Source organism: Periophthalmus magnuspinnatus, chromosome 19, assembly GCF_009829125.3.
Source record: "Periophthalmus magnuspinnatus isolate fPerMag1 chromosome 19, fPerMag1.2.pri, whole genome shotgun sequence".
NCBI classification, from domain to species: domain Eukaryota; kingdom Metazoa; phylum Chordata; class Actinopteri; order Gobiiformes; family Gobiidae; genus Periophthalmus; species Periophthalmus magnuspinnatus.
In genome coordinates this window covers 16,846,866-16,991,044 of record NC_047144.1, presented here as the reverse complement: position 1 = coordinate 16,991,044, position 144,179 = coordinate 16,846,866, and the positions used below count along the sequence as shown (strand labels likewise).

The following is a 144,179-nucleotide window of genomic DNA, read 5'->3' as shown; positions in this document are numbered from 1 at the left end:
TTTCTTTCTCCTTCCCTTACTTCTTGCTCTCTCTCTTTCTTCGCCCCCCTTCTCTCTCACTCCATTCATTCCTCTATACTCACCTCCTCTCCGCCTCTTTCTCTCTCCTCCATGCCCTTTCTCTCTCTTCATTTTCGCCCCATTCCCTCCTTCACCCCTTTCATCTCTCTATACTCACCTCCTCTCCTCCTCTTTCTCTCTTCTTCCATGACCTCTCTCACTCTCTTTCCTCCCCCCTCCCTCTCTCCTTCCCTTCTCCACCCGATTCATCTCTCTATACTCACCTCCTCTCCTCCTTTCTCCCTCCTTCCATGCCTCTCTCTCTTTCTTTGCGCCCTCCCTCTCTCATTCACTCCATTGATCTCTGTATATATACTCACCTCCTCTCTGCCTCTTTCTCTTTTCTTCAATGCCTTCTCTCTCTCTTTTCACCCCCCTCTCTTTTTTCCCCTCCTTCACCCCATTCGTCCCCATATGATTCATCTCTCTCTCTCTCTACTCACCTCCTCTCTGCCTCTTTCTCTCTTTCTCTTTTGGCCCCTTCACTCTCTCTCCTCCCTCCTTCACCCCATTCATCTCTCTCTCTATATACTCCTCTCTGTCTCTCTCTCTCTTTCACCCCCCTCCCTCTCTCTCCTCCCTCCTTCACCCCATTCATCTCCAGATGATTCATCTCTCTCTATACTCCTCTCCTCTCTGTCTCCGTCTCTCTCTCTTTCGGCCCCCTCCCTCTCTCTCCTCCCTCCACCCCATTCATCTCTCTATACTCCTCTGTCTCTCTCTCTTTCACCCCCTCCCTCTCTCCTTCCTTCCTCTCTGTTTCCTGTGTGTTCTGTGTTTCCTGTGCTGGGTGACAGTGAGGTGTTGAGAGGAGGTGCAGGAGGTGAGGACAGGAGTCAGTGTCGTCTACAGCCTCAGACTCGACCACAACAGAGATTATTTTAGAGTTTAATCTGTTTATTCTGTTTATTCTGTTTATTCTGTTTATTCAGAACTCAAACATCTTAACGTAATGAAGTGAGATTTGAATTTTAATGAGTTAATTTAATATTGGCCGTTGCCTTTTACAGACACAATAGAAGGTAATAAATAAGATCATGTCATGATCCGCACTGTCCGCTCCTGGTTTTACTCCTGTCCTGCTCTTTCCCTCCCTCACCTGCCAGATCTGGGCTGGGCTCCTGGCTCCTCCCACGCGCACCTGCAGCCCATCAGCGCAATCAACACACCTGCTGTGCATAAAAGGAGCTGGGAGAAGAGACTCAGTGCGGGATCATTGTCGTGTCACGTCTTTCCTGCCTGTCGTCCCTGTCGTCCCTGTCGTCCCTGTCGTCCCTGTCGTCCCTGTCGTCCCTGTCGTCCCTGTCGTCCCTGTCGTCCCTGTGTTCTTGTCGTGCTCCAGTCCTGAATGTCTCCTGCCTGCTCTGTCCTACGCCCGTCTGGTCTGCCTGTCGTCCTGTGGTCCCTTCATGTCCCCGGTCCCTGTGTTTCCTGTGTTCCTGCTCACCTGCTCACCTCCGGATCACCCGCTGATTGTACTTGTCCTATTATTACAATAAATCCTGTAAATATTCCCCGAGTCTGCATCCTTTGGTCCGCTACACTCACCCGTTACGACAGATCATTATTTTAGTTTATAAATAATAATAAAAAAAGAGCAGTGTTGTTAGCAATTAACGATTCAAAACAAAATACTCTCTTTTGAATGGTCAAGAGTGGAAGGGCATCTGGTGTATATGTCATGCAGTCATCTCTCAGGTCGGAGTTCACACAGATCTTTGGGATCTCTGAGGTCAGAGTTCACTCAGACCTTTTGGGATCTCTGATCTCTCCAGTCTCACACAGACCTGTTTGGATCTGCACTCGGCCTTAAACCCTGTGTGTGATGAATGAGCTGAGGATTAAATTACTTCGAAACATTCCTCCTCCTGGAAAACTGTACGAGACGCTACAGGTACAAAAGAGTTTTACTCAGTTTGACCAAAGTAAATAATGTCCGATCAGAATATAAATCTGTCATGTCATCTTAATCTATGTGTTTTTAAAAGTATATTTCAGTATCACAGGGACATAAAGTTAAAAATAAAACAGTATCTTTTAAAAACAACATTTGTTTTTTGTGTATCGTGTGTATTTCACCTTTATTTTAGCAGGTCCCTTGAGAAAAATGTGTTTTTTGATGTGGGTCATAAACCAGTTACATAAACATTCAGATCCTTTTTTTTTATACAATATTAGAATGATAAATATATTAAAATAGCATTCAGTTTTAGTTTATACCTGAAGAATGATGTGTCAACACAATGAGAAAAATACACTTCTGATCAGGGGAGTCGATATTTTTAAAAATATCGACTCCTTTTTTAAAATTATATTATTTTTTAAAAATATATAAAATTTAAAAAATGTTTTTACATTAAAAAAAAAAATATATATATATATATATATATATATATATATATATATATATATATATATATATATATATATATATATATATATATATATATATATATATATATATATAAAATTTAATTAGCATTTTCTCACTGGAAGTCAGTATTGAAAAAATGAAATAATAAGAAAATCTTTTTTTTTTTAAAACAAAAAACTGGACCCTTTTCGTGTTATAGTTATATTAAAGGGGAGGCCCATTAAAGGGAAGGGGGGAGGTTGTGTTGAAGGGCCTGCCTCTGATTACACTTCTAGTAGCAGTATTTGTCCTATGGCAGCGTAAACCAAAAAACATACTATCTCAACATTAACTATCGCTGCATACACTTGATATTTTTGCACTTTTAAAAATTGTCTTTCTTTGCTACTTCTCGTTCTGATTTCGTCCATTTTCACTCGTCTCTTTCCTCTTCACATCTGAATCTTCTCATTTGTCCCCCCCCCCCCTCAGCCTGTAGGGAGTTGATGTAGTACTGCAGCGCTGACAGCTCTGTCAGACTCTGCCCCGACAGAACAATACAGAACACGACTGATGGACAGAGACGTACAAATCCTTAAATCCGTGTGAAGCGCTCCACAGGGGGCGCTCTTTGCTCCCTCTCACAGCCCTGTCCCATCTGGATCCAATAACACAGTCCTCCTGACAGCACCGCAGGCCTCACACAAGGGCACTAGAGGAGGACAAGTACCTGCAGTGTAGTAGTCATAGAAGTAGAAGTAGTAGAAGTAGTAGTCATGGCAGTAAGTACTACTGTAGCCACAACTGCCCTGGGACAGACTGACATAAGCGAGGCTGCCAATCTGCGCCATCAGACCTTTCAACCACCAACAGTCACACTCCACTTTCATACTACGCAATGTTGGTGAAGTGTCTTGCCTAAGAACACAACAACAGTTTTTCCCACTGGCGCCCCCTTGTGGTCCCTGATGTTCCCAGTGATGTCCCAGCCAAGTACTAACGATATCCCAAAATTCATAACTCTTTTGTTTTTAAATATTTTTATTTTATTTTTTAAGAGCATTTAGAACGAACCGTCATTGTACAGTGGTACTTTGAGTCACATGGGTCAAATTCAGTAACCCAGTGGAGTTATCGCTGACAATTACCAGAGATGCCCCAAGCGTAAATGTCATTAAAGGAATAATAAGTCGTTTTCAAAGACAGGGGGCAGTGATCTCCACAGACCTGACTAGTCCTGATTTCTTCCTGTGGGGCGATCTTAAAGAAAAGATGTTTGTGAATAAACCTCAGACAATAAACGACTTAAAATGTAATAATGAGGATCAAATAAGAGCCATAAGAAATGCTTTTAAATGTTATGCAAAGTGTGTTGGATCGGGCTGTTCAGGGAGAAAACGAAAATGGTGGACACGTAAAAAAACAATCAGGTCATTTTTACTTCCTCTGGTTTAAGTAGTGATAAGTTCAAGTGTAAGTGAACAATTATAACTGTATATACTGCCAAAAATCTCAGAAGGTTCAGTTTATCGACTTCTACAATTTGGTGAGTTTAACGTAAGAATTATAGGAACTACTGAAGATTTAAAAGTGTCAGTGACTTTTGTATATACACGTAGTAGTAGTAGTCGTAGTAGTAGTAGTAGTTGCAGTAGTTGTAGCTGTAGTAGTTGTAGTTTTAGTAGTAGTAGTTGTAGTAGTAGTAGTGGTAGTAGTAGTAATTGTAGTTGTAGTAGTAGTAGTTGTAGTAGTAGTAGTGGTAGTTGTAGTAGTAGTTGTAGCAGTTGTAGTTGTAGTTGTAGTAGTTATAGTTGTAGTAATTGTAGTAGTAGTTGTAGTAGTAGTAGTAGTTGTAGTAGTACTAGTAGTAGTAGTTGTAGTAGTAGTAGAAAGATAAGTTAATGCAGTACTGTGGAACATTGCAAGTGAAACAAAAACATATCTATGAGACAAAAGGCGGGACATAATTAAGCAAAGTGATTTTTTAAAGTTTTGAAATGTGTCATTGTTCTATTATATCTGACAGGAACTTATTCATAATGTCAACACTTTCAGATGATGTTGCAGTTTTTAATTATTAGACGTTTTTATGTGGTATATAGTGAATCAAAGTACACAATTTAGGAAGTTATTTTGGTCTGTACTTTGTTAGAAGACACTCACATTATTCATAATTGAACTGCGACATTAAAAACACCACAGATTTTTTCATTTGTCATCACTTCAAAGTTTGAGATTCAGTATTTCGTTCAAGTTTGGAGCTCCTTACGACGCAGTATCTGAGGTTAAAGTGACATTTTTGTACAGGAAACGTCTCACTTCCTGTCCTCCTGTCCTCCCGTCCTCCTGTCCTCCTGTCCTCCTGTCCCCGGGTGCTCGCTCGTCATTGGCCGACCGCTCCGTCTGCAGGTTAAGTGTCGTTTGAATGCTAGTGCTAGCGTGTGGCAGGTTAGCCGTGTGTCTCTACGCCTCGCGCCTCCTCTTATCTCCCTCAGCTGTCAATCAAACGGCCATTTATCAGCCCAGAGCCAGGCGTCCCGGGACGGGGAAAGTGCTCGGGATCCATCACTGTCGCTGTCAATCAGAGCACAGAGTAACCAGATACTTTTACTCAAGTACTTTGCAAATTTGTACTGAAATTAGAACAAATGTGACTTATTGTGTAAAGTGTTGTTGTAGTTTGTAGTAGTAATAATAGCAGCAGCAGTAGTAGTAGTAGTAGTAGTAGTAGTAGTAGTAGTAGTAGTTGTAGAAGTGTTTTCATACACTATTTTATATTCAGTTGATTCGGTGCATGTGTATGGGGTGGTAGAAGTGGTAGTAGTAGTAGTAGTAGTAGTAGTAGTAGTAGTAGTAGTAGTAGTAGTAGTAGTAGTAGTAGCAGTAGTAGTAGTAGTTGTAGAAGTGTTTTCATACAGTATTTTATATTCAGTTGATTCGGTGCATGTGTATGGGGTGGTAGAAGTGGTAGTAGTAGTAGTAGTAGTAGTAGTAGTAGTAGTAGTAGTAGTAGCAGTAGTAGTAGTAGTTGTAGAAGTGTTTTCATACAGTATTTTATATTCAGTTGATTCGGTGCATGTGTATGGGGTGGTAGAAGTGGTAGTAGTAGTAGTAGTAGCAATAGTGTGAGATTAATTATATTAGGCAGTGTTTAAACATCTTGAAGTAGTTGTAGTTTTGTAAAGTTGTATTTTTACTGTTACTTCACTGACTTTTAGTAGCGCAATTAAAATTAGTTAGGTCCTTTTATACATAATAATATTTGTATGAGTAAGGGTTTGAGAAGGTCAGTAGTACATGCCACTTCATTTTCATGGAGACAAGTCATCAAGTCAACTTATGAGTCAGATCTGTGATGAGGCGACCCTGCGCACTGAAAAACTCCATGCACTTTAAATCAGCCCTATTGTGCTTGTGTCTCCTTAGTTTTAATCATTTTAAATCACAATATTCATCTAAAACGACTTAATAAAAGAAACAAATCTGCTGACTTCCGCGTTAGAAAACTGTGGTGTCCAATGGGAGCTGACGTCGGCGTAAATGTCATCACAACAAAGCGCCGCATGCTGTTGGCGCCCCCTATGGATAGCTGCACATCACAGTAGTGAGCAGCCCCTTTTTTTAAAAATTTGTACCAAAATGACGACGCGACGCTGCTGAATCCTACGAGTATCACCGATTAAGAAAATAAAACTGGAGAAGGAAGTGTGTACGTCACAGTGGGCGTGTCCCAGTGGAGGTGAAAACAGGGACAGATCGACAAAATGGCGTCTTGAAAATAGTCGATTAAAGATTACTCAAACATGAATCACTCCAAATACAACTCCAGAGGCTCAATGAGAAGAAACTTTGAATTCCTGGTCGTTCATAACACTTTTACTTCAATACACATTTTAAGTTTGCTAGCACCGGCGCGGTTAGAGGTTAGCATACGTCAGTTAGCTCGCCGCGTGTCTGTCTGTGAGTGCATTTTTCACTCGGTGCTTGGACCTCAGGCTCTCGGCTAAAGTGGGGATTTGGCCTGAGGTGCTGTGAGGAGATGTTATCTGATGTTAACAGAGGAATGACACCATAATGGAACAGGGGGGGGGGGGGGGGGGGGGGGGGGGGGGGGGTTACCTGTCGGACCCGCCTCCCCGTGGTCCCAGAGCCCGCCCCCTCCAACCCAACCTGACAAATTAAGATGAATTGTAGTGATAAGTCGGCGAACTACCTGTCAATCAAACGTACAAACAGGACACGCTCAAGGGCTGTGGTTTGGGTAAAGTTCAACTCAATCTGTGTTGGATTTTGCGATATTCTTGTTTTTTTAGTTATAGAAATACAGACACGCTCAAGGAATCAGAGTGAAAAGTGACACGATGGGACAAAATACGATGTGTTTATTTAAAAACCCAAGGAAATTGGATTAGAGATATATTTATAAATGAATTAAATGGCAGTAAAGTAAGTAATTGTGCCAAAACGAAACAAAACTAAACCAATGTGAACAAGTCCGACTGCAATAACTTGAATCAGTCTGGTTGTGCTTGTGTCTCTATAGTTCTCATCTCTGACACTGTGGATCATTTTGTTTTAATTTACACATTTTAAATCACAATATTCATCTAAAACGACTTCATAAAAAAACAATTCTGCTGACTTCCACGATATAAAAAACTGCAGTGTCCAATGGGAGCAGTTTCAAAATATGATTAAATAAAAGTGGAGCCACAGTGAAATGTTCCAGTGTTTTGTGTCTCCCATGGTTCATTTGTGGAAGGGCATCTGGTTTACATGTCATATCTGTGAAAAAGAAGCAGGTCCAGAGCAGATTCCTGTGTTTTGTTTTGACTAACCTTTGTGTGAGTCACAACTGTTGTTTGCAGGTGTCCAACGAGAGAGAGAGAGAGAGGCCTCCACCCGGAAACTGGACCGAGTGCACCTGTCCTCCCCCTCCTCACCTGTCCTCCCCCTCCTCACTTGTCCTCCCCCTCTTCACCTGACCTAGCCCTCCTCCCCCTCCTCCCCCCTCATCCTCCTTCCTCACCTGCCCTCGCCCCTCCTCCCACCTCCTCACCTGCCCTGGCCCTTCCTCCATCCTCCTCACCTGCCCCCCCCCCCTCCTATCACCCCTCCTCCCCCTCCTCACTCCTCGCATAATCCCCAGTGTCCAGCAGCTCCAAGTGTCCCAAGAGAGACAACACAGCTCCGCCCAGAAACTGGACCGTGTGCACCCCTCTTCCCCCGTCCTCACCTGCCCTCCCCCGTTCTCACCTGATCTTGCCCCTCATCTCACCCCTCCTCACATCTCCCATGATTCCCAGTGCCCAGCAGCTCCAAGTGTCCCACGAGAGACACCTCTGCTCTGCTCAGAAACTCCCCCCTCGTCACCTGCCCTCTCTGCTCCTCTCACGCCTCTCACCTGTCCTACCCCTTCCTCTCACCTCCTCACCTGCCCTCACTCCTCCTCCACCCCCTCCTCTCCCCCGTCCTTACCCCTCCTCCCATGATCCCCGGTGCCCCGCAGCTGGAGGTGTCCATTACAGACGCTCTGTAATGTGGGACCGGGGCGAGATAGAGTTTCACAGGTACAAAAGTTTACCTCCTTAATCCTGTCACAGAGAGGAGAGAATGGACAGAAGAGAGAAAAGAGGGGAGAGAAAGGAGAGAAAGAGGGGGAGAGAGAGGGAGGGAGAGACAGAGAGAGAGAATGGAAGATGGTGTGTAAAGGACGAAAGAAGAGAGAGAAATAGACAGGAAGGAAGAGAGGGAAAATAGGGGAGAGGAAGACAGAGAAAGAGAGAAAAAGGAGGAAGAGAGAAGGAGGTATGAGAGATAGGGGAGACTCAAAGAGGTGAAAGAGAGGGAGGAGAGAACAGAAGGAGAGAGGGAGAGAAAGAAGGAAAAGGGAGGGAGAGAGAACGACTGAGAGCAGGAAAGATCAGATGTGAGAGACAAGCTTGGAGAGAGGGAGTGAGAGAAAGAAAGAGGGATGAGAGAAAGAAAGAGAGAGGGATGAGAGAAAGAAAGAGAGAGGGATGAGAGAAAGAAAGAGAGAGGAATGAGAAAAATACAGAGGGGTGAGGGAAAGACAGCGAGAGGGATGAGAGGAAGACAGAGAGAGGGATGACAGAAAAACAAAGATGGATGAGAGAAAGACAGCGAGAGGGATGAGAGGAAGAGAGGAAGAATGAGGGTGAGAGAGGAAGAGCTTAGTTACTCTTGCATTTCACTGAATGAGTGTTTGCTCAGTAAACATGATGGAGGTGGCAGCGGTCACACTCGAGCACACGAGGATCTGAGGGAGGTGGAATTCCCCTGGGACCTCCTCCTCTGGGACCTCCTCCTCGGGGACCTCCTCCTCAGGGACCTCCTCCTCTGGGACCTCCTCCTCGGGGACCTCCTCCTCTGGGACCTCCTCCTCTGGGACCTCCTCCTCTGGGACCTCCTCCTCTGGGACCTTTGCTACATAATTCCATATATCTTATATCATATATTTGAGGTGATTGCAAAGCTCTGGCTTCTGAAAGTCATGAAATATTCTTATAAAATCATTGTATTAAATTATTAACAATTAATACATTCATAATTCATCAGCGGCACAGTGTCCACGTGTCTAGCACTCCCACTTCTCAGCAAGAAAGTTCTGGGTTCGACCTTCGGGTTGCTCGGGCCTTTCTGTTTGAATTTTGCAGTATTTTCCATGTGTCTGTGTGGATTATGCATGTTCTCCCTGAGATTTGTCCCTGAGCACTGTAGAGCTCAGTGTCCCAGCAGCACTGAACCATGGGTCAAATGCAGAGGAGCGGACCTTAACCTTTATATAATTAAGATGTTAGCACGATGATGGAAAGTGAGGAATAACTGGACAACTGCAAACTGCTGCTAAACTCTTCATTTCTTCACAGCTTTATTACTGTTTTTTGTATAGATTCAGCCCCTCTCTCTTCTCTCTTTTGACTGCTAAACTGTTTATTTCTTTGTATATATCTCACTGTATTTTATATAGATTCAGCCCCTCTCTCTGCTCTTTTTTAGCTGCTAAACTGTTTATTTCTTTGTATATATCTCATTGTATTTTGTATAGATTCAGCCTCTCTCTCTGCTCTCTTTTGGCTACTAAACTGTTCATTTCTTCACATATATATCACTCTATTTTCTATAGATTCAGCCCCACTCTCTTCTCTTTTTTGGCTGCTAAACGATTCATCTCTTTATATATATCTCACTGTATTTTGTATAGATTCAGCCCCTCTCTCTTCTCTCTTTTGGCTGCTAAACTGTTCATTTCTTCAAAGGTTTATCATTGTATTTTGTATAGATTCAGCCTCTATCTCTTCTCTCCTTCAGCTGTTAAACTGTTCATTTCTTCACATTAATATCTCACTGTTTTTTGCATAGATTCAGGTCCTCTTTTTGCTCTCTTTTGGCTGCTAAACTGTTCATTTCTTCACAGGTTTATCACTGTATTTTGTATAGATCCAGCCCCTCTCTCTGTTCTCCTTCAGCTGCTAAACTGTCCATTTCTTCACATATATCTCAGTGTATTTTGTAAAGATCCAGCCCCTCTCTCTCTCTTCTTCCCCCCTTCAGCTGTTAAACGGTGCATTGCTTCGGCCGATACCTTGACACTTCTGTCCTTTTGATCCTGCTGAATCTTTTTAGTGTGGCGTTTTTCTGCAGAAACACGACCCAGCTCCACACAGGAGACTAGTGCATCCTTCTACAAGTGTCTGAAGTGAGGCAGGAGCGAGCGCTTTGAAGGCAGGTACCATGCGTGGAGACGAGAGAGAGGGACGTGCCCAGACAGAGACAGGGGCACCGGGGGCAGGGCAGGGGAGGGTATGGGGGCCAGGGGAAGAGGTAACAGGACACCCCACTCGGCTGTGCTGGTGTCAACACAGAGAGAAACAGAGAGAAAGAGAGACAGAGGCACAGGTGGCAGACAGAGAGAGAGGAGAGGACAGTGAATCAGCCACATGTGGTGTCTGCCTCTGTGGGTTTAAAGGAAAAGGAATTTGATGAGTTATTTCGTATATGACCAAAAAAAATCTATGTTTTTTATTTATTTACAACAAATTTTAGTGTACACAGATTTACAGATTTACATCATTAGCATCATCATCTTGAATATCCAAGATGTTTTTGTAAATAAATGTTCATACTATTGCATAATTTTGTGGACTGTGATAATAAGATTTAAACTAATTAGACCTTACAAACAGTGGTTCAATCGACAGAGGTGTTTGCTGACAGGTTGGACTGCTCACTAGCGCCTCAGTGTGGTCACGTGATGTTGCTGTGAGTGTTCGGTCAGCTGGTTTAAACAGGCTTTGGAGCAGGTTTCCTAACACCTGAGGCAGGACGACAGCGCCATCTGCTGTCTGACTTCTTCAGGGCAGTGTCCGAGGTGTGTGAGGAAGAGCGCTACGAGCAGTCCAAACTGTCAGGGATGAAAATAAACTAAACTTGTTGATGTTTGGTACCACAGACTGAGAGAGTGACGTCACCCACAGCGTTCAGCTCCGGTCAAATGAAGCTCATCGAGGATCGACGTTAGCAACCAAAGAGCCAGTCCGGGAGCGAGGCTGTTGAAGATAGCGCCTCTTCCCGCACACACCACTGGTTTAGCAGGGAGCGGGTACATAGCAACGCTGTCAATCAAACCTGTTGCTAACGCTAGCGGGAGAGATATCAGAGAAAGAAGGCGCCTGATTTGTCTGTTATTAATGTTCATATCTTGATTTACAGACACAATAGTGAAATAAAAACCTCAGGATCATGTAGAGCGGGTTAATACGAACATTTAAGACCAAAATGACGAGTCTGACAGCAGCAGTTACAGAGAGAGGGGCCACAGTTTTTCAATAGAAAGTGAATTGGAGCCAGAGTCGATGGAGCTGGAAATGCGCCCATGATCACTTCCTGTTTGGAACGTGGTGGCTAGCAGGTTAGCTTTGTCCATTTATATATACAGTCTATGGTTGGTACGGTGGGAAATGTATGAATCAGCGCGTGACATATATCGTCGGAGAAGCCATGGACGTAGAATGGCAGCCACGTCACTCTCAGACTGCCCCAGGGCTGCTACGACTATAGAAGTGTCCTAGCACCTGTAGCATGAAAATAATTGAGGAGTGAAGCTCAAAGTATTATAGTGGTCGTTGGCTTTTAAAGGTCCTATATTACACTAAACTGACTCTTGTAGCTTTAAGTCATGTTCTGATGTTGTTACCTCCTCAAAAACAGACCTGGAGTTGTGTTTTGTTTCATTCACACATGTTTGAGTAACACTTTATTATTAGTCTGTCTACATCTCCAAAGCTCAAAACGCTCTGTTCCACCTTGTGATGTCATGAAGTGGTAGTTTTCAAGTTAACAGCTCCTTTTACCTTTAGTTCAGTAGAGATTGGGAATTCCAGGACTGAAATCTCATCTAAATGATTCTAGTGAAGGTGTGTGGAGTTTAACAACACAGTGGAGCACTTCCTGTATTGCCACATGATGACATCACAAGGTGGAACAGAGTGTTTTCAGCCTAAATGTGTGTGTTAAACATGTGTGAATGAAACAAAACACAACACAACTGTTCTGTTTGTGATGAGGAAACATTAGAACAGCGATTAAAAATATGAAAAATGTGGTGTTAATAGAGATGTTTATTCCCAGAACTGCACAGATTTTTTGTTAATTTAAAGTTTATAAGAAAAACTGTGATTTCTGAGGCGCAGAGGAAGAAAACCTTGTAAACAGGATTAATGAAAGAAGTGTGAATGAAACAAAACACAACTCCAGGTACGTTTTTGATGAGGGAACAGTGTTTTAACATCAGCTGTGCTCCATGTGTCCTCTTTAAAATGCTGTATTTCTCTAAAATGTAAAAAGTTCTCATAATTATCCCAGACACTTCAGTACATCATGATTTCTTTGGGCGCATCCTCGGTCGGCCTCTGCTGCTCGCGGCGGTGGGTGTACGCCGCGTGGTCGTACAGGTAGATGACCCCGATGGACACCAGAGACAGGACGACGTAAGGGATGACCAGGAAGTATCCGAGCTGGAACGTTGCTTGTTTGTTCCTCATTTCCACCGGAGTGCCGGTTGCTTCTTTAACAACCACCTTCTCCGCCATGTCTGTCGCACTGACCGCCACCGCGAACAGGATGAGGACCAACAGGGAGAGGCCGGCTGAGGGACGACACACAGGTGAGGATGGGTTCAGTGGGAAAAAAAAAAACACTGCCGCCTGGTGGTGATGTCATGTATTGCGTCTATCTTTATTTAGGAACGTTCTGGACTTTCTGAATTATCATCGTTAATATAAGACAACATGTACTTGGCTTTTTAAAGTTTAAATATTCTTAATGGGGCTCACAGATTTGGTTCAGTCAAACTATCTGGACAGGTCAGAGGTCAGTGTGTGTCATGAAGCAAACTCAAAAATTAGATATAGCTGCATGTGGGAGCTCTGGAGTTAGATCATCATGGATTTAAAAAAATCTTTGACACAATACGACCTGAGAGACCACTGAATATCAGGAGCCACAGGGGGGCACCAGTGGCTATAGTGCAAACTGTTCATCTGACAGGACACTAGAGATGGGACAATTAAAAACAATCATATCGTTTATCATCGTAAAAAGGGTTGACAATAATCATTCGGTGGACATTTTATATATTGTGATAATCGCCAACTCAGATAATCGCCATTACATCACGTGAACAACCAGAATTGGACCCTCTTCCTATTAATTTGTATTATAGGGAGGGGGGCCCATGTGAGGTTTATTGCCCCGGGGCCCCCAAATTTCAGTTGACGGCCCTGCTCGACTATAATATTCGTAATAATCGTAGTTATTTTTACTGATAACAAAGTACAAGACTATAACAGTTGTTTAAACATGGAACTTATTCATAATATTAAAGTTATAATTATTCATATCCATAACAACTTTAATCATTATCGTGATATAATCGTCAATCGCAATTATTTTGGCCATGATACTGAAATTTCAGTATCGTTCGCTGACACGTCACTCACATTTCCTATTATAAATCTAGTGAAAGCGCTAGTCGTGGTGGTCAGAGGGGCCGATGGTGCAGATTGGCAGCCTCTGTCCCAGGGCAGCTGTGGCGACACAAGCAGCTCATCACCAACAAATGTAAAATGTGCTAGTAGAAAATACACTCTTACTTCTATTAAGGGCAAAAAGCTTGTTATAATGAACAGAACTAGCTGCAAAACTTTCAGTCTCAATTTAGGTCAGAAGTGTTTTTACTGCAAAACACTGCCTCCTGGTGGTGAGGCCATGTATTGCGTCTAATTCTTGTGTCCCTCATGTTGTTTTGATGCCACTTCTGGACTTTCTGAATAATAATCTTTAACATAAACTCTGACAGAATGAGACTTACCGCTGAGTGCACTGCAGATGTAGAGGCCTATAGGTCCCATGTAGGTCTCATAAGGATTACTGACGCTGTTGTAGAGCGCGATGAGGATACTGAGAGCGGAGAACAGCAGCGACACGGACAGCAATAACACAACCAGACCGTACAGGATAATGGGGGCGCCAGTGTCCTGAAGCTGCGTGAACACTGCGAAACAACAACACCAAATAAATCATGAAGAAGAAGAAGACGCTGTAGGGTTGGAACGAGATCTCATGAGACAAAACGACAAGTTCAAGATCAAAACGCAGTACGCAAATGTCAACAAAAATATGAAATAAAATAAATAAATTACTGAATAAATAAATAAATACATAATAATAAATAAATAAAAATAAAACATTAAATAAATAAATAAATAATAATTAAAAATATATATAAATAAATCATTAATTAATTAAATAAATAAATTGCAAGGCTAAAATTGGAAAGTAAATTGCACTATTTATATATATATATATGGATCATAGTCTGGTAAAGAAGTGGACTAAGGTAACGCCTCTTCCTAACTGGAGCGATATCAGAGAAAGAAGACGCCTGATTTGTCTGTTATTAATGTTCATATCTTGATTTACGGACACAATAGTGAAATAAAAAGCAAAGAATCATGTAGAGCGGGTTAATATGAACATTTTAAGACCAAAATGATGAGTCTGACAGCAGCAGTTACAGAGAGAGGGGCCACAGTTTTTCAATAGAAAGTGAATTGGAGTCAGTGTCATAAAGCGCACTTCATTTCCTATTTGGTACGCGGCGGCTAGCAGGTTAGCTTTGTCCATTTATATATCCAGTCTAAAATCTCGTATCTCATCTCGTCTTGTGGAAACTGCATCGTTCCAGCTCGAGAACAAACCTTTGGCCAATGATTCACTGGATTATATCTTGATTTACTAACAGCCATTATGATCAGGACTTCCTCATTATCCCAGATCATAGTCTTATCTGACACGCCACTGTTTCTGAGAGACTGGTGTGGTGTCTTTAGGCAAGACAGTTCCGTCATCTTCCCCCCAAGGTAGCTGTTGGGTGAAGATTAGCAATGAATATGACTCACTTCATAATAAACTTTGCATTTACCTGGCGCGGTGGTTCAGGGGCTAAAACTTCTCTTAAAAACACAGACTGTATGTGACTGTGTTTGAATGTGAGTTATAAACCTGAGCATTTACGTTAGTTTAAGCCTTGGATCAGAAATAATCGATTTAATGGAGCAAACATGGAAGAACAGAAGGAATAACAACAACTGTATCTAAGTTACAATGTGAACACTACAATGAGGTCCATCTGGTCTTTTCACGGACTGTATATTCAAATGGACGTAGCTAACATGCTAGCTGCTGCGCTCCAAACAGGAAGTGATCATGGGCACGTTTCCAGCTCCATCGACCCATCGCTTCAATTCACTTTCTATTGAAAAACTGCTGCTGTCAGACTCGTCATTTTGGTCTTAAAATGTTCGTATTAACCCGCTTTACATGATCCTGTGTTTTTTATTTCTCTATTGTGTCTGGAAACCAAGATATGAACATTAACAACAGACAAATCAGGCGCCTTCTTTCCCTGAGGTTGCTCACGTTAGCGTTAGCAACAGGTTTGACTGATAACGTTGCTAAGTGCCTGCTCCCTGCTAAACCTGCGGTGCGAGCAAGAAGAGGCGTTACCTTTAACAGCCTCGCTCTGGATTGGCTCTTTGGTTGCTATGATACTTGTGGTCGGAATTCCAAATATGGAAATGGACTCCAAATTAGCCGCTATAACTGCTAGCCTCGGTGAGATTCATTTGATTGGAGCTGAACGCTGTGGGTGACGTCACACTCACTTATTGCACTTCTTCACACAGTTTGTGGACTCAAAGCGAGAAGATCTTTTACCGAGTCCTTCAAATCTTAAGTCCTACCTCAGTGTGAAATCGTCTCTAATATATCTCTATAAATACAACCAAGAGATGTGAACCAATTTCCATCCAGGCCAGTGTTTTGTCTTGATAATGTTTGTAAAAAGACAGTATTACTTTCATTTAGTCTATATTAATTCAAAAGGGGCTGCTGTACATGAATTCTTGATCATTTTTGTAGCCCTGTGCCCAGCTCCAGCTCGTTCTCTAGTTGGATTTTACACCTGTATTATGTAACTGTTTATCTCCATGGAAACGTTATTGCTTTGCCTACAATGTTCCACAGTTTGACTTTAAAACACGTATATCTTTCATCTATTCAACTACAGGCAAAGAAAAAACAAATCATGACACGTGTTATTTTCTTACTGTGAGCAGGGGTCTCGACAATCCCGTGCTCGTCTCTACGGAGATAGATAAGTTTAATGCCATACTGTGGAACAATCCAGGCAAAGCAATAACATCTCCATGGAGACAGTCAGATAGCGGTGTTAGTGTGGGTTTAAAGGGCCCGTATGACGCTGTTTTCTAATGTTTCTTCATCACAAACAGACCTGGACTGAGTTTTGTTTTGTTTTTAGGCTGAGTTCTTCTCTCAAACTGAAAACACTCTGTTCCACCTTGTGATGTCATCATGTGGTGAGACAGGAAGTGCTCCATGGGGTTTTTAAACTCCACACACCTTCACATTTAGAATCTTTTGGATGATTTCAGCCCTGGAATTGTCAATCTCTACTGAAGTAAAGGTAAAAGGAGCTGGTAACTTGAAAACTACAACTTCATGACATCACAAGGTGGAACAGAGAATTTAGAGCTTTGGAGATTTAAACAGATAATAAAGTGTTACTCAAACGTGTGAATGAAACAAAACACAACTCCAGGTGTGGTTTTGAGGAGGGATCCATGGCCTGTACAGTCTCCGGCCTATTTCTTTTCTTCAGACTCACCTTTAAATTTTATGGTTGTTCCGATTAACGGGCAGAACTCCCGGTCAAACGTCCCGGAGAACAGGTCCCACGTGATGACCCCGGACCCGTTAAAGACGTCTGTGCCGCTGGCCGTGCACTCCAGCTTCGTCCGAGCCCACGTCTGCGACATGGCGAAGCCCAAGAGCGCCACGGAGACAGCGGTGCAGCACGCGCACCCCATGAAGTACGTGATCTTCTGCGTGGACGGCATGGTGACTAAAAGAAGACTTAAAATACAACAAGATGAAAACTGTGTCTTTTCTAATCCAAACGGGAGAGGCAGATGAGTGGAGCAGCCTGGGTGGAGTGAGTGTGGAGGCCAGGTCATAAAAGAGCTCGATTATAACCGTGATCTTTGGCCGGACAGAAACGGTCGTCATAGTGAAAGAACACGGTAAATAAAAGTAAACAGGCCCATGTGACTATTGTCTATACTAGATGTTTACTCACTATAGGGAAAAGCCACACACGGTTTAACAAATATCAAATACTCGTTATAATAATATGTCTATAGTGTGTGTGTGTGTGTGCGTGTGTGTGGTGTGGGTGTGTGTGTGTGTGCGTGTGTGTAGAAAATTCCATTTCAAAGTCCTGGTCTTGAAAGTGGAGCGTCGTAAAAATTGAACGCAGATTAATTATTGACTTTGTACGTAATAAAGAGAGAGATAGAGGAGAGAGGGAGTGAGGGAGAGGGAGGGAGGGAGGGAGAGAGAGAGAGAAAGAGGGAGACAGAGAGAGAGGGAGAGAGAGAAAGGGAGGGAGGGAGAGAGAGGGAGATGGAGAGAGAGAGGGAGAGAGGAGAGAGAGAGAGAGGGAGATGAGAGAAAGAGGGAGATGGAGAGAGAGAGGAGTGAGAGAGGGAGATGGAGAGAGAGGGAGAGAAAGGGAGAGAGAGAGAGAGAGAGAGAGGAAGATGGAGAGAGGGAGAAAGAGAGAGAGGGAAATGGAGGGAAAGAGGGAGAGAGAGGGAGAGAGAGGGAGGGAGCAAAAGTGGGAGATGGAGAGAGGGAGAGAGGGAGTAAAAGAGGGAGAGATGAGAGAGAGGGGGGGAGAGGAGAGAGAAAGAGGGAGACAAAGAGGGAGAGAGGGGAGCGAAAGAGGGCGAGAGGAGAGATGGGGGAGAGGGAGAGAAAGAGGGAGAGAGAGGGGAGTGAAAGAGGGAGAGAGGGGGAGAGGAGAGAGAAAGAGGGAGAGAAAGATAGAGATGGAGAGAGATGGAGAGAGAGGACAGAAAGAGAGAGATGGAGAGAGAGGGAGAGAGGACAGAAAGGGGGAGATGGAGAGAGAGGAGGGAGAGGAGAAAGATAGGGAGAGAGGGAGCTAAATAGGGAGATGCAGATAGAGAGAGAGGAGAGAATGAGAGAGAGGGAGAGAAAGAGGGAGATGGAGAGAGAGAGGAGAGAGAGAGAAAGGAAGAATGGAGAGAGAGGGGGGAGAGGGGACAGAGACAGGGAAAGAGGGAGAGCAAGAGGGAAAGAGGAGATAGAGGGAGGGAGAGGGGGACAAAGAGAGGGTGAAAGGCAGGGAGAGAGGGCAGGAGAGGGAAACAGGTAGAGAGGGAGAGGGTGAGAAGAGAGAGAGGGAGGGAGCGAGAGCAGAAAGGATGAGAGGGAGAGACAGGTAGAGAGAGTGGAAGGGAGAGAAAGAGGGAAAGAGAGGGAGGGAAAGGGAGAAGAAGGGCGGGAACCTGCTGCATCAGTGATATTGACTTTTTCCGTAATAAAAAGGGAGAGATAGAGGAGGGAAAGAGAGCGAGTGAGAGGGAGAGAGACAGGGAAAAAGAGAGAGCGAGAGAGAAAAGAAAGGAAGAGAGAGAGGGAGGGAACCTGCTGCATCTGTGATTCTCAGCTGGAGGCCACACCCCAAATATTTATTCATTAATCATGCAACACTCTGGAAACGATCTGGACTTGACCTGATGATTTGACCTGGTGAAATCCTCATGATGATGATGATGATTATTAGGTCACGTGGCCAAATTTATGTTTTATATTCACACCTGTTTAACCCAATGGAGAATTCACAAATATATCCAGACAGTGTTTACTCTTATTTATTAAAGTTCCTATATTACACAGAATGGACTCTTGTAGCTTTAAGTCATGTTTTAAGAACTCTAAAGAGCCTAAATATGAAACATGGGCCCTTTAACTGTTCACTCTTTATGGCCAATCTCTTCTTTGTCGATGTGGATAATGAAAATAAGGTTGAACAAATTTTGAGTTGCAGTTTCATAACAGGTCACAAGAGGGCGCCATTTGACCAGCTTAAACACAGGTCTCTCAGGGCAATACGCTTTGGAGTGATGTTTGTGGGTCACAGATCTGAAGAAACCTCCTGAGGCCAGTGTTTATTTATAGATGTTTTAAAAATCCCACACAAACACAGGCATGGATCTATAGTGAGTCTGTTACATAAAACATCAGGAAATACCACATGAGTTTGGGACAGAACGAGACAAACAAACAGGCCAGTTATGTCCTCGTAAACAAAAACTGTTTCCAGTCTGTGCCAACTCTCATGTTTAAATATCAGCAGATTATAACGACACATGTTACACAACAAACTCTCATTGATTAGGCCTAATGATTATCCCAGACTCTGGAACAGCGCCCTCTGCCTGTCACATCCTCTCAGTCTTAAATGTGACTCCTGTGATGTTCCAATGTTGTTACCTCCTCAAAAACATACCTTTAGTTGTGTTTTGTTTCATTCACACATGTTTGTGTAACACTTTATTATTAGTCTGTCTACATCTCCAAAGCTCAAAATGCTCTGTTCCACCTTGTGATGTCATAAAGTGGTGGTTTTCAAGTTAACAGCTCCTTTTACCTTTAGTTCAGTAGAGATTGACAATTCCGGGTCTGAAATGATCCAAATGATTCTAGTGAAGGTGTGTGGAGTTTAAAAACACAGTGGAGCACTTCCTGTATCACCACATGATGACATCACAAGGTGGAACAGTGTAGTTTAGTTTTGCATTTATTTGATATTTAATAAAGAGCTTAATTTTCAGTGAATCAAAGACATAGAAAGAGTCACATCTGGAGAGAGTCATGAGAGCTTGGATTAAAAGTTCTCTCCCGAATGCTCCTCTCCCTCTCTCCTCTTTTTCTCACCCTACCATCCTCCTCTCTCCCCCATCTCCTTCTTTTCTCCTCTCTCCTCCTCCTCCTCTCTGTCCATCACACCTTTCCTTTTTCTCTTACCCTACCCCTCCTCTCCCTCTTTCTCAATCCTCCTCTCTCCCTCTCTCCTCCTCTCCTGTGTCTCCTCCACTCCTCTTTCTCTCACCCTCCTCTCTCCCTCTTTTCTCCTTCTCTCTCGTGCATACACACTCCCTCTCGCCTCCATCTCTCATCTTTCTCTCTCTCTCCTCCTCCCTCTCTTACTCCTCTCCTCTCTCTCTCTTCTACTCCTCTTCCTTTCTCACTCCCTCTCACCTCCTCTTCCTCTCTTCTCCTCCTCTCCTCTTCCTCTCTCACCTCCTCTCCTCTCTCACTTCTCCTCTCTTTCTGTCACCCTACTCTTCTCCTCTCTCTCCTTCTCTCCCTCTTTCCTCCTTCTCTCTCCTCTCTCTCCTTCTCTCCCTCTTTCCTCCTTCTCTCTCCTCTCTCTCTCACTCCCTGTCTCCACCATCTCTCCTTTCCCCCTCTGCTCCTTCTCTCTCTTCCTCTCCCTCCCTTACTCCTCTCCTCCCTCTATCCTTTTCTCTCACTCCCTCTCCCCTCCTCTCCCTCTCTTATCTTCTCCTCTTCCTTTCTCATTCCCTCTTGCCTCCTCTCCTCCCTTTCTCCTCCCCCTCCCTTACTCCTCTCCTCCTCTCCTTTCTCTCTGACTCCCTCCCAAATCCTGTCCCTCTCTCCTCCTCTTCTCTTTCTCACTCCCTCTCATCCTCCTCTTCTCTTTCTCTCCCCCCCTCACCTTTACTCCTCACCTCTCGTCTTTCTCTCTCCTCGTCTCTCTCACTCCCTCTCTCCTCCTCCCTCCGCTCCTCTTTCTTTCTCACTCCCTCTCGCCTCCTGTCCCTCTCTCCTCCTCTTTTCTTTCTCACTCCCTCTCTCCTCCTCCTCTCTTTCTCTCTCCTCCCCATCACCTTTACTCCTCTCCTCCCGTCTTTCTCTCTCCTCCTCTCTCTCACTCCGTCTCTCCTCCTCCCTCTCTTACTCCTCTCCTCCTCTCTTCTTTCTCTCTCACTCCCTCTCCTCCTCCTCCTCTCCTCTTCCCCATCACTCCATTCCTTGCAGTACAATCACACAAACACCTCTTTTGTCTTCGCCCTATTTTCTCCTCACAGTAAAACTCTTTAAAGTCGTATTCCGGGTCACAGTGGGGTTGCCAGGTCACGCGTCACCGCTCTGTGGGAGCGTGCGCATTAATCCAGTGCCACATGTTGTAATAATGTTTTCCACCAGACCGGGGCTCCCTTTCACCTCCCAAACATCTGACAGCTCCTGCTCCGCGCTGTTGTATCGGAGTAAACACAAACTCCTCCTTCCTTTTCAGTGACAGGCGGCGGCAGCGCAATTTCCCAACACAACCCGCGCGTCCAGAGCTGCTCCATCTCTAGGTAAGTTGCCAGATTTAAATTATCCACGTTTTTTTTGCGTTTTGGGAGGCGTGTGTCCAACCGGAGACGTGGATTTCCCGGTGTTTTCTGTCGTTACACGCAGTCGGTGTTTTACCTGTCCATTACGCACGCTTTGGCGCATCAAACAGCGCACTTTAGCGTCATTTTAGCCCGCTGGTTTCACTTTCCTCCGCGTGTTGGTCACATTTAGGCTCATGATCCACAATCTGGGACGGTACATGCGGTGCAGGGTTGGCCAAAGCACCTGGCTCGTGTCCACTGCGCGCTGAAGGAGACGCCGTGGGGTCAGTTGAGCAACGAGGCGAGTTCTCGTTGAAACATGTTGAGATGAACGAGTCTCGCGTGTTTGCTGTGGCTCTAGATTCGTTCTTCTTCTTGTAACTGTCCTCGATGTGTGGAACAGCTCGTAAACATAATGCAGACGGATGGTTATTGGCCAGAGGAAAGTGCACAGAGGTCATGATCGGCGACGAAGAGCTTCACCCTGTCAGTTTTGTGCCATGTGTCTGTATTTTCTGAGATGTAAGGTCGTGTTTTCATGCACGAAAAGAAGAAACTTAAATCTGTTTAATCAAGATACTACAGTCAAAATATGAGCTGGAGTTTGAGCAGGGTTTAGGTTTAAAGAGACACATGAGATGGTTAAAGGTGTAATCTGTGTAGTGTGATCTAACTAAGCCAAAGTCTCTGCTGTTTTCTTTTTAAAAATCTTTAGTCTTACAAGTATCACCAGATCTAATCCAGGTCTGAAACGGGACTAAGCCAGGGCTAAACCAGGACTAAATCAGGACTAAACTAGGACTGAAAGGGGACTAAACCAGGGCTAAACCAGGGCTAAATCGGAGCTAAACCAGAACTAAACCAGGACTAAACCAGGACTGAACCAGGACTAAACCAGGACTACAACAAGTCTAAAATGAGGCTACATACTTCAAGGAAAAAATCTTTAGACTTACAAGTACCACCAGGTCTGAAACAAGACTGAAACTGGCCTAAACCAGGTCTAGAATGAGACTACATACTTCATATAGTAGATCTGAAGCAGGACTAACCCAAAGAACAACAGAAATCTATCTCAGTGACCCTAAATATTTGAAATGTACGTACCACCACAGTTTGAGAAACACTGTTCTACACCAGGAGGAAAAATCCGCTTCAGTTTTCTATTTTTCATGTTTGTACTTTTTGTTTTGCAGAGAGAGTGGTGCTTTGTCAGTTCATGTCAGACACATTCAAAGCGTGGCCTCAGGGCCCATATTGGGACATGAACGCGTCACGCCCCGGTCCATAGTGTGTTTGAGTGTAGAATGTTTAGCCTGCGGCGCTGTGTCTACCTGCGCTCACAGCTCACGCAGGTTAGTCTGTATGTGCTGCACGCTTCCAGGAAATATGTTACACGTTAAAGTGATAATAGATGGAGACGGTCACGGTTTGCTAATTTGCGGTTTGCTAATTTGAAGCTAGCGTGTTTATGGTTTATTTAGAGGTGGAGAAGAACTTTGAATACAAGATATCATGATGGTCTATGTCTAAAAACTGGACGATAGAGAGGAGGAGAGAGGGAGAAGAGAGAGTATAGAGTGAGTGAGAGGAAGGCTGGAGGAGGAGGAGAGGAGAGAAGGAGTGAGAGGAGGAGAGAATGGGAAGAGAACAGGTGGAGAAGAACTTTGAGTACAAGATCTCATGATGGTCTACGTCTAAAAACTGGACAAGAGAGGAAAGGAGTGAGAGGGGGGCTGGAGGAGAGTGGAGAAAGAGAGAAGAGAAGAGAGGGAGTGAGAGGAGGACAGAGGAAGAGATGAAGTGAGAGGAAGGAGAGAGAGAGGAGGGCAGGAGGAGAGGAAGTGACAAAGGGGAGGAGAGAGGGAGCGAGAGGAGGGCAGGAGGAGAGAGAAAGGGGAGAGGATGAAAGAGGGGCAAGAGAAGACGTGCAGAAAAACTTTGAATACAAGATTTTGTGATTGTCTATGAGGGGGAGGCAAGAGGAGGAGAGGGAGAGGGCGAAGAGAAGAGGTGGAGAAGAACTTTGAATACAAGATCTCATGATTGTCTAAAAACTAGAACTGAAATGGGTTATTTTAATTGAACATTTGAACGACATGTAAAACTGGACAGAGCCACTGCAGCACTTTGAGAATCACACCTGCTTCTGTTTGAATGTTTTAAATGGACATGTGCAGTTGTGTTTTGTTTGGTTTGTATTGTTCTGTATTGAATGATAATAATATTAATAATTCTAGGGCTTTATAATAATCCAATAGAGACTCATCAGTGATATACTTGGGTCTTTTTAATCGAGGAGAATACAGCTAAGAAAACTGAAACTCATTTACGCCACTGACACAAAAACCCAAGGGCCGATTTAAACCACAGAAATGAAGAATATTGTTAAAAATCGTGAGCTGCAAGAAATAAACAGCAGAATGAAACACTTTAGTCGTTACTTTGCATCTGTAATGAGTCAGAGACGTTTTTAATTCAAACTTTTACAGCTTAACTCTTATGATATAGCCAAAAAATAACCAAAAATGCCCCAGTAGTAGTAGCAGAACTTTGGTAGCACAATAGACCTAGCTTACAAACAGAAATTGTAAACAAAACGTGTGTTAGCTTCAGTGTAGCTAGCTTCTCTCTGGACGACTGAAGCATTTCCACAGATACCAGTACACAGACCTAGTCCCGGGCCCCAGAATTGAACTCTCTTTCTGTTCATTTATATTAGAGGGAGAGGGAAGGCCATGTGAGGGTTTTTTTTTGCCCCAGGCCCCCAAATTTCTGTCACCGGGCCTGAATATGACCCTTCCCTCTGAAGAAGCTAACAGCTCCTGACAGCATCCACCAGCTCAGCCTGAAGTATGTGCAGAGGACACGTTTTAGCGACAGAAAACACGACACACTGTGAATACGCCTGTGTCTAATCACTATATCACTTATGGTTCTATACATGAAGCTGGAACTGTATATTTTTGGGGGGTGTGTACTTTTACTTTGTAGTACTGGGACATTTTTGGCTAAAGTGTTTCATTCTGCTTCTATTTATTTATTGCAGCTTGTGATTTTGAACAATATTGCAGATTTGGAATAGGTTTTGCGGTTTAAATCTGCTCATATTTTTCAGCCGAGGTAAAAAATGTAGTCGAGTAGAAAGTACAGATACTGCTCTCAAATGTAGTGAAGTAAAATTACCTGAGCTCACTCTATTCTTTGCACAGTCTATGGGAGGAACGTGGCTTTTGGACTAATGCTTTGGTGTCAATTTGGAGCAGAAACGTGACACGGCTGGATTTGAGTGAAACGTCTAATAGGCTTTCGTTAATCTCGTATGGGAGGCCTACGTCTTCATTATGTTGTGAAATGTGTCCTTTCTCTCAGCAAAAACCCTGTTACTCTGTGTACTATAATCCCTCGGTCATGTAGGTCAGGTCCTCAGCAGATTTGAGGTCGTCACTTACTACAAAGTGACCAAGCGTATTAGTTCGTAAAAAATAAAAACGAAATCTGCAGTTGAGTAATTTTTTTCTCTTCAGTGAAACCCCCCAAACCATCGTCAACTCTTAAACAAGCCACTGTTCTCTCTGGAACATGTAATGCTTCTGTGGTTAATGAAGTTAAATGGGTGAATCATTATGAAACGTACAGATCTGAAGTCAGGATGTTTGTCAGAAATGCCTGTTCAGATTATATAACAGCATTATGGGTAAGGAGGAACTGAGCTTGCATTTTCTGATGGTCTGATGTCGATACTTTGGCTTTAAGTCTCTGTCAATACTCGATATCAGACTGAAAACATTAGGGCTACCTTCAATAAAATGTCCTTAGAAGCACGTTATAGTCCTCTCACACCGGAACAATTGGCCTTAAAATGCGGTACATTGTGTCCAGTGTGAGAGCAAAAGGGACTGGCCCAGTTAGAGAATGTGGCCCAAGCATGGCCCGATTGGAGGAAGTGGTTTGACCCGGTTGAAGGAGGTGGTTTTCGCCGGTTGAAGGAGGTGGTCTCACTGGTTGGAGTAGGTGGTCTAACCCGGTTGGAGGAGGTGGTTTTACCTGGTTGGAGTAGGTGGTCTAACCCGGTTGGAGGAGGTGGTTTTTGCCCGGTTGGAGGAGGTGGTGTGGCCTGGTTGGAGGAGTTGGTTTGGCCCAGTTGGAGGAGTTGGTTTGGCCCAGTTGGAGGAGGTGGTTTGGCCCAGTTGGAGGAGGTGGTTTTACCTGGCTGGAGGAGGTGGTGTGGCCTGGTTGGAGGCGGTAGTGGGAGGAGTTGGTTTGGCCCAGTTAGCAGGTGGTTTTGTGGGTTGGAGGAAGTGGTTTGGCCCCGGTTGGGGGAGATGGTTACAGTTAGACGCCGATAAAACATAAACCATTATTCACACAGTCAGGCATCAAAATGAAACATTCACAATGGCAATTAATCAAATATGAGTTATTCAGTACAATACATAGAATTTAGAAATCCTGTGGTGAGCTTCTTGAAAAGGGCTGGAGCGTTACAGGTTGGAGACCCCTGAGACGAAGGATAAGAGGAAAAAGTGAATGAACGCCGCTCCAAACTCACAGTAGATCCGCACGTTTATTTTTAGAGCCCAGTTGTTATAGCACAAAGTAATTCAAAGTACTTTACAGACTAAGAAAGACATGAAAATCACCATACAGCAAATCAAAACATGAATAATCGTCACAAAATTTACATTAAAGTGACTGAAAAAAACTAATTCAACATTTAACCCATTACAGTTGTCCCTCACTATATCGCGGTTCACCTTTTTTTTATGCAAAAGTGTATAAAGTGTGTGGTGAGGGATTTTACAGCCTTAAAACATGTATAATAACTGTAAAAAATAACGCTGACTCTGCAGATTTCGCCTATTGCGGGTAAACGAGGGACCACCGTATCCATTTTACAAGGGAATCTAACCCGAGACCTTTCCACTCTTTCCACTCCTCCACCACCACCACCACAACAACACCCTCCTGATCTCTTGTATATTTTATTAAGCTGAATCATTTAAGCATCGTTTCGAAATCCACAAAAGAGAACTGCAGGCTCGGCGTTGTGTTGCCGCAAGCAGAAACAGGCCCCTGGTTGCGACACTCGGCTCGTTCTGGTTTGGCTCTCGTGCGTTTTGAGATGGAGGAGGTGATTATTTCTTTGCCTGAATGTCCCTATTAGACCAATTTGTTTTATAGAGTTGAGACTGAACAGGCGGAGCACGCTGGAGACTGCAGTAAGGAGCTTCAGACTCACTTAGACTTATAATAAAGTGCAAAGTAGCGACGTTTAGCCGAATGTTGAAGTGGGAATTTAAGATTATTTTGAGTAAAAGGGAATATTCCGCTGTTCTCTGATCTGTGTTCTAATGTTTCCTCGTTACAAACAGACCTGGAGTTGTGTTTTTGAGGAGGTAATGGCATTATAACAGGACTTAAAGCTCACGAGAGTGCGTTTTGTGTAATACAGGGCCTTTTAAACCTGATGTGTTGCGTTTCACTCATGTGTTTTATCTCTCATAGGCCACACACATGGATTTTGCACTTTTTTATTAGAGCCTTTTGCACTTTATGTGGAGGTTAGCACATTTTAAACCCCACCCCTTTTTCTTTTGGTGACTTTCCTCCATATTCTATTGTATAAAGTCTCTTATTCTGTGTTTTTTAACAAATGAAAATAAATAAAAACTAAACTAAAATCTAAAAAAATGGGCAAGTTTGACCTTCTACAAACCTGTTCTCAAACTCATGTAGTAGTTTTGCTGTTAATATTTCAATGCAGTGTTTTCAACGTAACTACGCCACCTGCTGGTTTCCTTGGAGATGTCGTCTCTTTGCCTGGAAGGTTCCATATTATGCCTTTAAACCTGTTTATCCCTCCATAAAGACGAGAGGTTGATGCCACTAGATCGAGGCGCTGGTCAGATCTGTGGAGAGGCGTTTATAAGGATGCTTTATGTGGCACTTGAATAAATAAATGCGAGACGACTTTAATGCCATGCTGTGGGACATTCTAGGTGAGTGTCAAGGTGAGTTTGCGCGTTAGATCTGTGGAGAGGCGAGGTAGAAGTGGTTAAAACGCTTATTATTTAATTAATACAAAATATATAAGTTTAATGCCATACTGTGGGACATTCCAGGTGAGTGTCAAGGTCAGTTTGCGAGTCAGATCCGTGGAGAGGCAAGATATATATTTAAGCAATATAACACTAGCAGTTAAATTCATGCAAACTATATCATTTTAATGCCATACTGTGGAACATTCTAGGCAAATTTCAAGGTGAAGTTGCAGGTCAGATCTGTGGAGAGGCAAGGTAGAAGCGGTTAAAACGCTTGTTATTTAATTAATGCAAAATAGATAAGTTTAATGCCATACTGTGGAACATTCTAGGCAAGTGTCAAGGTCAAATTACAGTTCGGATCAGCGGAGAGGCAAGATATTTAGAAGCAGTTAAATACTTGTTATTTAATTAATGTAAAATATATAAGTTTAATGCCATAGTGTGGAACATTCTAGGCAAATTTCAAGGTCAAGTTGAGGAACATTTTAGGTAAATGTCAAGCTCAGGTTGCAAGTCAGATCTGTGGAGAAGCAAGGTATATTAAGCAATTTAACACTAGCAGTTGAATTAATGCAGGCTAGATAAGTTTAATGCCATACTGTGGAACATTTTAGGTAAGTGCCAAGGTCAATTTGCAGGTCAGATCTGTGGAGAGGCAAGACAGTTAGAAACAGTTAAACGCTTGTTATTTAATTAATGCAAAATATATAAGTTTAATGCTATAGTGTGGAACATTCTAGGCAAATTTCAAGGTCAAGTTGCAGGTCAGATCTGTGGAGAAGCAAGATAAGTTTAATGCCATACTGTGTAACCTGCAGGCAGAGCAAAAACATCTCCATGGAGACAAGCAGGTGGAGAAAAGCACCTTGTAAAATCTAACCTGTTTGTCTGATCACAGAACTTGAGCCAGACTCTGAACAAACAGTGGAACAGATTTGGCGCTTCTGTGGTTTTTAATGGGCATTGTCAGGTGTGCAGCCGGCTCCCTGCCCCCCCCTGGTGGTTTTTATTAAGACCACATCTGTTGGCCCACGGCACACGCCCACGCTCAAAATCAAACGCTTCAGAGCTGTTGAAATATGCCACTTTACCGGCAAATAAGGCAGAAAAGACCATCACAGATAAAGTCATAAACGGTAATGAAACCAAGATGTGAGCTGCTAAAAACATGAAAAGACATGGAAAAAGTTCATTACATGGGTTTGGTTAATAACGAACTTTAATTTGGTGATGAAAAGAAACATTTGTGACACTTTACAGTATCTAATTGCCCTCTATACCCGATTTTTACCTTCTTAAAAACATGAAACACAGAACCAGTTCAATTTAAACAGTTTGCAGTGGTCCAAAGTTACTCCTCACTGACCTTGCTGCATTCAGAACATCCTAACTCTTCACAGAGGTGAGTTTATAAACGCAACTCTAAGAAGCTATCATGCTAACACGCACTTCCTGATTATCTGACAATAAAATGTTTTCTAATTAGATGCAGACAGCACGCAGCGGACTGTGATCTGCTTATACACTATATCTGTACCAAGAAAAGACTGTAAACCATAGACAGTATATAAATGGACATGGCTAACCTGCTAGCCGCTGGGTAACTGCTGTAACTGCTGCTGTCAGACTTGTCATTTTGGTCTTAAAATGTTTGTATTAACCCCCTCTACATGATACTTGCGTTTTTATTTCACTATTCTTTCTGTAAATCAAGATATGAACATTAATAACAGACAAATCATGCAGCGTCTTTCCTCTGAGGTCTCTCCCGCTAGCATTAGCAACAGGTTTGATTGACAGTGTTGCTAAGTGTCCGCTCCCTGCTAAACCAGCGGTGTGGGCGGGAAGAGCCTCGCTCCAGATTGGCTCTTTGGTTGCTATGATACTCGTGGTCAAAATTCCAAATATGCAACAGGTCCAAATTAGCCGCTATAACTGCTAGCCTCGATTAGCTTCATTTGAATAGAGCCAAATGCTATGGGTGACATCACACTCACTTAGTCCACTTCTTTATACAATCTACGGGCCACACACATTTTTTTGCTCAAATATACAAGGGAAATATCAAGTACAGGCCCTTTAACAAAGCATGAGACTTTTTTTTCTAATTAATCCCCAAACTCTAACATATTTTATAGCAGCAATAAGCATCTCAGCTCCACATCGTTTTTCCTGTGGTCAAAAACACATTACATCGTCTGGTCTATTGTCTGCAGGCGCGAACTGAGAACAACAACAGCATCATCAGCGCCGTCTCTGACCAAACAAAAGCAGAAGTTATGGTCTTATGGTCATACTTATACTTATGATTATACTTTACTTTACCTATACTATGTAAACCAGTAGTAAAACACGGTCATGGATGTGTTTGCATTGGATCATTTGGGTAAAATTACCAAACATATCACTCTGTAAATCGGCTTAACAATATCAGTAGATCGTATCGGCCATAGGTTCAATCAGTATCGGTATCGGGCATGACAAAAAACGTATCGATCTCTATTAATATTGCATTTATTCAGTTTTCCTGCTCACAAATACACCGTAAAGCAGCATTGTGAAGTGACTGATTTGACTTGTAACTTGCTTGTCTCCATGACGATAAATAAATGCCATACTGTGCAACATTTCGGACAAAACAATCTCATCGTAGACCAGCTGGTAGAACGTTTGTCCACTGGTGCAAAGGTTGCCGGTTCAAATCCCGCTCTCGTTGTAAACATAATTGGTTGAGCGGTCGGATCCACCGCTGGCCCACAGGTTGGCGTTGCGATTCCGGCTCCCAAATATGAAATGTGTCTTGCTCAAGGACACAATGACAGTGTCTGTGTACACTGGTGTATGAACGTGAGTGTGAATGGGTGAGTGGTTCCTTCATGTAAAGCGCTTTGAGTGTCTTGAAGGCGGAAAAAGCGCTATACAAAAATATGACCATTTACGATTTACTCACCAACAAAAGTTACACACTGGAGCTTTATTTATTATTTAAAAACTCCCAAATCTTCTGAGGCTGTGTAGTATTTGTCGAGAGAGCAGCTTCCCCAACGCTCTTAACAATCGCATGTTTTTGGGTGTAGTTTTGGGAATACTGGAGTGTCCTCGCGCTTTGGAAAACCCAGGGATTTCCCAGCCGGACTGTTACGTAATCCGATGAGCGTTCCCACTGTTAATCATTACATTAGAAGCACGTCAGGTGTCAGAAGTGGATCCAGCGAAACCCGATCCCGATGACGGCAGGATCGCTTCAAGTTTAAATAAAAGCCAAATGACGCTGGATTGTGCACACGGCCCTGTTTTATTAAGGCTGGATTACACAGCTCCAGGCTCTACAGACTTTTTCTATTGTAAATCTGTCACTCCTCATGTGAAGTGCAACTTGAAGCACTACGAAGACAAGGGAGTGACCCACTTTGTGCCCTTGATGTTTAAGTGTCTGAAGTAGAGGAAAAGTACATGACACAGAGAGTTCTGGGCTATGTGACGAGTACGAGTAGTAGTTGTAGTTGTAGTTGCAGTAGTAGTAGGTGCAGTAGTAGTTGCATTTGTAGTAGTAGTAGTCTATTAGTATTAGCCATCATAGTAGTAGTAGTAGTAGTAGTTGCTTTTCTAGTAGTAGTAGTAGTTGCATTTGTAGTAGTAGTAGTCTATTAGTATTAGTCGCAGTAGCAGTAGTAGTATTAGTTGCAGTAGTAGTCGCAGTAGTAGTATTAGTCGCCGTAGTAGTAGTAGCAGTTGTATTTCTAGTAGTTGTAGCAGTTGTATTTGTCTTAGTAGTAGTAGGAGTAGTAGTAGTCTATTAGTAGTGGTAGTAGTATTAGTCACAGCAGTAGTAGTAGCAGTAGTAGTATTAGTCGCAGTAGCAGTTGTAGTATTAGTTGCCGTAGTAGTAGTAGTAGTAGTAGCAGCAGTTGTATTTCTAGTAGTTGTAGCAGTTGTATTTGTCGTAGTAGTAGTAGTAGTAGTAGTAGTAGTAGTAGTAGTAGTAGTAGTAGTAGTAGTAGTAGTAGTAGTAGTAGTAGTAGTAGTAGTAGTAGTAGTAGTAGTAGTAGTAGTAGTAGTAGTAGTAGTAGTAGTAGTAGTAGTAGTAGTAGTAGTAGTAGTAGTAGTAGTAGTAGTAGTAGTAGTAAGGCCTGTCGAAAGAAATTTAGGGTCTCGGGGCAAGAATCCTCATATGGGGCCCCGTCTAATATAAATGAATAGGAGGAGGGTCCAATTCTGGGCCCCTAAGACCCTGGGACCTGGGACAACCAACCCCTTTGTCCCACTGTTGACTCCCCTGAGAAGCAGGAGTAATAGTAAGAGAGTAATAGTAGTACTGAAGGTAGTAGTTGCAGTAGTAGTAGTAATAATAGTATTACTAGTGGCAGTAATAGCACTACTACTACTATTACCATCACTACTGCGACTAGTACTATCAGTAAACATGTGAAGTACTTGTTGTGGTTTTGCTGATGCTGTAGCTGTAATATTTTTAACTTTAGCGACTGGAGAACTTCCCTTTAAAAATGAACTTGCACATTTTTCCTCATGCAAACGATTTCATTTTTATTTCATGTGTTTAAGAAGAAACCAAATGATGCCTGGTTTCCTCTCTAAGGGTTTCAGAATTATGAAAAGTTAGGACAGTTGCTATAACGATTGACAATTCTAAACTAAACATTATATCATTTAAACGGGCAAAAGTCCTCAAAATGTCACATATGAGGAAGACGAAACTCATTAATATCCAGAGAATGTGTGATAAGGTTTTATTTGACTCCAGAGCAGGGCTGAACGATTCGGGGAAAATATCTAACTGGAAGTGTTTGAGATTCCATTTGTGATTTATGTTTTAAAAATGGGATTCTGTTCAAAGTTCACGTTTTAAACACGTCCAGAAGAACTGACAAAAACACTGAAATATGAACTGAAAAACGAATACAAGAATCACATTTGGGATCATGTTTGTACAGATCGAAACTACGACGTTAGTGGGTTTTATGCAGAAATAAGACCCCATGGAGACACAGTAAGGGCATCTGACACGCAGGGACATTTCAGAACATGTTTGTACAAATCGAAACTACAGGGTTAGCAGTTTTTACGCAATATTTTGTTGTTTGTGGAGAAAATTATGGTATTTAAAGGTGCTATATTACACAGAACTGACTCTTGTAGCTTTAAGTCGTGTTCTAAAGCTGTTACCTCCTCAAAAACAGACCTGGAGTTGTGTTTTGTTTCATTCACACATGTTTGAGTAACACTTTATTATTAGTCTGTACATCTCCAAAGCTCAAAATGCTCTGTTCCACCTTGTGATGTCATGACGTGGTAGTTTTCAAGTTAACAGCTCCTTTTACCTTTAGTTCTGTAGAGATTAGTAATCCCAGATCTGAAATCATCCAAATGATTCTAGTGAAGGTGTGTGGCATTTAAAAACACAGTGGAGCACTTCCTGTATTACCACTTGATGACATCACAAGGTAGAACACAGTATTTTAAGTTTGAGAGAAGAACTCCAAGCCTAAATATGCAGAATTTGTGTGTCTGTTTGCGATGAGGAAACAACATTAGAGCAGAGATGGGCCCTTTAAAAAACTGCTGTCTTTGCGATTGGCTAATTACATCTATGCAAATTGCGATATCGATCCAGTTTCGATTCTCCCGCAGCTCGACTCCAGACTGTTTAATATCAACCAAAAAACGCTAATAAAACAGAATCCACGCTGTGTCGACGTTAAGCTTCCCCGCGTTCGTCCTCAGAACACCCAATTTTTGCATTTCCTTTGTGAATGAACTGTAAAAACAAGACCAGTTATTCGGAACAATATCTGGAAGCCCGCCGCTGCTGACACAGAGAGCTGTGAAACGGGGGAGAGGGGGGTGGGGCGGGTGTGGAGTGGAGTGAGTGTTTGGGGGGTGGCGGCGGGGGGGGGGGTGGCGGCCGGGGGGGGTGGCGGCGCCGGTTTGAACGCTGTTTGATGTGAGGAGGTGAATGGGAATGAGATCCACACGTGTTTCATTTGCCGAATCCGCAGTCGCCCATAGTGTTGTGTTTAATATGATAATAGAGCTGTAGCGCTGTCAAAGCATGATGGGAGCTGATGTGATAGCCGTATGCTAGCCGTATGCTAATGTGCCATTTTGTGTTGTTAACGTGTAGTTTTCTATAGAGGAGGGAAGAAAGGAAGGAAACAATCAAACTATTGGAACGTATAATTGCTTTTGTGCTAATGCATTCTTGGACACCTTTACGTTGGAATTTACTGTGTATTTGAGCGAAGACGTTGTGGGTTCAATTTTTGGGGAATATAAATAATGAGACGTTTGGATTGCTTTGTCCTGTTACTGTCGTCTTGTCTTGAAGAAGGGATTTGCCAGAAATGCATTTAACAGTTTTGTTATAATGGAATAGGTCACAATGTCCAGAAAACTGCAGCTCGTCTGCTGACAAAAACTAAGAAAAGATGTCTGCGCTCTATGGGTCCTCTATGTGCACTCCGTGGGTCCTCTGTCTGCGCTCTGTGGGTCCTCTGTCTGCGCTCTGTGGGTCCTCTGTCTGCGCTCTATGGGTCCTCTGTGTGCACTCCGTGGGTCCTCTGTCTGCGCTCTGTGGGTCCTCTCTCTGCACTCTATGGGTCCTCTGTCTGCGCTCCGTGGGTCCTCTGTCTGCGCTCTGTGGGTTCTCTTTATTTGAAGGAGTTACTGCAGCTGTGTCCCATGCCAGCCTCAAGACCAGAGGTGACAGAGCCTTTTCTGTGGCAGTGCCCAGACTATTGAACAGCGCCCTCTGCCTGTCAGATCCTCTCAGTCTTTAAGGCAGTTTAAGACTAGACTGAAACCACCTCTTCTGTAGAATACTACACAGGATATACAGGTGTTTTATTGTTCTTTTCTGTGTAACATGTTCTCTGTATGTTTGTTTTTTATTGATTTTTTTTAATCTAAAACAGTTTGGTCCATTAAAACAGAATAAAAATTTCCTTGTTGAGATGTATAAATAATTGCTAAACACGGGTGTGAAGTTATATTTCTGCCATTTTGTTTTTGTTTTTTTATATCAAGACTTAAACGTCACGACATTTACAACCACATTTACCACATTCTAAGTTAAAATCTTGTCTGAATATTGTTGATATGAAGATAATGCAAAAAAACAACAACAAAAAAAACCCAACATATTTTTATTTTTGTCAATATTTCTCACCCAAACATGGAGATTTAATATAGAATTATGTATCCAACTCTCTCACTTTGAGGTCATTCAGTTAGAGCTGCACATTATGTCACTAAACTAAACTAAAGCAGTTACCAAATCACAATGGGCCTCGGAGCTACAGAGGAAATGGAATCATCTCTGTAAACAATCAAAGAATTTTACGAAGAAAAAACATGTTCTTAAAAAACATTATTATTATAGTTTTAGTTTGACAGTTTGTTTTAGTTTCTCTCAAATGTTAAAGGGCCCATATTACACTGTTCTCTGATCTTTGTTTCCTCATCACAAACAGACCTGGAGTTGTGTTTTGTTTCATTCTCACATGTTTAACACACAAACTCTGTATATTTACGCTGAGTTTTTCTCTCAAACTGAAAACACTCCGTTCCACCTTGTGATGTCATCATGTGGTGATACAGGAAGTGCTCCACTGTGTTTTTAAACTCCACACACCTTCACTAGAATCATTTGGATGATTTCAGCCCTGCAGTTGCCAGTCTCTACTGAACTAAAGGTAAAAGGTATTTGTTGATGTGAAAACTAGCACTTCATGACATCACAAGGTGGAACAGGATTATAACATGACTTGAAGCTCACTTTTGCGTAATATAGGACCTTTAATGCTGTTAGGTGTGTGAACTCTGAACTGAATCTTAATTTTTAAAACACATATCTCAAATAAAAACAGAATGTGAGTATTTCCCACATGGTTCGACCCTACATACAGTCCGATGTGGTGTGGGAGTCTGACATGAACGCACTACCTTATGAATAATGCATGTTTCTATAGCGTCCCGTTTCCCATTCACTCTCTGAAGGCCACAGAGGCACAAAGACCCAAGTGTGATGTTCATTTCAGACCCTCAGTATTTGAACTGTGTACTCAGCATAAGTACTTTTCACAGTACTCCAGCTCTATGTAAAAGGCCAAGGGAATGTACTTATTCAGTGGCCCAAACATTTGTGACTGGAAATGTGTTTGTGATTTTCTGTTTATGGATTCCAACCATAGACTGTATACATAAATGGACATAGCTAACCTGCTAGCCACTGTGTTCCAAATAGGAAGTGATCATGGGCATGCTTCTGGCTCCATTGACTTTGGCTCCAATTCACTTTCTATTGAAAAACTGTAGCCCTGGTCTTGGTCTTAAAATGTTCGTATTAACCCGCTCTACATGATCCTGGTGTTTTTATTTCGCTATTGTGTCTGTAAATCAAGATATGAACAATAATAAGAGATAAATCAGACGCCTTCCCCAAGGTCGCTTGTGCTAGCGTTAGCAACAGGTTTGATTCACAGCGTTGCTAAGCGCCTGATTCCTGGGAAGAGGCATTACCTTCATCAGCCTCACTCTGGATTGACCAAATTTAAAACTCTGCTCCAAATTGACCCCTATAACCGCTCTAACCTCGATGAGCTTCATTTGACTGGAGCCAAACGCTGTAGGTGACGTCACACTCACTTAGTCCACTTCTTTATTCAGTCTGTGGTTTCAACTTCTCAATTATTTGCAGCATTCTTGTGGTTTTTCAGTGTTTCACAGAAAAAAAAGAAGTTTTTAATTGATCTAGTTTAAATGTGCATTGTTTTAATCTGTATTGCATCACATTCTAGTCTCCACGATGATGTTCTTGCTTTGCTGGTATGTTCCACAGTATGACATTAAGCATATATACCTTGCATTACATATTCATTACAGATGTTTCTAGTAGTAAAAAAAAAAAAAGAAAACACCTTTCATTCTTCCTGTGGGTGGGGTCGCCTCTCCGCAGGTCTTACCTCTATTCCATCACCTGCTTGTCTCCGTAGAGATGGATAAGTTTAATGTCGTAATGTGGAAAATAAGCAATGCAAGTGTCAGACACAAGCCGGCGACTGACCCACAACCAGAAAAGTTCCATAGTGCAGCTTTAATGTGTGGTCTGTTTCAAAATTAAACATTATACTAGTTCATACATTTGATGGATTTGATCAGTATTTATCACAGAAGTTTATTTATTTTTGTTTCAATGTTTTTATCTAGTTTTTGCACATTGTCAAAGCACAATCACATGAAATATGCCAGAATTATGTACATGAAACAAACAAAAAAACAAAAGGGTAGATCAACTTCACAGACTATTTACAAAGTTTACACATCCACTTTTTTTCCCCTTTCAAACTATTTCTACTCCCAAAAACGCAGGAGTCGGTCAAGCAGGAGAGTGAGGGGCTCTGGGGGCGTTCAGACTCTGCCTTTGTCTTTCCATTGTTCTGAATCATAACAATTAGCGCCGTGTCAATCACATCATAAAGTCTGTGGCCGCACACGCTCAGATACACGGATCCTTTTGTGTGGACTTGAATAGGACACATCACGGCGCATTAGGCCTCTCATGTCTCTCATTAAAAACACATTATACTGGAGTGTGTACGTGTGTGTCGGGGTGTGTGTGTGTGCGTCTGTGTGCGTCTGTGTGTGTGCGCGCCTCACCCTCTTTAGGTCCAGATGAATGACAGTGAATAGCTCGAGATGGGCCCTGTAGGTCGCTCTTGTGCACTGAACACTGAGCGCAGACAGAGTAGAAGAGCTAGCGTGTTGTTATTAGCATGTTGTTTTTTACGTTTAAGAAGACACAAGAGGTCAAATGGGCCATATTACGCTAAATTATGATACGAAGGTTGGCAGTTCTAATCCCGCTCGCTTGTAGGTCGCTCTTGTGCACTAAATACTGAGCGCAGGAGAGCTAGCATGTTGTTATTAGCATGCTGTTTTTACGTTTACGAAGATACAAAAGGCTAAATGGTCCATATTACGGCATATTATGATCCGAAGGTTGGCAGTTCTAATCCCGCTCGCTTGTAGGTCGTTCTTGTGCACTGAACACTGAGCGCAGACAGAGCGGGAGAGCTAGCATTTTGTTATTAGCATGTTGTTTTTACGTTTAAGAAGACACAAGAGGTCAAATGGCCCATATTACGCCATATTATGATCAGAAGGTTAGCGGTTTGAATTCCACTCTCAACATAAACATTAGTTGAGCGGTCAGATCCCACAGATGAATGTTTGTCGTGGTGTCGTTGGGCAAGACACTTAACCCACCTCGCTCCCAGTGTCCGTGTACACTTTTGTATGAATGTATGTGTTGGTGAGTGGTTCCTTGATGTAAAGCAGACATATTATTTTTTTGTATTTAATTAAAAACATTGAAATAAAACCAAACGTAATTCTCTGTTCCAATTCTTTGTACTTTGTTGCATGTTGCTGATCGTCAGAACAGTTGGTGGCTCATTATGTTGTTTGCCCAGTGGGAGATTGTTGACGGCAGCTCTGCCAAAGCCTTATGCTCTTAGCACAGATTACAGCCAATCCTCACCATCCATTTAAACCACGACACATTTGTTCAGTGTAATTAGTGTGAACGGCCGAGCCAACAAACACTATCTGACTGAGACATACAGCTATTGGTGCTTTTCACATTCTACACTGTGATGACGTCATACTCCCTGAAGGGGGGGCAAGAGCCAGTTTTTCCCATTGATTACATTGTGCTTTCCCATGAAATTATCCAAAAATTCACAAACGCTGAAGCTGATTTTTATTAGTGACTAGACCATAGTGTGACGTCACCCACAGCGTTCGGCTCCAGTCAAATGAAGCTCATCGGGGCTAGAGCAGTTATAGGGGTGAATTCCGACCGCGAGTATCATAGCAACCAAAGAGCTAATCCGGAGTGATTGGGTCTTTGGCCATGTGCACAGTCTTGTAGCAGTTTGGTCTTGCAATATCTTGTCCCATCCCTAAATAGCAGTATTAGTACTGGAAATAGCAATTGAGGTAGTGGTAATGGGGGTACTAATAGTAGATAGTGGTAGAAGTAGGAGGAGTAGTAGGAGTAGTAGGAGTAGGAGTAGGTAGTAATAGGCAGTAATAGGTGGTGGTAGTGGTAGTAGTTACTAGTTGTTGCTGTAGTAGTAGTTGTTGTAGTAGGAGCAGTAATAATAAAGTAGTAGGTAGTAACAGTATGTAGTAGTAGGTGGTTGTAGTGGTAGTAGTTACTAGTAGTAGTAATTGCATTTGTAGTAGTAGTAGTAGTAGTAGTTGCATTTGTAGTAGTAGTAGTTGCATTTGTAGTAGTAGTTGCATTTGTAGTAGTAGTTGCATTTGTAGTAGTAGTTGCATTTGTAGTAGTAGTTGCATTTGTAATAGTAGTAGTAGTTGCATTTGTAATAGTAGTTGCATTTGTTGTAGTAGTATTAGTAGTAGTTAGTAGTACTGATGCATTGTAACAGTGGTAAGCTTTATATTAATGGTCCATTTTATCATATGCTCCTATTTACATTTTAACTTTTGAAACGTTTTCATTCCTCTCTCCGTAGAGTCCATTTAAATCCACCCAGGCCTGTTTCCTTTGTCTATTGTTGCATGACCTTTGACCTGTTTCTGTATAAACATAGTGTATCGTCCATATGGTGATAATAATACAGGAGAGTAACAACTCTGCAGTCCACCCACTCTGCCTCTGCCTCTGTGTATTTATACAGGTAGAATATAGGTCTTTGTCTGTTCACGTCTGCTGGAAACTCTTACCTCATGCTTAAACCTTTACCTCATGCTTAAACCTTTATCTAATGCAAAAACTTTTACCAAATGCAAAAACCTTTAACTAATGCTTAAACCTTTACCTAACGCAAAAAGCTTTACCTAATTGTACATGACTTATGAGCTGCTGATGTTAGAAGAATAACATAACCAGAGGCTAAATAAACCTGGGCTAAACCTGGGCTAAACCTGGGCTAAACCTGGGCTAAACCTGGGCTAAACCTGGGCTAAACCTGGGCTAAACCTGGGCTAAACCTGGGCTAAACCTGGCATAAACATGGCATAAACATGGATATATAGAAAGTTATAAAAACAAGGAAAAAAAATGAGAAGGTGTATCTAAATTTAACTGGTAGAGCACAATACATGTACTAAAATTTCAGTAAAAATCCCCTTTCAAATTCAAAGATGGCCGCTGTTTCCCTAAGAGTCTAATATTGTTCAAAACTGCTTCAGAGAAATAAACTTGAACGTTATACCTCCCTTGGAAAATGGCCCAAATCTTTTTATAGCCCTGTTTTATACCACTGCATATATAGGCTACAGTGGTTTCTTTGTTTGTTGAAAGCTTCGTCCACAAAGGCCCCATACTAGTTATTCATAAGCCACTTCCTGTCAGCGCTGGTGTGGTTCAAGAGATGGATTTTAATTGGGCCCAAATGTCTCTGCTGCTTTTCTTTGCAGTTTTTATGAGAAGAGCTGGTCTGCCATGTGAAATATGATTTACATACGGCTCTATACTGTAGTACAGTGTAGACGGGCTGAGAGAGGAGACAGGAAAATATATAGTCCCCGGAGAGTGAACACGCTTAAAACATGTACTGGAGTTAGAATGAGTGTACTGTCAGTCATATAGCAATGCATGATGGGATTGTGTGTCTAACTGGGGTTCAAATTTGTAAATATAATAGTAGTGTCACTGCAAAAAGAAGAAAAACATGAGTTACATAGAAGCAAACAATAAAACTGGAGTTACAATAATGAGTTTGGTGTCATTTCTAGAGCAATGCATGATGGGATTGTGTCCAAATGTGGTTCGAATGTTAAGAAATAATAGCAGAACTTAGTTAGAAAAGCAAAAAAGTTATGGAGAAAGTAATGTTTGTAATTCGTGGAGCAATGCATGATGGGATTGTGTTTAAATTTGAAGAAATATTAGTATCTAGTGTGTTGTTTTTTTGTTTTTTTTTATAGGCTCAAAGCGTTTTACATCAACGAACCACTCACTCATTCACACATTCATACACCGGTGTGCGCAGACACTGGGGCAAGGGGCGTTAAGTGTCTTGCCCGAGGACACAACGACAACCATTAATCTGTGGGAGCTGTAATCGCACCCGCTCTACCACAACTGAACTACTGTCACCGAAAAAAAATGAGTTATGGAGAAAGAGACAACCAAACTGGAGTGAGTGTAACTGAAGAATATGTTTGTAGTTCGTAGAGCAATGCATGATGGGATTGTGTGTATAAATGGGATGTAATTGTGTAAGATTTCAAAGGAGAAGATAAGGTACGCCATACTGTTTTTTTTTTTAAGATGTAGATCGAGATACAAGAGAATAAATGAGTTCTAGAGTTAAGAATGAGTTTGTTGATGTTTGTAGAGCAATGCATGATGGGATTGTGTGTCTAAATGGGATCTAGTTGTGTATGACAGTTGTGTTTGTGTCTCTATAGTTCTCATCTCTGACGCCTGTGGATTATTATGTTATTTTTACACATTTTAAATCACAATATTCATCTAAAACGACTTAATAAAAGAGACAAATCCGCTGACTCCTGCGTTAGAAAATGCTGTTGGCGCCCCCTATGGATAGCTGCACGTCACACTAGCGAGCAGCCTGATTTTTTTTTTTTTATTTGTACCAAAATGACTACACGACGCTGCTGAATCCTACAAGTATCATAAATTAAGAAAATAAAACTGGAGAAGGAAGTGTGTACGTCACAGTGGGCGTGTCCAGGTGGAGGTGAAAACGGGAGTAGATCGACAAAATGGCGTCTTGAAAATAGTCGATTAAAGATTATTCTAACATGAATCACTCCAAATACAACTTCAGAGGCTCAATGAGAAGAAACGACTAGAACATGGTTAAAGATCTGAAAGCTAAACGTAAAGAAGGTTTGAATAGGGCCATGGAGAGATCGCTAGATTACTCAAACATGCCTGGATGATGTTTAAAACCTCTTGAGGCGTGTTTTTGATGACAGAACAGTGTTAGAACACGGGAGAAGCTAAAATAAACTGATGTAAAGTTTAACCCAGAGCTGCGTCTCCGTGGTCAGTGTGAATCTGAAACTCGACCGTGTCAGAGGAAGTTGGCACGATCGAGCTGATGATATAAACGAAACCAAGCCAAAGGTCTGCAGAAAGACCATCTCGTTTATCTGTTTCCTGTGACCTGCTTCTGACCCAAATCTGCTCATCTGGGTCTGATCCCCCTGTTTGGCCCAGAGTCTACAGAGAGAGGGAGGGAGGGAGGAAAAGAGAGAGGGGGGGGAGATAAGGGAGGGAGGGATGGAGAGAAAGAGGAAAAAAGAGAGAGAGAGGGAGGGAGAGAGAGGACACAGAGAGAGGGAGGGAGAGAAGAGAGGGAGGGCGAGAGAGAGAGGACACAGAGAGAGGGAGGGAGGAAAAGAGAGAGAGGGGGGAGATAAGGGAGGGAGGGATGGAGAGAAAGAGGAAAAAAGAGAGAGAGAGGGAGGGAGAGAGAGGACACAAAGAGAGGGAGGGCAAGAGAGAGAGGACACAGATAGAGGGAGGGAGGAAAAGAGAGAGAGGGGGGAGATAAGGGAGGGAGGGAGGGAGAGAAAGAGGAAAAAAGAGAGAGAGGGAGGGAGAGAAGAGAGGGAGGGCGAGAGAGAGGACACAGAGAGAGGGAGGGAGAGAAGAGAGGGAGGGAGAGAGCGGACACAGAGAGAGGGAATGAGAGAAGAGAGGGAGGGAGAGAGCGGACACAGAGAGAGGGAATGAGAGAAGAGAGGGAGGGAGAGAGCGGACACAGAGAGGGAATGAGAGAAGGGAGGGAGAGAGGGAGGGAGGGAGAGAAAGAGGAAAAGAGACAGAAGGGGTAGAAGAGGTTGAGATGATAAGGAAGAGAGGACACAGAGAGAGGGAGGGACGGATGGAGAGAAAGAGGAAAAGAGAGAGAAGAGAGGGGGGAGGGAAAGAAAGAAGAGGGGGAGAGAGAGGACAGGGATGGCGTGAAAGCGGAAAAGAGGAAGAAAAGATAGAGAGAGGAAGAGAGAGGGGGTAGAAGGTGATAAAGAGGAGAGGGGACAGAGAAGTGGAAAAGAGGGGGATGGAAAGAAAGGAGAGAGAGAGGGGGGACTAAGAAGAGAGAAAAGAAACAGAGGAAGTGGGAGGGGGTAGAAGAGATGGAGATGATAAGGAGGAAAAGGCACAGGGAGAAAGAGGAAAGGAGAGAGAAAAGAGAATAAAGAGATTGAGAGAGAAAGAGATAGATACACACACACACACACACATATATATAGATGTATAGATGTATACACATATATAGATATATCGCTATAGACTCCTCACCTTTTGTTTTTCCCGTCACATCCGTGTGAAAGCTCCACGCTCCAGGCCACATATTTCTGTGCATTTCTGTGTCTGTGATCACTTATTGTGGAAATATAAGGACACAGAGACATGGGGGTGGGGCGGGTGTATGGAAACACCGTGGAGATGTGGGGGCTGGTGCTGTATCCTAAACATTTGGCATTAAACACATTCTGATTTTCATTTGAATTCTGATGCCAAAACCTCCCCCCAAGATCAAGAGGAATTTTGGAATGCTGATTTCCCATTTGCATGTTTCTGATTGGGTTTTCCTTCCATCTTTACAGCCTGGTGTAGATGGTGCCTGGGATCATAGCTACATAAAGTGTTATAGTTGTGTTTGTGTTAGCATTGGGCGGTTGTACGGTTTATTTTGGGCAGTGTTGATCTACTGTATAGAGCTAAACTACTTATGTCAAATTAGTGTGTCTTTAAAGGGCCCATATTACCACTATTCTCTGTTCTAATGTTGTTTCCTCCTCATAAACAGACCTGGAGTTCTTCTCTCAAACTAGACACTCTGTTCCACCTTGTGATGTCATGAAGTGGTAGTTTCCACGTTATCAGCTCCTTTTTACCTTTAGTTCAGTAGAGATTGGCAATTCCAGGTGTGAAATGATCCAAATGATTCTAGTGAAGGTGTATGGAGTTTAAAAACACAGTGGAGCACTTCCTGTATCACCACATTATCCACAACCAAGTCTGTGTCTGTATGGAATTTATAAATATTACTGCACAATTTGAGTCAGTTTTGTGGGTTTGACCTTAAAATCCTGATGAAAACAAAGCTAACAGCTAATCCAGATATTAGCAACAATAATAGCGCTACAGACTGTCTTTTTGTTAGCGACGTTGAAGGGAGCGTTTAGCGTTAGCATGTTAAATGAAGGAGTAATGGCCCCAGCCTGTCTAGACGTTTCCCTGAGTCGTATCATGGCGGCTTACAGCTGTTCAGAAAGACTCTTTGATGCATAATTTACTGATCTCATTCAAAAAAGAAAAAAAAAAAAAACTTCAGACACTTTTGACAAGCTCTGATAGTTTTCAGATTTTAAGATGGAAGCTGCAGTGGTTTGAGGCTAAAGGGTTACAGATGGATTTAAACACTTGGGGAGGTGAGGATTTTTTTATTTTTTCGATCGTTCAGATTTACAAATGTAGCTTAACTCTGCTAAAGCTGAAATGCAAAATGAAAATGAAGGGCAGTTTATGTAGGGCATGCAAGTCTATGGGGATCATCAAGGCGGAGGTATGGTACAGAGGAGTGACAGTGAATGTATGGTATAGAAGAGGGATATATACGGTGCAGAGGAGGGATATAGATGGTACAGAGGAGTGACAGTGATGGTACAGAGGAGGAACAATGAATATAGGGTACAGAGGAGGCACAGTGGTGGTGCAGAGGAGATATATAGATGGTACAGAGGAGGAACAATCATAGTATGGAGGAAGAACAATGAATATATGATGCAGAAGAGGAACAATGAATATATGGTACAGAGGAGGCACAGTGATGGTGCAGAGGAGATATATAGATGGTACAGAGGAGTGACAGTGATGGTACAGAGGAAGGAGGAACAATGAATATAGGGTATAGAGGAGGCACAGTGATGGTGCAGAGGAGGGATATAGATGGTACAGAGGAGGAACAATCATGGTATGGAGGAAGAACAATGAATATATGATGCAGAGGAGGAACAGTGACGGTGCAGAGGAGGGATATAGGTGGTACAGAGTATTGATACTTGGTCAAACGAGTATCTAGTTTCGATTGTAGCTTTAGCATCGATTCGTATCAGATTTTCGATACTTTTGACATCCTCTATATCACATTAACAAGAATCTCTCCACAGTCTGGGGCAGTTTTGCAGTTTTAAAATCCTTCTGAAAACGGGTAAAGACAGAATCAGACGTATAAATATTTGCTCGTTGTCAGAGAATCGTCCGGATGAATGAAACGAGCTGATCTCTGCTCCACAAACACAAAACAATGAGGTCAGACGATCAGCGGACGTGGCTCGCTCAAACTCAACTCCGTGAAACGCTCGTCCCGTTACAGCGCGCAGGATTATTAATAACGTGTAAGATTCGATATCGCTGGTTTAATTAAGAGACCGGCTTTCATTACATAACTGCAGTTTCATAAAACATAACGAGCTGAGCTGATGGTGGAGGACATCAGTCATCAAGTTAAAGGTGTATTGTTTAACTCTTCTGCTGGGAGGTCCGCCCCCGGCTTGTCTCCATGGAGATGTCAGTGCTTTGCCAAGAATGTTCAACCGTGCGGCGTTAAACGAAGCTATATCCAGAGAAGCAGGTGACCAGAGGATATGCCAAGATGCAGATCAGATCTATGCACAGGCAAGCACACTTACAGTAAGATTATTTTTTGAGATGTTATTACATTACATGCAACATCGCGCGGTGGTCGGGGACAGGATTGGGAATCACACGGGCATCTGGGACTGTTCAGCTGGTCTGGGAACGCCATGGGATCCCACCAAAGGAGCTGGAGGAAGTGTCCGGGGTGGGGGAAGTCTGGGAGTCCCTGCTTAGACTGCTGCTCCGGATAGGTGGAAGAAAATGGATGGATGGAACGTTATAATTCCACAGCAAACAAAAAATAGTTATTGTGTACAAACTTCTTCTGACGCGGTGGTTTTTGCTGCTCAAAAACGTGTTTATTGGGCGACAGTGGCTTAGTTGGCAGAGCGTTTGTCCACTGATCTGAAGGTTGGCAGTTTGAATCCAGCTTCCACAGATAAATGCTGTCGTCGTCTCCTTTCGGCAAGACACATAACCCACCTCGCCCCTTTACTAGAATCACTTGGATAATTTCAACCCTGGAATTGCCAATCTCTACTGAACTAAAGGTAAAAGGAGCTGTTAACTTGAAAACTACCACTTCATGACATCACAAGGTGGAACAGAGCATTTTTTGAGCTTTGGAGATGTAGACAGACTAATAATAAAGGATTACTCAACACAACTCCAGGTATTTTTGAGGAGGAAACAGCATTACAACACGATTTAAAGCTACAAGAGTCAGTTTTGCGTAATACAGGACCTTTAAAGACGTCTTGGATCCAAAATTAGCCCATTTTAGCCCGCGAATGTACACACACACACACACACACACGCACAAACACAACCCTTCTCATTGTCTTCTCTTGCCTGGATTGCGATAATCTTAATCTGCAGCGGGATTATTCAAATCCAGATTGTGAAGAAATGAGAGTCTATAATCCGAGTGTTTGAGACCCGCTGAGAGGCTGACGAGGCATCTGGAGTGTTTAGTCTCAGTGTTATGTCACCCAGGGAGGGGGGTGTGAAAGTGGGATGGGGGGGGGGCTTATGTCATTCAAGAGGTGATATCCTGTTAACATGCAGCCCGTGGCCAAGAGGCTGGGACTGGCTGATACTAGAACAAAACAAAACATGTGCAGACACTGGTGGGATTTAGGCTGCAGGAGAGGCAGACGCAGCAGTGTAACAGTATAGCGTCTTATGAAATGTATTGTGGGTATATATGGGTCAGAAACTATCGTGTTTTTGAATGGGTTACACGCATCTGTAGGGCGTTTGTGCTCGTGTGTGTGCTCTATAGTTATAACATAATGATCCACGGGTGTCAGATTATAATTTGAACTGTTGACTTCCACGTTAGAAAACTGCGGTGCCCAATGGGAGCTGACGACGCCCCCTATGGGTAGCTGCACATCACACTAGCGAGCAGCCCACTTTTTAAAACAATTTGTACCAAAATGACAACACGATGCTGCCGAATCCTGGGAGTATCACTGTTTTAAGGAAGTAAAACTGGAGGAGGAAGTGTGTACGTCACAGTGGGCGTGTCCAGGTGGAGGTGAAAACGGGAGTAGATTGACAAAATGGCGTCTTGAAAATAGTCGATTAAAGATTATTCAAACTTGAATCACTCCAAATACAACTTCAGAGGCTCAATGAGAAGAAATGACTAGAACATGGTTAAAGATCTGAAAAGAACAGTTAATAATGATTATGTTCAAAGTTCAACATTTTAGAAGTATTGACAAAAATATGGATGTGTGAGCTGACACAGGCTGCACAGTTCAGAACATGTTTGTACAGATCTAAACTACAGAATTAGCAGTTTTTAAGAATAAGAATAAGACGCCATGGAGACACAGGGAGGCCATCTGACTTTGTAAATGTCATCCATTCAAATTCCATTTTCGATTCGATCCATGTTGTCGCCCGAGAACTCACTCTAATTAATTCTAAACAAATAAATCCTTTTACAATTAGAGTCTGGCTGTGGGTCACTGCGTCGCACCAGACTCAAACATGTCCACTTCTTTTTGTTTAAAATCTCAAAAGAAATTGTGATTTTCCAGGAATATTGCACATTCCATGTTTGTCCTGTGGAATTCCCTCTGAGAATTCCCAATAGCCCCAATAATTGCACGGAATACCCACGGTCCACGGGGGTGTGACCGCTCAGCCGTGTAACAGCAGGACGCAGCGACAAGAACGGAGAGAGGGAGGGAGACGGGGACGGAGAGAAGGAGAGAGGGAGACAGGGAAGGAGAGAGAGAGGGAGGGAGGGAGACGGGGAGAGAGAGAGGGAGGGAGAGAGAGAAGGAGAGAGGGAGGGGGAGACGGGGAGGGAGAGAGAGAAGGAGGGAGAGAGAGAGGGAGGGAGACAGGGATGGAGAGAAGGAGACGGGGAGGGAGAGAGGGAGGGAAGGAGAGGGGGAGAGGGAGACGGGGAGGGAGAGAGAGGGGGAGAGAGAGAGGGGGGGGGAGAGAGAAGGAGGGGGGAGGGAGAGAGAGAAGGAGAGAGAGAAGGAGGGAGGGAGAGGGAGGGAGAGAAGGCAGGAGGAGGGAGGAGAGAGAGAGACAGGGAGGGAGACAGGAGAGAGGGAGGGAGAGAAGGAGGGAGGGAAAGAGGGAGGGAGGGAAAGAGGGAAGGAGGGAGTGACCAAGGGAGGGAGGGAAAGAAGGGATGAGGGAGAAAGAGACAATTGAGGGAGAGGGGAGGGACAGGGAGAGAAGGAGAGAGGGAGAGACAGAGAGAGAGGGAGGCTCAAGGGAGAGAAGAGATAGGAAGAAGGGAGAGTGGAGGCAGGAAAGAAGAATTGAGGGAGAAAGGGAGAGAAGAGGGAGGGAGACAGGAGGGAAGGGGAGAAGAGGGGGAGAAGGAGAGAATAAGGAGGGATATGTGGTGTGGTCTCTCCAGAGACTCTATTACCCCCTGTCAAACATCGACGCAGTGGCACAGACAGGACTGTGAAATACATCAGCCCCTCCTCCTCCCCCCTGCGTCCCTTTATCTCCCCCACTTCAGGTCCTCCGAACAGTGCCCCCTGTGGCGTTATACCTTCAGCAGACCCCCGCCCCGCTTTCCCCCTTGCGTCCCTTTATCTCCCCCACTTCAGGGCGTCACACGTGGGCCGCATGTTTACAGCTCTGCCCTGTCATCCGTGGAAGTAATCGTCACATGACAGAGAGGCGCTGATGAAACAACCAGGCAGACGCTTTTCTGAGAGATGAAATGTGAAGATATGTGTTGCTATGACGATGATTTTTTTGGTGTTTTGTACAAATTAGCGTATTTGTGTGTGTATGTGTATTTTTATGTTTTTTGGGGTTTTTTTGGCTTATGTGTAGATTTGATTTTATTCAGAGTTTGTCTCAGGTAAATATCTTAATTGTTTTGTTTAATATGTCACAATACTAAGATTTCAAACTCAATTTAAATACTAAGGAATAAACTCGATACTTGATACCGATTCCGATTCCAAGATGATAATAAAAACACTCTTTCTTTAGACAATATACTGTGATTTTCAACATTAAATGGTAGTAGAGAAGGTAAAGGAATGGAGAGAGGGGGAAAGACAAGAGGAAAGATGAGAGAGAGTGACAGAGGAGGAGAAAGGGGAGGTATAGTGGGAGAGGAAGGAGGTAAAACGATGGGGAGAAAGAGCGAGGAGGAGGAGAGAGAAGAGAAGGAATAGAGGGTATGAGGAGAAGGGGAGAAAAGGAAGAGCGTGAAGGAATGTAGGGAGAGAAAAGAGAATGAGAGGAGGGGAAGAGAGGAAAGAAAAAGGAGAGAGAACAAAGAGCTCAGTGGTGCCCATAGTGGTCCATGTGTGTGTGTACGAGTCTATGTGAGGAGAGGAAGGAGAGGGGGAGGGAGGAGAGAAGGTAAAGGAATAGAGAGAGAGAGAAGGAAAGATGAGCGAGTGATGGAGGAGGAGAGAGAAAGAGAGAGAAAGGGGAGGTATAGTGGGAGAGGAAGGAGGTAAAACAATGGGGAGAAATAGAGCAGAGGGAGGAAGACTAGACGGGGAGAAAAGAAAGAGTGTGAAGGAATGTAGGGAGAGAAAGATACAGCGCAACATCATTATAAACATATTCAGGAAAGGTTCATTTCTGTTCTGTGAATGTGACTTTTTTAGTATCAATACTTGCTCAAATGAGTATCTAGTTTTGATAATGGTTTAAGTTTTAGTTCGAACCTTGTAAAAACTGTGTAAACGCGTTCGTATAGAATAGATAGTATATTTGAGAGGAGAATGGCATATTGCTAAAGTGCAAAGACCAGACCCACATATTCAGAAAGTATTGAGGAAGTGTTTGTTCTGGAGTGATGATATGAAAAGATCTCATCCCAATGTGAAAACTCTACACATTCAGCATATATAACATAAAGTATATATAAATGAAAGTCAGTACTGCAGACAAATACTCGCTGTCATCTCCTCCCGAGTCACACATCCATCTCCGTCTGTCTCCGTCCGTCTCCGGTCCAGATATATGAGTCTGGTATCACCGCGGGAGCCCTTCACAACGCAACATAATCTCGAATCAGCAGTCTGTCCAACCGCCAATGAAAATCAATGATGTCATAGTCTGACCCGCACCCACATCCATCACACAGGGAGGGAGGGAGGGAGGGAGGGTGATGCTGGTCTCCCCCACACACGCACCTGCACCTGCATCCATTGTGTAATTTGTCTGTTATTAATGTCCATATCTTGATTTACGGACACAATAGCGAAATAAAAAACTCTGGAGCGGGGTTAGTACCAACATTTAGTTAGTACCAACATTTTAAGACCAAAATGACGGGTCTGACAGCAGCAGTTACAGAGAGAGGGACCACGGTTTTTCAATAGAAAGTGAATTGAATTGGAGCCAGAGCCAGACTTGCTTCCTATTTGGAGCGTGGCGGCTAGCAGGTTAGCTATATCCATTTATATATACAGTCTATGGTCCAGACTCACACGTTGAAAAAGCTGATTTTGCTGTTTATTTATTTCGGAACTATCAGAAAATAAGATTTTGGCCACAGAACTCTGTAATTTCATTCTTGTTTATTTTTACCTGAACATCAGTATTGGTTTTGTGGCACCTGCATCCATCACACAGAGAGGAAAGAAGAGAGGAAAGAGGAGAGGAGAGGAGAAGAGAGAGGAGAGGAGAGAGGAGAGGAGAAGAGAGAGGAGAAGAGAGAGGAGAAGAGAGAGGAGAAGAGAGAGGAGAAGAGAGAGGAGAAGAGAGAGGAGAAGAGAGAGGAGAAGAGAGAGGAGAAGAGAGAGGAGAAGAGAGAGGAGAAGAGAGAGGAGAAGAGAGAGGAGAAGAGAGAGGAGAAGAGAGAGGAGAAGAGAGAGGAGGAGAGAGAGGAGGAGAGAGAGGAGGAGAGAGAGGAAAGAGGAGAGAGGAGAGAGGAAAGAGGAGAGAGGAAAGAGGAAAGAGGAGAGAGGAGAGAGGAGGGAAGAGGGAGGAGAGGTGAGCAAAGACAGAGAAAGGAGGAGGAGGGAGGAGAGAGTAGGGGAGGAGGAAGGAGAGAAGAGGAAGGAGGATGGAGGACAAATGAGAGAGGGAGGAGGGAGGATGGAGAGTGATGCTGAATGGACAGTTTTCTGTTACCTGTACAAGACAAAGTGCAGGGAGGATTTGACTGGAGCTTTATAAGTTGCTGATTTCCCTGAGGAGAAGTGAAGAGCGTAGCATCTACAGTGTTAGCATATGTGTGTTAGCGTCTGTGTATTAGCGTATGTGTGTTAGCGTCTGTGTATTAGCATATGTGTGTTGGCGTCTGTGTGCCGCTAATGGGACGACAGGAAGGACGGCGCTCATTGACTTACATTAAACTTTGTAATGAAACACCGAGTCAGGGGTTTGTTGGACTGACGCACGAGACCATGAGCAGATACTGGATTTTTCTGATGCACACGGGAATTTTGGCTTTTTATGGAAACACAATTTACAGATTTTCCTCCAAATTATTCTTTTAATGGCTCCAGAACACACACTATTTCAATACTTTACGAATATGTGAGTTTTAGTCACTGGTGAATCCCTGTATTCAAATGTGCGTGATTGACAGGTGGGTTAGCCAATCAGGGACAAGCATGGTCTGTCGTATCAGAAATAATAAAGGGAAAAACTCTCACAGGGACTGAAAAACATGGCGGATTTCTGCAGAATCAAAGAGCGAAGCCTAAACTCTGTTAATCTGACACGAGAGAAATGTGATTTTATTTGTAAATCACAGGCGACCAATGAGCTTCCTTGTTTGACATGCGTCACTGAAATAAACACATCTGATTGGATGATCACGTTTGACCAGGTGTAAGACGCTCAGTGCTATGCTCCAGACCCACACATTGAGAAACACTGCGTTTGTTGGCTCAGAGCTGTTTATTTATTTCAGAACGATCGATAGTATTTTGTCTGTAATTTCATTCTTGTGTATTTTTAGTCGGACATCGCTGTTGGGTTTGTGTTTGCAGTTTTCTATCTGATCCTTTTGCCCTCTGAGCGTCTGCAGTTTACACAGAGACTTCCTGGACATGGGGCGGGCCTGGGTACTAGATTACACTATTTACTTTAATTGGAGATGGACTCATAGATGTCGTTTGAACAGAGGAGATGTGGATGTTTGTGTGGAGGCGTGGCTTCTCTCTGCGCCTGCACAGCTAAAATGGACAACTTCCTTTTCAATAAAAATATGAAGTTATGAAGTTGAGTATGAGGCTTTACTGGAAACTTTGAAACTATTCAAGGGTTAGTTCTAGCAAATGAGCTACTACTTTACTTATTACTACTGCTGCTGCTACTGCTACTATTACTGCTACTATTACTGCTACTACAACTGCTGTTTCTCCTGCTCCTGCTATTGCTACTACTACCACTACTACTGCAACTACTACTTCTACTACTACTACTGCCGCTACTACTATCGCTATTGCTACAACTACTACTACTGCTACTTCTGCTACTACTTCCTTAATGTAAACCCTTTTGAGTACCATGTTTACCATTTGCTACTACTACTACTACTACTACTACTATAAAAACAACTGGGTGCAACTGGGTATACCTTACGTTGCTACTATTACTACTACTACTGCTCCTGCTACTGCTACCAATACTATTGCTACTACTACTATTACTACTACTGTTGCTACTACTATTACTGCTACTACTACTATTGCTATATTGCTTTTGCTACTACTTCAACTACTACTACTACTACTACTACTGCTACTGCTGCTGCTACTATTACGACTACTGCTTTGCAAGTCTTTTGAGTACCATCTTTACCATTTGGTACTATGACAAAAACAACTAGGTGCAGAAGTATACCTTACCTTACTACTACTACTACTAATACTACTACTGTTGAACGATAGCAATAGTACTGCTAATGCTACTTCCAAATATCCTTGATGTTCCCTGTTAAACTCATCCACTCTCAATTTTTCCATATGGACTCCATGGATCCATCTTAACCATGGGCACGTTTTGCTTTGTACTTTCTTATCCTTGTGAATACTGCGACTTTACTGCGACACTGGGGCCATGTACAGAGGAGCATTCAAACATGGAGCCACTCAAACACATCACGTCACTAAATGAACAGGTCTTGTGTTATTTTCTGCTTGTGGTTGTGTAATTTCATGTAGGAAAAGGAACTTGAACAAAAATTCCATGTGTTTGCTAGAAAGTATTTCCTTGTTTATTCCCAAACAAGGAAGCAGGAAGTTCCATCATAACTAACTGGATTTTATTTGAAGATTTTATTTTTAGTTATGCAAATCATTCACGTCCTCATGTGTGGAAATTTGCATGTTTTTGTTTAGCTTTTGTGTTTGTTGTTTGTCCGGAGAGACTTGTTCAACAGGAGACTGCTTTATATTCAAAACCGGGCACAAAACACCTCACCGTACTTTATTTTCGTGTCGTAAAAGTCATTTGAACAGGTTCACTTTCATGTACAATCCAACCAAAATCTGAATTCTCCCAATGGTCGTGTATAAATGTGTCCTGTGGAGCAGTGGACCATCTCCAGATGTTGAGCCGGGCTTGGTCAGATCTTTTTGCCTGTACTGCATGAAACTGATGAATTAGCTTTATGTGCTGGTGGTTGTAACAGTAGAATTATTGTTGTAAACATTAGGACTTAAAGCTTTTCTTTTAGTCGATTAACCGATGTTTGGAGTCTTAGGTCGATTTCAAAATTGGATATTGAATTTTGATGCAATTAACGGTTATATCATGATAAGTATTGTTGCTGACAGTTTAAAAATGTCCTGGAAATAAACAATTACAATTTTAATATTGCGAAAAGGTTCCATATTTAAACCGTTGTACTGTGCGATCTAGAGGACATCATCAGCGAGAAGTACTTTTTTTTCACACATTCTGGTGACACAATGGCGATTATCTTTGTTGGCGATTATCACGATTATGGAAAAAGTGACACGGACGATTGTTGTCAACCCTTTTTGTCACGATAAACGATATTATTGTTTATCGTCCCATCCCTACACAGGTCGACATAAAAGATCATTCCCCCTGGACCCACACTCTGAGGGCGGGTAATAGTTTGGTCGACTGAAAAGGGGGCGTGGCAAAGTTCCCAATCGATCGGCGGCGCATGTCTCTAGTGGAAATAGACAGATATATCGGTTGGCTGATATGTCAGGCCGATATTTGCACTTCATATCGTCTTGTCAAGTCAAATTAATTCATAAGACACATTTAAAAACACAGTTGCCCAAAGTGCTGCACAATATAAAGTGCAATCTTATAGAACAAAACACTCAAAAATACAACAGAACACAACCAATACAATCTGCCTTAAATCTCCAGCAGAGGGCGATATCTTGTTCGGGCCAATCCGCTGCTTAAATCATATAAATACAGTTTTATTTGAACAGTTTCGAGCGAAGATTTTCATTCATTTCTACAGCTCCTTTCACGACCCAAAGCTCTGTCCTGCGTTATTCATGTAGCGGTGCTGAGTTAGCCACAAAATCTAACTATGACACATGATCTAGGCTGCAGTAAAACATGGCTGTGGGTGAGTTTGTAGTAAATTTAAACGTCATCTGCAGGAAATGATCAAAATCTGCTAAAAAATGTTGTCAGAGCTCATCGGCTCATCGCTCTGGGTTCTAAACCACATCCACATCCGTCGAGCTCTTTAGGTTTGGTCTCTAGCTGACCAAGACTCTCTTTGAGTTGACCACAGTCCATTTTGTATTGATTTTACTTGGCCCCGCCCACTTTTGCCTCCAAACGCTCCAAACCACACTTTCTTTGTGGTGGCTCTTCCGGGTAAGAGGGAATCCCATCCATCCTTCTCAAAAATCTGATATAAGGTGGTGTTGATTTGTGTAAAACGTTCTGTTCATGTGGGCAAAAAGTCGACGCCTCATGATTCTCTAGAGGCTTTAAAACGGCTCTCGAGTTTGCTGTCAAAATCGCCAACCCCTTACAAAATAATCCAACCCGAATGACGATGGAATAACGTGAATACTCCAGTTTTAGGTTGACATCTCCTAAATGTGTCCTCCGCCCCAAAAGCTGTTTCGTTCACAGCTTTTCGTCCTTGTTTTCGCTGGTGTGGCTGCAGTTAGCTGTGACTTCATGGCTCTTTTGCTCTCTTCCCTGTTTATTACCTTTGAGTCACTCTGAAAAACTAATATTTGGCTTCAGAGCGAGTCTGGTTTACGCTCACTCCACATGTTCTGGGTCATGACGATGCTCCAGTCACTTCCTGTATAACGTGACCTAATCCCCCCCAGAACCACACAGCCAGACTCAGACTCTGTGTCTGTCAGGAAATTCCCATTATTTTTTTTCCATAGATTTTAAAAACATTCAGATATTAGACGTTTAAAGTCACAAATTCTACGCTGATAAACAATGGAGGATCTAGTGAGCGTTACACAATTATGTTTGATGATTAAAATAGAGAAAAGTACTCGGAAATATGGCAAATTATGGAGAACTTGGGTTTATAAAGTGTCAGAAATATATTTTAAGAGAAAATTCCATATTAGGTTATTACTCTTTATCATACTGTAGATGTATAAAAGGTATTAATATGTTGTTTTGGGTGAATATCACATTTTCAAAACAATAAAAGGAACATGGTGATCTAAATATGTTATGTGTTACAGTTAATCACTGGTGTGAATTTGTTGAGGTCGAAAAAAATGCGTGTCGGCTCCCAATTCATCTGAAAATTTTGAATTTTCTAGGTGGCGTGATGCATATTTCCTCAAATTTTTCGCCGGTCTGGTCGATCCTATACCCATATGCGGGACTTTTCGTGCATGTTGAGGGGGTGAAAAATCCGATCGTTTGGGCAGAAAAAATAATAGTAATAATAATGAGGGAAAATCATTTTACTTCAGAACAGATTTTTATTTTATCTGTTTTACCTGGACCTGGACGTCTGGGAGATTACATAGACATTACCTTCCAGAACCATAAGGTGTGGTTCACGTCTGTAGTTCATTAGAAACCATGAGACATGCATAATACAGACCACTTTGTCTTGTTTCTTATTCGTTGGTTGTATTTACAGGAAGCCCCAGTGGGTTGCAGCTTGACGTTCTCACAGTCGAAGTCTAATTTTGTACCTCAGGATGGTGTTGTAGAGTTCACACACACAGGAAGTGACATCACCGCTGCTCTTCCTGCCCTGGACACTTCTGAGTCAGCGGTGTCTGTAGCAAAAAGTAATGACCAGTGTGTGAGCTGGACTTTGGGATGGAAGAGATTAACACAAAGTAAATGGTCAGATTTTCCATCTTCAAGACACTCAAAGCGCTTTACATCAAAGAACCACTCAGCTATTCACACACACTAGTGATCTGACCACTCAACCAATGATGTTTTTTTTTTTTTATGTCATCTGTTTATTTATTGAAGTTAAAACAGTGTATACTAATCAGTGTGTCAGCAGCTGCTTCAACATAATTATGCAAGAGATGTATAAATTGACATAGCTAAACTGCTAGCCGCCACGTTCTAAATAGGAAGTGGGCGCGATTCCGGCTCCAATTCACTTTCTATTGAAAAACCGTGGCTCCTCTCTCTGTAACTGCTGCTGTCAGACTCGTCATTTTGGTCTTAAAATGTTCGTACTAACCTGCTCTACATGATCCTGGTGTTTTTATTTCGCTGTTTTGGCCATAAATCAAGATATGAACATGAATAACAGACAATCCCGGCAACTTCTTTTCTCGAGGTCGCTAGCATTAGCAACAGGTTTGATTGACAGCATTGCTAAGTGCTGGTTCAGTGCTAAACCAGCGGTGTGAGTGGGAAGCAGCGTCACCTTTAAAAGCCTCGCTCCGGATTGGCTCTTTGGTTGCTATGATACTCACAATCAGAATCCTAAATATGGAAATCTGCTCCAAATTCCCCGCTATAACTGCTCTAGCCTCGATGAGCTTCATTTGACTGGAGCTGAACTCTGCAGGTGACGTCACACTCACTTAGACCACTTCTTTATACAGTTTATACATAGGATTAACTGCTTTTTTATCACTGATTACAGAGCGACAAACCTCATATGGACTCACCACTCGAGCTGTTAACTGCTTTTCTCACTCATACCACACAGTTCAAATGTTCACCTGTTCAATCAAATACTGCATTAGATTCAATTGATTTTAGCAATTGAATCTAATGTAACTATATTCTGAATATCACCAAATGAACGAGTAACTGCGTGGGAATAACAACATTACTATTCTCATTGTATTTTCAGTACATGTATTTACTTCCCATCACTGACTACCAGACTGTAAACATGGGCTTACGTAAGTCCACATCCAGTTTTTGGTGTGACTCTCACTTCCCTGTGGTCTGTCTGTGATAAACGTGGATCCGTGTCTGTTCCGAGTGTCCAGAGAAGCAGACGAGCAGACGAGCCCGGAAATCCAATGGGTTTTTATATCTGAGTTTAGTGTTACTGATGTTATTCTAGGTCTGTACCATAGACTGTATATATAAATGGAAGTAAACACGGGCTCACGTCCGGCTCCATCAGCTCTGATTCACTTTCTATTGAAAAACTGTGGCCCCTCTCTCTGTAACTGCTGCTGTCAGACTCGTCATTTTGGTCTTAAAATGTTCGTATTAACCCGCTCTACATGATCCTGGGGTTTTTATTTCACTATTGTGTCTGTAAATCAAGATATGAAAGTGATAGAAAAAAATCAGTGTTTGTTTTTTGTCATTTCCACCCCTAAGTACAGTGTAGTAAATTGTATTTGGAGTGATTCATGTTTAAGTAATCTTTAATCTCTTATTTTCAAGATGCCATTTTGTCAATCGATCCCTGTTTTCACTTCCACCTGGACACGCCCACTGTGACGTACACACTTCCTTCTCTAGTTTAATTTTCTTAATCGATGATACTCATAGGATTCGGCCATGTCGCGTAGTCATTTTGATGCAAATGAAAAAAAAAAGATCTGCTCCCTAGTGTGATGTGCAGCTGTCCATAGGGGGCGCCAACAGCATGTGGTGCTTTGTTGTGATGACATTTACAGCGACGTCAGCTCTCACTGGACACCACAGTTTTCCAACGCGAAAGTCAGCGGATTTGTTTCTTTTATTAAGTCGTTTTAGATGAATATTGTGATTTAAAATGTGCAAATTAAAACATAATGATCCACGAGTGTCAGAGATGAGAACTATAGAGACAAAAACACAGACTTACTGAGCACAACATCCTCATCCTGTCAGTTTATGATCATGCTTCAGTTTTCGTTCCAGTCGTTCCACGTGTTTGAAATGCTCCGCTGCCTCGTGCATATTCATGAGATGGTTCAGGGGAGCCTTTAAACTGGGAATAACTGTTATGAGTCTGGATCAGCGCTGTGTTGTTAGAAGGGATATGGGGATTAGAAGCTACTGCATAATGTGTTTTTGTGTTGACGTCTTAATAAAGTTATTTTGGATCGTGGCTGTTGCTAGCTGATTTATTAAGGGGGCAGGGAAAAGTCTAGGGAGATTATAATGTAACTATAAAAGTCTATCTTTGTGTGGGTGTATATGTTTTGATCTAAATGGGTTCACTTTGTAGTATCAAAGGTTTTCAAGTTGGCTTCTCTGCTCAGTTAAACATGTGTCAGATGTGAAGGCTTCTGGGTAGTGAAGTCAAGTGCGTGTTGTAGTGTAGTTTCTCAAATGGTAATAAAGTCACAGTGAATCTTGTGAGTTTTAAGTCATGTTCTAATGCTGTTACCTCCTCAAAACCATTAAGATTGGATCAAGTTATATTCTTGTCCATAGGGGAAGCACTACATTTAAAATTGTACAAGTCATTATTTCTATTTTTTTTTTGTTTTTCTTAAAGTTAACATAACAATAACAGCAAATCTACAAGTAAAAACAGTCAAAACGCTTCAGTCCAGAATCTTGTTTATTAGTTGTTTAGACCCGTGTGTGTGTTGTTTGCTTTAAAGTATGTTGTGTTTCTATGGGGGTTCAGCTTCCTGTTGATCGCCGCCATTTTGAGCCTGTTTTATTATTCAAAAGATAGATTATTTTGGTTTGAATTATTAATTGCTACGGCAACAGTGCTCATGGATTCCCAGAGACTGCATACGATTCATGAATGTCAAGAAAAAAAATCACAAAAAATGTTATTATTTTCAGACAGAGTTTGGCTTTAAAGAAGAGAGACATTGAAACCAGGTTGGGATTCTGAAATACCTTTAAAATTCTAGTTAAGACTACTTATATTTAGAATTAAATGGATTTTTTTAGAGAGGAGTATTTTGGATGAAATTTCTGTTTTGTTGTTCAACTTGAAATATATTTGTTAAATCAGTCTGAAATGCTGTATAATATGTTTTAATAAATAGCAAAAAGAGTGATAACCACAGACTGTATAAAGAAGTGGACTAAGTGAGTGTGACGTCACCCACAGAGTTCAGCCCCAGTCAAATGAAGCTCGTCGAGGCTAGAGCAGTTATAGGGGCCAATTTGGTGCCAAGTTCCATGTTAGGAATTCCGACCGCGAGTATCATAGCAACCAAAGAGTCAATCCGGAGCAAGGCTGTTGAAAGTACCGTCTGCTGGTGTATCAGCGCTGTCAATCAAACGTCTTGCTAACAGTCGTTTTGAGCGACTTCAATTTGATTCAGTATCATAGCAACTGAAGAGCCAATACAGAGCGAGGCTGTTGAAGGTAACGCCCCTTCCTGCCCACACACCGCTGTTTTAGCAAGGAGCAGGCGCTTAGCAACTCTGTCACTCAAACCTGTTGCTAACTCAAGTGGGAGCGACATCGGGGAAAGAAGGCGCCTGATTTGTCTGTTATTAAGTAGACAAATAAGACAAAAAGACATAATAAAAACACAAGGGTCATCTAGAGCGGGTTAATACGAACATTTTAAGACCAAAATGACAAGTCTGACAGTAGCAGTTACAGAGAGAGGGGACACAGTTTTTCAATAGAAAGTGAACTGAAGCCAGAGTCGATGAGCCGGAAGCACAAACATGATCACTTCCTGCATGTTAGCTATGTCCACTTATATATACAGTCTATGGTGACAGTGAATGTAAATGTAACTCCAGTAGTGCGCTCCTCCTCCTGCAGGCTCACTCTGTTATCTTGTCCACTGATGCACTGCAGCCAAGTGGCCCTAAGCCTAAGTGAGCATGATGAAAATTTCATAATGTCATAAACTTGTCTCTGCTCTGCACAATCTTTTTTACAATCGTCTTCTGTGGAAACGCACTGCTCTGGTCAGATGTGGTCAGAACTTAGACACAGACAAAAAAGCATCTAGAATTTATATATATAGAGAGAGACTAATATGGGCACTTTAAATAACGGCCATTATGGGAGTGTCTTGCCCAAGGACACTGTCAGCTGTAATGTGTAACCTTGAATACTTCTGCTAATACTATAATTATAATATAGTTACCATGGCGAACAAAATAGATGGACAAAATAATACTTTTTGGTATGCGGCACTTGAATGTGTGAAACGGCTCCAGTCTGATACTTCCCTTTAGGTTATTTTCATCTCAGCTGTGAACGAGAACTTTGCACATCTCACCACTTCCTCTCTCTCCTTCTCTGGCCTCTTCCTCCTCTTCTCTCTTCTTTCCTCCTCCTCTCGTGCTTCTTCACTCCTCCTCTCCCTCTCTTTCTCACTGGCTGCTCTTCTCCTCTTTGTCTCTCTTCTCATTCTCCTCTCTCTGCCTCTATCTCTCCTCCTCTCGTTCTCTATCTATTTCTCCTCCTCCTCCCTCTGTTTCTCGCTCTGCCCCCCCCTCCGCTTCTCTCTCTCGTGCTCCTTCGCTCCTCCTCTCCCTCTCTTTCTCACTGTCTGCTCCTCTCCTCTCCTTCTCCCTCCTCTCATTCTATTCTCCTTCCCTTTCTTTCCTCTCCTCCTCTCCCCCATTTTTCTCTCTTCTCTCTTTCTACTCTCTCTCCTCATCTCATTCTTTCTCTCTATTTCTCCTTCTCCTGTCTTTCTACTCTCTCTCCTCTTCTCCCTATTTCTCATTCTATCTCTCTCCCCCTCTAACCTTTCTTCTCCTCTTTCTCCTCTCCCTCTGTCTCCTCTTCCCTTTCGCTATCTCCCCTTTCTATCTCTTTGACTCCCTCTATTTGCCCACCACGCCCCTTCGCTCTCTCCTTTCTCTCCCGCTTTCTCCTTTCACTTCCCATATCTACCCCTCTTCCTCCCCTCCCTCTCCTCTCTTTCTCCCTCCATCTCTCCTCTTTCACTTCCTATATCTGCCCCTCTTTTCTCTTATTCTTTCTTTCTCCCCCCTCCCTCTCTCCCCTTCCCTCTCTCAATTCCTCTCTCCTACTCCCCCTCCCCCACTTCCTCTCTCCGTCTCCCCTTCTTCTCTCTCTCTCTCTCTCTCTCTCTCTCGCTTTGTCTCTCCCTACCCTCCCTCTCTCCTTCGCTCTGTCCTCCTCTCTCCCCCCTCTCCCTCTCTCTCCTCTTCTTCCTCCTCTCCCTCATTTCCTCCTTTCCTCCCTCCCTCTGCCCCCCTCTCTCCCTCCCTCCTTCCCGCTCTCCTTCCCTCCTCCTCCCGTCCCCTTCTCCCACTCTCCCTCCCTCTCTCCATCCCTCTCTCCCTCCCCCCTCCTCCTCTGTCCCTCTCTCCTTCTCTCCTCCTCTCACTCTCTCTGCCGCCCTCCCACCCCCTCCCTCCCTCTCTCCTTCTCTCCTTCTCTCCTCCTATCCCTTTGCATACAGCGGGGTTCTGTCTCTAATTAAAGACGCAGGTCGTTAAAAACGCTGCTTCTCGTTTTCTCCTGACTTTGCAGCAGCAGCAGGAGGAAGAGGAGGAGGAGGAGGAGGAGGTGACAGAACAATCTCTGTCATATACCACTCAAAGGACACATCTTATTCTGCACTTGTACATCTAGACTACTGCTATTCATATCTGTTCTTTAATCCCATAAGGCTGACATTGTGTCCTTGAGCAAGACACTTTACCCAGATATTAAAGGGACTCAGTTTTTCATGTAAGTAAATTCTGTCTTGCCTCAGTACAGAGAGCTCTTAGGGTCAAAATGAAACTGTTGTACTCTGTCTGCATCTCATCATAAATCATTTTTATCATGAGTGAAACAGGAAGTGAAGCTGGTGCACTGTTAGCATGCTAGTTGTTCACATGACTGTGATGGAAAAACTCCATTCTGGTCTCTGAATGTTATGAAAAGTAGCTCCGTTGGCGTCAGTAGCTTAGCTTAGCGTTTTTCCACTGACCCACAGGTTGGCGGTGCGATTCCAGCTCCCACAGATGAATGCTGTTGTTGTGTCCTTGGGCAAGACACTTAACCCACCTCACTCCCTGTGTCTGTGTGCACTGGTGTGTGAATGTGTGTGTGAATGGGTGTGTCAGAGGAATAATTTGGACAGCTGCAAATCGTTTAATATGAACTAGATTTGATTTACAGTTTTCAAAAGAGTTCTGCATACGTCTGTTTATTTTATTCAATGCTGTTTTAAGTTTACAGATTTGTTACAGCATATTCAAAATAGTTACTGGTTGACGTGGTAACTGGCATTCAGGTTGGGGTGTTAAAGAAAAATTATACTTGGTACTGGGCAATATGACAAAAATATTAAGATTATTTTTGTTTTGTTTTTTTATTCAGATTTATTTTGTCTCATTGAAACAAATAGATTCATTCATTCATTTAAAATTCATTTCCTGAACAAAAACATTTCAGATTGGCCATTTAGCACAAAAGACCTTCACTTCTCCAAACCACAAGCTAACTGAAGCTATATCAGCTGTAACCCCATCACACTGCAGCCCCGTCACACTGTCCCCCGTCACACTGTCCCCCCTCACTCTGCAGCCCCCCTCACACTGTCCCCCGTCACACTGTCCCCCCTCACTCTGCAGCCCCCCTCACACTGTCCCCCGTCACACTGTCCCCCCTCACTCTGCAGCCCCCGTCACACTGTCCCCCCTCACAGTTTGCCCCTCCTCTGCTGTATCTCTGTCTCCTCTTGCCCTCTCGTTTTATCTGTTTAAATAGATTTGTGCTGGTGCTGTGCAGGTCCCAGGGTGATGTGTAATCTGATTTGGTCGGGCCTGGAGCGTTGGACCGGGCCGGGGCGGGTCGGTTGTAGGAGGGATTATAAACATGAAGGTCTGTGTGTGTTTGTTTAGGCAAGAATGTGTCACCTGGGTTATATCTGTGCTTCTGCTGAGCTCAGGTTCCTGTGTGGGGGAGTACTGCAGTTTTATGGGCGTTTGGGGTAAATGGTAAAACTATAGCACTGGTACTGTGGTTTCACAGGTTGTTGTCCTGTGTAAAGAAGTGGACTAAGGGTGTGTGACGTCATCCACGGCGCCCATGATCACTTCCTGTTTGGAACGCGGCGGCTAGCAGGTTAGCTATGTCCATGTACAGTCTATGATTTCAAAACCATTATCTATTATTTGTATCAGAGAGAGTTTATATGGCCATTCCATTGTAAAAAACAAAACAAAAAAAAAACATATCTTAAAGCAGAACAAAGTAATTTTCAACTTTATGAGAGTCACCATCGGGGAACAGTGTTTTGTTTATGTTTCTTCTCATTTCTTTTTTTTATTTTTGTATTGAAATGCGGCAGTATAATCCCATAAAAAAGCATATAAAGTTTCTCAGGTATAAGGGTTTCTCAGGAGAACTCTTTTTGGATCGTGTCGGCCATATTGCAAAGCTGGTAAAAAAATTAATCACATGGACTTACAAAGACATTTAATGAGATAAAAATGTTACGTAGTTCTGCTTTAAAACTTGGGAAGCATTGATACCACTTTTTCACTGATGTAACGTGGTTTAATTAGTTGGTATCGGTTCTGTGGCAACAATACCACACCTGAGACTGGGGTCATATTAGTGCATCTCTGCTTAAACCCTGTGCACCAAATGTTATATATATTTGTATCTTGTTTATTTACTCATTTACAAGAGAAAAGTTGGGTAATGAGGCTTTAAGATTTGCTGAGGTGTCACTGAAGGAACAAAACTCGGGAGCTTAGCAGGTGTGGAACTATACTTGACGGACCAATAAATCCGAGTTCGATTCTCAGGAAAAGTTGAGCCTTTCCATTGAGTTTTCTGTTTCTCAGGGAAAAAAAACACGTAGGTCTTCAAACCACCAGGATGAGCCATAAATCAATCGTTATCGGCAAATTCTTCGAAATACGTTACAAGCGGCAGCCGGTCAGGAGCAGCACTGAGGCACCGCTGGTTTACCAGGGAGCGGGCACTTAGCAACGCTGTCAATCAAATCTGTTGCTAACGCTAGCGGGAGTGACCTCAGGGAAAGACGCTGCCTGATTTGTCTGTTATTAATGTTCATATCTTGATTTACAGATACAATAGTGAAATAAAAACCCTAGGATCATGTAGAGCGGGTTAATACAAACATTTTAAGACCAAAATGACGAGTCTGACAGTAGCAGTTGCGGAAAGAGGGGCCACAGTTTTTCAATAGAAAGCGAATTGGAGCCAGAGTCGATGGACCTGGAAGCGCGCCTATGATCACTTCCTGTTTGGAACGTGACGGCTAGCAGGTTAGCTATGTCCATTTGCATATACAGTCTATGTCTATGCCTTAGTCAGGACGTTACCTATTTTGCATGTTATAGTTATGGTTTATGCTAATTCCAGTTTCTCGGGGGCCCCCCTTAAACTCAGAATGTAGATTGTGTAAAACAGGTTAAATCCATAATCCATTTCCATAACAGATATTTGACTAAAAGCGTGTTGTCTGCTGGTTTGTTCGTGTTTGTATCTGCGTCGCTCCCTGTTTCTCCGAGGCTCCTCTCTGTGATTGCATTACAGGAAGCATTTTGCATTATTCAGCAGTGAGCTTGATCTGATTCCACCCTGTCAGAGCTCGCATTATTTATTTATGTCCTTGGAGGCGCTGTTTGAACGGCTCTACTCCTCGACGGGCTTTCCAGGAACAAACACGACATAAGAGGCGTGACATCAACCGTTTGTTTTAGCAGTAGTGAAAACACGATAACGCCAAAGTAATGAACGTAATGGCTTTGGTCGAATAGAACAGCTCTACCATCTTTTGTATAGTTATAGGTTTACCTTTACCTTTCAATAGGCCCATTTAGGAGTATTATGATTACTAAAGGCACACTGTGTAACTTTTCTGATGACACCTGTTCATCTCCACTGCTTTGCCTAAAGTGTTCCACAATATGGCACATAGACTATAGCAGGTGCCAGGCTACTCTGCGGAGAGGCGATAAAAACACCTCAAAGCAACATCTCCATGGTGACGAGCAGGTGGTGTACCTTCCACTGGAAAAGTTACATAGTGTATCTTTAATCTAACCTAACCAGACTGAGGTGAAGAGTTCTACACATGTACTATTCCTTGGTCTTTTACAAAATTGTTTATTTATTTGTATTTACAGTTAACTAAGTGAATGGGTCTAGTTAGCGCCGATACCGAGTACTGATACCGATACCAGACATTATTTTTACAGGGGTTTTATTACAGTGGTAAATCTAATTAATTTCATAGTGTCTTTTAGTATAGCCACTTTTTCTTTTGAACACTTATGTGAGAGGCTCTTTTAAATTTCTCCTAAAATCCCTGTCATTAAATATGATTCCAATATGATGTAGAGAAGTGCCTGTAATATTTACATCTTTGTCTTTGCGGACTGCACTAACTGCTACAAGACACTTTTAGCACAACAGAGTGTTTACTTTACCACGGCCACAGTTTGACCAAAATAAACATGTGCTAGCTCTTTTAAAAACTCTGAACTATTGATTCTGTTTGTCACAAAGCACAAGCAAAGAATCACCAGTGCCACGTTAGCATGCTACTATCACCACGTTAGCATGCTACTATCACCACGTTAGCATGCTACTATCACCACGTTAGCATGCTACTATCACCACGTTAGCATGCTACTATCACCACGTTAGCATGCTACTATCAGCATGTTAGCGTGCTACAATCGTAAACACAGGCACTGATATCCTGTGTGAAATATGTAAATGTTTAGGACTAAATGTTTTTGTGTTTCCTGTGACTTCATGTGTACAACAGTCAAAGTGTTTCTTTATGGTCGACTCAGAGCTCAGAGAGGAGAGAGCTGTGAGCGCGGTTACTCTGGTATCGGCGCTTGGTATTGGCAAAACATTGACGAGTACGAGTACCCTGGTATCGGCCTCTCGTAGGCCTAGTCACAGTTGTCATCAGCCTGTGCTGAAGTTACAGTAGTGACTTTAGCAGCTGATGTTATCTTTAGATTCAGTTCTGTTGTAAAAGCAGATCCGTGTTCCACTTTCATCTCCTCTTTTAGGTCTGATCTATTACTCACAGCAGACGAGCATTTGAAATAAATAAAACGAGACACAGAATCCCCTTAGTTCTACCTGCAGTCTCCGTGTCGCTATAGCAACCACGTAGCCGGAGCCGGTGCTGCAGGTGAGGGGTGTGCAGCCAAATGTCAACGTTACACACTCCATAAATGAAGATGAAATATGGTTTTATTTGTTTGTTCGGCGTCAAAGGCCAAAGGCAGATCTGGTTTGTTATTATCACTTTTTACTACAGAATATATCTTATACTCAGTGATGCAGTAGAGCCATGAAGAGACATGACTCAAGATCATTAACAACTGAATCAAAGTGACTTCAGTGTTTGAAAGTACATTTACAAAGTATTCTATCGTTCATGCGTCTTATGGCATTGGCTCATATAAATCTGCAAACTCTGGAGATAATGTTAGATGACTTTTTCTGAGCTTTGAGATTAGATTTTTGATTTATGTTTTAATAAAAGGATTCTGTTCAAAGTTCACACAGAGACACAGAGTGAGGGCATCTGACACACAGGGAGGGAATCTGACACACAGGGAGGGCATCTGACACACACAAGGAGGGAATCTGACACACACACACACACAAGGAGGGCATCTGACACACAAGGAGGGAATCTGACACACACACAACACACACACTCAGGGAGGGCATCTGACACACACAAGGAGGGAATCTGACACACACAGGGAGGGCATCTGACACACACACACACACACAGGGAGGGCATCTGACACACACAAGGAGGGCATCTGACACACACACTCACAGGGAGGGCATCTGACACACACAAGGAGGGCATCTGATACACACACACAGGGAGGGCATCTGACACACACAAGGAGGGCATCTGACACACACACACACACCCCCACAAGGAGGGAATCTGACGCAAACACACACACAGGGAGGGCATCTGACACACAGGGGCATTTCAGTTCATGTTTGTACAGATCTAAACTAGAGGGTTAGCATAAATCACAGTATTTTGTTGTATGTGGATATTTTGTGTATCCTGCAGCTTAACCTTGCGTCTCTATAGTTACATCACTTCCTGTCTGTCAGCTCATCCACTTGAGACAGTGTGGAACATTTCATTTGCTCCGCTTTTTCCTCTTTGCTGTTGGATGGTGTGACTGTAGGAGCTCACTCTCCAGGTCTGTATGTAGCAGTGGGGGTGTAGCCGGCGGCTCGGAGCTCCCAGGTAGATAAACAGTATTGTTGCCGAGCCCCTGCCCCCTCTTCCTCTCCACCCTCTGAGACCCCCTACTGGTTAATAGCAGGGATTACGCTCAAACCTGCCATCTCCAAACCCACACACTGCAGCCCCGGCGTTTGTGAAAATTCAAACTGTACTGAGCCATATCTGAACTGCCAAAGATCACACCAGCTTCATGTTGAAAACAGCTGAATTTCGGTTAAAGCTGCACTATGTAACTTTTCTGGCAGAGTCCATCATCTGCGTCTCTCAAAAAAAACCCCAAAAAAACAACAAACTTGAAAAACAACGATTCTTACTCTGAGCTGACTCGCACATGCACAGACTTGACCTGTAACTAGACTCAAAGGCATCACCTGCTTGTCTCCATTGGGATGTTATCGTTTTTAAATGTTCCACAGTATGGCATTAATCTTTTATTTATTAAATGAAATATTTTTTTTATTGACTTTAGAAACATACATTCTTACAGTGAGTTGGCACGCTTCTACACAGACTTGACCTGTAACTAGGCTTATACGCATCACCTGCTTATTTCCATGGAGATGTTATCACTTGGCTTTAAATGTTCCACAGTATGGCATTAAACATATCTATCCTGCATTTACTTTATTACAGGTGTTTTCTCACAAAAAAAAAAAAAAAAAACCTTGTAAACAACTGTTCTTACTGTGAGCGGACTCGCCTCTACACAGACCTGACCTGTAACTAGACTTACAGGCATCACCTGCTTGTCTCCATGGAGATCTTATTGTTTTGCTTTAAATGTTCCACTGTATGGCATTAATGTTTTATTTATTAAATGGATTTTTATTGACTTACAAACATACATTTTTACAGTGAGTGGACTCGCCTCTACACAGACCTGACCTGTAACTAGGCACAAAGGCATCACCTGCTTGCCTCCATTGAGATGTTATTGCTTTGCCTTAAATGTTCCACAGTATGGCATTAATCTTGTTTTTATTCAATTAAAGATGTTTTACACAGACCTGACCTGTAACTAGACTTATAGGCATCACCTGGTTGTTTCCAAGGAGATAGATAAGTTTTTATCTCTTACTACGGAACATTCTTAGGCATTACAGTGACATCTCCATGGAGACTAGCAGATGCCAGACCCTCCATGAGAAAAGTTCCATAGTGCAAACTGCATTTTGGGACATAAACGAGGCAAAAATGAGCTAAGATTGTGGAGGAACTCGGTGAACTCTTCTCATTAATTTAAATGTAATTAGCCCCAGAGTGGATATAACATGAGCTCTTTATACAGCGCCCTCTCTAGGGAGCACTGGGTCATTACCATAATGCAAATACCTGGGTGTTGATGTTGCACACATTTGGGATTTTAGGAGCTTGTTTGTGATCTGTTCTATGGGATCATTTATTTTTAAGACAGTTTTTAACATTCTGAGTTCATTATTTTGTTCAACGCTCGTCTCGTGATGAAGTCGACTTTATGGAAGGAAAGGGGCGGGGCCTGGTCCACAAATCCCAGGAAATTGCTTATTGAGAAGAGAGCTTAAGCTTCAAATCTACTTCTTAATCAAACTTGAGTTACATCCAGTCGAGAGAAAAACACAGACGTCTTCCCTGTTCAACAAATGCACACGGCTCTGACCTTTGACCTGGACGTTTTTCACAAGCTATATAGTCCATTTTTTCACTAACATAGTCTGAAGTTCCTCTGTCGTGCCGCCATGTTTGATTTGATTTGTTTGGGCGTTTCACCTTTGACCTCTGCACCAACCTCTGCGCCGCTCTGTCATTGCTCCGCCAACCGCCGCCAACCTGTCGACAAATATTGCGAGAATTCATCTTGCTGTACGAAGTTAGAGCCTGCACGCTTGTCTCCATGGAAACAGATGACGTTTAATGCAATACAGTGTAGCATCCCAAGCAAAGTATGAGCTTGGGAAGTATGATCTCCGTGGAGGCAAGCAGGCGGCATACCCTTCACACAAAAAAATTACATAATGCAGCTGTAACTTTTAACCACATGTGTATTTCACCACATTCGTCTTTTACCTCAGAGTATTTCTAGTTTAAGTCTTGCTCCATTCTTTGCCCACAGATCATTTCTTCACCAAACGCAGCTTCAGTCTTGTTAAACATCCACAAGCTTGTCACTGGAGAACTTTTTTTTATACTTTTCTGAAGATTTGAGCTTAAAAGACTTGAATAAATAACTTCTATCGCTCAAGTGTTTCATTAAAATTAATTTAAAGCAGCTCGTTTTCATTAAAGAGCTCATTTTACACTATTCTCTGATCTCTGTTCTAATGTTGTTTCCTCATCACAAACAGACCTGGAGTTGTGTTTTTTATTTCATTCACTCATGTTTAAAACACACAAATCCTGCATATTTAGGCTGAGTTTGTCTCTCAAACTGAAAACACTCTGTTCCACCTTGTGATGTCATCATGTGGTAATACAGGAAGTGCTCCACTGTGTTTTTAAACTCCACACACCTTCACTAGAATCATTTGGATCATTTTCAGACCTGGAATTGCAAATCTCTACCGAACTAAAGGTAAAAGGAGCTGTTAACATGAAAACTACCGCTTCATGACATCACAAATTGGAACAGAGCATGTTGAGCTTTGGAGATGTAGACAGACTAATAATAATAATAAAGTGTTACTCAAACATCTGTGAATGAAACAAAACACAACTCCAGGTCTGTTTTTGAGGAAGTAACAGTATTACAACATGAACCAAAGCTACAAGAGTCAGTTTTGTGTAAATATCTGAAATTTCTCTTTCTCTTTTGAAGGTGCTGGAGGTGTCTGTAAGTTTGTAGATCCATCTCTGGGAAATCCTGCTGTTCTTCCATCGACGTATCCCCAAAATCAGTGCTCCGAATCGGGCTTGGAGAGGACGTCTGACCCCATGTTGGTACTTCCATGTGCTGTCCAGTTTTAAGAACGTGAGAGGAGGTGTAGAGCCATGTCTTCCGCTGTTATGAAGATGGGATTAACTATACATTGAAACAAGCACATTCAGGTAAGAAGCCATTTTGTTTTATATTCCTTAAAGGGACCATATTACGCTGTTTTCTGATCTCTGTTCTATTGTTTTCTCATCACAAACAGATCTGAAGTTGTGTTTAGTTTTATTGACATGTTTAACACACAAACCCTGCATATTTAAGCCGAGTTCTTCTCTCAAACAGAAAACACTCTGTTCCACCTTGTGATGTCATCATGTGGTAATACAGGAAGTGCTCCACTGTGTTTTTAAACTCCACACACCTTCACTAGAATCATTTGGATCATTTCAGACCTGGAATTGCGAAACTCTACTGAGCTAAAGGTAAAAGGAGATGTTAACATGAAAACTACCACTTTATGACATCACAAGGTGGAACAGAGCATTTTGAGCTTTGGAGATGTAGACAGAATAATAATAAAGTGTTACTCAAATATGTGTGAATGAAACAAAACACAACTCCAGGTCTGTTTTTAAGGAGGTAACAACATTAGAACATGATCCCATGATCCACAGTGTCAAAAGCAGCACTCAGATCTAACAGGATCAAGACTGAGACTTTGCCTGCATCAGTGTTCAGGCGGATGTCATTTGTCACCTTGATAAGAGCAGTCTCAGTGCTGTGGTGGGGTCTAAAACCTGATTGGAAAACATCGAAGGAGTTGTTCATTTGGAGAAAGTTAATGAACTGATGGTAAGATACTTTTTCGAGGACTTTGCTTAAAAAACGGCAGATTTGAGATCGGTTGATAATTGTTCAATACTGTTGCATCAAGACTGCTCTTCTTTAGGAGAGGCTTGATAACTGCAGTTTTCAAAGCTCTTGGGAATGTTCCAGGTTGAAGTGACATATTAACTATGCACGTGAGTGGTGACAGCAAACTGTTGAGCACAGACTTTAAAAATTTAGTGGGTAACACATGGAGGCAGCATGTAGATGAACTCAGACTGGTGACAATCTCTGGGACAGTTTTGTCAGTTACAGGTGCAAAGTGAGTCAGCTCTAGGTGTCTAGGTGGGTGCTGGGTTGTTATTTGCGTTGTGGAATTTATGGCATTTTTAATGCCCTGAACCTTGTCATTAAAGAATACTGCAAACTCATTGCACTTAGATGTGGAAATTAGCTCTAATTGCAGGGGAGGGTTTGTTAATCTGTTTACTGTTGCAAACAGGACACTAAAGTTGTTACTGCAAATTTCAATAATGTCTGAAAAATACCTCTCTCTTGTTCTACATAAACTGTGGTTGTACATGTGCATCTTTTCTCTGTAAATCTCATAATGAACCTGGAGCTTTGACTTGCGCCATTCCTGCTGCCAGGGGGCCGAGCAGGAATGACTTGGTTATCCATGGATTCCAGAGTAATAACAATCTAGCATACACTGTTGCCGTAGCAATTAAATATTCAAAACAAAATATTATATCTTCTGAATAGGCCTATGTGTTTTATTCAGACTACATAATTATAATAATGTGAAATACTGTTTACATTTCCTTTTTGACCCACATATATGTTGCGTTCTGATTGGTTCGCTGTGTCCTCTGTCTGTTGTTGGGTGCTTGAGTTACTGGAGTCATTATTAGCCTCTTCCTCAATCTGGAGATTCACAGCCCGGACTCTCTGTACTGTGTCAGCCTGTTACCGATAGCAACAGGAAGTCTGGACACTGGTGTGAAGTGAGGACAACTGAATGCAGCTGTAAAAGGAGCAGCTGCTGAAAAAGACCGAAAAAAGACAGAATGATCCACAAAATACACTTTAAAGGGCTCATATTACACTATTCTCTGATCTATGTTCTAATGTTGTTTCCTCATCACAAACAGACCTGTAGTTTTGTTTTCTTTTATTCGCACATGTTTAACACACAAAGTTTCTTCTCTCAAATAGAAAACACTCTGTTCCACCTTGTGATGTCATCATGTGGTAATACAGGAAGTGCTCCACTGTGTTTTTAAACTCCACACACCTTCACTAGAATCATTTGGATAATTTCAGACCTGGAATTGCGAAACTCTACTGAGCTAAAGGTAAAAGGAGCTGTTAACATGAAAACTACCACTTTATGACATCACAAGGTGGAACAGAGCATTTTGAGCTTTGGAGATGTCGACAGACTAATAATAAAGTGTTACTCAAACATGTGTGAATGAAACAAAACACAACTCCAGGTCTGTTTTTGAGGAGGTAACAGCTTTAGAACATGACTTAAAGCTCAAACTACAATGTTAAGACAGAATGGAACCAATTTTATGTCTTGTATTTAACGCAAAAAACATGCTATCCTCCCCTCCACACAGATCTGACCTTTACCTTGCCTTGGCATCACTTACCTGTCCCCATGGAGATTTTTACTACAGTTTTATTTCACTACTTTCCCTTTGTTATGTCCCACCGCTGTGTAGTAGCCATAATTTAATCTTGAGTTACGCTAAAACGATTTTTCTTGCCGTGAAAACTTTGAGAACCAAACTACTTAAATACATACTTGGACATTTTTGTTGTAGCTCCATTGTTAAGTGTAAAACTCCCCTTATCGATCATGCAGCTAGCTTCCAGATAGCATTGTTTATTTAGCGTATCTGTTAGCTGCTGTCAGGCTGAGATGAATGCATTTAGCAGTGCCACACAGTCTGCCTGTATTACACATACACCGTATCTTATCCAGGGTTTGGTCAGGGCTGTCCACTCTCTCCGCTCTTGTTTCCTCTCTGCTGGTCGCTGGCTGCACAGGAAACGGCTCGTATCAAACAGCAGCTGGACGCCTGCTACTGCTAACCGCGCACACACACACACACAGATACACACACAGATACACACACAGATACACATAACAGAGCTTTTCATGACAAATGTGACCCAGTTTTTGAACAATTTGGATACCAGCTCAAAGGGAAGTGGAGATTTGCTGGCTTTTAAAGTTTTGTCAGAACACAGCTGCAGAAGAGGATTCACTAGGGTCGTCAAAAGTGTTGAAAATCACATGCTAATCGACGCAAAAGCTTGAGCTGGTATCGATACTACTGATACCGTTGCTAAATATGTTTATAATGATGTTGAGCTGTATCTTTCACAAGTATAAGACACATAGACTTGTACACACACATGGACCAGTATGAACCTACTGCACCACTGAGCACTGTTCTCTCTCCTTTCTCTTTCCTTGTTTCCCCTCCTTTCTCTTTTCTCTTCCAACATTTCTTTGCCCTCTTTCTTTCCTCTGCCTCTCCTCATCTTCCCTCTGTTACTCCTCTTTCCTCTCCTCTTCCTCCCTCTTCGCTCTTTCTCTGCATTGTTTTACCTCCTTCCTCTCACTATCCCTCCCCTTTCTCTATCTCTCCTCCTCCCTCTCTCATCTCTTTTCTTTCTCTTTTGTTCTTTCTTTCTCTCTTTTGTTCTTTCTTTCTCTCTTTTGTTCTTTCTTTCATTCTTTTGTTTTCTTTCGTTCTTTCTTTCATTCCTTTCTTTCTTTCTTTCTTATCTTCCTTTCTTTCATTCTTTTTCTTTCTTTCTTTCTTTCTTACCTTCCTTCCTCTCTTCCTTCCTTCCTTCCCTTCCTTCCTTTCCTTTCCCTTGCTTCCTTCCTTCCTTCTGTCCTTCCTTTCTTCCTTTCTTTCTTTACCTTCTTACCTTCCTTCCCTTCCTTTCCTTTCTTTTCCCTTCATTCCATTCCATCCTTCCTTCCCTTCATTTCCTTCCTTCCTTCCTTTCCTTTCTTTTCCCTTCCTTCCTTCCTTCCTTCCTTCCTCTCTCCCTCTCTCCCCCTCTCTCCATTCCTTTACTTCCTCTCCTCCCTCACAGATATAGATTACACAGACATAAGGCCACATGGGAGTAGAAAACAAAGTACTACCAGTTAATATTGAAAATCACATTCTGTTGCCTTATTATCATTGTGGTATCGGAATCGGTATCGAGTATCGAGTCTATTCCTTGGTAAATTGGTGTCTTGCCCAAGGACACAACCGCAATATTCATCCTTAGTAATGAAATTGACTTTTACTAAATTTCACTATTATGACAACACTAGTATTAGGTTATTACTCTGTCTTAACTTTTCTCATTTCAGCATCTCTGACTTGTTGCTTTGCTCGGAATATTCCACAGTATGGCATTAAACTAATCTAGTATACAAGCATGTGACCCCTCTAAATCAGATTTGGGGAATAAATGTTTTGTAGTAAAAACACGTGCAAATGAAATACACTCCATAAGTTTAATGTCATACTGCAGAACATTCAAGTAAAACCAATAAGATCTCCATGACGACGAGCAGGTATACACAAGAGAACAGAGGTTTTCATGACAAATGTGACCCAGATTTTGTACATTTTGGATGTCGGCTCAAAGGGATTTTCAGGCTTTTAAATTTGATCATAATACAGACTACAAAAGAGTACTCAGAGAGAGCGTATTATGAGTTGTAGTGTATTATTTTGTACGTTTGTATATTTATGTGTGGGAGCGTGAGTGACGTGGGCGGAGCTTTGGACAGTTAGCCGTACGGAGGGTTTGAATAGTGCCAGCAGGGGAGTCGATAGGGGGGACAAAGAGGTCGTCCTGGGCCCCAAGGTCTTAAAAACCCAGAAAAGGACCCTCTTTCTATTCTTTTATACATATTTTAAGTCTTAAGTGTCTTGCCCAAGGACACAACAACAATATTCATCTGTGGTTATGTCGAGAGCGGGATTCGAACTGCAAACCTTCAGATCAAACGCTCTACCAACTGAGCAACTGTCACCCCCATTTTCAGTCATATTAGAGCGGGGCCCATATGACGTTTCTTGCCCCGGGGGCCCCCAAATTTCTGTCGACGGACCTGGAAAAACATATTTTTAATGCGTGAACACCGCCTCTTTAACAAAAACCATCAAGGATCCATCACCTGCTTGTTTCCATGGAGATATCACCTAGAAATGTTCCTTAATGTAGTGCTATTATGTAAGTTTTTTCACTATTCCTTAACACGTGCATTGTTATTGTGAGTGGGCTCGCCTCTCCACAGATCTGCCCTGCTGTAACACGGTCTGATGGTGTTATCTGCTCGTCGCCGCCATGAAGACAAGTAACTTTAATGCCGTATTGCGGGATATTCAATAGTAATAAGTGATAACGTATTCTGGTAAAGCAAGTAAGTGGAAAACCCGCTTCCAGAAAAGTTCCGTAATGCGTCTTTAACAGGAGATAGCAGTTCAAAGTCGGGTGAAACAGACACTACACGCGGTTTATTAGAAGCATCAGAATTGAACCGTATAAACTTTCCTCGTCAAATCCTCGGCTCCGTCTGGATTTTGATGTGGCTCAGAAGTGCACTTTCCTCTTTTTCCACGGCACATAAACGCCTCGCATCCAGTTGAAAGCGGTTGACCCTGGCGTTACCTTCACAGCCAGCGGGTCAAATGAACGTGTCTGTAGTGGAGATTTGTGGAATCCAATCTGTCACCTCCTCCCCCCTCCTCCTCACCCTCTCGTTTGATGTGCACTGCAGTAGCTTGTCACGCCCGTGTGCCCCCTGTCTGGAGCCGTTAGCCATTAGCCGTTAGCCGTTAGCGCACCGGTTTTTGCACAGAGGATGTTTGACTTCCTCGTTGGGATAAGGTCTCCCAGTTCCCTGCCAGAGGGTTTAAGTCATTGTTTACGTCCTATGACTTAATGTCTTGGAAGCAGAACAATGACACGGGATGGAAATGTGCAACTGTTAATCGAATGTGATTAAATTTGAGATCTTTTATACAAAATGAATGGCTTGACCTTTTAAGATATTCCATTCAAGTTTATTTCTGTAGCACATTTAAAACAACTTCAGCTGAACAAAGTGCTTCACATAAAAGTCAACACAAAACAAACACACAGAGAACATGATACACAGGAAAAGAGCATTAAAACACCTGTGTATCCTGTCTACTGTTAAATACCAGGGAGAAGAGGTGGGTTTTCAGTCTAGTCTTAAACTGCGTTAAAGACTGAGAGGATCTGACAGGCAGAGGGCGCTGTTCCATAGTCTGGGCGCTGCTGCAGAAAAGTCTCTGACCTCAAAGCTCTGGGTGGAATATAGGACTGCAGTAACTCCCTCAAATAAAGAGGACCCATGGAGTGCAGACGGAGGACCTGTAGAGCGGAGACGGAGGACCCCACAGAGCGCAGACGGAGGACCCCACAGAGCGCAGACGGAGGACCCCACAGAGCGCAGACGGAGGACCCCACAGAGCGCAGACGGAGGACCCCACAGAGCGCAGACGGAGGACCCCACAGAGCGCAGACGGAGGACCCCACAGAGCGCAGACGGAGGACCCCACAGAGCGCAGACGGAGGACCCACGGAGTGCAGACGGAGTGCAGACGGAGAACCCGTAGAGTGGAGATGGGGGACACCACAGAGCGCAGACGGGGGACACCACAGAGCGCAGACGGGGGACACCACAGAGCGCAGACGGGGGACACCACAGAGCGCAGACGGGGGACACCACAGAGCGCAGACGGGGGACACCACAGAGCGGAAACAGAGGATCCCATAAACTGCACACAGAGGACCCCACAGAGCGCAGACGGAGGACCCCACAGAGCGCAGACGGAGGACCCACGGAGTGCAGACGGAGAACCCGTAGAGTGGAGATGGGAGACACCACAGAACGCAGACGGGGGACACCACAGAGCGCAGACGGGGGACACCACAGAGTGCAGACGGGGGACACCACAGAGCGCAGATGGGGGACACCACAGAGCGCAGACGGGGGACACCACAGAGCGCAGACGGGGGACCCCACAGAGCGGAAACAGAGGATCCCATAAACTGCACACAGAGGACCCGTAGAGCGCAGACGGAGGACCTGTAGAGCGGAGACGGAGGACCCCACAGAGCGGAGACGGAGGACCCCACAGAGCGCAGACGGAGGACCCCACAGAGCGCAGACGGAGGACCCCACAGAGCGCAGACGGAGGACCCCACGGAGCGCAGACGGAGGACCCCACGGAGCGCAGACGGAGGACCCCACGGAGCGCAGACGGAGGACCCACGGAGTGCAGACGGAGAACCCGTAGAGTGGAGATGGGGGACACCACAGAGCGCAGACGGGGGACACCACAGAGCGCAGACGGGGGACACCACAGAGCGCAGACGGGGGACACCATAGAGCGCAGACGGGGGACACCACAGAGCGCAGACGGGGGACACCACAGAGCGCAGACGGGGGACACCACAGAGCGCAGACGGGGGACACCACAGAGCGGAAACAGAGGATCCCATAAACTGCACACAGAGGACCCCACAGAGCGCAGACGGAGGACCCCACAGAGCGCAGACGGAGGACCCACGGAGTGCAGACGGAGAACCCGTAGAGTGGAGATGGGGGACACCACAGAACGCAGACGGGGGACACCACAGAGCGCAGACGGGGGACACCACAGAGTGCAGACGGGGGACACCACAGAGCGCAGACGGGGGACACCACAGAGCGCAGACGGGGGACCCCACAGAGCGGAAACAGAGGATCCCATAAACTGCACACAGAGGACCCATAGAGCGCAGACGGAGGACCTGTAGAGCGGAGACGGAGGACCCCACAGAGCGCAGACGGAGGACCCCACAGAGCGCAGACGGAGGACCCCACAGAGCGCAGACGGAGGACCCCACAGAGCGCAGACGGAGGACCCCACAGAGCGCAGACGGAGGACCCCACAGAGCGCAGACGGAGGACCCCACAGAGCGCAGACGGAGGACCCCACGGAGCGCAGACGGAGGACCCACGGAGTGCAGACGGAGTGCAGACGGAGAACCCGTAGAGTGGAGATGGGGGACACCACAGAGCACAGACGGGGGACACCACAGAGCGCAGACGGGGGACACCACAGAGCGCAGACGGGGGACACCACAGAGCGCAGACGGGGGACACCACAGAGCGCAGACGGGGGACACCACAGAGCGCAGACGGGGGACACCACAGAGCGGAAACAGAGGATCCCATAAACTGCACACAGAGGACCCCACAGAGCGCAGACGGAGGACCCCACAGAGCGCAGACGGAGGACCCCACGGAGCGCAGACGGAGGACCCACGGAGTGCAGACGGAGTGCAGACGGAGAACCCGTAGAGTGGAGATGGGGGACACCACAGAGCGCAGACGGGGGACACCACAGAGCGCAGACGGGGGACACCACAGAGCGCAGACGGGGGACACCACAGAGCGCAGACGGGGGACACCACAGAGCGCAGACGGGGGACACCACAGAGCGCAGACGGGGGACACCACAGAGCGGAAACAGAGGATCCCATAAACTGCACACAGAGGACCCCACAGAGCGCAGACGGAGGACCCCACAGAGCGCAGACGGAGGACCCACGGAGTGCAGACGGAGAACCCGTAGAGTGGAGATGGGGGACACCACAGAACGCAGACGGGGGACACCACAGAGCGCAGACGGGGGACACCACAGAGCGCAGACGGGGGACCCCACAGAGCGGAAACAGAGGATCCCATAAACTGCACACAGAGGACCCATAGAGCGCAGACGGGGGACCCATAGAGAACATTTTGAATTGAGCGGATGTGAAACAGGAGCCAGGCGTAATGTGGTCCCGTCTGCAGTGGACATTGGACATTTGTTGAGCTCTGCAGGGTACTCAAAAAGTTTGCTACCTGGTCTGTTCAATGGAGATGTTATTGCTTTGCCTCGAATGTTCCATAGTATGGCATTTAACGTATCTAGGAGACAAGAATGTGACTCTACCAGGTCAGATCTGTGGAGAGGTTTCCCTGTTCACCATACCAATGCTTGCTTACTATGCATTTTTGGTAGTAAAAACACATAAATTCACAACATTTTGCTAAAAGTCCATTACATAAACAGGCTGAGTATAAACACTTTCACTTTCTGTCTCTTGAACTTTGCAGTGGATAATGCGTTTTGGTTTTTTTTCTTTTCTGAAACAATAACAGCTGAAAATAAAGCTCATCTGTTGTGGAGCTGGATGAATAAAAGCCTTTTGTCTCTTGACTTTCGAGTGTTTGGGGTCATACAAACTCCAAACTGCTGCTTTTAGGAGCTTAGCGCGTTCACACACATTCGTTTGTCAGGATCACGGAGGACGAGCCACCGAAACAAGAAAACACGATGACTGAAACTCGATTTTGATACTAAGGAATACAACAATCGCCTGTTTAAAGAAGTAGTGGATCGATGGGTGTATACTAGTCTATGTGTTTTCTCGATGCATTTGACAACCCTGTACTACAAGAAGAACTGGAATCAAACCAAACGCTCCTTATACTCGTAGATTTGACTTTACGCTAACAGTCTCCTCCTGTTTTGAAGCACCAGTTCACATTTGCATAGAACACAGACCAGAGCTTGTTTTTCGCAGAATATCAAAAGGAAATCTATCTGTTTTCTCAAAAAGAGTGAACAGGGAGAATAAAACCCTCCAATTCAGGAAGATGGAGTGGCATAGTTTGTTATTCCTATGGCAACCGCAGCAGTAAAACCCTCCAGAGCCGACATCCCGGGGACAGTGTCAGGAAAACAAGACGAGTGAGGCATCCCGTTTGCAAAACACGATGATCTTTATGGCCTCTGTGGGCAGGACAAGGGTTAGACCTCTGTTCTCTCTCTTTCTTTTTTTCTCATTTTCTCTCTCTCTCTTCTATGTTTCCTCCCTCTCTGTATCTCTGTCTTTCTCCCTCGCTTTGTATTTTCCGCCTCCTCCCGCCCTTTCTCCCTCTCTTCTCTTCTCTCTGCCCCTTTCCCCCCTCTTCCTCTCCATCTCCCCCTCTCTCTCCCCCCCTCCCCCACTGTTCCCCATGTCTCTCCCTTCATCTTTCGCTCTGTTTCACTCCAACCCTCTTTCTCTCTCTCTCTCTCACTCTCCTCCTCTCTATGTCCCCTTCTCTCCTTTCCTCTCCCTTCTCCCTGTCTCCTCTCGTCTGTTCCTCTCTATATCCCTTGTTCTTCCTTGGTGGTTCACATCACTTATGTCTCTCTCTCTCTCCCTCCATCTCTTTCTCTCTCTCCTCTCGTCTGTTACTCTGTATCTGTTGTTCTTCTGTGGCGGTGCACATCACTCGTGTCTCCCTTTTCTCTTCCTCTCTCCTCTCATCTGTGAGTCTGTATCTGTTCTTCCATGGCGGTGCACATCACTCGTGTTCCCTTCCTTCCCTCACTGGTGTCTGTCCCTCTCTCCCTTCCTTCAGTCAAGTCTCTCTCTCCTTCCCTCTTCCCTTCTTTCCACACTCATGTCTCTCTCTCTCTCTCTCTCCCTCTCTTCCTTCCATCACTCATTTCTCTCCCTCTCTCCCTTCCTTCACTCATGTCTCTCTCTCCTTCCCTCTCTCCCTTCCATCAGTTGTGTCTCTCCCTCTCTCCCTTCCTTCCATCATGTTCTTCTCTCATGTCTCTCCCTAACTCCTCTCTCCCTTCCTTCCTTCACTCATGTTTCCCTCTCTTGCTCTCTCCCTCTTTCCCTTCCTTCCCTCACTCATGTTTCCCTCTCTTGCTCTCGCCCTCTTTCCCTTCCTTCCATCACTCGCGTCTCTCTCCCTCTCATGTCTCTCCCTAACTCCTCTCTCCTTTCCTTCTGTCACTCGTGTCTCCCTCTCTCTATTCCATCCATCACTTGTATCGCGTCTCTCTCTCTCCTTCCTTCTCTCTTTCCTCCCCTCCCTCACGTTTCCCTCTCTCTGTTCTCATGTTTGATGAAATGTCGTCAGCTGTTCCACATCAAGCCTCTGCCTTTGTTCACGTTTTATTTTCATAGACGCCTCTCCGCAGATCTGATCAGCACTTGGCATCTATCTCCTTGTCTCCATGGCGATGCTAAAGTTTAATACCAACTGCGAAACATTTCAGGCAAAGCAGGTGCAGCAGAAAAGTTACACAGTGAACCTTTATGTAATCCACAAGTTATATTTTTAAATAGCAACCTTAACAAACTCATGACGCAGCATAACTCTAATCGGAAGGTTGCCGGTTCGATTCCCGCTCTCGACATAAACATCATTGGTTGAGCGGTTAGACCCACTGAACCACAGGTTGTTTGTACGATTCCAGCTCCCACAGATGAACACTGTCGCCGTGTCCTTGGGCAAGACACTTCACACACCTCGCCCCAGTGTCTGTGTACACTGGTGTATGAATGTGTGTGTGAGTATTTAACACAATACTCTAGTCTAAACCTGCAACTACATTTTAAAATCTTTCATGACACAATTGATTTAAATCTAAAACAGGACCAGACTCAAGTGCGTTTTAATCTATTTAATGAAATGTTGTACTAGCCGTAAACCAGAGTGAGAACGCAGCTCTGACGTTTTTATAGTCACCTAAGAACTCATTCACCCGCTCACCATTTGTGATATTATTATGAAGCCGTTAGATCGTGATAAATGGGAGCCGGGTTATTGAGGAGAGTCCACAGACTGTATAAAGAAGTGGACTAAGTGAGTGTGACGTCACCCGCAGCGTTTGGCTCCAAATGAAGCTCATCGAGGTTTAAAGCGGTTATAGGGGCCAATGTGGAGACAGGAATGTGACGTCAGAGAAAGAAGGCGTCTGATTCGTTGTGTATTGAGATGTTTCTTAGTGCTGTGTTTGAACAGCTATGAGCTTTTTTTGATATGACATGAAGTTAACTGGACTTGGTTAAGAAATGAGTCAGAACTACTAAATAACTACACCTTAATTAGCCTTAATAAACATGAACAAAGACTTAAAAATCTGATATTAAGCAAAATTGACTCTTGTAGCTTTAAGTCATGTTATAATCCCGTTACCTCCTCAAAAACAGACCTGGAGTTGTGTTTTGTTTCATTCACACTTGTTTGAATCACACTTTATTATTAGTCTGTCTACATCTCCAAAGCTCAAAGTGCTCTGTTCCACCTTGTGATGTCATGAAGTGGTAGTTTTCAGTTAACAGCCTTAGAAATTCCAGGGCTGAAATTATCCAAATGATTCCAATAAAGGTGTGTGGAGTTTAAAAACACAGTGGAGCACTTCCTGTATTACCACATAATGACATCACAAGGTGGAACAGAGTGTTTTCAGTTTGAGAGAAGAACTCAGCATAAATATGCAGGTTTCTGTGTTAAACATGTGAATGAAGCAAAACACAACTCCAGGTCTGTTTGTGATGAGGAAACAACATTAGAACATAGGTTGCGTGTGTGAGCAGTGAGTGTTAAGAGTACTGCATCTCTGTAGTACTGCAGTGTTGTGTTGTTGAGGTAGTACAAGTATTGAGTTTTGATCCTAACCCTGTCATGGTTGTTGTTAGAGGATATGATGATGTCACCCTCGTGTTGTGACGGGTTTGTAAACTGTTGTGTGAATGAAACTCTATAATCATAATTCACTATTTGAGAGTAGATTATTAAACCATCCAATGAGTCATAAATGTCATCTTTTTCCTTTCCCAGCATGCCTCTGTGCTGTGTGACCCTCACGTGCCGCTCTGCATTCACACACACTGACACTTTACTGCATTATCCATATACTCCACACTCAGCTGCTATTGTAGCCACAGCTGCCCTGGGGCAGAGTGACATGAACAAGACGGCAAATCTGCACCATGACAAACCACTCACTCACACCCAGTACAACGTAATGAAGTAAAAGTAGTAAAGTACTATACTGAAGGACAAAGCTTGGGTATCTGTACTTTACTTAAGTACATTTAAAAGTGTATACATTTATTTTTACTTTACTACATTTGAGAGCAGTATCTGTACTTTCTACTCCACTACATTATTGAACAGGACTGAAAAGTAAAAACTTTTTTTATTATTGTCTGAGACCTGTTTATTTTTAACACGTTCATAATTTTAGGAAACAGGTACTTTAATATTTTTACTTTGATTTTTTTCATGTGATACTTTTAGTATTTTTTTGGCTCTGGTATCTGTACTTTTACTTAATAACATAATTAAGTACTTCTTCCACCACTGGAATTGGCATTAGCCACACCCCCTGCAGCTTGTGTGTCTCCGGCTCCAGTACTACAGTACAGTACAGTATTACAGTACAGTGCAGTACAGTGCAGTACTACAGTACAGTCCTGCTGTAGGTCTCAGATATTTTCAAGATGATCATGAGTTGTATCCACCACATTTATTTTAGGATATTGACTTAAGTTGTATGAAATCTATATCATTTAAAATTGTAGAGTGTGTGTAGAGTGTGTGTAGAGTGTGTGTAGAGTGTGTGTAGAGTGTGTGTAGAGTGTGTGTAGAGTGTGTGTAGAGTGTGTGTAGAGTGTGTGTAGAGTGTGTGTGTAGAGTGTGTGTGTAGAGTGTGTGTATAGAGTGTGTGTATAGAGTGTGTGTATAGAGTGTGTGTATAGAGTGTGTGTATAGAGTGTGTGTATAGAGTGTGTGTATAGAGTGTGTGTATAGAGTGTGTGTATAGAGTGTGTGTATAGAGTGTGTGTATAGAGTGTGTGTAAAATGAATTCTACCTGACTGTGGCCTTGCTCTTGGGCCTTTGCGTTCACATCTCATTATTACCTCCAGATGGACCTCTGCACACCTCTTTTATCAGGAAAAAACGATATCTGCACCATTTTGTCCCCTCTATCATCCCTCTCTGCTCCCTTAATCTCCCCTCTCCCCTCCCTCTCTCTTCTCTCTCCCCTCCCTCTCTCCTCTCTTCCTCGTCCCTGTCTCTACGATCACTCTCTCCTCCCCCTCTCCCTCTCTCCTCCCCCTCTCCCTCTTTCTCTCTCCCTCTCTCCTCCCCCTCTCTCCTCCCTCTCTCTCTCTCCTCCCTCTCTCCTCTCTTCCTCATCCTGGTGTCTCAGCGATCACTCTCTCCTCTTTCTCTCTCCCCTCTCCTCTCCCTCTCCCTCTCTCCTCCCCCTCTCCCTCTCTCCTCCCTCACAGTTGCATTCGCTCTTATATCAGAGCACATAGTGTAATTGTCGCTGCTATCCTCTGTGAATAATGGAAATCTGGAAGGAGGGAGGGGTCCCACAGGGGTCAGGGTGGAGAGGGAGATGGATGGGTTGTGCTTGGTGCTATGGGAGAGGAGGAGAGAGGAGGGTGTGGAGAGGGGGATTGTGGGTAATGATGGATGGATAGACCACAAGTGCAATGGGAGCAATATGGTATCGTGCTAACAGGGCTAGCAGGTAGCATCAGAGAAGCACACAGGTAGAGAGTGTGCAGGGGAATACACAGAGGAGAGAGGGAGGAGAGAGGGAGGAGAGAGGGAGGAGAGGGGGAGGAGAGGGGGAGGAGAGAGGGAGGAGAGAGGGAGGAGAGGGGGAGGAGAGAGGGAGGAGAGAGGGCGGAGAGGGGGAGGAGAGGGGGAGGAGAGAGGGCGGAGAGGGGGAGGAGAGAGGGCAGAGAGAGGGAGGAGACAGGGCAGAGAGAGGGAGGAGAGGGGGAGGAGAGAGGGCGGAGAGGGGGAGGAGAGAGGGCAGAGAGAGGGAGGAGACAGGGCAGAGAGAGGGAGGAGAGGGGGAGGAGAGAGGGCGGAGAGGGGGCGGAGAGGGGGAGGAGAGAGGGCGGAGAGGGGGAGGAGAGAGGGCAGAGAGAGGGGGGAGAGGAGAGAGGGGGGAGAGGAGAGAGGGGGGAGAGGAGAGAGGGGGGAGAGGAGAGGGAGGAGAAGGGGGAGAGAGGGAGAAGAGAGGGGGAGAGAGGGAGAAAGAGAGATGAGAGGGAGGAGAGAGAGGGAGAAAGAGAGATGAGAGGGCGGAGAGGGGGAGGAGAGAGAGGACAAAGAGGAGAGAGACGAGAAAGGGGAGAAAGGGAGCAGAGAGAGGAGAGAGGGGGGAGAGGGAGGGGGAAAAGATGGAGTAGAGAGGGAGGAGGGAGAGAGGGGAGAGAGGGAGGAGGGGGGAGGGAAGAGAGGGGGAGAATAGAGCAGATAGGGGGGAAAGAGGGAGGAGAGGGGGGGAGAGAGGGAAGGGAAAGGGAGGACAGAGAGATATGTATTTACACACTAACATAAACTGTATTAAAACAGTCTCCAAAGCCTTGTTGCATTTCCATGTTTCATCATTAATTCAGTTGGAAACATTTGCTGGCCACATATTGGAAAATACCATATGCCGTTTATTTATGTTTTTCCCCCAGTCTGTACCACACTCTGCCGCCAGAGCGTTTGTATGAGCCAACTGTCCACACGTCTCTGGAGTTTAGGCAAATGTGTTAGTCCACTTCTTTACACAGTCTATGTTCTGTACTAAGTGAGTGTGACGTCACCCACAGCGTTTGGCTCCAGTCAAATGAAGCTCATCGAGGCTAGAGCAGTTATAGGGGTGGATTAGGAGCCAAGTTCCATCTTTGGAATTCCGACCACAAGTATCATAGCAACCAAAGAGCCAATCCGGAGCGAGGTTGTTGAAGCTAACGCCCCGTCCTGACTGCAGCGCTGGTTTATCAGGGAGCAGGTACTTAGCAACACTGTCAATCAAACCTGTTGCTAAAGCTAGCGGGAGCGACTTCAAATGTAGTGAAGTAAAAGTAAAAAGTTCCCACTGTAAAATGTACCTAAGTAAAGTGCAGATACTTTAAAATTCTACTTAAGCACAGTACTTTACTACTCTTTAAAGTGCTTTTTCAAATTCCCAGTGAAAAATGTAAAATAAATAGACTATTTCCGGTCTGGTTAGCGTTAGTGGTTAGCGGTGAGCGTTAGCGTTTGTCAGACGCTTTGAGAAGTGAAATCTGCTTTGGATGTTGGTTATGGCTGGAATGTTTTAAGAGGATTATACAGCGTGTTTCTCAGGTCGTGTTATATTTGACTAACGTGCTGCACATTCAAAGCTCGTTTTTATTTGGATTGTAATGGTCCGACCTTTGACCTGTGACACTGGAGGCAAAAGGCTGAGTTTAGGATCAGGTTAAGAGAGGGATGGATGGAGCGTCCCTGCGTAGACTGCCCCCTGACTACTACTTCTACAACATGCAGGAAGAATAGATTCACTATTTAAGCAAAGATCTGTGTTTCATGTTTTTTAAAATGTTACAGAACGAGCAACGAACAGCAGGTCAGATCTGTGGAGCGGTGACCCCACTCTTTGTAACAATGCACTTTTTCAATGTTTGATTTTACTTTATTTTTTCGGAATATAAGCAGCTGTAATTGAGTAAAAATGCAGTTTTAGTTTAAGTCAATGCAGGTCCCTTTTAAAAATGTATCATATTTAGTTTTAAATTGTTAATCACCATGGCAACGATGTGAATTTTTCCTCACTCTGAAGCCCGTGGATAGTTTACCACTGCAAATGAGATGCCATTCCACACTCAACCTACATTTGAACTCCACACGGCTAACGCAAACTAGGTTACCAGCTCCATCCTCGTCCATTACATTATACATTACATACCTCCTCTCAACCTGGCAACCCATTTTCCCCGTCCTCACACTGTAGCACTTTTAATGAGCTGCGAGGCGTGTACGGCGTGTAAGGCGTGCCACTCCCCTCTGTACATAAACGCCGCCGGAGCTCGCACAGGGAGAGAGTTCACATTCGTTTTCACTAAAGAACACAGCAGCTGACAGAGCAGAGTGGAACCAGCGTCTCTGTGGTCATTACCAGAGCCACAGCACAGCGGCACCATGGGAAACGACTGGAATTGATTAATGGTGCTGGGGTGAGGGGCGAGCGAGGGGCGAGGAGGAGGAGGAGAAGAGGGGGGGGCAGGAGGAGCGAGGGACCGGGATATAGGAGGAAGATGTAGGGCTGAAGGTGAAAACGGAGAGAGGCTGTTTGAGGAGTGAAAACAACTTTAAGATATAGATTTTTAGTTTTCTCCAGGTTTTAATTCTGTTCAAGATGCATTTTAAACAGTTTGATTCTCACATTATCATATCTTAAAGGAACAGTATGTAGCCTGCAGTTTTTACTTTAAGTACGACAGTAGGCGTGGGACGATATTGAAATGTTGTGCCACGATTATCACGACCAAAACAATTGAGATAAACGAATATAATACGATTAAAGCTGCTGATAATCTGAAAAATGTTATGGATAATTATAATTTAAAAGTTATTAATAGGTTTCGTGTTTAAGCAATTTTTATATAATTGTACTTTGTTGTCAGTGAAAACTACGATCTAGTGGAGAATATTATGAATACAGGGCCGTTGTTAGAAATTTGGGGGCCCGTGTCAAGAAGCCTCACAATTCTGGGCCCCCCTAAGACCCTGGGGCCTGGAACAACAGACCCCTTTGTCCCCCCTGTGAACTCCTCTGTGGATAAGTGTCTTTTTCTGCACATTCTGGAGATATAATGGTGATTATTTTTGTTGGTGATCATCACGATTATATAAAATGTCCCACGAACGATTATTGTGCACTCTTTTATCACGATAAATTATAGTATTGCTTATCCCTATGCTACAGTCACAACTGAACCTGTGTTGCCAGAGCCTAAACCTGCAGATAGAGACACATACACGTCTCATTCTCAGTTTATGGACAGGCCTCATGTGAAAGCTCCAAACCTCCAGATTCACTCACTGAGTTACAGAGGCTGCACTAGCACTGATTCATGATTGGCTGCAGGTGCTGGGGTTTAGATAATGACCATTCAGATCAGAGAAAGTCCTTTGAGGTTCAAAACAGCTGGAATTCAACATTGAATCTGGCAACCCAAGTGAGAGTCATGTGATCCTTATTCTGCTTTCTGATTGGAACCAAATTAATGAGACACATGTCCAGTGCTTTTGTATTTAAGAATAAATCTGTGTACAACTGTTATCCGTAAATATTTGATTTCAACATGTCTGTTGTATGTTTGGGACACAGGCCATGTTTATAAAATTAAATCCATATCTTTTTTTTCCTCCAGTTCCTTAATGAAGTTTTAAAAGTGGCACTGTAAAATACATTTGTTATGTTGTAACCACAGCCTGTAGAAAGAAGTGGACTAAGGGAGTGTGACGAGTCTGACAGCAGCAGTTACAGAGAGAGGGACCACGGTTTTTCAATAGAAAGTGAACTGGAGCCAGAGTCGATGGAGCCGGAAGCGCGCACATGATCACTTCCTGTTTGGAACGCGGCAGCTAGCAGGTTAGCTACGTCCATTTATATTTACAGTCTATGGTTGTAAGTTGTATGTGAAGTATCCCTCAACCATCCCCAAGTTCAAAGAAATGACCAGTTTGAGAAACGTTCCAGTTTTTGTTTGTTTTTTTTATTCACAAGAGGGAAAAATTCCGAACTATCTGGAATGCACCATTAATATCAAAATCGATATTACGTAAGAGTCCTGAACACTGGATCTTTATTTAACCTATTTTAGTGGAAGGAAAAAACAGCACAAAGCACGTCCACACGCTAACCACTCTGCCACTGATTCTAGCTAAACAAAACTGAACTTTAAGCATTATTTTAAATCAAATAAATAAAATAAAAATCCAGCGTTATTGTTGGGCTAATCACTCGTTGTAGGACTCGGTCAGGTGCCAGACGCTCTCTGTACTTAAGTGTTTACCCAGAGCTTTATATGAGCGACAGGGTGACGTTCGCCGCGGATCACAGGAGCCAAATGGAGCCGACAGGTGCCAAGTGGAGTCTGCCGCTCTAGTCTCCATGGCGACACTTTGAACGACGGCTAAAGCTCCTGTGTGGAGTCAGAGCTCTGAGGTTTCATATTTATGCAGAGGTGACAAGAAGTTGAAGTTAAAGTAGTTTTAAAATATATATATATCGACCATTATGTTTCAGATGAGACTGTAAACCTGTGAACGTTTAAAGACTCACGCATCCTCTGTACCATATTCCTCCTCTGCGCCATCACTCTCCTCTGCACCATCACTCTCTCTCCTCTGCACCATCACTCTCCCTCCTCTGCACCATCACTCTCCCTCCTCTGCACCATCACTCTCCCTCCTCTGCACCATCAGTCTCTCTCCTCTGTACCATCACTCTCTCTCTTCTGTACCATCACTCTCTCTCCTCTGCACCATCACTCTCTCTCCTCTGCACCATCACTCTCTCTCCTCTGCACCATCACTCTACCTCCTCTGCACCATCACCCTCTCTCCTCTGCACCATCACCCTCTCTCCTCTGCGCCATCACTCTCCCTCCTCTGCGCCATCACTCTCTCTCCTCTGCACCATCACTCTCTCTCCTCTGCACCATCACTCTACCTCCTCTGCACCATCACTCTCTCTCCTCTGCACCATCATTCTCCCTCCTCTGCACCATCACTCTCCCTCCTCTGCACCATCACTCTACCTCCTCTGCACCATCACTCTCTCTCCTCTGCACCATCACTCTCCCTCCTCTGCACCATCACTCTCCCTCCTCTGCACCATCACTCTCCCTCCTCTGCACCATCACTCTCCCTCCTCTGCACCATCACTCTCTCTCCTCTGCACCATCACTCTCTCTCCTCTGCACCATCATTCTCCCTCCTCTGCACCATCACTCTCTCTCCTCTGCACCATCACTCTACCTCCTCTGCACCATCACTCTCTCTCCTCTGCACCATCACCCTCTCTCCTCTGCACCATCACTGTCCCTCCTCTGTACCATCACTCTCTCTCCTCTGCACCATCACTCTCCCTCCTCTGCACCTCCCATCTTGCTCATACAGTTATCTTATACAGTCTGTAGCGGCGTGTCCTTTCACATCCACCTTCGTAGTTTTTATATTGAACCGTTCCCCGTGGACCTCCTGCTCTTCCAGAACGGGGGCAACGCAAATAGTAACAGACACCCTGCTAACCTTCACACTCTCATTCACACAGACCAGAAACTTCCCCGTATAGAAAACGTACGACACACTACGGCTGGGTTTTAAATGCATTTGTTACATTTTTAGGGAGATTTTAACTAACTGTAAAATGACTTAGCACTTCATGTTGGTCTGAGGTTTAAAAATAGCTACGTTTTATGCTCTAGTCTTTTTGTGGCGGCACCGCAGTGTGCAAGCATCTCCAAACTATATGAGAAGTAATGTGAGTCTATATACAAGTAAGCTAAATCCACAACTCTGCATGTTTGAATCAGACAAAATTTAACTGAATACATTTGGACAACTTTTTGGGATCTAAAGAATAGATTTTTTTTTGCTTTCTCCCATGTTATAACTCTCTTCCCTCGTCAAAACATGCCTGAAGAGGTTTTACATTTCATCCATGCATGTTTGAGTAATCTAGCGATCTCTCCCAACTATTCAAACCCACCTTATGGTTAGCTGTGAGATTCTGTACAAGGCTCCGCCCATTTGCCTATGTCACCCTTGCTCCCATATGACAATTCTCAATAAATATACAAAAACATGATGCAAAACAATACACTACAACTTCACAAACCTGGTGCGATGTGCAGTAGGTTCATTAGCGTACAAATTAAACCAACAGCTAAAAGAACGCAACCTTAAATTTAAAGATATTTTGTCGCTGTACCCCCGTTTTCACCTCCACCTGGACACGCCCACTGTGACATACACGCTTCTTTCTCCAGTTTTGTTTTCTTAATTGTGATACTCGTAGGATTTGGCAACGTCGCGTAGTCATTTTGGTACAAATGAAAGAAAAATTAGCTGCTCGCTAGTGTGATGTGCAGCAACAGCATGCGGCGCTTTGTTGTGATGACGTTTACGGCGACGTCAGGTCCCATTGGACACCACAGTTTTCTAATGCAGAAGTCAGCGGAATTGTTTCTTTTATTAAGTCATTTTAGATGAATATTGTGATTTAAAATGTGTAAATTAAAACATAATGATCCACGAGTGTCAGAGATGAGAACTATAGAGACACAAGCACAATAGGTTTAATACAACAATGAGGTTGGAGACAATATATCTGTTCATGTGTTTCTACAATAAGGATGTGAGCCTGGTGGACCTCATGCTCCAATTGTCAGTTGTTGTAAATTACTTTTTGTCCTGAGGGGGGCGTGTTTCTATTAGATTAGGGAGCACCCGTCTCTGCTGTTTCGTGCTGGTCAGACATGGCGTTATACAAAATACCAGAGAAGGGGGCGGAGCTTAAGAAGAAAGATACTGAAGTAGCCATGGGACGATAATGAAATTTTGTGTGACGATTATCATGGCCAAAATAATTGCGATTAAAGTTGTTATGGATATGAATAATTAAACTTTAGTATTATGAGTTCCACAACTGTTATAGTATTGTACTTTGTTATCAGTGAAAACAGTTATGCACAAAATACGATGGAATGAGCAGGGCCGTCGACTGAAATTTGGGGGTCTGGAGCAATAAGCCTCACATGGGCCCCCCCGTAATACAAATTAATCCAATTCTGGTTGTTTTTTCTGCATGTTCAGGTGATATAATGGCGATTATCTTTGTTGGCGATTATCATGATATATAAAATGTCCCTTGAACGATTATTGTCAACCTTTTTATCACAATAAACGGTATTATTGTTTATTCTCCCATCTCTATACTGAAGTTTCAGTTTTAAGCTTCAGACACTTTGGTATTCGATGGATGTTTGCGTTTTGGAAATATCTCCAGTCCTGAGTTCTGATAATGTTGGTTTATTCAAAAGAGCAGCTGAAGGTGCTGAAGGCTACATCTGTTTTGAAAAGTGAATTTGTTTGTAAGAAGCTTGTAGAAACGGTGAAACAGCACAATGGAACCATTTTTAGCGCTGTTATGATGAAAGAAGAAACTGTATGGGCTTTAAATCAGTCCTATTGAGCTTGTGTCTCTATAGTTCTCATCTCTGATCTCTGTGGATCATTATGTTATAATTTACACATTTTAAATCACAATATTCATCTAAAACGACTTCATAAAAGTCGTTTATGAAGTACACCTGGGACTCTGAACGCTAAGCTAAAAACGTTAGCTTGTCGATGCATTTTAAAAGGAAAACCATAAACTGTACCTTAGCAGGAGCCGGCGCTTAACAACACTGTGAATCAAACCTGTTGCTAACGCAGGCAGGTTTCTCTGTTATTAATGTTAATATTTTAATTTATGGACAAAATAGTGAAATAGAAACACCAGGATCATGAAGAGCGGGTTAATACGAACAATTTAAGACCAAAATGACGAGTCTGACAGCAGCAGTTACAGAGAGAGGGGCCAGAGTTTTTCAATAGAAAGTGAATTGGTGCCAGAGTCGATGGAGCCAGAAGCGTAACCAAGCTCACTTCCTATTCGTAACGCAGCAGGTTAGCAGGTTAGCTATGTCTATGGAAAAACACAGCTAGAATTCCACTAGCGTCTCTAAAACCTCACAACAGATCACGACATGCATATTCCGATAATCCCACGAGATCTGGATCCCAAAAAAAGACGCGCTAGCATTATATGGAGACATTAAAATCATGACCCTTTTGAGTCTCTTTTGTAGCAGCCTCCAAGTGCCTCCCTCTCCCACTCTCCAAATTCTCCAGCTGATTTATCTGAACACACAGAGCTGCTCTTTGTGCCCGAGTGAAGCCACATTAACCACAACGACACGGCTCTTTCACAATACCCAGAGTGTGTCTCAGCTCGGGTCGCACATCGCGTCCGCAGCGAGACAGCTAATTTTCAGCCTTATCTACTAATTGTACGAGCTTGTCCTTTGCGATGGAGCCGTTTGGAAGGGTAATTAGTGACTAGCGTAGACTGCAGTATCATTAAGTCACTTGGGGTTCTGTGGGCGCCAGAGGAAGAAATGCAGGCGCGAAGCTAGCTAAGGACGTCTGTTATCGGGAAAAACAACAGTGTCACGGCTGTTTACTACGTTGTTGTTTATTTTTTATGGGTAAAGTTAGAAGTTGTATAGAGTTTTAACTTTGCAAAGAGCGGTATTTGGAATTTACTGGCAAGGCAAGTTTATTTGTGTAGAGCAATTGGTGCACAAAGTAATTCAAAGTGTTTTACAGGATAAGAAAGACATTAAAATCACGACGCAACAAATCAAAACATAAATAATCATCATGAAATTAGCATTAAATGGGAAGAGTGCAGAGTAAAACCCTTTCAGGCATATGCACAGCTAAACAGACCCATTTGGAGCCTGGATTTAAAGATTGTCAAAGTAGAGGCCTGTCTCACATCTTCATGATGATTTTTCTAAGTTTTAGCTGCAGAAAACTGAAATGCTGATTCCCCTTGTTTAGTCCTTGTTCAGTCCATGTTCAGTCCATGTTTAGTCCATGTTTAGTCCATGTTTAGTCCATGTTTAGTCCATGTTTAGTCCATGTTTAGTCCTAGTTTAGTCCTGGTTTAGTCCATGTTTAGTCCTAGTTTAGTCCTGGTTTATTCCTGGTTTTTTCCTGGTTTAGTCCTGGTTTAGTCCTGGTTTAGTCCATATTTAGTCCATGTTTAGTCCATGTTTAGTGGTGGTTTAGTCTTGGTTTAGTCCTGGTTTAGTCCTGGTTTAGTCCTTGTTTAATCCTGGTTTAGTCCTGGTTTAGTCGTGACTCTGGACACCAGCAGAAGGCGGGTCCCTGAAGTCCTCAGAGTGTGAGATGCTTCATATGGCACTAAAATGTCAGAGATGTACTTTGGTGCTGGTCCATGGAGAGACTTGTTCACAGGAGCCAGAGACCTGAGTACAGGACACATGGGCTCGTACTTCCTGCTTCTAGTCAGGACCCGAGCAGCAGCGTTCTGGATTTACTGCAGCTGTCTTAAGGCACGTTTGGAGAGGCCAGCTTAGTTCTGGTTTAGTGGAGTTCAAAGCCCAGTGGAGCACTTCCTGCATTACCACATGATGACATTGCAAGGTGGAACAGAGTGTTTTCAGTTTGAGATAAGAACTCAGGGTTTGTGTGTTAAACATGTGTGAACGAAACAAAACACAACTCCAGGTTTGTTTGAGATGAGGAAACAACATTAGAAAACACAATAATATGGGACCTTTAACCTTTAACCTTAGTAGGGTGGTTATTATTAAAGTTAATTTGCCATGATCATGACCCTTGTGCGTTTGCTTTGAGGATGTGCTAACTCTCTGTAGCCTTGAATAATTACTATTGTCTCTATGTCCCGTTCCCTCCAGCTCAGATTCACTTCCTCTTGTTGTTGTTGTTGTGTTTGCTCGGAGGACACTGCTGACGCCCCTGTATATGACACACAGCCTATTCTACGCATGGCCAACTGCTCCGACACATACACCACCTTTATAACTCTTGTCCCGGGCGCTACCCTCCACCCTTCACCAAGGCCGCTCCAAACCGAGTCCCGGTGAAAGCGATCCAACAGCTCTCCCCCCCATAGACCAACACTGCCCCTGGATATGCCCACTATGACTGACCGCTGGGGGTGACTGGTTCGCAAATTGCTAAATAGTAAAAACAAAAGGTACAGTGCATTAGTGGACAAAACGAAAATGTGATGATTCAAGCTTAAAGACGCTGTATCTTGATTTTTCCCGTGGATTTGAGGGAAATTAGTCTGTCCCAGTGCAGATATATCATATACGCAGCTGTCGAGGTCAAAACATGTCCGCTGTGTCCTGTCTGCATCTAATTATAAAGTGGTTAATTTCTGTTAGCAGTTAGCATGCTAGTTCTAGTTGGCGTTATGGTGACAGCAAAACTTCGCTTTGGTCTCTTGAAAGTTGTGTAAAGCACTTGTAAACTCATCATGGTGAGTCATTAGGGTGTTCTGAATGCTTAAGGTAAGTGGGGAGTAACTTTGGACCACTGCAAAATGGTTTTACGACAGAAAAAAAAATCAGTTAAAGCACCTTTAATGGCCTAGTTTTGACCCAATTTAAAGATGCACTATGTAACTTTCCTTGCGCCTGGTTTTCTTCATGAAGATGTTATCGCTTTTGGTGAAATGTTCCACAGAATGGCACGAAATCTTGCTTGTAGACACTTGTTGATGCTAAAAAATACCTTAAAAAACACGCCTTCTCACTGTGAACGGGCTCGCCTCTCCACAGATACGGCTTTTAACTTGACCTGGTGGTGCTACTTGTTTGTTTGCATGTAGATAAATGATTGTAAAGCCACACTGTAGAGCATTCCTGGCAAAGCAATAACATCTCCACAGAAACGAGCAGACAGATGGCAGAACCTCCTCCACGAAAGTTCCATAGTTCACTTTAAACAACGGCTAGCGCTAATACATGAGAAGGTGCTGGTGTGCTGTGATAAGGGGATATCCACAGGGAGAACGCAGAGGAATTATTCAGACAGAGCACAAAGTGGCCCATAGGGGGAGATGTTCTTAAAGGTCAGGTCAGCGACACCAGCAGAGGTGAGATAGAAGAAGAAAACAGACAGTAGCTACAGTAGGATAAGAGCCAGAAAGATGCATTAAGTTGTATATAAAGTCTTAAAACGAACGGATTTTTAGATTTTAGTTTGAAATTGTGCTATTTTTCTAGGCTTTGAGTTACAAAACAGTGGTCCCTCGTTTATCGCGGGGGTTATGTTCTAAAAATAAACGAAATCCGCGAAGTAGTCAGGTTTTTTTTTTATTCTATATGTTTTTGGCTGTAAAACCCCTCACCACACACTTTATACACTTTTCTCACACAGGCGTTAACATTTTCTCACATTTGTCTCTTGTTTAAACTCCTTAAACTCCTTAAAAACCTTTGTAGGCGCCTTTGTCGGTGCGGAACGTTTCATCGACATTGTGGGTTTTGTCGGGGAGAAAACTTGCAACCATACAGCACTTCAGAGTCACACTGTGATCCAACATTTATGTAAATTTGTCTGAACACATTCTGTACTGTACAGGAGACACGGCACGGAGGAGACTGATGGACAATGGTCTACTGTCCCTCAGCCAATCAGGACGCAGAACACAATGCATGTTCAAACACTGTAAAAAAAAACATGTAAAATCGCACTAAAAAGCAGCGAAACAGCGAGGCCACGAAAGTTGAACCGTGATATAGTGAGAGACAAGTGTAGTCCTATTTTTGTACGTAAAAAACTCACCATTTTGGTCAAGAATATTTCTACACTGATGGGTTCCATTGGTCCGTAGCATTTTAAAATCTAACTCCATGTACACATAGTTAGCTTGGCTCATAGGCGTTAGCGTTAAGGCTATGCTAAATATGAAATCCATTTGTGCAAATTTGATTATGATGAAAATATGCTTGTTTATTGCCACCCTGGATCCACAGAGAGGCTTTCATTAGGATGGGCATCTGGCATAAAAGTGTTTTAAAGGCTCTGTGCCTCATTTTTCCCATGTATTTCAGCGAAAATCAAACGTTTTGGACTCAACCTTATTCGTTTTATGTACACACAGAGGACATCAAATATATATTAAGTAAAATATACAGATTTTTAAACGTTTTATATTCAAATCCTCGAAGTATCCGCCCTTTGCTCTGTCCAAAAATATTTATTAATTAGTTATTTAACTTTTTTCTTTGCTATATAACTCCATATATCTTGCTTCATATATCTGATGTCTATATGATGTATATAAAACGTACAAATTAGTGTCCAAATTTGACCAGCTCTTGAGGCTCATGAGGTCAAAATACGTCAGCTGTGTGTTTTCTGCGTCTAACCAGGAAGCGTTTTGTTGTTCGTTAGCATGCTAGTTGTTGTACGCTTTATCGTGAATGCAAAGATCTGTCCTGGTCAGTAGAATACATGTAGAAAATGTGTGCACAGGCCCTTTAAAATAAAAAAAAGAAGTAGAACGAAGCCGTGGCAAGTGGATATATGAGCGTTCTTTAGGATGTCCCTGCTCGACCATGAATTACACAAACAAACAGAAAAATCACTGTCCCACATGGTGCCTCCGGTCTATTTCCACTCCTCGGAAGTCCCTTAAGGATTTACGCTCCTCCTCCTGTTCCTCCTCCTCCACCCACACTTCTACAAGCTTTGACATTTACAGGGTCTAAAACTAGGATGCGAGGAAGGAGCTAGGAGGCACGATCAAGGGCCTAGTGTTGCATCCTTGTCTCCTCGTTCTCATTAGGAGTCCACCATCGCCAGTCTTCTCCGCTTCACATGTCAGGGTTTATTAATCCCTTGAGGGTTGAGGAAATATTGTTGACCCGAACTTGCTGCTCCGTACTTGTTCTGGTGGTGGTCTACTTTACGCTGGCCCCTTTAGCCTCAACGCTGTGGACAGTATGTAACGTTTGTTTATATATATTGATATTGGTAAAACTTTTTGATCTGTAGTGACAATTAGGGCTGAACGAGTTGGGGAAAAAGACACACTGCAGGGACTTTGGCTCTCGGCTGGCCTGGGAATGCCTTGGGGTCCCATCGGAGGAGCTGGAGGACATGTCTGGGGTGAGGGAAGTCTCGGGGTTCCTGCTTAGACTGATGCCCTCGTGATGCAGCCCTGGATAAGAGGAAGAGAATGGATGGATGGATTTTAAACGTGTGACAGAACGACTGAAATATGAACTCACAATCTAATACAAGAACCACATTTCAGAACATGTTTGTACACGAAACTACAGAGTTAGCAGTTTTTATGCAGAATAAGACCACATGGGGACACAGGGAGGGCATCTGACACACGGGGACAGTTCAGAACATGTTTGTACACATCAAAACTACGAGGCTAGTGGCTTTTACGCACACTAAAGCAGGATCACAGACTGTGTAAAGAAGCTGAGTTCCGTATTTGGAATTACAACCACGAGTATCATAGCAACCGGAGAGCCAATCTGGACCGAGGAAGTTGAAGGTAACGCCCCTTCCTGCCCGCACAGTTAGTTTAGCAGGGAGCGGGCACTTAGCAACGCTGTCAATCAAACCTGTTGCTAACGCTTCAGGGAAAGAAGGTGCCGAATTTGCCTGTTATTCATGTTTATATCTTGATTTACAGACACAATAGTGAAATAAAAACCCCAGGATCATGTAGAGCGGGTTAATACAAACATTTTAAGATCAAAATGACGAGTCTGACAGCAGCAGTTACAGAGAGAGGGGCCACAGTTTTTTCAACAGAAAGTGAATTGGAGCCAGAGTCGATGGAGCTGGAAGCGTATCCCATCCTCACTTCTTATTTGGAACACGTTGGTTAACAGGTTAGCTATGTCCATTTACATACACAGTCTATGGACATGATATTTTGTTTTGTGGAGGAAATTATGACGCTTCAAAATTTGCAGCCTTTGCGGTTTGCTAATAGTTAATTCAGGTGTTTCTAAACAGACCAGTGAGTCCAAATGGAAGTAGAATCGATAGCATTGAAGCTACAGATGTGGTTTTATGTTTATACAGTCAGCATCAAAAATAAGAAAACACATTACGTCACAGATAAAATGAATTTGTAAAAGTTTTTCTACCAACGTGACATACAACGGTGTAATAATAATACTATTCATGGGTTCCAAAGTGAGAAAAAATTAGCATAGTTTCCATAGTGATTAACCGTTCAAAACCAAATACCATATCTTTTGAAGGTAAAAAGGTCCTCAAAATGGCGCCTGTAAGCAGGAAGTTGTGCCAATGAATAGATTTAAATATATGTTTTAATATCAGTTAACAGATACAACAAGCAAATACTGTGTATGGCTAAAAAACTAAAATATATAAAAGGTTCTGTATTACACAAAATTGACTCTTGTGAGCTGTAAGTCATGTTATAATCCTCAAAAACATACTTGGAGTTGTGTTTTGTTTTCATTCACACATGTTTGATTAGTTTATTATTAGTCTGTCTACTTCTCCACAGGTCAAAATGCTCTGTTCCACCTTGTGATGTCATGAAGTGGTAGTTTTCAAGTTAACAGCTCCTTTTACCTTTAGGTCTGTAGAGATTAGAGCCTAAATATGCAGAGTTTGTGTGTTAAACATGTGTGAATGAAACAAAACACAACTCCAGGTTTGTTTGTGACGAGGAAACAGAAAACAGTGTGTTACAGGCCCTTTAAAATCCATAAAGTGCAGATTTTCTAATTACTTTGTGAAAATCAGACTGACCCAGACTTGCTGCGGTCGGTCAGTCGTCCAGCGGCCTGTGGTCCAGTGGCTGTAGAGAGAGACCCTTTAGTCTCATCACTGCAGCACTCAGAACAGTGTCTTCATTCATTCACTGTGGGCTCGGCTCGGCTCTATACAGAGACACGTTTTTGTTTTTTTTCTCCAGTTCAATGCAGCTGCAGCCCACACACCTGCAGCCTTTGAAGGACAAAAGACTGGCTGGATACAAGGAATGCGCCAAATATGAAGTAAAGTTTATATTTTGGAAGTCAGCAAAAAACACATACTTTTAAGTCAACACGAGAACCACATTTTTGAACATGTTTGTGCAGAGCGAAAATGCAGGGTTAGTGTTTTTTAATGCAGAATAAGACCCACGTGGAGACACAGGGAGGGCATCTGACACATATGGAGGGCATCTGACACATATGGAGGGCATCTGACACACACAGGGAGGGCATCTGACACACAGGGACATTTAAAGACATGTTTGTACAAATCTAAACTACAGGATTAGCAGTGTTTTTACACAGAAAAATACCTCATAGAGACACCGGAAGGGCATCTGACGCAAAGGGAGAGCATCTGACACACATGGAGGGTATCTGAGGGTGGGCATCTGACGCACAGGGACGTTTCAGAACATGTTTGTACAGATCTAAACTACACGGTTAGCCGTTTTTACGCAGAATAAGACAGTTGTTCTTGGAGTTGTTGTGTTTTGTTTCATTCACACATGTTTGTGTAACACTTTATTATTAGTCTGTCTACATCTTGTTGGGCGTGTTCTATCAAAATGACGACTGGATTCGATCAGTTCAAATCTCAAAAGTTTATTTCCCTGACAGTTACAATCTAATACAGTACCCGGGGTCAAAATGATCTATCCCTCGTATGTGCAGCAGGCGGTCTGTCTGCCTTTCCCTGGCCCCAAAGAATAAAAATGTAACATGGAACATGAATATGCAAATATTATGTTGAGTAGGTTGACGCCTTGGTTCCTCCTTCCGGCCTCGTTCACCTCTCCGAGCCGCACCGGTCTGTTTTTCGGCCTTGAGTCTCATGCCGCCTTATCTCTGTAAAGTAGTTTCTACACAACCCCAATAGTTTCCCATAATTCATATCACACAATGTTGCCTTTTAAGAGAGACTGTTATAATGAGTGAATAGTTAGTGCTTGTTGAACAACCTTCAAAAGGATACAGCATTCAAATATATGCATTCAGTATAAAAATGGTGCTTACATGACAATATTCAAAGGATATATGAATTATTATGTTTTGATATGATAAATGAATTATATAATGCATCTAAGCTTTATTCATACTAATATGCATTCAGTATTTTTGATATAAGTATATGTGATGAGCATAGCCTTCAATCTCCAATGCTCAAAATGCTCCGTTCCACCTTGTGATGTCATGAAGTGGTAGTTTTCAAGTTAGCAGCTCCTTTTTACCTTGAATTTAGTAGAGATTCGCAATTCCCGGACTGAAATCATCTACATCCTGTACATCTCTATACAGTACACAGCTCGTACCTCTGTCGTAATAACATGAGGGTTTCAGATGTATTCCCAGAGCAGCTTTAAAGAGAAACAGACCGAGTGAATCAATTTACCTCCTCTGTCTGCTCCAGCGCTCCGATCGATCACTATCCTCCAGCCTCCCCTTCACATTCTCCCACACTGGAGAGACCGGAGCCGTGTCAGTCGACCAGAAAACCTCCATCTTTGCCATATACGACAGAACAAAAAGCACGAGTTCTTACTGTAAGCAGGGTCCGCCTCTCCACAGATCTGACTCTGGTGACGGTATCTCAGTTGGCAGAGTGTGTCTGTGTACTCTGGTGTATGAATGTGTGTGTGAATGGGTGAGTGATTCCTTGTTGTAAAGAGTTTTGAGTGATTTGAATCTGGAAAAGCGCTGTATAAAGATGTGACTTTTACTTACCACTAGGGGTCAGCGATACTGCCAAAATAGGAATATCTTGATTTTTTTTTTGCAGTATCTTAACGATATTTAGACGATTTTTTAAGAATCCATCAGAAATTATTTTATTAAAAGAACGTGTTGCAGCAGGTGTGTTTCAAAGTCTTGGTTTGAGGGTCAAATCGAGCTCAAAACGTGAATGAACGATAAAAGTAAACACAAAAATGCAATATTGCTCTTGTTTGGGAGGTTAAACTAGAGCTTTAAGTGAAGTTTGTTTTTAATTAGCTCAGTTTTTGGTCATTTTGAATAGTTTTGATTATAGACAAAATGCAAAATGTGAATATTGAGTACGTCTCCACCATATGTGCAGCACATGAGGAGACACGTCAGTCTTTAACAATGTGAGAAAAATGTGAAAATTCCAATTCTTTAAAACTGTAAATCTGCCAGATGGAGAACAGAGTTTATTGCTGCTGGAAGAAACAATAAGCAGCTTGGAGGAGTAGCCAACATAGACTGTATATATAAATGGACATAGCTAACCTGCTCACCGCTGCGTTTCAAACAGGAAGTGACCATGGGCGCACTTCCAGCTCCATCGACTCTGGCTCCAATTCACTTTCTATTGAAAAACTGTGGCCCCTCTCTCTGTACCTGCTGCTGTCAGACTCGTCATTTTGGTCTTAAAATGTTCGTATTAACCCGCTCTACATGATCCTGGGGTTTTTATTTCACGTGGAGTTGTGTTTTGTTTCATTCACACATGTTTATCACACAAACCCTGCATATTTAGGCTGAGTTCTTCCCTCAAACTGAAAACACTCTGTTCTACCTTGTGATGTCATCATGTGGTAACACAGGAAGTGCTCCACTGTGTTTTTAAACTCCACACGCCTTCACTAGAATCATTTGGATCATTTCAGCCCTGGAATTGCCAATCTCTACTGAACTAAATGTAAAAAGGAGTTGAAAACTTGAAAACTACCACTTCATGACATCACATGGTGGAACAGAGCATTTTGAGTTTGGGAAAACAGTTGCTCAAACACGTGTGAATGAAACAAATACCAGAGCAAAGACTGAAACAGCATTTATTTCCTTTAATCTAAAATAAATAAGACAGAACTGATCCATGAGTTATGCAGCTGTTGTTAATCTTAAGTAACGACAGAACAACTTTGTATAAATAAAAGTTCATTCTGAGACTTTCTGGGCCGACTATTATAAACTTGAATAAACTTGAAAAAATAAGCAACAACCAGTTTTATTACGTCATTTCTAGAGTCCAATCAGGATATCGACTGAACCGATTTTTGGAGGCCGATACCCGATGAGTGATATTATCGAAAGAACAGGACATGCGATATTCCCAGTGTTCCCTTTACTTTTAAAAGGCGCAGAAGCAGTTAAAGTTTACGGCTCGTTGTAAAATGCCTAAAAGGACGGTTCAAAGGTGTCGTCTATTTTTAGGAATTACAAGAGAGTTCGAAGGAATACAGACGTGTCCAGAGGAGCGTTATGACCCATGGAGACCGGATATACAGGACAATCAAAACCCAGGATAAATTTAATGTACTGTAGGTATAAACTGAAACGCCAAAATGTAAAAATATCAGCTTTTCGTGTTTTGTGTCTTGTGTTTACTTGTGTTTTTTTGGGAAAACTGTTCACATGGAAAAGATCTCGTTCCATAAGATCTCGCGACATAAAATTGCGTCAAGATTTATGAGATGATTTTGAGTTTACAGTTGAGTTTACTCGGGTAAAAAAGGATTAAACGCTGGTGAGTTGCACATCTTGAGACGCTGCAGTTCCAGAAAGTAGTGTTACCGTGACAACAAGTACATTAAATAAAATAAATATGTGTATATACTGTGACGCCAGAATGATGAACTAAACCGCACAAGTGAATTATTATAAATGATGTAAAAATCTCGTTTTGCGTCGTTCTCTTTTACCTAATCTCGTCTCATCTTGTAAAAAATGTCCTGTCCCTACTTAAAAGTTTTTATACTATTTTACTGTTATAGACAATACTCAAAGTAAAAAAGTGTAAAAAATAAAATAAAACTTGTATTATCTTTGGCTAAATATTGTACTTCCTATTTACTTTCTATCTATTTCTGGTATATGGTGCACAGCAAAATGTAAATCTCACTGAACTACACTGCCAAACTTCTTTTACAAAAATTTAAATCCACAGACAGATCGATTCCTTTCTGTGTTGAGTTTGCATGTTATCTCTTACAAATGTCCATGTTACAAGTCAGATCTGTGGAGAAGGTAACTCCACTCACAGCAATTAGGCATGTTTCCAGTGTTTTTTGTTTGTTTTTTAGCAACAAAAGCACCTGTAATTAAATTCAAGATGGTCATATTTAATGCCAAACTGTGGAGACCAGCAGGTGGCGTACCCGCAACCAGAAAAGTTACATAGTGCAGCTTTAGAGACAGGCCTCTACTTTGACAATGTTTAAATTCGGGCTCAAAACAGTTCTTTTTATGACTGAAAGGTTTTTATTCTGCGCTTTTCTCCTTTAACGTTAATTTTATGATGATTATTTGTGATTATTTATGTTTCGATTAGTTGTATTGTGATTTTAATGTTTTTTTTATTCTGTTAAGCACTTTGAATTACCTTTTGTGCAAATTGTGCTATACAAATAAACTTGCGTTGCCTTTAAAAGAACAGCATTTACACATATGCGCTGTAACTATGACAACGCTATCAACCAGATTAAGAGTTTTTTTCTTACACCAGGGAAAACCTAATATTTGTTTTACTCAAACACTGATATGATCTCTGTAGTCACCAAGATAATATTTGAACAAGCGCTGATAAGTAAATGCAGTAGCAAAGCAATATAAAAAAAAACCCAAAAAAACTACCTCTCCCCTTCAAAACAGCCGTCACATTTTTCTCAATGGACCGACCGCTGCAGCCTGGTTGAGTAGCTCCTCCCTGTGGCGGGTTGGGGCGTTACACTCGTGCCTTCTCTCTGGGGCAAATGAATGACCAGGATATGAGTGTGTTGTCCCATTGTGTGTGAATGAACTTTGCACTGCGGCACATTCCTTAAGGTGGGCGTTATTAATGGAGGAGAAATCTGCTTTAGATCAGGGGTTCTCAAACTGTGGGACCAGGACCAGCGGAGGTACCCAAGTCTTTGTTTAGTACTAGTTTTCCTTTAGTTTCCCTAGGTTTAGTTCTATTGGTTTTCTCCACATCTCACCTCCTGTCCTGACTCACCACAAATATTCCGCAGTGCTGCTTTAAAGTTTTTGTCCCAGTTCAAAACTGGTTTAGTTCTTGTTGTTTTATATTGTAATTTGAATATCTGTCTTTGTCTGAAAAGCACTTTGAGTTACTTTGTGAACATATTTTGCAAAACTGGTCTAGATATGATTGTTATAATTTAGTCCTGGTTTAGTCCTGGTTTAGTCCAGGTTTAGTCCTGCTTTAGTCCTGGTTTAGTCCTGGTTTAGTCCAATTTAGTCTTGATTAAATGCAATTTGTTTGGAAATGTGAACCCAGTCTTAATTTAGACCCATTTAGAGAGTCTGATCTGATCAGTTTTGTCCTGGTTTGGTCCTGGTTTGGTTCTGGTTTATTCCTGGCTCCTATGTAGTTTACCGTTAGTTTAGCCTTGGTTTGGACCTGGTTTAAATTCTACAGGTCTATTTTAGGCCAATCTGACCTAGACCTAGTTCAGTTTGTCTTAGTCCTGGTTTAGTCCTGGTTTAGTGCTGGTCAAGTACTAGTTTAGTTCTGGTTTAGTCCTGGATTAGTCCCGGTTTAGTCCTAGTTTAGTAGTTGTTTAGTCATGGTGTAGCTCTGGTTTATTCCTGGATTAGTCCTGGTTTACTTGTGGTCTAATCCTGGTTTAGTCCCGGTTTAGTCTTGTTTTAGTCCTGGTTTAGTGCAGGTTTAGTCTCAGTTCAGTCCCAGTTTATTCCCAATTTAATCCTGGTTTATTCCTGGCTTCCACATAGTTTACTCTTGATTTAGCCCTGGTTTAGTCCTAGTTTAGATCCTACGGTCTTATCTTAGATTTGTTGTAGACCTGGTTCTGTTTTAGCCCAGATTTAGTCCTGGTTTAGTCCTGGTTCAGTCCTGGTTTAGTCCATTTCTACTGCATTCATTAAGCCCTAACCTGACGCTGACATCATGCTGCTATTTTCCCACTGTTCCCGTGTTCCAGTGTTCCCATATTCCCATGCTTTTTTGCTTATGGACATGTCTGACCCGAAATCTAATCTCCGGCTTTTTATTTTGTTTTTCCACAGTTACAATGGTTCTGTTTCTGGTTGGAGCCACAATACCATCCAATAACTCCACCAATGGGAACAACACACAAGGTAAGAGCCCGGGACATGTGAGTCTGAGACAGGCCTCATTATGTGTCTGTACAACAATCCCATTGTCATCACTTAGGTTGAGTTCACATGGCATCATAACTAGAATACTCCAATCCCTATAAAATGGAGCTGGAGCTGGTCAGAAGTCTATGGTGGAATTTGTTGTTTAACTGTTACGCTGCGGATTTGTTCATCTGTTGTATAGTTAAAGATTCTATATCACGCAAAACTGACTCTTGTAGCTTTAATCCATGTTCTAATGCTGTTCCCTCCTCAAAAACATACCTGGAGTTGTGTTTTGTTTCATTCACACATGTTTGAGTAACACTTTATTATTAGTCTGTCTACATCTCCAAAGCTCAAAATGCTCTGTTCCACCTTGTGATGTCATGAAGTGGTAGTTTTCAAGTTAACAGCTCCTTTTACCTTTAGTTCTGTTGAGATTGGCAATACCAGGGCTGAAATCATCCAAATGATTCTAGTGAAGGTGTGTGGAGTTTAAAAACACAGTGGAGCACTTCCTGTATCACCACTTGATGACATCACAAGGTGGAACAGAGTGTTTTCAGTTTGAGAGAAGAACTTGACAGGCTAAATGTGCAGGGTTTGTGTGTTAAACATGTGTGAATGAAATAAAAAAACACAACTCCGGGTCTATTTGTGATGAGGAAACAACATTTTCACATAGATCAGAAAAAGTGTAATATGGGCCCTTTAATGTTTCTGTAATCACGGGGCCTGTCCACATAAAATAAAAACTGGCATAAAGTTCAACATCTTCTTAGTATAAATAAACAAATGTGTTTTGTTTTTTTAATAATAATTTCAGAATAATTTCCACTGTTCTATGTGTCCACAAGCTTCCAGTTAATACGAGTCCCCAAACTGTTGCCATAGTAATCAACAACTAAATATTTTATCTTTTTGAATGGTCAAAAGTCCTCAAAATGTCGTCTATAAACAGGAATCTGAAGCCCATGAATAGTATTTGTATTATTAGTGTCCTTTGTTTTACCTTCAAACAAAATCCCCTTTTCGATGCACTTGAAGATGCACTCCTTGCGCCCTCTACTGGCTTGGAGATATTTCCTAGACACGCACATTATTATAAGCTTTTCTGCACAAAACGCTAATGCTAAAAATAATGCTGTAGGTTTTGTATGGGATCTTATAAACTTACTGACCCCATAGAAAAAAATGTCATATTGTGGAGTTAATGACTAGGTGGCTATCTTTGTTTCTTTCTATGATTACGTCAGAAAAGCTGATGTTATCTGCGTTGACATAATCGTGCTAGACACACGCAGGCCTCTAGTTGGCACTGCACCAGCTCAGGCTATGCCCACATTCATGCGGGTAAATGGTAGGATTTCCTTTTCCATTTCTTTAAATAGAGCAGACTGGATATGAGAGACCGTAGGTGTGTTTCAGGGTTATTCTTGCGCGTTTTTCTCTCCGTGTCTGTCGCTAGTTTTCATATTTTAGAACTGATGATGTCATACTTCCAGATGGGGGCGCAAGTGAGTGTTACGTCACCTGTAGCGTTCAGCTCCAGTCAAATAGCGGTTATAGCGGCGGATTTGGTGCCGAGTTCCACATTTGGGATCCTGACCGCGAGTATCATAGCAACCAAAGAGCCAATCCGGAGCCTCGTTGTTGAAGCTAACGCCCCTTCCCGCCCGCACTACTTAGAAACGTGTTGCTAACGCTAGCGGGAGTGACCTCGGGGAAAGAAGGCGCCTGATTTGTCCGTTATTAATGTTTATATCTTGATTTATGACATCAGGTACCAGATATATTTGATTTTGAGTCATATCTGGGGGCACAAATAGGTCAAGTTTAAGTTTATGAAATTTCAAACAAAATCCAGTTCTTACAATCAGTTCCTTTTTATCTGGATGACAGCAGCATATCTCAAAACTCCTGTGACGAAACTTAAAATGCTTCAGAAATAGAAACGCACACATATTGTCTTGTACAGTCTCCCTGGTCCTGCCTTGTCCTCTCTGGTCTTTGCCCCTTGCTCAGGCGTTACGTCCGCTCTTCCTGCTTCTGTTTCGCCCTCTGACCCTTCGGTTTGTGGTTCTTTTCCTCAGGACAGACCGCCTCCCCGAGCCCCCACATCCTCCCCACGGTCCTGGTGCTGTCTCTGCTGCTCCTCATCATCGCTCTGCTCGCCTGGTACTGCCTCAGGTAAACGGAACCAGAACGTGGACCAAACGAACAAGAAATGGACTTGTGCAGCTTTTAATACAAAAAACAAGTGAAGACAGTAGAAAAGTATATATATATTTGCACAAATATTTCTTTATAGGTGGCAGGGGTAGGAATGCAGATTGAACCACTTATTTTTTGGATTAGTTGGTGGTTCAATACTTCTTACAGTTGTGTCCTTGAGCAAAACATATCACTTACCTTGCCTCCATCTTACTTTACTATCACTTTTACACAAAATATTACACAAAACTGACTCTTTTGAGCTTTAAGTCATGTTCTAAAGCTGTTACCTCCTCACAAACATACCTGGAGTTGCGTTTTGTTTCATTCACACACGTTTGAGTAACATCTCCAAAGCTCAAAACGCTCTGTTCCACCTTGTGATGTCATAAAGTGGTAGTTTTCAAGCTAACGGCTACATTTTTTTTTACCTTTAGTTCAGTAAAGATTGACAATTCCAGGGTTGAAATTATCCAAATGATTCTCGTGAAGGCATATGGAGTTTAAAAACACAGTGGAGCACTTCCTGTATCACCCCATGACATCACAATTTGGCTTTAAAATTCAACAGCTTAATTTTTTTCTGTATAAAACCCAAAGTGAACAATAAGTACTGGTTCAAAAACATACTGTAAATGTTCCTCATAACGCCCAGACTTTCACTGCACTTCATATTGTGAGTGGTTTTGGATCAGAGCCAGGCCAAAGTGGGAGGAGCCGTGGGTGACAGGCACTTCCTCATTTAGTCAGGGTGGGCGGAGTCTGTCCAGGAAGCTGCTGTGGCTCACACCCTTCTCACATGCGTCTGTACATGCAAAGAGTACACAGACCCAATCACTGACTGGAGGAAGATTATCCACAAAACTTTAACTAAACAATTTGGAGCTGAGCGTTGTTTTTGGGACTTTATAGCTAATGAAAAGGAGCACTTTTTCTAGTTTCAGATGGTATGAATTTTAACTTGAAATTTTACCTCAAATCTTAACCATTTTTTAAGATATTTTTTCACGTTTTACCTTCAATTTTGCTTGTTTCTGTGTAATTAAACGGGTGTGTTTTCATTTTGCTTAGGTTAAAAAACCAGAGGAAAGCAGTCGTCACAGCAGTTGACAAAAAGATTCCAAATGGCATCTTGGAAGAACAGGGTAAGTTTTGATTTGATTTAAACCAAACTTTATATAATTTACTGTGAAAAGTTAATATTTTTAAAGTTGTAGATAGAGTACATATAGTATAGAGTTAAGGCATGAGAAAACTGATGTAAACTGGAGGAGGAGGAGGAGGAGAACATCAATTTTTGTGGTTCTAGCTGACTTCCTGTGTTATTTGAATATAGTTCGATCTAAGTAAGCTCGCTAACGTGTATTTCAGGTCGTGCTAGCAGCAACTTGTCTGTTTTGGTGTCAGTGTGTTGAGTTGAGTTTCTTAATATTGCTTCAGACAAGTTTAACCTCTTCCACGTCTCAGATCATCGTTTTTAGTCTGGTTAAGTTAAAGCTGAAATCTCAGACTTGGTTACATCTGAAAAAGGATGTGTCATCTAAAATGCATGTTGTTTTTTGAGAGATTTGTGATTCTTTTACTGCGTTTTTGACAGTTTGAGATAAGACACAAGATGAATATACAGCCAAAATGGTCCGCTCCCGTTTACCTCGTTTATAATTAAAGTTTATTTGTACAGCACAATTGGTAAGTGCTTCACAGACTAAGAAAAACATTAAAATCACAATACAAAAATTCAAAATAATAGATTCTTTACCATTATGAGGTTATAATTTCACAGCTCACTGAACCACACACTCACCCTGAAGTGAAAATTGCAAATGTGACTTCTCTCTCCTAAGTAGTTTCTATTTTAGATCATAGACTGTATATATAAATTGACATAGCTAACCTGCTAGCCGTCGCGTTACAATTGGAGCGCGCTTCCCACTACATCGACTCTGGCTCCAATCTTCTTTCTATTGAAAAACCACTTACTGCTAAATCAGCGGTGCAGGTGGGAACGTTACCTCCAACAGCCTGGCTCCTGATTGGCTCTTTGGTTGCTATGATACTGGCAGTCGGAATTCCAAATATGCAACTCAGCTCCAGATTCGCCGCTATAACTGTTCTAGCCTCGATGAAATACGAAGTACGCAGACTTTAGTACTGTCCTGTATTTTAATATTACAAATTACATACAGCGTTTGATAACATGTCTTGTCTAAAATACTCTTACATATTCCCAAAAAACAGTACACAGTGTAGTACGGCACATTTACAGATACAGTTTTTCAGGTTCTTTCAGCTAAGTACTAAATTATAGCCAGAGATTGGTAGAGTAGCCAACTGTGTACTCAAGTAAAAATACCACTTCAAAATAATACTTAAGTGAAGTGGTGGAGCATAACAGTAAAAGTGGTAAAGTACTGTTCATAAATACAAAAGTATTTTTTATTATCGTGTGAGACCTGTTGAAAAGTCTGAGGGTTTATTTTTAACATGTTTATAATTTGAGCAAAACAAAAATATTCAAATAAAAACAAATAAAAAAAAGTTTGATTTAGTTGTTTCTGTTGAACAAAATTCAACTCAAATCACCACATTTGAAGCTTCATAAGACTCAAAACCTGCATGAAATACTTTTACTTTTTACTCTTTAAGTACTTTGATACTTTTACTTAAGTAGGTTTTTTCATGTGATACGTTTACTAGAATTTATTTATTTTTGCTCTGGTATCTGTACTTTTACTTAAGTAACAAAATTGAGTACTTGTTCCACCACTGCTCAAGTAGAAGTAAAAAGTATTTGTCAAAGAAACCTCCACAGAAAACCGCCTCATTTGATTTGCAGCAGTTGATGAGATAACGTAGATTTGGAAACTTCAAATGAACAGACCCGTACATTAGATTATTTGTGTACTCGTTGTAATTCCTCCATGTATTTTGTTGTAGATTTGGGATACAGTACTGAGTCCGTTTGCACCAGTTTACCCCCAGGTCTGGTATATACGCGCTGATGGTACAGGGGCCTGGACATACTAACAAATGCAATGTGTTTTTCCAATGGTTTGCAAAATGGTGGACTAACAAACAACCCAGTCTTCTGAATCTGTATCCATGGCAACGAGCTCGGGAATGTGCATAATGTTGACGTTTGCTAACATTTGGGGAAACGATTTTGGTTTCTTTGTTCATTCTAGTTGGCGAGACATTCACAAACACGTATTTCTGAACTTGGTTGTTAGCTAGTTAGCAGTTGGCTCAATGCACAGTAGCACTCTAGCTAGCTCACTGCGTCTCAAAGCTAACAGTCACTTTTATTAAAACCAGAAAACATAAAATAAACAACCAAATTAATTCTAATAAAGACTACACGATTATTTTTATATATGGGATACGTCAGTTTGTGGTGGTGTTTTAATATTTATTGCGCTTCAAAATTAGCATTAGCGTTAGCATTGAGACAAACATGTTTCTTTCAGTTTATTTGTGTAGCGTTTAACGTGTCTTTAAATATTTGTGAATATTAGCGCGATTCGGCAAAAACCTCATAAAGACAGGAAGTATTGCAAGTAGACAGGAAGTAGTGACGCTAACAGTGAGGAAGAGGGCGCTACTGTGCATTAGAGGCTTTACTGATTTTGAATATATTGACAACTATTTACTATTGCAGCAACTACGGTATTGCTAATTATTGTATGATGACGTATTGGTATATTGATTATATAAGTAATGTTTAAAAAAAAGGAAAAAAACAACACAAAAATGCAATTAATGAAAAGTTAATGTTAGTAACCTGCTTTAGAACTATATTCATTTGACCGACCCATCTTAAATCATTATTACAGACATATATAATGTGGCGACATCGTCTGAAACGCAACGCAGCTATATTTCTTAGACGACTACAATATTTTGGCGTAATTCAAAATGGCCGACATCGCTCAAAATGGGATAATATTATGAGTTTTTGAAGTGATGTTATGTTTTTGTGATAATAATGACTGGATACAGACCTGAAGGACTGGGTTCAGAGCGGTTTTATTGTGTTTGCAGTGGGTGAGTTCTTGTTTTACTAATCCCTGGTGATCTCTGGAGATTTTTGTGGAAATATTGAAATTTGAAATGCCAAGATTCAAACTAACATTTTTATCTGTAAAAATTAAGGCTTCCACACTCACCATCAAAAAATCAGGACTTAACTGGGACTAAACACGAAACCAAACCAGAGCTAGACCAGGGTTAAACCAGGACTGGACTAAAGCAGAGCAACAACACAGTTAAACTGGGACCAAACCAGGACCAAACCAGGGCCAAACCAGGGCCAAACCAGGACTAAACCAGGACTAAACCAGGGCCAATCCAGGACCAAACCAGGACTAAACCAGGGCCAAACCAGGACCAAACCAGGACTAAACCAGGACTAAACCAGGACTAAACCAGGACTAAACCAGGACTAAACCAGGACTAAACCAGGACCAAACCAGGACCAAACCAGGACCAAACCAGGACTAAACCAGGACTAAACCAGGACTAAACCAGGACTAAACCAGGGCCAAACCAGGAACAAACCAGGACTAAACCAGGACTAAACCAGGACTAAACCAGGACTAAACCAGGACCAAACCAGGACCAAACCAGGACTAAACCATGGCCAAACCAGGGCCAAACCAGGACCAAACCAGGACCAAACCAGGGCCAAACCAGGGCCAAACCAGAACCAAACCAGGACTAAACCAGGACTAAACCAGGACTAAACCAGGACTAAACCAGGACTAAACCAGGACTAAACCAGGGCCAAACCAGGGCCAAACCAGAACCAAACCAGGACTAAACCAGGACTAAACCAGGACTAAACCAGGACCAAACCAGGACCAAACCAGGACTAAACCAGGACTAAACCAGGACTAAACCAGGACTAAACCAGAACTAGACCAAGACTAGACGAGGACTAGACCAGGACATAACTGAGACTAAACAAGGGCTAGACCAGTGGTAAACCAGGAGAAACCCAGGAACAATACCAGTACTGGTCCAGGTCTAAACCAGGACTAGACCAAGACTAGACCAGATTAGACCAAGCCTAAACACGAGCCAAAGCAGTACTAGTCCAGACCTAGACCTGGGCCAAATCTTGACCAAACCATGACTAAACCTGAACTAAATGTGGACTATAAAAGGACCAAACCAGATCTACATCGAGACGAAACTGGGGCCAAAAAAACTAGACCGCTACTGAACCCAGATTAGACCAGAACTAAGCTAGAACAGGAAGACCAGGTCTAGACCACGACTAAACCGGCCTCAAAGTGCCACCGCAACCTTAGACTGACTCTTCAACCAGATCCAATCCAGTTTTTACCTCATCAACTTTACTAACAATTATATTCCTATGAATTCTCCCCACACAGAGCAGCAGACTGTGGTTCTCCTGCCCAGATCCCCCTCAGCTTCCAAAACGTACTTCCCAATCCCACTGGACCACCTGGAAGAGGAATACCGGATACGATCGGCCGATGATGGAAAACTCTTCAGGGAGGAGTACAATGTAAGTATACATATATCAGCAGGTGGTTTTGAAGTACTATTTACTCCAACTGTGTAATTACAAAGTTCTGAGTCGATGTAAGTAACCCAGTATTTTGTCTGATCCTCTGTACCAGATCTGTTATTAAAAGTGTGCTAAGGTACAGCTGAAATGAGGTAATATGTATTTGATAATCTGATAATAGACAGTGGTGGAAGGTAACGAAGTACTTATGCTACTTAAAGGTCCTACATTACACAAAATTAACTCTTATGAGCTTTAAGTCATGTTCTAATGTTGTTATTTCCTCAAAAACAGACCTGGAGTTGTGTTTTGTTTCATTCACATGTTTGAGTCACACTTTATTATTAGTCTGTCTACATCTCCAAAGCTCAAAACGCTCTGTTCCACCTTGTGATGTCATGAAGTGGTAGTTTTCAAGCTAACGGCTCCTTTTGCATTTAATTCAGTAGAAATGGGCAATTCCAGGGCAGAAATGAACCAGATGATTCTGGTGAAGGTGTATGGAGTTTAAAAACACAGTGGAGCACTTCCTGGATTACCACATGATGACATCACAAGGTGGAACAGAGTGTTTTCAGTTTGAGAGAAGTACTCTGTGAAAATATACAGGGTTTGTGTGTTAAACATGTGTGAATGAAACAAAACACAACTCCAGGTCTGTTTGTGATGAGGAAACAACATTAGAACAGATCAGAAACAGTGTAATATGGGAACTTTAAGGACATTTTAATGCAGATACTTTTTTACTTTTACTTCACTACATTTGAGAGCAGTATCTGTACTTTCTACTCAACTACATTTTTGGACAGGACTGAAAAGTAAAAAGTACTTTTCATATGATTTGAGGGGTTATTTTTACTATGTTTTTTGGTAACATCGTGACTAAAGTTTTCAAGTTCAAACTTAAAGTAAATGCTTTGCCCAATGGCACGATGACAGAATGAACTTGAGAGGAAGTGAAAACTGACTGGTAGCTGTCAAAGCCTAATTATAGATGGATAACTATGATAACTGTGTACTTTGTGAATAGGTGTTTGTGACATCACCAGCTCAATCACCATCTGTCCCGCTCTCTTCTGTTATTTCTATATAAATTTACGTAACAAAACTCAGAAGTAAAAACTGGTACCTGACGCCTTACTTTTTATAATAATTACCAGTATGTTTGCAAGACGTCTTAGTTTTTATAATATTTAAGTCTCACCAAGGCTGTTTTATTATCGGAGCCTTTCATGATATCACAAACTTGGTACCGTGATAAAACTTGGAATTTATTACATAGAAGTAGCAGTAACTTAATGTGGTACAGTGACTAATTTACGATCAGCTTCTACCTCAACGCCAGTGTATATAAGTTTGATGCAGGACTTCAGTATTCTGTGCCTCAAACCTGTTTTTTTGAGGGTTAATTTAAACAATAATCAGTTTATGTATCATCTGTAACAGGCAATACTAAGGCCACTGTGATGGAGGCCCTGTCAGTACAGTGTGGGTGTAGATCAGTATTTCCAAAGAAATGTTAAATGTTGTTTATTTCTGACCACATGTGTCTGCTGTGGACTTTGCATAACTAATGTATCTGCAAATGGTTTAAATGTTTTATTAGTTACTGTTGTTAATTGCAGTATTAAAGGATATTGTTATTGGTTCATAATTTCAATATGATCAGCATTACAACTATGCTAAGTGGAAATTATTATTGTTATTAATTCATTTAAACATTTATTAAAATATATGTTCATTAAAAAATAAAAATAAATAAATAAAAAATACAAAGTAGTAGCAGTAGCAGGAACTTGAAAATCGTACTTAATCGTTTATTCTTACATTTTTTTTATTTAACAGTGGCTAATGCTAACGCTATTACACAATCACCTCTTGCTACCATGAAGCTAGCTCATAACAAGACTAAGACTAGACCAGAACTACACAAAACCAGGTCTAGACCACGACTAAACCGGGATAAATATTGTTCTTACATTGTGTTCTCTTTCAGTCTAATATTAGCATGTCGCTAATGCTAACCCTATTACACAATATCACCTCTTATGTAACTCATGATAAAACTATATGAGAGAAGTGGAATTTATTACATAGTAGTAGTAGCAGTAGCAGGAACTTGAAAATGGTACTTGTTTAAATATGTTTTTTTTTTAAAGTATTGTTACATTTTCTTACAGTGGCTAATTATATCACCACTTGGTAATAGTAGCAGTAACTTGAAAATGGTACTTGTTTAAGTATTTGTGTAAGTTAATCAATAATAAAATGTAAGAATAATACTGGCTAATGCTGACGCTATTACACAATTATATTACCTCTTGCTACCATGAAGCTAGCTTGTTACAAGACTAAGACTAGATCAGAACTAAACCAGGACTACAAGAGAAAACCAGGTCTAGCTCATGACTAAACCGGGATAAATATTGTTCTTGGATTTTGTTCTCTTTCAATCTAATCTTGGCATGTCGCTAATGCTAACCGTATTACACAATTATATCACCTCTTATACAACGCATGATAAAACTATATGGGAGAAGAGGAATTTATTACATAGTAGTAGCAGTAGCAGGAACTTGAAAATAGTACTTGTTTAAATATTTAAGTTTTTCAATAATAAAATGTAACAAGAATGAATGCTAAGAATGCTAACCCTATTACAGGCTAATGCTAACCCTATTACACAATTATATCACCTCTTGGTACCATGAAGTTAGACCAGAACAAAACTAAGACTAAACCCAAACTAAACCAGGACTACAAGAAGAGAAAACCAGGTCTAGACCATGACTAAACTAAGTATAAATCTTACATTTTATTTCCTGGCAGTAGCTAACGCTAATGCTAACCCTGTTCTACAGTTTTGTCTGCTCTTTTTATCGTCTCACACCTTTATCTGAGCCATAACCATGATTCATGTGTATTTTCATGTCTTGTCACCAAGTCAGTGACCTATGACCCCCAACCCACACACAACACGTGCACACAACACACACATACACCTACACACAACACGTACACACAACACGCCTTCAAAAGTACCTTATGTTATTTAAGTTTATGAATGAGGATCTGGCCAAAGTGACTCAGGGTGAGGTAGAGTGTGATTTGAGTGAGAGGAGGAAGTCAGAGCCTATGGGCTGTTTACTGTCACTGGTGCAGAGGAAGTGCCCACAGTCATAATCCAGAACATACACACATATACACAGATATTCAGATATATATATAAACATATATACACACAGAACACACAGAGTACACACAGAGTACACACAGAGTACACACAGAGTACACACAGAGTACACACAGAGTACACACAGACATACACACAGAGTACACACAGACATACACACGGACATACACACGGACATACACACAGAGTACACACAGAGTACACACAGAGTACACACAGAGTACACACAGAGTACACACAGACATACACACGGACATACACACGGACATACACACAGAGTACACACAGAGTACACACAGAGTACACACAGAGTACACACAGAGTACACACAGAGTACACACAGACATACACACGGACATACACACGGACATACACACGGACTACACACAGAGTACACACAGAGTACACACAGATATACAAACAGATATACAAACAGATATACAAACAGATATACAAACAGATATACAAACAGAGTACACATAGATACACACACATCAACAGATATACATGCAGAATACACAGATATACACACATGTATACACGCAGGTATACACACAGTACACACAGATACACAGAGATACACACAGATATACACATAGATGTATACAGATATACACAGAGTACACTCAGATATACACTCAGATATACACTCAGATATACACTCAGATATACACACAGATATACACACAGATATACACACAGATATACACACAGATGTACACACAGATATACACACAGATATACACACAGATATACACACAGATATACACACAGAGTACAAACTATAGCCCTGTGTGAGCTGTGTATAATGACGTCTGCCATATAAAAATCAAGGACTTTATGGTTTTGGTGCACACTGCAAAGTTCCTATACTGCACCAGTAATAGTAGTTGTAGCAGGAGGAGTCGTTGTAGTAGTAGTAGTAGTAGTAGTAGTAGTAGTAGTAGTAGTAGTAGTAGTAGTAGTAGTAGTAGTAGTAGTAGTAGTAGTAGTAGTAGTAGTAGTAGTAGTAGTAGTAGTAGTAGTAGTAGTAGTAGTAGTAGTAGTAGTAGTAGTAGTAGTAGTAGTAGTAGTAGTAGTAGGAGTTATAGATGTAGTAGTTATAGAAAGATTAATAAAATCTAGAACACATTTGTGGTAACTCTGCCTAATGCAACTTAGTATCCCATGATCTGTTTGTTATAGTAGTTGTAGTAGTGGTAGTTGTAGTTGTAGTAATGGCAGTAGTGGTAGTAGTAGCTCTGACCTGCCGTGTTGTTCTGTAGTATAAATAAACATGTAATCTTTCATGTCTGACTGTTTTGTTGTGTCCAGTCTCTCCCGGGTGGACATGTCCAGGGCTCATATGAAGAGGCCAACAGAGAGGACAACAAGGAGAAGAACAGATACCCCAACATCCTGCCATGTGAGTACTGTACTACGACTACTGCAAAATGTACAACAGCTACTGCAAAATGTACGACAGCTACTGCTAAATGTACGACAGCTACTGCAAAATGTACGACAGCTACTGCAAAATGTACTACAGCTACTGCTAAATGTACTACCACTGCTGCAAAATGTACTACAGCTACTGCTAAATGTACGACAGCTACTGCAAAATGTACTACAGCTACTGCTAAATGTACTACCACTGCTGCAAAATGTACTACAGCTACTGCTAAATGTACTACCACTGCTGCAAAATGTACTACAGCTACTGCTAAATGTATTACAGCTACTGCTACTATTGCTATTGCACAACGTACGACAGCTACTGCAAAATGTACTGTAAAACATACTTACAACTACTACAAAGGATAATACAACTACTGCAAAATGTACTACAGCTACTTCTAAATAAATTACAGCTACTGCTAAATGTACTATCGCTACTGCAAAATGTACTGCAAAACATACTACAGCTACGACAAAACATACTTACAACTACTACAAAGCATACTACATCTAATGCAAAATGTACTACAACTACTCCAAAATGTAGTACAGCTAATGCAAAATGTACTGCAACTACTCCAAAATGTACTACAACTAATCCAAAATGTACTACAACTACTCCAAAATGTACTACAACTAATGCAAAATGTACTACAACTACTCCAAAATGTACTACAACTAATGCAAAATGTACTGCAACTACTCCAAAATGTACTACAACTAATCCAAAATGTACTACAACTACTCCAAAATGTACTACAACTAATGCAAAATGTACTACAGCTACTCCAAAATGTACTACAGCTAATGCAAAATGTACAACTACTCCAAAATGTACTACAACTAATGCAAAATGTACTACAGCTACTCCAAAATGTACTACAGCTACTGCAAAATGTACTACAACTACTCCAAAATGTACTACAGCTACTCCAAAATGTACTACAGCTACTCCAAAATGTACTACAACTACTCCAAAATGTACTACAACTACTCCAAAATGTACTACAGCTACTCCAAAATGTACTACAGCTAATGCAAAATGTACTACAACTACTCCAAAATGTACTACAGCTATTCCAAAATGTACTACAACTACTCCAAAATGTACTACAACTACTCCAAAATGTACTACAACTACTCCAAAATGTACTACAGCTACTACAAAATGTACTACAGCTAATGCAAAATGTACTACAACTACTCCAAAATGTACTACAACTAATGCAAAATGTACTACAGCTACTCCAAAATGTACTACAGCTACTCCAAAATGTACTACAGCTAATGCAAAATGTACTACAACTACTCCAAAATGTACTACAGCTACTCCAAAATGTACTACAGCTACTCCAAAATGTACTACAGCTAATGCAAAATGTACTACAACTACTCCAAAATGTACTACAGCTACTCCAAAATGTACTACAGCTACTCCAAAATGTACTACAGCTAATGCAAAATGTACTACAACTACTCCAAAATGTACTACAGCTACTCCAAAATGTACTACAGCTACTCCAAAATGTACTACAGCTAATGCAAAATGTACTACAACTACTCCAAAATGTACTACAGCTACTACAAAATGTACTGCAAACTACTCAAAACGAGCAATACCATAACCACCACCAATCTTTTTTTCCATGGCCAACGCCGATACAGATTTACAAGAAAATGATGGCAGAAGTTCTGACAATATATTTGGCTAATTTGTGTGGACGATTTTAATCATTCCACCACAGCCCCGTTTCACCACAAACCAATGAGAGAGTTTTGTCATTACATCTTCTACACAAGATCATTTTGATGGACCCCAAACATGGAAAATAAATCATATCTTAAAGTTCCCATATGACTCTATTCTCTGATCTCTGCTCTAATGTTGTTTCCTCATCACAAACAGACCTGGAGTTGTGTTTTGTTTCATTGTTTAACACACAAACCCTGCATATTTAGGTTTTGTTCTTCTCTCAAACTGAAAACACTCTGTTCCACCTTGTGATGTCATCAAGTGGTAATACAGGAAGTGCTCTACTGTGTTTTTAAACTCCATACACCTTCACTAGAATCATTTGGATAATTTGAACTTTGACATTTCCGATCTCTACTGAACTCAGTGTAAAAGGAGCTGTTAACTTGAAAACTACCACTTCATGACATCACAAGGTGGAACAGAGCATTTTGAGCTTTGGAGATGCAGACAGACTAATAATAAAGTGTTACTCAAACATGTGTGAATGAAACAAAACACAACTCCAGGTGTGTTTTTGAGGAGGTAGCAGTATTAGAACATGACTTAAAGCTACAAGAGTCAGTTTGTGTAATATTGGACCTTTGAGACGTAATGAAAAAAACACCTCTGCTTCATCACACACACACACACACCCCCACCCCCACCCCCACACACACACACACACACACATAATGTTCACTTGCTTCCAAATATAGCCCACACCCAAACTAAAATGTAACGTAAATATTCATGTTTTTGTGCCATCTCCTCTGATGTAGTCTCCATAGGTCCTTGTTTAAGCTTGTATTTTCCTAAGCCTGATTTAACCTGTGCTTTTCCACGTCCAGACGATCATTCTCGAGTGGTGTTGACTCAGCTGGAGGGAGTTCCCAGTTCAGACTACATCAACGCTTCCTACATCGACGTGAGCCATATTTTCCAACTTTCTGGTCATGTTTAAAGTGCATTTGGCAGGTTTTCATGGTTTTCCAGTTTGTGTTTATTGCTTTGGCGGGATAGTACCTGTGCTAAATATTCATTATGGTTTTTACATCACTTAAGTGGCTGTTTGTGGAAAAAAGTTGAGACAAAAATACAGGAAGTAGTAGTGAGTACCTCTACCATAGACTGTATGAACATAGACTGTGTAAAGAAGTGGACGAAGTGAGTGTGACGTCACCCACAGCGTTCAGTCAAATGAAGCTCATCGAGCCGTTATAATTTGGAATCGAGTTGCATATTCGGAATTTTGACTGCAAGTATCATAGCAACCAAAGAGCCAATCCGGAGCGAGGCTGATGAAGGTAACACCCCTTCCTGCCTGTACTGCTGGTTTAAGAGGGAGTGGGCACTTAGCAACGCTGTCAATCAAACCTGTTGCTAACACTAGCGGGAGAGACCTCAGGGAAAGACGGCGCCTGATTTGTCTGTTATGAATGTTCATATCTTGATTTACAGACACAATAGTGAAATAAAAACATCAGGATCATGTAGAGCGGGTTAATACGAACATTTAAGACCAAAATGATGAGTCTGGCAGCAACAGTTACAGAGAGAGGGGACACAGTTTTTCAATAGAGAGTGAATTGGAGCCAGAGTCTACGGGTGGACTTAACTTGTCTTATGCACTTTAAACAGTAAAACAAGATTGTGTACGGCTTATTGAATTATTGTGTTTTTTTCTACAGGGTTTTACAGAAAAGAACAAGTTCATAGCAGCACAAGGTAAAAAAAAAATATTAGTTTGAAATATTTTGATGTTAAAGTTCTAATATTAGGCTAAACTGACTCTTGAGTCATGTTCTAATGATGTTACCTCCTCAAAAACAGACCTGAAGTTGTGTTTTGTCTCATTCACACATCTCCAAAGCTCAAAATGCTCTTTTCCACCTTGTGATGTCATGAAGTGGTAGTTTCCAAGTTAACAGATCCTTTTATCTTTATTTCAGCAGAGATTGGCAATTCCAGGGTTGAAATTATTCAGATGATTCTAGTGAAGGTGTATGGAGTCTAAAAAGACAGTAGAGCACTTCCTGTATTAGCACTGGATGACATCACAAGGTGGAACAGAGTGTTTTCAGTTTGAGGGAAAAACTCAGCCTAAATATGCAGGGTTTGTGTGTTAAACATGTGTGAATGAAACAAAACACAACTCCAGGTCTGTTTTTGTTAGAAAAAATTAGAACATGGACCAGAAAACAGCATAATATGGGCCCTTTAAGATGCTAACATGCTAACACGCTAACATGCTAACGTGAATGTTTTGTTGTGTAGGTCCAAAAGAAGACACAGTGGCAGATTTCTGGAGGATGATTTGGGAACAGAAAGTAGCGACAGTCGTCATGTTGACAAATCTGAAAGAGAGAAAAGAGGTGAGATCAGCCATGTTTTATTTTGACATTTAGTTTTGAAATTTGAGTTATTCCATTTCAAGTATACGTGATACTCAAGATTAATCAAAACATATAGCATTGTGGTCTCGGTTGTCATTTTTTGCAGCCGCCATTTTGAATATTATAGTTTAAAAAGTTTTAGATACCAGGGTGTCCTCCTGTCTCCTGTACATTTACATTTTTGTCCCTCCATTTACAATTTCAGTATCTGTCCCACTCAACAGTTTGTATGTGAACAGATCTTTATATAAAAGTGAAAGTAAAATAAACTCATATTACTCGGTAAGTGTTTCACAACATTCAGTGGAACTTCTTCACCATATTGCAAAATTTGTACCATGATTATTCTGAAAGATGAAACTTATTACTGAGAAGTACCAGACTAAGACCACAGTGATACTTTGCAACTAAAGGTACTACTCTGTCTGAAGCTCTCTCAAAATACTCTGTTCCACCTTGTGATGTCATCAAGTGGTAGTTTTCAAGTTAACAGCTCCTTTTACCTTTAGTTCAGTAGAGATTGGTAATTGTAGGTCTGAAGGTGTATGGAGTTTAAAAACACAGTGGAGCAGTTCCTGTATTACCACGTGACATCACAAGGTGGAGCAGAGTGTTTTGAGTTTGAGAGAAGAACTCAGACTAAATATGCAGGGTTTGTGCGTTAAACATGTGTGAATGAAACAAAACAAAACTCCAGGTCTGTTTGTGATGAGGAAACGACATTAGAACAGAGATCAGAAAACAGCGTAATATGGGCCCTTTAATCAGAGCTTTGTTTTAACACAATCTGGGGAGAAAGATCTGATTTGTGCTGTTAAACAAGTCCCTCTCAAATAACATTATACCACAAGCTAGCTAGCTAACCACGATCATGTAGAGCGGGTTAATACGAACAATTTAAGACCAAAATCACGAGTCTGACAGCAGCAGTTACAGAAAGAGGGGCCACTGTTTTTCAATAGAGAGTGAATTGGAGCCATGAAGGACCCAGAAATGCGCTCAGGATCACTTCCTATTTGGACCATGGCGGCTAGCAGGTTAGCTATGTCCGTTTATATACACAGCCTGTGCTTTGAGAGTAAAGCCAATCTCAACTAAAATGTTCAAATGACAGCCGAGCGTTTAAAATGAGGCTACACTAAGAGAAATGAAGGAACCACTACAGGGGCGAACTACATTTAAAACAGCGATGCAAACATGGAACAGTATCTTGAAATCTGTACAGAAATATTTTTGAATGATAGACTGTGTACACCGGCGTATGAATGTGTGTGTGAATAGGTGAATGGTTCGAGTGTCTTTAAAGTGAAAAAGTGCTACATAAAAATTTTATCGTTCACCATTTATATCAATATGGCTGTAGTTTTAACCATAGCAGTCCCATACGTTTTAAAATCCATGCCCCGTCCTCGTTCTCTGCCTCTCGAGACATAAACCGCACGTTCCTCTCCTGATCCTCACTGAACGAGGTCTAACCCGATCGATACGAGGAGGAATAGAGGGGATTTGAATCAGCGAGCGCCGCTTTAAAATCAATGGGGACGTAATGGTGTGATGAGGTCCTGAAGGGTCCGTCGTTTCAGAGATGTGGGGGTTTAAATGAAGAGCAGGCCCCGTCTCTGTGCGTGTAATTTAGACTGAGTGGACTCGGGTTTACCTCTTCAAAGTCAAACTGGACCCCGCTGATCGTCAATATAGTTTAAACTGCTCATATTACGCTGTTTTCTGATCTCTTTCCTCATAACAAACAGACCTGGAGGTGTGTTTTGTTTCATTCACACATGTTTAACGCACAAATCCTGCATTTTTAGGCTGAGTCCTTTCCTCAAACTGAAAACACTCTGTTCCACCTTGTGATGTCATGAAGTGGTAATACAGGAAGTGCTCCACTGTGTTTTTAAACTCCATATTCCTTCACATTTAGAGTCATTTGGATCATTTCAGCCCTGGAATTGCCAATCTCTACAGAACAAAAGTTAAAAAGTAGATGCTAACTTGAAAACTTGAAAAATCACTTCATGACATCACGAGGTGGAACAGAGCATTTTGAGCTTTGGAGATGTTACAGAATAATAATAAAGTGTTACTCAAACATGTGAATGAAACAAAACACAGCTCCAGGTCTGTTTTTGAAGAAGAAACAGCATTAGAACATGGCATAAAAAGTAAAAGTTGGTGGTTCCTCTTCCCACTGTGACAAAAGCTTTATTATGAAATGATTTGAACGTTTGTGTTTTTGCTTTGTTCCTCTGTTCCTCCTTTAAAAATACCAGATTTTGTTCATTATTTTTTACATTTTTTAGCCTTCCAACTACACTCACTTCAAATTATAAACCAGATGTCTTGTCTAGATGGTTTCTCTGTCAGTTCCGTAGTAGTTTACCCATTGGAGACTGGATGTAAGAGCTCCACCTGCTGGCGCACTGAGGAAAAAACTCTAGCTTTGACGTTGGTTAGCTGTGGGTTAGCGGAGGAGACAGTGGCTCAGTTGGTAGTGCGTTTGTCCACTGATCTGAAGATTGGCGGTGCGGTTACGCTCTCACAGATGAATGTTGTCGTTGTGTCCTTGAGCAAGACACTTAACCCACCACGCCCCCAGTGTCTGTGATGTAAAGTGCTTTGAGGGTCTTGAAGGTGGAAAAGCGCTATATATATATATAAACAGGTGAAGGTGAATGGTTTTATACATAGTTAAAAACCTCAAAGTCTGTTTAACGTGACATTACCTAAAGAATAACCAACAGTGTGTGTTTGTCGCCCCCTACAGGACAAATGTTACCAGTACTGGCCGGACCAGGGCTGCTGGACATACGGGAACATCCGAGTGGCAGTGGAAGACTTCACTATCCTCGTGGACTACACCATTCGCAAGTTCTGTGTACAAAATGTAAGTTACTTTGATTATTATTCTGCATATTTATGTAACAAGTTTATAATTTTATCCTTGCCTTTCCCCTTTATCTAGATTAAGTTTTCAAACTCAGAAAATCAGTTTGAATTTACATAGCATTACATTATTATTAACTACACACCATATTGCCTGAAACTGCAATATAAAGAAAATTAAAATTTATTTAAAAAAAAAAAAAAAAGAAGAAAGAAAAAAAGAAAGAAAAAAACTGCAAAATAAAATGTAATAATAAACATTTTTAAGAATTTATTTTAATTTATGTTTTGAGGAAAAAAATTATAAAAAATGATATGCTTTTCTGTCTATGGGTGTCTGAAATTAGGACTGTTGCCATAGCGATTAACAATTTAAAACAAAATATTATATCTATATGGGAAAACATTATTTAATCCATATGACATGAAGCTGAAACCTAAAATCAGGCTGTATATTTTTACACTGGTGCTTTTTATCTGAAGTATTTTGTTTTAAATAGTTTTGTTGGTTGTTTTGTTGCAGCAGGCCTCAGACACGGGTAAAAGCGCTCGTCTGGTCACTCAGCTCCACTTCACCAGTTGGCCGGATTTCGGAGTTCCCTTTTCTCCGATCGGAATGCTCAAATTCCTCAAGAAAGTCAAAACTGTCAACCCTCCTTTCTCCGGACCCATCGTTATTCACTGCAGGTTTGTCACGAGATGTTTCCCATAATCCCTTTGTTTCATAACAGTTTAAACTCATCACTGCTCACTCTATAGAAAAGCAGATTGGCCATCGCTCTCAGAAGAACAACCCTGTGCAAATGTATTTATAAAGTGTATTTTTAAAATGTATTCATAAAATGTATTTATAAAATGTATTTATAAAATGTATTTATAAAATGTATTCATAAAATGTATTTATAAAATGTATTTATAAAATGTATTTATAAAATGTATTTATAAGGGACGATGATGATCTCACCTGAGACCACGAGTGTGTATGTCTGAAAACTGAACAGAGAGGGAGGAGAGAGGGAAGAGGAGAGAGGAAGGAGAGAGGAAGGAGAGAAGGAAGAGGAGAGAAGGAAGAGGAGAGAGGGAGGAGAGAGGGAGAGAAGAGGAGGAGAGAGGGAGAGAGAAGGAGGAGGAGAAAGGGAGGAGAGAGTGAGAGAAAAGGAAGAAGAGAGAAGGAGGAGGAGAGAGGGAGGAGAGAGCAAGAGGAGAGGAGGAGAAAGAGAGAGGGAGAGAGTTAGGAGAGGGAGAGAGAAAATGACGAGATAGGGAGGCAGGAAAGAGGGAGAAAGAGAGAAAAGGAGGAGAGAATTAGGAGAGAGAGAGGAGAAGAGAGAGGAGAGGGGAGAGAGAAAGAGGAGGAGAGGGCAGAAATAAATCATGTTATCAGTTCATATACACTGAATATTTATAATTTTGCTCTTTGCACCAACATAACCAACATTTGGCTGAGTTAAGCGTCTTGCCCAAGGACACAACCACAGTATTCATCTGTGGGAATCACACCGCCAACCTGTGGGTTAGTGGGTCTGGCTGCTCTAACAATGATGCTTATGTTAAGAGGGGGATTTCAAACCGCCAACCTTCTGATCAGTGAACACTCTATAAACTGAGCCACTGTGGCCCTGTTACTGTGATGTGTGAGCTGTGGTCAGAGCTGCCAATGGTGCAGATTGGCAGCCTCGCTTCTGTCAGTCTGCCCCAGGGCAACTGTGGCTACAATACTATCTCACCACCACAGAGTATGGAGAGAATAAATAATGCAATGTTTTGTTTGGTTGTCTTGAAAGCCACTATATAAATCCACAGCTTTATTATGATGAAGTGAATCATTGTTTTTGTTTCCTGTGCTCAGCGCCGGAGTGGGGAGGACAGGGACGTTCATTGTGATTGACGGGATGATCGACATGATGCACACGGAGCAGAAGGTCGACGTGTTTGGGTTTGTGTCCAAGATCAGGGAACAGCGCTCTCAGCTCATTCAAACAGATGTAAGTCACACTAACATCGCCCCCTGCTGGTGCCACAGGGATGTAATGCAGATTTTATCCACAGAGTTTGGGGGTAAAGTGGTGAGGGGCACTTCACAAAGGGCTGATAGTAGTAGTAGTAGTAGTGGTAGTAGTATTGTTGTTAGAATAGACAGGTAATCCAGGAATTTTCCCTGTTTTTGTTCACACAGTCAAAAACAAAACTGACTGAAACTGAAAATCAATACCAAACCTTTTATCTGATCCAGTGGTGGAAGGTAACAAACTAGTAAAGTACTGTTCTTATGTAGAATTTTGAGGTATCTCTACTTCACTTAAGTACATTTTACAGTGTGTACTTTTTACTTTTACTTCACTACATTTGAGAGCAGTATGTGTACTTTCTACTCCACTACATTTTTAAACAGGACTGAAAAGTAAAAAGTAGTTTCATATGATTTGAGGGGTTATTTTGACCATGTTCGATCTCAGAGAATAGTGTTATATTGGCCCTTTAAGTCAGTTTTGTTTTGTTAACGTACCTCGTTTTTTCTGTGTTTTGTCCCAGATGCAGTACTCGTTCATATACCAGGCCCTCCTTGAATACTACCTCTATGGAGACACAGAGCTGGACGTGTCGTCGTTAGAAGGACATCTGCACAAACTGCACAACACCTACACAGACGGAGACCGGGTCGGGCTCGAGGAGGAGTTCAAGGTAACCAGGGCTACATTTAACGCAGCATTATGCAACTTTCTTCTCATATATACGTTTAAAAATACATGACTGTGAACATTAGTGGTGTACCAAGGGGTTTGTGAGAGCTAGAAAATAGTGAGGGCAGTGTTTCTCAAACTGTGGTACTTGGACATGTCTTCGCTTTGTGGGTTTTGTCTGATTTTGAGTTCATTTGATCAGTTTTTCAGTTCTCTTTTGGATACGTTCCTGTTTAGAACTACAGCGGATATGATGATGTAGTCCACTTTTAGACTTCGTTTAGTCCTAGATTAGACCTGGAATAGTCCTGGTGTAGATCTGGTTTGGATCTGGTGGTACTCGGAAAGCCACGTTTAAGAGCCACGGAGTTAGATAAAAATACCTCCCTTCTCAAGTCCCAACATCATGTGTGCCACTTTTTAGTGCACTGGTACAAAAATGTGAATTACATAATCGTCTGCCAAGCTGTTGAATTGTTATATGTAAACATTTTAAACAGGTTTCCAAATGTATACAATGTAAAGAAAAAAAACAAGCAAAAAAAAAACAAAAACAATGCAATGACACAGTACAGAAACCAAGACCAAAACATTTCTAATGGCAAAAATATATGTTATTTATGTCATTTATCACCAGTTTTTCCACATAATTAGCCTGGATCAACACGTTTTTATTGAATTGGAATCATAGACTGTATATATAAACGGACATAGCTAACGTGCTAGCCGCCGCATTCCAAATAGGAAGTCATCATAGACGCGCTTCTGGCTTCAATTCACTTTCTATGTAAAAACTGTGGCCCCTCTCTCTGTAACTGCTGCTGTCACACTCGTCGTTTTGGCCTTAAATGGTTCGTATTAACCCGCCTTACATGACCCTTGTGTTTTATTTCACTATCGTGTCTGTAAATCAGAAACAGAAACCGAAATGCCCCAGTTCCAGTGAGAGCACATTCACTTGATGCAGCGTTGACATATGAACAGAGTTTCTAATGTGATTTTGATTAAATGTTGTAAATATCACAGTTGCACAGTCTTGAGATTCTAAAGCCTCGTCTGGGGCACAGGGCTGATTTCAGTTCTTTCCTCTTCCTCTTCCTCCTCCTCATTCCTCGGCATCCTGTCTCAGCGCCTTCAGATCAAACCGTTTCCTTTTCTTTCTGTGTATGTGTCTACCATCTTTAACCTGTTATATGACTGTTATGTGGCTGGTCCAAGTCAGAACCATTAGATTTATGTTTTAATGAAAGGAATCTGCTCAGAGGGAGGGCATCTGACACACACAGGGAGGGCATCTGACACACACAGGGAGGGCATCTGACACACACAGGGAGGGCATCTGACACACAGGGACATTTTAGAACATGTTGTACTGATCTAAACTACAGGATTAGCAGTTTTTATGCAGAATAAGTTTTGCTGCTGTTATATTCTACTGTTTGAGGACTTTTTCTCATTGAATATATTTATTTTGTTTCTTCTGACAAACTTGTGTCCAGCCAAAGTTAATAATTACTTAAATAATAAAACACAGCCAGATAATCTCCTTAGTAAAACATATTTGATCTTATATAACAACAAATGAACCATGATTTTCCAGTTTGAATTTTGCACGTATGGATTTATTCCTCTAATTTTAAAAGTTGATTGGTCCACACTGGGTTAGTCCTGGTTTGATCCTGGTTTGATCCTGGTTTGATCCTGGTTTGATCCCGGTTCGGTCCCGGTTCGGTCCCGGTTCGGTCCCGGTTCGGTCCCGGTTCGATCACGGTTCGATCACGGTTCGATCACGGTTCGATCACGGTTTGTTTGTAATGTAGACTTGATTTAGTCCTGTTTTAATCCTGGTTTAGTTCCATTTTAGTCCCAAAGAAAGTGAACAAAACCCCAAATTATATCTGTCTATTTTAAAATGTTAGTTTTATTCATGTTAAAGGGGCATTGCAACATTAATCAACATCAAAACAATGAAAGCGAATGCGCCGGAGTTAGCCCATTTTAGCTAATTTCCATCGATAGGCTCTTTGCCAGATGTGAAAGTGAAATCACACATTAAAATAACAAAATACACACACACACACACACACGTCTTTCATCTTAATATCTCCAACTCACTTAAATGCCTCATTTTGTTTTACTTTACCCATTTAATCCCAGCGTTTCCTCATGTTTTTGTTGTTTCCTCATGTTTTTGTTGTTTTCTTTTATAGAAACTGACCAACATGCGGATAATGAAAGAGAACATGAGAACAGGGAATCTTCCAGCAAACATGAAGAAAAACCGCGTGCTGCAGATCATCCCATGTAAGAACACAACCGGATTATTCCGTGTTTAAAATGCTGAAGTTTTGATACATTTTGCTCAGAATTTTCCACAGAATTTCAAAAGTAATCGTAAAAATGTTGCGGTTTAAAATAAATTCTCTGTGTACTCTGTGCTTTGTTGCAATCCTTTTGAAGAATTTAGATTACAGGCCTGGAAAAGTTTTTCTTTTTTTATCCAGATGCCCTGTCAGGTGTGTGGTGTCAATGATCCAAAAACTTCCGTTAAAGTTGCACTATGTTAGCCTTGCAGATCCAGACTGATCTCTCTGTATTTGGTCTCACGTCTGGTCAAACGTTATCGTCCAATCAGATTTGTTTTTTTCAGTGACACGTGAAACGAAGGAGCTCATTGGTCACCTATGATTTATAAATAAAATCACATTTCTCACAACTCAGATTAACATCAGAGTTTAGGCTTTCTTAATTGATTCTGCAGAAATCCGCCATGTTTTTGTGGTCCCTGAACACACCACCCTAAGCCTGTTTGTTCCATATGTCCCTGAACACACCACCCTGAGCCTGTTTGTTCCATATGTCCCTGAACACACCACCCTGAGCCTGTTTGTCCCTGACGTCCCTGAACACACCACCCTGAGCCTGTTTGTCCCTGACGTCCCTGAACACACCACCCTGAGCCTGTTTGTTCCATATGTCCCTGAACACACCACCCTGAGCCTGTTTGTCCCTGACGTCCCTGAACACACCACCCTGAGCCTGTTTGTTCCATATGTCCCTGAACACACCACCCTGAGCCTGTTTGTCCCTGACGTCCCTGAACACACCACCCTGAGCCTGTTTGTCCCTGACGTCCCTGAACGCACCACCCTGAGCCTGTTTGTCCCTGTTTCTCTGAGTCGTTTCCTGTGTGTTTCAGATGACTTTAACCGAGTCATTCTGTCCATGCGACGAGGTCAAGAGTTCACCGACTACGTCAACGCTTCATTTATAGATGTAAGATACTAGTACTACTACTACTGCTAGTACTACTGCTACTGCTACTACCATTTCTACTACTATTTGTACTACTACTACTTACTATTACAACTTACTACTAGACCGACCAAAGTCAATACTTGATTCATAACTGTAAGGGCAATATATAGCTCATATATTATTACTGTTACTAGTACTAGTATTACTACTACTACTACTACTACTACTACTACAACACCAACTACGTCAACACTTCATTCATAGATGCAAGATACTAGTACTACTATTTTACATTATTATATTGTTATTATTATTTTACTTGGCTTTTTTTCACAATCTGTTTTTATACAAGCTGAGAAGAAGAAAACTTGTCAAGTCCCTCCCCCATCTTCCATAAGGACACAAATCAAACTCTTTGTTTATGCTTCCTATTCCTATTGCTCTACTCCTTGTGCATTAAAAGACACATTTTAACAAGTTCAGTATCTCTTTGTAAACCCCAGCATGACTCCCCTCACTGTGTGTTTTGTGTTTCCAGGGTTACAGGCAGAAGGACTACTTCATCGCGACTCAGGGCCCTCTGCCGCACACAGTGGAGGACTTCTGGAGGATGGTCTGGGAGTGGAAGTGTCACTCTATTGTAATGCTCACAGAACTCCAGGAGAGGGAGCAGGTGAGTTGAGGATGAATGTGCAGACACAGAAAGAGAGTGGAGGAACAGGGGGCGCTCACGTTCAACATACAGCACAGTATTGTCTCGATTTCAAATTAACACCAACTTTTTAATATTTATGACGTGTATGTCCATGACTCTGATGTTTTTAATTACAGATTAGTCAAAACCTGTGGTGGAAGAAGTACTCAATTTTGCTACTTAATTAAAAGTACTGATACTCAAGTAAAAGTAAAAGTATTAAAGTACCCCTTAGAGTAAAAAGTAAAAGTATTTCTTGCAGATTTTGAGTCTTATGGAGCTTCAAATGTGGTGATTTTGATAAAGATTTGAGCATTTGAAGTACAGATACCTAAAATACTTAAGTACAGTACTATAATACTTGCACTTTGTTATGTTCCACCACTGCCGAATACCTGTATTAAAACATATTACATAAGTACTTAATATTCAGAGTACTGTGTTCTGAATACTTAAAATGCATTCCCATTAAAACAACTCTATGTTTATTAGGCATTTATTTATCCCTTACAGTACATATATTTTTCTTTACATACACAATTTTGGTATTTATTAAAGGTTTAGTGAATTGAGTTCTAGTTTTATCTTGTCTGTAAACAGATTCTGTTTCATTATAATCTCACGATGTTCCTAGGCTCGTGTTCCCGTTGATTCTGTGTAATTCTATTGCTAATTAGTTTTATCGTTTGTATCTGTTTGTTTCCAGGATAAGTGCTGTCAGTACTGGCCCACGGAGGAAGCGGTGTCGTATGGGGACTTCAGGGTGGAGCTAAAGGCTGATACTGTGTGTGACACGTTCAGCCTCAGAGACTTGGTACTGTCCCATGTGCCGGTGAGGACCCTACACCTCCAGTACACGGATTATTTATATAAAACTGTTTGCACATAAGGAGCAGTGAGGATCTGTCTTTAGCAAATGAACTTAAATGAATCAAAAGGCCACTGAGGTGTTGTCTGAGGTGTTGTGTGTAGTAGTAGTAGTAGTATTTTAACACAATTTACAAACAAAGTGGGTTTTTCAAAGTAACAAAATATTCAAAAAAATGTCTTTGACAGTTTACAGGTACAAAAGGCTTTAACAATTTCATTATACTCTACCGATCAAAAGTTTGGACCATAGACTGTATAAAGAAGTGGACTAAGTGAGTGTGACGTCACCCACAGCGTTCAGCTCCAGTCAAATGAAGCTCATCGAGGCTAGAGCAGTTATAGCGGCGAATGTGGAGCAGAGTTCCATATCTGGAATTCTGACCGCAGGTATCATAGCAACTAAAGAGCCAATCCGAAGTGAGGCTGTTGAAGGTAACGCCCCTTCCCGCATCACTGGTTTAGCATGAGCAAGCGCTTAGCAACGCTGTCAGTCAAACCTGTTGCTAACGCTAACAGGAGCAACCTCGGGGAAAGACGGCGTCTGATTTGTCTGTTATTATGTTCATATCTTGATTTCTAGACACAATAGTGAAATAAAAACCCCAGGATCATGTAGAGCGGATTAATACGAACATTTTAAGACCAAAATGACGAGTCTGACAGCAGCAGTTACAGAGAGAGGAGCCACAGTTTTTCAATAGAAACTGAATTGGAGCCAGAGTCAATGGTTTGGACATGCCCTCTCATTCAATGTTTTTTTCTTTCTTTTTACTACTTTCTACATTTTATATACAATCAGAACACATCAAACATATAAAGCAAGACATATGGAATTATGTAGCAAAGAAAAAACTCTATTACTAAATATTTATCGACACAGCAGAGGGGGGCTGCGTTGAGGATTTGAATTTAAAATATAAAAAAAAAAAATTTAGTAGCAGTAATTACTTTTTTCTTTACAACATAACTCCACTTATAGTTGTGTATCTATGTATGAATCAAAACGAACTGAAATAAGTCCAAACTCAAAGAGACGATAACAGGGCGATAAAATGTTCATTGAGTCCAGTTACACGAGACAATATTTGAAGCACTGCTCTCACATCTGTTTCTCTTTTGACTTTCTCACAGCTGCGCGTTATGAGCTCGTATTTCAGCCTAAAATCAAACTTGTGGATTTAATCTCGTTGAAGCACTCAGAAAACTGTGTGTAAGTGTGTTAGGCTCAGAAATGGACCAGAGCTCAGTGAGTCAGCGGCTGTTTGCAGTAAAGAGCGTCTCCAAATATATCCCCAGGTTTTACACAGACAGACACGTTTTATTTGAATTAATTTTAGTGTTTAGATCAGCTGTCTGCGCCCCAACTGATTCTGAAAGGCCCACAGAGTCGCTTCTCTCACTTAAATCTGCAGCATGACACAGAAACAACTGTCTGGGCTTGTGTCATGCATTTGCAGACAGATGTGTAAAAGGGTCTAATAAAATAAATACAACAAAATACAAATATAGATATAAACAGTTACCATATTTTCCGGACTATAAGTTGCACTTTTTTCATAGTTTGTCAGACTTATACTCAGATGTGACTTATATGTAAAATTGTTAAAATATATAATTGACAACCTCATGGGGGCCGGAGCTGTGTATCTTTTTTGACGGGGAGGGTCCACCACTTGCCTTGTCTCCACAGAGAGGTTATCATGCATCTTAGAATGTTCCATAGAGTGCTTTATAAACATGTCCATCCTGCATTTATTTTTATGAGAATTTTTATTGTTCAAAAGCCTGCATTCTTACACTGAGTGAGTTCACCTCTCCGCAGATCTGACCTGTAATTTTACCGGCAGCGTCACCATTTTTTCTTTCTCTAGACAAACTATTAGCATCACCATAGAGACGAGCAGATGGATAGATTGAGCAGATACTTCTGTTGTTAAATCTACTCTTATCTATCTATCAATTTATATATATATATATATATATATATATATATATATATATATATATATATATATACATATACATATACACACACACTCGTCTATTAAAAATTCCGTGTGAGATTCCATTAATTCCGTGTGTGTTCATCAAACCCCACCCCCTCGCCCACTGTACATTGTTATTCCAGATGTAGAACGAGACAATGGTTTTAATCTGGCTCCTCTGTGCACGAACTGGGAGCGGAAATGTGCCAGGATGTCTTTAAAGTCATTACGTTAGCTCCGCCCCTCATAAAGCAGAGGGTTAATTTGATTGGCCGCACACACCTCTGTACTTCCTGCTCCACTTATCCTCTGTTAGCGGCTGATCGCTCCGTGCTGCTCGCATTAGGAGACATATAGCTGAGGTAAATCTCATTTCAAAGGTATTCTGATCCCGACGTGAACGCACTTCCTCCCCAGAGGGGGCAGTAATGAGTTACATTCACTCTGTCATATTTGTTTGTGTAACTTTTAGATGAATCGTACTTCAGAGAGTACTTTCACCACTGAGTACTTTGAGTTAATTTGGTAATATTGATGATATTTCATACATATTTTTCATGCTAAAGTTTATTTTTGTTTTGTCTAATTAGGTGTGTCAAGTTTATTCATGATTACACTTATTGCTCTGTATTTAAAGCCACAGGAATCATGCAGAGGATGTGATGCCTCCAGAAAGTTTAAAAGATGCAAAGATTTAAATTCAGTATTTGAACAATAAGAGTCATATAGAGTGTTTCTGTTATTACCCACAAAACTCTTTTTGTCGACATGTTTTATCGCTAAAACTTTGTCTTCCTGTTCACAATTTGCCACAAACACACACATGATTTTAAAAATAAACTGGTTTGAAACAGCTTTTATTTCGTTACACTAGACACCTGTAAAAAAAGTCACAGACATTTATTCACATCTGTCTCTCCAGGAGAAACAGACTCGTCTGATCCGACACTTCCATTTCCATGGCTGGCCTGAGATCGGGATCCCAGCCGAAGGCAAAGGGATGATCGACATCATCGCCGCCGTCCAGAAGCAGCAGCAGCAGTCAGGCAACCACCCCATAGTGGTACACTGCAGGTACTACAAGTACTACAGGAGAAAGTACCCAACCCACAGTCGTACACTGCAGATAGTCTACTACATATAAATACTAAAGGAGAAAGTACTCGTACACATGTACAAAGTGGAGCGATGCAGGTACTTCAAGTACTACAGTAGAAAGCAGTGCTCATAGACTGTATAAAGAAGAGGACTAAGGGAGTGTGACGTCACCACAGGGTTTGGCTCCAGTCAAATGAAGCCGAACAGAGTTCCATATCTGGAATTCTGACAGCGAGTATCACAGCAACCAAAGAGCCAATCCAGAGCGAGGCTGTTAATGGTTTGCTCAAACTATACACTATTTTTACTTTTCAGTCCAGTTCAAAAATGTAGTGGAAAGTACAGATACTGCTCTCAAATGTAGTTAAATAAAAATAAAAAGTATTAACTTTAACTTTAAATTTACATAAGTAAAGTACAGATATCTAATTTGTCCTTAAGTACTACATTTTACTTCCCATCACTGCTATAGCTTGAACTTTAAGACTGTACTGAGGAAAAACACTTGAGTTTATTATTTAGTGCAGCCTCTTTAAATATAATCTGATCTTAAAAGAAAGACAGCACAGTTAAACTCATCCTCATCTGTAATGGAGGACAGGTGTGTTATGCCCCTCCCCCTCACCTGTCTCATGTCTTGTTGCAGTACAGGTGTGTTATGCCCCTCCCCCTCACCTGTCTCATGTCTTGTTGCAGTACAGGTGTGTTATGCCCCTCCCCCTCACCTGTCTCATGTCTTGTTGCAGTGCGGGCGCGGGGAGGACAGGTACGTTCATCGCTCTCAGTAACATCCTGGAGAGAGTCAAAGCTGAAGGACTCCTCGACGTCTTTCAAACTGTCAAGAGTTTACGCATGCAGAGGCCACACATGGTCCAGACTGTGGTACGTACATGTATACAACATATATACACACACATATATATACACACACACATATACACACACACATATATACACACACACACACACACATACACACACATATATACACACACATACACAAAGAGTTTACACATGCAGAGGCCACACATGGTCCAGACTGTGGTACATACATCTATATACAACACACATGTATCTACCTTACATCTATGTACCTTCATCAGTCACCTGTGTGGAAACCTTGGTGATTTATTGCCTTGTCTGGAATGTCCCACAGTATGGCATTAAACTAACCTCTTATTTATTTGATTACAGATATTTTATTGCTAAATTAATACCATAAAAAACACATGTCCTTTACATATTTGGCCTGAAACTTGGTCTGGTGGTTTCGTCTGTTTCATGGAGATACATACGTTTAATGCCATACTGTGGGACTTTCCTGGCAAAGCAATAGCACCTCCATGGAGACGAGCAGGTGGCACATCCTCCTCTAGAGACATTCAATACATTTCACCAAAAACTGTACAGAAAAGAACAAAATGACATTAAGTTTTTTGTTCATAATGACCTTTTCAGAGTCATGTGTAAATACATTCATTTGTAATTCCCTTTGGCTCATCTCTCCTCCTTCTCCTCCTCCTTCTCCTCCTCCCTCTTCTCCTCCCTCCTCTTCCTCTTCCAGGAGCAGTACGACTTCTGCTACAAGGTGGTACAAGACTTTGTGGACATTTTCTCAGACTATGCCAATTTTAAATGACAAACTCTGCCTTAAAAACATAATTTGTAACGTTATTTTCTAAAAGCTGTTTTTGTGTTTCTTTCACTGGGTCTAAATGATCTTCTATTTTGCTATGCACTTGTCCTATACCGGTTACTAAACAGCGCCTCCTAGCTGTACTATAGTGTATGTTAGCAGATACAACTTGTACATTGAAAAAGTCTATGTATATTTCACATTATGTATGATAATTTGAACCATTTTGTCCCACTGTACAATATGTATTTTAATGTTCATTGCTTTGAGAATTATTTTAAGACTTGTAGTTATTGTAAATGTATTTATGTTTTAGTTCTTTGACGGGAATGTGTTTTTTCAATGTAATAACTATTTTTGCTTTTTATCGAATTTGAGCTAAAATTGACTAAGTTTAACATTGAGCTATGGAACCAGTTGTGAATGTGACAATTTTTCTCACCTAAGCCATATTCTACAGACAGGCAAGAGTCTCCTTCTAGTAATAGTTTGGGATTTTAAGTGCAAAGTGTATGGGGCACAGGTTAAAGCAACATTATGGGATTTTAAAGGTCCAATATTACACAAAACTGACTCTTGTGAGCTTTAAGTCGTGTTCTAATGCTGTTACCTCCTCAAAAACAGACCTGGATAGAACATTAGAACAGATATCAGAAAAAATGTACTTTTTGACATTTCTGGTGGATGCTCCGCCTACTTGTCTCCATGGAGATGTCATTTCTTTGCTTTTAATGTTCTACAGTATAGCATTTAACTCATGGAAACAAGCGGGTGGCACCACTGGACCAATTTAAAGGTCGTCTTATCTTAGTGAAGGTTCATTTTTAGCACATACCGTATAAGTGAATGAATTCAAGATATGTTTAATGCCATACTGCGGAACATTTGAGACAGATAATAACATTTCATACGGTTAATAACATTTCCATGGAGACAAGCAGATGGCGAAACCAACCAGATTTAAGATACAGCTTATAGAGTAATTTGTAGGAATAGACGTCCATCAGCAGACCATTTTAGTCCGGGTTTAGTCCCAGTTTAGTCCTGGTTTGGTCCATAGACTGTATAAACAAGTGGAGTAAGTGAGTGTGACGTCATCCACAGCGTTTGGCTCCAAATGAAGCTCATCGAGGCTAGAGCAGTTATAGCGGACAATTTGGAGCCAAAGTCCATGTTTGGAATTCCGACCAGGAGTATCATGGCAACCAAAGAGCCAATCCGGACCGAGGCTGTTGACGGTAACGCCCATTTCTGTCCGCACCACTGGTTTAGCAGGGAGTGGGTGCTTAGCAACGCTGTCAATCAAACCTGTTGCTAACACTAACGGGGTCAACCTCGGGGAAAGACGCCGCCTGATTTGTCTGTTATAAATGTTCATATCTTGATTTACAGACACAATAGTGAAATAAAAAAAACAGGATCATGTAGAGCGGGTTAATACGAACATTTTAAGACCAAAATGATGAGTCCGACAGTAGCAGTTATAGAGAGAGGGGACACAGTTTTTCAATAGAAAGTGAATTGGAGCCAGAGTCGATGAGCCGGTCTATGGTTTAAGGTTGTGTTCACTTGAGACCATGTTGTGTCATTTTTAAACACCACACAAAATGCAAATTCTAGTGACTTCTTCCACCACATATGGGACTGGGACACTTGGGTAGGATTTCAGACGTGCCTCATTCAAAACAACTTCAAAATCCTAAACTATTCACTTCTGGACTCAAAACAGGAAAACAAGACTCAAAAGCACATGTTTATGAACTAACCTGTTGTAACCTGCTTCAGATCAACTTTTCTTCAATTAATCTTTTATAAATTGGTGCCATTTACTTTCACTGGAGAAGTTTAAATGACCATGTTACTATAGGAACAGATCGATGCAGTAAAACAGATCAGATCCAGATGTTTGGTAGAACATGAGACCATGGCCCACAGTGGAGCTGCAGTGCCTGCCTTTGCCAAAAGCACATATTCCCTCATCAGCAGAAATAATAATAAAGACTTGTTTTGGCTAATTATGAACTAAATGTGTTGAATTGTGTCTTCCATTTAGTTTTATTTATTTATTTGATTTTATTGTTTTAAATGTAGTCACTTTTTAAGGGGAATTTACACGATACTTTTACATTAAAAGTGACTCTTGTGAAGCTTTAAATCATGTTCTGATGCTGTTACCTCTTCAAAAACAGACCTGGAGTTGTTTTGTTTCATTCACACATGTTTGAGTAACACTTTATTATCAGTCTGTCTACATCTCCAAAGCTCAAGATGCTCTGTTCCACCTTGTGATGTCATGAAGTGGTAGTTTGCAAGTTAACAGCTTTCAATTTAAGTTCAGTAGAGATTGGTAATTCCAGGGCTTAAATGATCCAAATGATTCTAGTGAAGGTGTGTGGAGTTTAAAAACACAGTGGAGCACATCCTGTATTACCACATGATGACATCACAAGGTGGAACAGAGTGTTTTGAGGTTTGAGAGAAGAACTCAGTCTAAATATGCAGGTTTGTGTACATTAAACAACATTAGAACAGAGATTAGAGTCATGTGGGACCTTTTAAACTTTTTTTCAGACTTTAAAATTATTATTTAAAAAAAAGTTCTTTTGCATTGTCTAACCTGAAATTTATTATTATTATGTTTATTATTATTATTTGTATTTATATTTTTTATTATAATGTGCATGATTACTTATTTAAATAGAACCCCGCTTGAGGTTGCAAGAACTTCATCCGCTAGTTCACCGAAGAGTGTAGCAGTTTAAATCAGGCTAAAAACAGTAGCTGATTAAGTCAAATTTGGTTAGAATGAGACTGAACCGTAGTCTGTATAAAGACAGAGCCACTCAATCCCGCACAAATGAACCTAACATGTTTTTGATGAGGAATAAGCAACAGGACACGGTTACGTAAATCGCAGTTTTTGTCGATGTTCGTGTTTTTCCCAGAGCCGTTTGAACCTCCCACACAGCGAATGTAAACGTCCACAGCCGTCCACCCTGCGTTTGGCTCAGAACAGGGCTCTTAATCTAAATGACTCCCAAATGTTTGAAAGGAAATCACTAATTACTCTCTCCATTTCACTCGTGTGTGTGTTCTGTTGTCGTGGAAACAGCTACAGGCAAAACAGTTCATTTCAAACACTGCAGACGGAGCGTTTAAAGGGCCCGCACGACGCTGTTTGATGATCTCTGTTCGAATGTTGTAAATCTGTACTGAAGACTACCACTTCATGACATCACAAGGTGGAACAGAGCATTTTGAGCTTTGGAGATGTAGACAGACTAATAAGAACGTTGAGATGTTTGCCCAAATGTGGAAAAGAAGTAAAAAGTTGTCATTCACATCATAATTATCCCATGCAGTTATAAAAATATCTAGAGCCAGGCCCAATATTTTTCAAGATGTTTTTGAACTTTCAGATATTTAACCTGTTCAGATTATTTATTCAAACTAAGATGCATTTGACCCATCCTTCAAAGACGCCGAGGAACTTCACCCGGAGCAGTGGACCCGGCTCCAGAGCTTCATTAGGACGAGAGGTGGAAGGTAACGAAGTAAAAGTAGTAAAGTACTGTGCTTAAGTACCAATTTTAGGCATCTGTACTTTACTTAAGTACATTTTACACTATGTACTTTTTACTTTTACTTCACTACATTTGAGAGCAGTATCTGTACTTTCTACTTCATTATATTTTTGAACTGGAAAGTAAAAGTATTTTTTATTATTGTGTGAGACCTGCAGAAAAGGCTGAGGGTTTAATTTTAACATGTTCAGAATTTAAAAACAAAAAAATACAAATAAAACATAGAAAAAAATGTTCGATTCAGTTGTTTCTGTTGAACAAATTTCAGCTCAAATCTTTATCAAAATCAGTAAATTTGAAGCTTTATGAGACTCAAGACCTACACGAAATACTTTTAATTTTACTCTTGAAGTGCATTTTTAAACAGGAACTTTAATACTTTTACTTAAATCGATTTTTTCATGTGATACGTTTACTTTTGTGTTGTGTGTTTTTGCTCTGGTATCTGTACTTTTACTTAAGTAACAAAATTGAGTGCTTCTTCCATCACTGACCAAGATTATATCTTTGCTGGAGGATTTGACCCAGTGTTGGGCTGATGGGCAAAACCGGACGAGACCCACCCAGACGAGAAAAGGTAAAGATCAAATTCTGATGTGATTTAACAGTTTACGTTTAATATTCTAACAAGAAACTTTAAACTTGGACTTATTTTTGAACGCATTTCATTTATATTTTGCCACTAAAGAGATGAAAAACCCTGCTGTATTTAACAAGACAAAATGAAATAAACGTGTTACCATGTGTGACCAGCAGGTGGCAGTGTAAAGCTGCACTAATCACTGTTGAACTCAGTCTTAATGATTATAAAATGTGATTTATTGTACGGTTAACTGAGTGTAACCTTTAAAGACATTAAAGACATGGTTTATATGAAGCACATTGGAATAATTATCTATAAAAAACCCCTGTTGATTTATACAAGCTGTAAAAAACACAGCTGTAAATATAAGTCTGATTAGATCCTTATGGGCGCCAGATTGACAAAAGTTCTGCAAAAAAAACTTCAAACTTCATTCAAAAGCTATTTTCTCAACTATTGTACCAAATATATACTAACCTCTACTATTTATTTATTTATTTATTTATGCATTATGTATTTATGTAGTTATTTATTATGCATGTATTTATTATTATTATTATTATTATTATTATTATTATTATTATTACATTTGTATTATTTATTTATTTATTGTTAGTAGTAGTACACTAAAAGCATAATAAAAGCAAAAGCATGTTTTTTCATTATGAATGTGTTTACTGTAAATTATACAAGGTAGGCTTGCATCTTCACAAACCTGACTCTTGCTTGGACTGCTTGTTTCCATAGAAATGCTGTTCCTTTGGCTTTAATAGTTCATAGTCTGGTTTATAACGTATCTATCGCCATGGAGAATGTTCCGAAATATGGTTTTAACTTTCTGTTTCCAATCGTGAAGTTGACTTTCCAAATCCAGAAGGTTTCGTACCAGAGCTTTAACAGTTACATCAAAATGGAAATAAAAATCTTAAGTAAAGTTACAAAAAAAAAAGTTAATTTAACATAGGGTAGAGGTAAAACTATTTTCTTTATTCTAATGTTTCCTCATCACAAATAGACCTGGAGTTGTGTTTTGTTTCATTCACACATGTTTGACATGTATTATGTCTCCCTCTGCTGGTGACACCTGGGACTGAACAGTGTTGAAAAGGCTAATTAGCAGTAAGGTGAAATATGGATGTTTTATAGTTAAAACAATACAGGTAATGAATGACAAAGGTCCAGTATAAAGGTTCACACAAACCCTGCATATTTAGGATGAGTTCTTTTCTCAAACGGAAAACACTCTGTTCCACCTTGTGATGTCATCATGTCATAATACAGAAAGTGCTGCACTGTGCTTTTAAACTCCATACACCTTCACTAGAATCGTTTGGCTGATTTCAGCCCCGGAATTGCCAATCTCTACTGAACTAAAGGTAAAAGAAGCTGTTAACTTGAAAACTACCACTTTATGACATCACAAGGTGGAACAGAGCGTTTTGAGCCCCCCCCCCCAGGATTTATGTAGTGGAAGGACTGCAGTTTGTCAGAGGTGGAAGAAGTACTCCATTTTGTTACTTAAGTAAAAGTACAGATACCTGGAAAAGTGCAGTACAGTACTACTTGTACTTGGTTCTGAGTGTTCGTATCCACTTTATGAGACCTGTCCTAGTTTCAGCTCTAAACTTTGTCTGAGAAACTTCAATCCGTCCTACTTAGTGTGTACTTCTAAATACTTGAGTCTCCAAAGGTTTAGTCTGTCACACATTCTGAATGTGTTTTATGAAATGTGTTCAGAGTGAAACAAGAGCTCAGAGTGAGAGATGAGGAGGAGAGGAGGAGGAGAGGAGGAGGAGAGGAGGAGGAGGACACGAGAGGAGGAGGATTAGGAGGAAGAAGAGGATAGGAAACAAGGAGAGGGGGAGAGGAGACGGGGACACGAGGAGGACAGGAGAGGAGAGGGGGAGAGGAATGGAGAGCAGAGGAGAGAGAAAAGAGGGGAGGAGGAGAGGAAGGGAGAGAGAAAGAGAAGAGGAGAGAAAATAGAGAGAGAGGAAAGAGGAGAACAGAGAGGAAAGGAGGTGAGAGGAGAGGAAAGGAGAGAGAAAATGAAAGAGCAGAAGAGAGAAGATAAAGGAGGAGAGAAAAGGGGAGGATAGGGGAGGACAGAAAAGAGGAGAGAGAGCCATAAATAGACAAAGAATGCAGCTAACTGTCAGTAGATTTGCTGATTTTAAATCTTGCGGTTAAAGTTTCACTGTGTCACTTTTCTTTTGGGGGGTCTGCCTGTCCATGGTGATGCTATTGCTTTGCCTGTAATGTTCCGCAGTACGACGCTGAACATATCTATCTCCATGGAGACAAGCAGACAACACCACCGGGCTAATTTTGTTGGCAATACAAACACCTGTAATAAAATAAATACAAGAGAAGTTTAATGCCATAAGGTGGAACATTACAGGCGACACAATAACACCGATATACAGAAAATTAACCTTTAGGCCAAAAGAAAAATTCCATAGTGTGCCTTTAACTTTGAAACATAATTTAAAGACAATAGCGACTTTATATAAATTTGAAGGTCAATAAATAAACAAACACTGGCAGAGATAGCACTGATGTAGCTAAACAACAGAACCAGAGCTAATGTTTGAAAGAACCAGAACCAATCCATTCGATCCAGAGATTTCAAACTAAACTGGCTCCTCCTCCTCCTCTGTCCCCAAGCAACAAACTCATCCAAAGAAGGAAGGGGGAGAATCCAGGTGAGGGAAGAGGAGAATCCGGGTCCACAGAACAGGATCAGGGCATAGGAGGTGCATCTAGAATCCAGTCATCACCGGGCTGTGAGTGGGAGGGCATCTGAAACAGTAGCACTGCCCAGAGAGGAGTGGGACAGGGAACAACTTGTGAATAGCACTGAGGAGTTTTTTTTTTCAGGCTGAATAAATCTGAACATAAAATAATGTGACTCACAAACATAAGATTGAACTGAACTGAGTACCAAATCGTCTACCAACATTTTTGTCAACAACCCTGATCTCTTTGGATCATGTTCCAAATATGTTTTTCTCTTACAGAACGCAAAAGTTATAAAAATATTCCACTTTCTCAGTTTGTCTATTTAAAGCCTCCACTGTAGCATTGACAGTTTGAGCTTTATCTGCCAAATAATCATGTTTCCAGACTGGCTGAAAATAACGATAGCCTCTCTGTGACAAAAAGCATCTTTGTTGACACTTTCCACTTCCTCCCGGACCCGTCGCCATGGTTACGTTCCTCTACCGGAGCACAACAGGCCCAAAAAGGTCAAA

General features: G+C 41.9%; 2 protein-coding genes across 6 annotated transcripts; one reads left to right on the top strand and one right to left on the bottom strand.

The window, feature by feature from the left end:
- Positions 1–11,842: 11,842 nt before the first annotated feature.
- On the bottom strand, positions 11,843–17,046 carry LOC117387484 (clarin-3). The gene is made up of 3 exons (XM_033984997.2): positions 16,683–17,046; positions 13,806–13,988; positions 11,843–12,581 (listed from the first exon to the last, which is right to left on the bottom strand). The coding sequence occupies exons 1-3, from the start codon at positions 17,029–17,031 to the stop codon at positions 12,304–12,306; spliced, it is 810 nt and encodes a 269-aa protein (XP_033840888.1). The 5' UTR covers positions 17,032–17,046; the 3' UTR covers positions 11,843–12,303.
- Positions 17,047–69,870: 52,824 nt separating this feature from the next.
- On the top strand, positions 69,871–138,782 carry ptprea (protein tyrosine phosphatase receptor type Ea). 5 transcript variants are annotated; one of them, XM_033984734.2, is made up of 21 exons: positions 69,871–70,070; positions 105,068–105,139; positions 107,236–107,332; positions 108,428–108,501; positions 110,294–110,338; positions 112,753–112,889; positions 117,400–117,490; positions 120,106–120,182; positions 120,946–120,982; positions 121,532–121,629; positions 124,418–124,537; positions 125,060–125,223; positions 126,386–126,521; positions 127,069–127,218; positions 129,428–129,521; positions 130,417–130,493; positions 131,014–131,148; positions 131,876–132,001; positions 134,947–135,098; positions 135,869–136,004; positions 136,687–138,778. In XM_033984734.2, the coding sequence occupies exons 2-21, from the start codon at positions 105,073–105,075 to the stop codon at positions 136,759–136,761; spliced, it is 2,088 nt and encodes a 695-aa protein (XP_033840625.1). In that variant the 5' UTR covers positions 69,871–70,070; positions 105,068–105,072; the 3' UTR covers positions 136,762–138,778. The 5 variants fall into 5 exon arrangements, with proteins under 5 accessions (XP_033840625.1, XP_033840626.1, XP_055085308.1 ...); XM_055229333.1 differs by having other exon boundaries at positions 69,874–70,070; positions 125,063–125,223; positions 136,687–138,266; XM_033984735.2 differs by lacking the exon at positions 110,294–110,338 and having other exon boundaries at positions 69,873–70,070; positions 136,687–138,258.
- Positions 138,783–144,179: the final 5,397 nt, after the last annotated feature.

What these genes read in the sequence shown, in the direction of transcription:
- LOC117387484 (XM_033984997.2), bottom strand. Translation starts at nt 17,031, where the DNA reads ATGACCTGGCCTCCACACTCACTCCACCCAGGCTGCTCCACTCATCTG. An exon ending in AACAACCATAAAATTTAAAG is followed by an intron (nt 13,989 to 16,682) that starts GTGAGTCTGAAG and finishes GTTGTTTCGCAG; the next exon opens with TGTTCACGCAGCTTCAGGAC. An exon ending in CATCTGCAGTGCACTCAGCG is followed by an intron (nt 12,582 to 13,805) that starts GTAAGTCTCATT and finishes GTCGTCCCTCAG; the next exon opens with CCGGCCTCTCCCTGTTGGTC.
- ptprea (XM_033984734.2), top strand. Translation starts at nt 105,073, where the DNA reads ATGGTTCTGTTTCTGGTTGGAGCCACAATACCATCCAATAACTCCACC. An exon ending in GGCTCGAGGAGGAGTTCAAG is followed by an intron (nt 127,219 to 129,427) that starts GTAACCAGGGCT and finishes TTTCTTTTATAG; the next exon opens with AAACTGACCAACATGCGGAT. An exon ending in TCAACGCTTCATTTATAGAT is followed by an intron (nt 130,494 to 131,013) that starts GTAAGATACTAG and finishes TTGTGTTTCCAG; the next exon opens with GGTTACAGGCAGAAGGACTA.